Source organism: Ursus americanus, chromosome 21 (genome assembly GCF_024610735.1).
Source record: "Ursus americanus isolate L20-20 chromosome 21, mUrsAme1.1.p, whole genome shotgun sequence".
Taxonomy (NCBI): Eukaryota; Metazoa; Chordata; class Mammalia; order Carnivora; family Ursidae; genus Ursus; species Ursus americanus.
In genome coordinates, this window is record NC_142147.1 from 57,730,921 (window position 1) to 57,845,241 (window position 114,321).

The 114,321-nt window shown below is 42.6% G+C and overlaps 5 protein-coding genes and 1 long non-coding RNA gene across 8 annotated transcripts; 4 read left to right on the plus strand and 2 right to left on the minus strand.

Annotated features, from left to right (window-relative positions):
- Positions 1 to 6,560: 6,560 nt before the first annotated feature.
- LOC123777108 (uncharacterized) lies at positions 6,561 to 14,370 on the plus strand. The gene is made up of 3 exons (XM_045773586.2): positions 6,561 to 6,813; positions 9,954 to 10,080; positions 11,645 to 14,370. Exons 1-3 carry the CDS (start codon positions 6,781 to 6,783, stop codon positions 13,312 to 13,314), a joined length of 1,830 nt encoding a protein of 609 aa, XP_045629542.2. The 5' UTR covers positions 6,561 to 6,780; the 3' UTR covers positions 13,315 to 14,370.
- A 9,682-nt stretch (positions 14,371 to 24,052) lies between these two features.
- LOC123777341 (uncharacterized) lies at positions 24,053 to 31,860 on the plus strand. Its single transcript, XM_087853405.1, has 5 exons — positions 24,053 to 24,085; positions 24,131 to 24,309; positions 26,376 to 26,445; positions 26,727 to 26,853; positions 28,515 to 31,860. Exons 1-5 carry the CDS (start codon positions 24,053 to 24,055, stop codon positions 30,056 to 30,058), a joined length of 1,953 nt encoding a protein of 650 aa, XP_087709531.1. The 3' UTR covers positions 30,059 to 31,860.
- A 12,688-nt stretch (positions 31,861 to 44,548) lies between these two features.
- Positions 44,549 to 55,624, plus strand: LOC123777316 (uncharacterized). Its single transcript, XR_006775630.2, has 3 exons — positions 44,549 to 44,725; positions 46,640 to 46,713; positions 55,341 to 55,624. It is a non-coding gene; the product is annotated as an uncharacterized LOC123777316 (long non-coding RNA).
- ZNF550 (zinc finger protein 550) lies at positions 54,526 to 64,607 on the minus strand. Of its 2 annotated transcripts, none has more exons than XM_087853317.1 (4): positions 64,419 to 64,607; positions 62,117 to 62,243; positions 59,862 to 59,957; positions 54,526 to 58,949 (listed from the first exon to the last, which is right to left on the minus strand). In XM_087853317.1, the coding sequence occupies exons 1-4, from the start codon at positions 64,443 to 64,445 to the stop codon at positions 57,934 to 57,936; spliced, it is 1,266 nt and encodes a 421-aa protein (XP_087709443.1). In that variant the 5' UTR covers positions 64,446 to 64,607; the 3' UTR covers positions 54,526 to 57,933. The 2 variants fall into 2 exon arrangements, with proteins under 2 accessions (XP_087709443.1, XP_045629695.1); XM_045773739.2 differs by lacking the exon at positions 64,419 to 64,607 and adding an exon at positions 62,344 to 62,659.
- Positions 64,608 to 70,207: 5,600 nt separating this feature from the next.
- On the minus strand, positions 70,208 to 81,718 carry LOC123777142 (uncharacterized). Of its 2 annotated transcripts, XM_087853286.1 has the most exons (4): positions 81,516 to 81,718; positions 80,900 to 80,938; positions 78,780 to 78,906; positions 70,208 to 74,514 (listed from the first exon to the last, which is right to left on the minus strand). In XM_087853286.1, the coding sequence occupies exons 1-4, from the start codon at positions 81,528 to 81,530 to the stop codon at positions 72,935 to 72,937; spliced, it is 1,761 nt and encodes a 586-aa protein (XP_087709412.1). In that variant the 5' UTR covers positions 81,531 to 81,718; the 3' UTR covers positions 70,208 to 72,934. The 2 variants fall into 2 exon arrangements, with proteins under 2 accessions (XP_087709412.1, XP_087709413.1); XM_087853287.1 differs by lacking the exons at positions 78,780 to 78,906; positions 80,900 to 80,938.
- Positions 81,719 to 99,968: 18,250 nt separating this feature from the next.
- Positions 99,969 to 102,547, plus strand: LOC123777265 (zinc finger and SCAN domain-containing protein 4-like). The gene is made up of 3 exons (XM_045773804.2): positions 99,969 to 100,407; positions 101,266 to 101,431; positions 101,521 to 102,547. Exons 1-3 carry the CDS (start codon positions 100,054 to 100,056, stop codon positions 102,261 to 102,263), a joined length of 1,263 nt encoding a protein of 420 aa, XP_045629760.2. The 5' UTR covers positions 99,969 to 100,053; the 3' UTR covers positions 102,264 to 102,547.
- Positions 102,548 to 114,321: the final 11,774 nt, after the last annotated feature.

The following is a 114,321-nucleotide window of genomic DNA, read 5'->3' on the forward strand; positions in this document are numbered from 1 at the left end:
AAAACAAATAAATAAAACCTTAAAAAATTTTGTTTAAAAAAGAGTGGCAGAAACAGATGGGGAGAACCTACTTTTGAAATAATTTAATTCTAGTGGAATGTGAAAAAGTACCATTTTATCTAATCAGTGAGAGAAAGAGGTTGATCAAATGCCTTAGTTTGAGGGCTCTATTTACGGAAGAAAATTCTTTCCCATTCCTGAGAGTGCTGAAGGCAGTGAAATTGAAGGAAAAAGCAGTGTGGGTGGAGGGAGAAAGTGTATCTGGAGTTGTATGAATAAATAGGGTATTATGGTGTGATTATTTGTTCAGTATTTTAACAAATATTTATTGTGTAGTTTATGGGTTTCAGGCACATTTCTAGGCGTACGGCATATATCAGTGCACAAAATATAAATAGAAATCCTGGAATTTACTCTGTAGTTGATGGAAAAGACAACAAACAATGCATCTGTGATATTAAGTCACATAGTACTTTAGAAGGTGATGGGTCCTATAGAAACAAGAAGAGCAGAGTACAGGTGATAAAAAGATCAGGGATTCGAGATGGGTTAAAGTTGTGATTGGCTGTCAATATTTGTACTCATAGTGAAGATAACATTTGAGGAAATAGTTTACATGATGCAGGAAGACACGTTTATTTCTTCCTTTCCAATTGTTACATATTTATCTTCTTGCCTTATTGCACAAAATAGGATCTTTAGAAAAATGTTGATTAAGAGTGCAAAGAGCAGCCATCCTCCTTTTGTTTTAATCTTATGGGAATATTTTAATAATGGGCCATGAGCTATGATATTTGTAACAGTATTTTTGTTATTTATAAAATTAAAGATTAAAGATGTTATTTATAAGATTAAAGAAGATTTTTCTGTCTTATACTCTTATATGCATATGTTTGTGTATGTGTATACATATGTATATATATAATTTCTGAACATATGTGTTATTTTTGAACATATATATATATATATATATATATATATATATATATATATAGTTTTTTGAACACCTTGAAAGTATGTTGGGAACATTGTACCCCTTGGCCAAAGAACACTTTGGTGTATATTTCCTATATAAATTGACATTATCCTACATAACCTAGTTCAGTATTCAAAACCAAGTAATTTAATATTGATATAATAATATTTAATTTACAGGCCATATTTAAATTATGCCAATTGTTTTATTAATGCCCTTTACAACTATTTTTTTTCAGTCCAGAGCCAAGTCCAGTATCAAGAATTGCATTTATTTCTCATTTGCTTTTATTTTCTATTGATCAGAAACAGTTTCTCACTCTTCAGGAGTGTTTTTTTCTTGTTGTTTCTAAAAAGTAAATGCCAATTATTTTGTAAAATTTACCTCAGCTAGTGTGTCATAGGTTTCTTAATGATTAATTGAGTTTTGGCATTTTTGTGGCAAGGACACCACAGAAGTATTGCTTTGCCCTCAATGTGTTATATTAGGAGGCATAGTAATGTCTGTTTTCCCATTATTGGTGATGGTAATTTTTCACTTTGTCCCTCTTATCCCCCTACACAAAAGTTACTATTTTTCTGGTATAAATGTAAGTTATTAGAGGAAGGATTCTTTGAAAATGTATAAAAATTATTTTCCTCATTATTTTGTATTCTTTTAAGAAATGGGCAATCAGGTGTGGTCACAAGAGGAGACAGAGGAGGGTCTCAGGAAAACAAAGTTTATGATACTCACATGTTCTAGAAACAGGAGGCATGTCACAAAGGGCCACATGGGAAAGACACCAGGGTGGTCAGGAAGTAAAAGACAGAAGCAAGGGGAAGGTTTAGGGTACCACCTTTATTTGGGTTTCTGGGGGACAGGCAAGGCAGGCCAGGTGAACAGTTTAGTATTGGTTAGTATGAGTAATTTTAGGCTTTGGGCTTTATAAGTGGTCCCCAGTTGCTTGGTACCTGGCTGTTTCAGCTGACAAGATTCCAGGCTATTGTTCTTAATCTACTTTTGCTTCAATCTGGAGAAGCAAATATAACTGTTCCTTTTGGGTCAGCGTGAATGCTCTTTTTATTTGTGTTCCCTAGTGTGCTGTCTTACTATCTGAAGAATTTGTTTTATCCATTTCTCTAAAGCTGTATTATCTGTTCAAGCTGCTCACCATCTGTTAACAGGGTTAAATAGTGTCCTTTGAAAGATTATGTCCAAATTTTAATACCAGATACCTGGGAAGTGACTTATTTGACAACAGGGTCTTTGTAGATATAATTTAATTTAGGATCTTGGGAAGAGATCATTTTGTATTTACAGTGGGCCCTAAGTCCAATAATTGATGTCCTCATAAGAGAAAGGAGAAGAGATTTGATATGCTCAGAAACGCAAGGGAAGAGGCCACATGAAAATGTATGCAGAAGCTGGAGAGATGAATCTACAAGCCAAGGATTTCTGGAAACCACCAGAAGCTAGGTGAGAGGCATGGAACAGTCTCCTCAGAGCCTCCAGAAGGAACCTACCCTGCCAACCTCTTGATTTCAGACTTCCGATTGTTTGAACTGGAGAGAACAAATTTCTTCTATTTTGAGCCACCTAGTTTGCGGGATTTGTTACAGCAGCCCCACGGAAGGTAACAAATATTTTCTCTTCTTCCTGGAAAACACACACCTTCCGTGTGGTCAGTATGGCCAATGAATATTTTTCCTCAGTATCTCTCTCTTCAGTAAAGACAGATTCTGGTTATCTCAGGCCAGCTAGACCCATGACAGTTTCACATAGGGCTCTTTCAGAGCCAATGATGGTTTGGCCACCACATCTATTTTTGCCATAGGCTGCTTTTTTTTGTTTTTAAGATTTTATTTATCTATTTTAGAGAGAGAGACAGAGAGAGACAGAGAGAGCGAGAACATGAGCAGGAGGAGGGGCAGAGGGAGAAGGAGAGAATCTCAAGCAAACTCCATGCTGAGCTTGGGGACCGGCAGGGGGCTCAATCCCATAACTTTGAGATCGTGACCTGAGCTGAAACCAAGAGTCTGACCCTTAATGGACTGAGCCACCCAGGCACCCCTGCCATAGCCTGCTTATTGCTGAGGTGATATCTGAGTACATTTTATGGGCCCTAAAATGCTCAATGTCCCTAGGATGTCATATGGGAAGTAGTCACCCCTAATTATATTGCAATTTGCATATGCCAATGAGTTTCTCGTAAGTACACACTGTGGCCACTGGGGCTATTATTACTAAGCATATGAGCCCACAAAGTCTCTGACACTATTTGGCAAGTAGTGTTTTCCTTGGTTCTTGTCCTCCATCCACAAAACATGGGCTATAACCACTAGGGCACATACTATTGCAAGCCAGACACACAGAGAATTTTATCTAGTGTATCTGGGCCCCTTTTTCAATGGCTTTCTCCCCTTGGTTATAAACTCCACAGAGATCTGTGGTTCTGTGGTCAGAACCCACAGCATTTTCGGTGTGGTTAGGAGGCAACAGTTCCTGCACATTACCTCCTAAAAGGGTTCTTTGAAATAGATATAGCTATACCCATCAAAAATGGGTATCAAAAACTAAACAATACTAGAATTATTTCACATTTTAATCTGTTAGTATCAGAGGCACATTATATAGATGAATCCAGATCATATGCATGTTAAGTACATTGGGGTCAGTCCTGGACTTTTGGCTTCAAGCAGATGAGAAGGTATCTGTAGACAAATAGCTTCACCACTATAGCCATCTGCAGGTAAAGCGAAGGTATAATATTCTCTAGATCTCAGCCTCTCATAAGGCACTAAGTTAATGTTAGCTTTTTGTCTTTTTGCAATTTTCATGTCGTTCTTTTCCAAAATAATTTCAGTAAGAGAATTCCACATTTAGATATTACACCCATTACAATAATACATTTGGGTAAGAGTGAGGCAACGTAATTTTCATCCATAAATCCCTACCTTGAATGATGATTTCACTGCAAGCCATCTAGAGTTTCATTACCATATACCTTGTTATGCTGTCTTTTGAACTTTTTTGTTAAGACTATTTTTTTTTAAGATTTTTGAAAACTGTCCGTAAACAAACCCGCCTTGGGTGCCCCACGGGATTTTTGGACTTTAAACAGCACATAATAAATCCCACCACCCTATCTCAGCAAGGACTCAGAGCCAGATACCCAGAGTTCCCAGATATGAGACTGAAGTTTTCCAGCCCAAGTAAATTAACACTACCTTCTGCAAAATAAATGCACATTAACATTTCTGAGATGTTGCTAAAGCAATTCTTTTTAGAGGAAGCTATTCTGCTAAAGGTTTTCGGTAGGCAGTGAAGGAAGGAAAAGGGGCACGAACCAACTTCCAATCGAGGACGTGGAGGCAGAACTTGAAGGGGCATTGCTGCGCTGTAAGGAAAAATGAGCTTGGTTCGCACCAAATCTGTGACAGACGGCTGGGCTGAGCTGTCCTGGGACTGCAGGGCTACCATTTTGCAGAACCCTCCATCACCATCCTTTCCTCATTTCGTAGTCTGCTGCTCTCCCCACCTCGTGACAATCTAAACACACGGGATTTCTCTCAGTCCCCTGAGGCTCCATAGGATCTTTCCAGGTGATTTTCTTTCTGTCAGAAAGAACTGGACTCAATTATGATTCAAAAATATGTTTAAAAAAACTTGCATGTATTTTTGTAAGACCCAAGGTGAGAGATTTCCCCAAATTCTTTAAACTTAGAAATTTCCTTCCTTTTGGAACCTTTTTTTTTTAAGATTTTTATTTATTTGACAGAGAGAGACACAGTGAGAGAGGGAACACAAGCAGGGGGAGTCGGAGCGGGAGAAGCAGGCTTTCCACTGAGGAGGGAGCCCGATGTGGGGCTTATCCCAGGACCCCAGGATCATGACCTGAGCCAAAGGCAGATGCTTAATGACTGAGCCACCCAGGCGCCCCAGTGTTTTATATTTAAATTTATTTTTAAACAAGATTTAAATTTATTTTATGGTGTCTCTTCCAAAAGATCACAAATCTTTCCCTTTTTGTTAGTTTACTTCACTGTCCTAGGTCCATTAAATTCTTTTTTTTTTTTTTAAGTAGGCCCCATGCCCAGCTCAGAGCCCAACAGGCAGCTTAAATTCACAACTCTGAAATCAAGACCTGAGCTGAGATCAAGAGTTGAATGCTTAACTGACTGAGCCACCCAGGCACCTCTATGTTACATGTTTTTATTCTTTTTTTTTTTTTTAAGATTTTATTTATTTATTTGACAGAGAGAGACAGCCAGCAAGAGAGGGAACACAGGCAGGGGGAGTGGGAGAGGAAGAAGCAGGCTCCCAGAGGAGGAGGCTGATGTGGGGCTTGATCCCAGGACTCTGGGATCACGCCCTGAGCCGAAGGCAGACGCTTAACGACTGAGCCACCCAGGCACCCCTACATGTTTTTATTCTATTAGTTATCTTCCAAATTTCTCTTTTCAATATTAAGTGGTGTTTTAAAAATTATAAAAATGTAAATTTAAAAATTATAAATTTCACTGTAAGTTTTTTAGGAAATCAATTATGTATAAATGTCAGGTGGCTACACAATCTGACACTCCCTCCCCTGCCCCTTTCCCCCGTCCTAGCCCAGACGGGTAACCCTGCTTCACCAGTGGAGGATCTTTCTAAACCAATCCGCATTCAGTCACTAAGATCTCTCTTAAATCATATCTGCTGATTTACAGCTAAGTGAATTCACCTTCTACACACACAATGTATGAAAATTAATAACTGAAACCCCACTAAAATGTAGTGAGGAGGTTCCGGCAAGGGGAGCTCTTAGCACTACCACTTACAGTCAATTGCAGACCCAAAGAAGGGATACACTTGACCTAGCAGACGCATGCTACTTTACTAGCCCAGCTGGAGAAAGAAAACTTTCCTTATCCCCCAACTCAACAACTCAGCCAATGAGAAGCCACTCTACTTCCAACTCCCAGTTTACTCCAATGGATTTTTTTTTTTAAAGATTTTATTTATTTATTCGACAGAGATAGAGACAGCCAGCGAGAGAGGGAACACAAGCAGGGGGAGTGGGAGAGGAAGAAGCAGGCTCATAGCGGAAGAGCCTGATGTGGGGCTCGATCCCATAATGCCCGGATCACGCCCTGAGCCGAAGGCAGACGCTTAACCTCTGTGCCACCCAGGCGCCCCTCCAATGGATTTTCTTTATAACAGCCTTCCCAACTTACTTTTTTTCTCCGTAAAAGTGGGTACCTTTCCTTGTCCTTCGACTGCCTACGGTTTTGCAGTAGTTTGTTCGTCCTGGATTCCAATTCTCTTTTATTCCTAAATAAGCCCATCTTTGGCTGGTTAAATAACTGGCAGTTTTATTTTAACGCTAACAGGTTTTTCTGACTCTAATTTGATGTATTTTTAATTTGTCCTCTCACTGGGGCCACCCGGCCCTCAATGTGCGGGCGAGCGGGAGAGGCTCTTAACCCCACAGCAAGCCAGGGATTAGACGAACTACGTTACCCAGAAGACTGTGCGCCCAGCTTCCGAATCACTCTGACCAATGAGGGCGCACACTGGGCGTCTCCAAGAGGGCGAAAGGCCAAGGGGTGGGCTTCCCGCCTGTTTCTCGTGGAGGCAATGCTTCTGATCCTACGCTCCTAGTCCCTGTGTCCTGCGGAGGTAACTAGAACCTAGAGGAGCGAAAGAAGAAACGTGGCCTCTGCACGGGAGCGGGTCTGAGGTTCGGTGTGAGCGCGGCTGCGGGGAGCCGCTTTCGGGGCCTCCTGCCCATCTCCGCCATTATCACGTGTCCCCTCGCCCCGTTGAACCCGTAGGTTACTATGGTGACAGCCGGGCTGGAGTACCCGGCTCAGGTGAGAGCTTGTGTTCTCTGGACCCTCTTGTGGCCCGAACCCCAAGGGGGTGGGGGTCTCCTGCTCAGGGCACTGCAGTCCCCGCCCAGGTCCCCAGAATCTGGGGCGTTCGTGGGTGGGGGCCCCATTTCTGGCAGCCAGTGGGATGCGTGTGGAAGGGACCAGCGCGTGAGAAGCCGTGGGGGCGCGCGTGAGCCGGCAGCCTTCGGGAGAGCGGGGGTCCGACTTCCCTCTGCAGGGAGCCCCTGGGCGGTCTGGGTGAGGGCTCCAGGGGACTTGGACGGTTGTGAATGGAAGAGGGACGCGGGCTGGGTTGGAGTTTTACAGTCTTTGAAAGGCTGCTCAGGGTAGAACGGGATTGGGGAGCGGGGGAGACTGCAGCAAAAGACTCGAAACAATAATGCTGGTTTCTGGAATACAAGTAATAGGATTCCTGGTAAATCTTAAAGATAAAACCGGGAGGATTTCCTGCTGCAGCAGGTGTGGCTGTAAGCAAAAAGGACAGAATGAAAGACTATCCAGTCTTTCTTTTGCCTGAGTATCTGGACGCGCTGAGACGAGGAAACTGGTGTGAGGAGCAGGTTTCAGCAAGAGCCTAGGAGTTGGATTTTGGACAGACTCTTTCTGAGCTCCCAAAGTAGAGGTGACATACAGGCAGATGGAATCTCTGGTCTGGATTCAGCGGAAGCTGGCTCAGTGTCATGGACTTTTGCCATAGATCTTCTAAAACCGTTGGAATTTCCTGGATGTTAGGCGTGGTTTTTGGTATCAGAACTGTCCCCTTTTATCACACAGGAGTTTATTCTAATGAGGTGACTTGGGGTGGGGCTCCTAGATAGCCTCACGTTGGGGCTGTTCACCAGAAAGACCAGGTGATTAGAAGTTTAAACTTTTTGGGTGCCTGTCTGTCTCAGATGGAAGAGCATGAGGCTATTGATCTTGGGGCCGTAAGTTTGTGCCCCACGTTGGGTATAGAGATTACTTGAAAATAAAATGTTAAAAAAAAAAAAAAAGGATGTTTCAACTTTTAGCTACCCCCCACCTCCCAGATGGGAGAGGAGCTGGAGGTATAAAATCTGTTGAGCAGTGAGATTCAGGGAGCCTCCAAGATGGTGAACACATTGAAATAATAGAAGTGCTGGGAGGTTGTGCTCACTGGCCCTGTTCCCCATCCCCATGGTCCTGGCACACAGATAAAAGAGATAGTGACATACTCAGGCCCTTTGTTCTGGGCCCTGGGGTCATCTTAGGTGCAGGGTCCTTAGTCAAAGTCAGAAGTTGTGTTGCGGTGTCCCATTTCTCTAGTCGATAAGGTGAAGCGATGAAAGGTTTCCTGGCACAAGAACCAGGATGTCCACATGGGAGTGTTCAGTGAACTGCAGGACTACATTAAATCTGCTGGGAACAGAGATTGAGGGGCAAGAGTCAGTCCTCAAGTAATAGCTTGAGGAATTGGGTCTGCTGAGCTTAGTGGGTCCATGGAAGGTTTGGAGCAGAGAAGGGAAGTGATCTGACTCAGGTCTAAAGCTACTCTGCCTGCAGAGTGGAGGACAGATTGTGAGGGTCAGGGTGGAGGCAGGGAGACCCCAGTGGAAGCTGCAGTCTTGGTGAAGGTTAATGGTAGCCGGATCATAGCACTGGCTCCATAGTTGGAGAAGACTGTTTTGTTTCTAGGCTATTTTGTAAGTAGAAATGATTTTCTGCTGTACAGCGTGAGAAAGAATCTGGGATTACTCCAGGATATTTGGCTTCAGCTGGAAGTGTGGAAGTGCTGTTGCTGAGATGGAAAGTCCATAGCAGGAGTACTTAACAGCAGAACTATCAGGAGTTAGGTTTTCCCCATGTTATGTCTGAGGTATTGCCGGGACCTCTGAGTGGAGGTGGCAAGTGGGCATCTAGAAACAAGCATCTGGATTTCAGGGAAGGGGTTCAGGTTTGAAGACATCCGTCAGCGGTGGCAGGCATGTAGACCATGTCACATTTAAGAGGGTGCAGCCTGCTGATCATGGTGGCAATACCATTATAGGGGAAGGATGGGGAGGATATTCTCCATGGACTGGCTCACTTGCTTGGGCACCTAGATAGGGATGGCTGTCATCACTAAGACATGAGGAAGTACAGTGACGATGAGTGTGTGTGTTGGGGTGGGGGGTATAAGGGAACAGGCTTCAGATGGGAGTCCAGGTGGTGGCACAGGATTCCCAGGGGCTGGATGCAAGATTTATTGAAAGGCACAACAGTAATGGAGATCAGATGACACTGTGTAAGGCGTGGTACTTTTTTCCCTCCCCAGGTTCAGTTTTGTGACAGCTCTTGTGGAACCTGAAGTGTGTCAGACGGGATGACAGATTAGCTTAAGAGAAAAGGAGGTCAGCTGAGAGTCTCTTGGCTGCGATAGGAGAAGTAGGGCTGGGTTTTGAATGAGAGGAGGTGGAGAGAGGAAAGGTGTGACTTGTGTGGGGACAGCACAAGCAACACTGAGGAGGAGGGCTTAGATGGTCTGACTCCTGCACAGGCTAGGGTGGCTAAAGATGGAACAAGGAGCCGGGCCTGGTGGGGCGGTCCTCAGAGCAGTGCTGGGGCTGCCTCTGGCAGGAGGGTCCATCAGAGGCCTGGGGTACCCCTGGATCCTGTTGTATTTGGCAAGCCCTGCCTGGGTGCCACGTGCAGAGTGGCTTGTGGAGGAGCTGGAGAGGTGCCTGTGACATGGACCAGAGGTGGCAGTGGTGTTGTGGGTGAGTGGTCGTGGTCTGGCGTGCAAGAGAGGAGTGGTCCCGTTGTACTGTGCAAATGTGGAGGGAGTGTGAGGATGCACTTAGCGTCCTTGTACTCAGGTTTAAGCCAGAAGGCTGAACATAAGAGACATATGGGGCATGATCTGGGTGATCCCAGGAGAGTTAACTGTGAAGAGAGTGGCAGGGACTCTCTACACCAGCCTAGAACATAGGTAAGACTGCCTCTCCCCCATCTGTTCTTACTGAGGATTGGCAACAGTGAGGAGTTTGACATGAGGAAGAGTGGGTACCAGTGGAGCAGGACCTGGTATCTCCTCTGAGTTGGGGAGCTGGGGGGCAGGGCCATAGCCTGGGGGTCTTGGTCAGAGAGGCTGCTTATGCAATGCTCTGCCCTCATCATGACAGGGCCATGTGACATTTGAGGATGTGGCTGTGTACTTCTCCCAGGAGGAGTGGGGGCTCCTTGACGAGGCTCAGAGACACCTGTACCGCACCGTGATGCTGGAGAACTTGGCACTGATGGCCTCCCTGGGTAAGGACCCTCATTCCCACACATTGCCTTATATGAGCCTCTGCTTTTTTTTCTTTTTCCAAGGATCTCTGTCCCTCCCAGAGCTGGGCCATGGGCACTGCTTCCTTCCCTGCTTTCTTGGCACAGATGTTGTGTTTGCTGGGCCTGGGCTTTATGAAACCCCAACATGTTCTGCCTTGAAGCCTCTCACAGAAGGGTTTTGGTTCTGAGTCTTGAACCTGCCTGATCCGTGCTGATTAGCTTTGCCCCTCCTTACTTTGTTGATTGTTCCCATTTGTGGAAGATCTGTGTCACAGTTTCTGCCCCCTTCTGTTTTGTGTACTGCCTGTCTTGGGAATTAGAGACACTAACATAGTCAGAATTTCAGGCAACCCTAAATTATTTTTGCAAGACCGTCTTCAAAATCCTCCTAGTAATAAACTTCTTTCCTGTAGTCTCTCAGTGGTTGGGTCACTCTGGGCCAGTGTCGTCCACTTAGCTGCCCTGTTTTCTCCTGAGGACTTCAATCTGCTAGGTCCCAAAAAATTGCCTAGGTTGAGCTGAGGGGTAGAGGAGAACCCTGGGTGCCTGATAGCTCAGACGCCTCTCCAACCATAGGAATGGGGATTAATGGGATCCTGGGCCTGGTGAGTAGGAGCAGTGGGAAGACATGATTTCAGGACTGAGAATAAATCATACCAGGAAACTGTCCCTTGGGGCGCCTGGGTGGCACTGCAGTTAAGCGTCTGCCTTCCACTCAGGGCGTGATCCCGGCGTTCTGGGATCGAGCCCCACATCAGGCTCCTCTGCTATGAGCCTGCTTCTTCCTCTCCCACTCCCTCTGCTTGTGTTCCCTCTCTCGCTGGCTGTCTCTATCTCTGTCAAATAAATAAATAAAATCTTAAAAAAAAAAAAAAAAGGAAACTGTCCCTTGCTCACTACTATTTTAGTGCCAAGGCTCATGGCCATACCTCATTTCAATCCTTCCTCCCCATCTTTTACATTTTGCCCACTTGTCATTTCTGCTGTGACTTCTGGTCCCTGGCTGTCCCCTACATCTATGTCCCTCACATCTTTCCCCTTTTCTGTCTCCACAATGTTCTGCAACATTAGCCTACACTCTGTGTGTCCTGAGATGTGCACATGGCCCTAAATGGTTGACCACCAGCCAAAAGGCAATTGCCTTTTCCTGGGGTGGGACACACATTCTACACAGCACACGCTTGTCACCAGCAGACAAGGTCCTGCTGAGTACCCCAGGCAGAGGAGAAAGTTGTACCAGACCTCCTGCTGGCACAGCTGTGTCTTACTTTCTTGCTAGTTGTGAGGCCTGTGTCCCCCCACACACTGTTCTGTAATCATCAGAGGCCTAGTGCTACACAGTGTCCCCTTCCTTCACCTGATCCTGGCTCCCTTGTCCTGAAAACAAACCCATGGACTCAGTCCTGGTTTTGCCCTGCACACATTTTAATGGGTTGTCTATAATAAAGTCTATAATAAGTCTATAAGTCTTAAGTCTTATAGACTTAAGTCTGTAAGTCACCAAAATCTATAATAAACTTCACCAGCATTTTTCTGATCTCAGGTTGGTGGCATGGGGTAAAGGCTGAGGAAGCTCTTTCTGAGCAATGTGTTTTTGTGGAAAGAGTGTCACAGGCCAGTACTCCAGATCCAGGCCTGTCTATCCCAAAGGCCCATTCCTGCAATGTGTGTGTCCCAGCGGAGAAAGACATCATGTGCCTGGCTGAGCACGAAAGAACGTGTGCTGGGCTGAAACCATACACTTGTGGGCCTTGTGGGCAACTGTGCTCATTTAGTTCATATTTATACCAGCACCAGAAGCAGAACCATGGAGAGAAGGACCTTGGAAGGGAGGAGAATGGGGCTTTGTTCGCGAAGAGCAAAATCCTCGTGTCAGACAATATTTTCACCTGTGGAGAGGCTGAGGATGATTCCTTGGGCAGCGTGGGCCTTCTCCAGCACCAGGTCATCCCCAGCAGAGAGCATCCACACAGAGGCAGGAGGGGCAGGGCAGTTTCTCACACTCTGCGAGGGCAGCACAGCACACGTGAGCAAGCCTGCGCCAAAAAGGTTAAATTCACGGAGCAGCAGAGTGCTCACACTGGAGAAAGCCTTCATAAGTGCAGTCAATGTGAAAAGTCCTTCGTCTCCAAAAAAAGACTTCTTGAACACCAGAGAATCCACACTGGAGGAAAGCCTCATGAGTGTAGCAAATGTGGGAAGTTCTTTAAGTACAAATCTAGTCTTAATCAACACTGGAAAGTTCACACTGGAGAAAGGCCTCATAAGTGCAGTGAATGCGGGAAGTCCTTCATCTATAAAAGCAGACTTCTGGAGCACCAGAGAATCCATACTAGAGAAAGGCCTTATAAGTGCAGTGAATGTGGGAAGTCTTTCATCTATAAAAAGAGACTTCTTGAGCACCAGAGAATCCACACTGGAGAAAGGCTTTATAAGTGCAATGAATGTGGGAAGTCTTTCTTCTACAAAAGAATACTTCTAAGGCACCAGAGAATCCACACTGGAGGAAAGCCTCATGAGTGTAATGAATGTGGGAAATTCTTCAGACACAGACCCAGTCTTATTCATCACTGGAAAGTTCACACTAGAGAAAGGCCTTATAAATGCAGTGAATGTGGGAAGTCCTTCATTCATAAAAGGAGACTTCTTGAGCACCAGAGGATCCACACTGAAGAAAGGCCTTATAAGTGCAACGAATGTTCCAAGTCCTTCTTCTACAAAAGATTACTTCTTGAGCACCAGAGAATCCATACTGGAGAAAAGCCTTATGAGTGTAACAAATGTGGGAAGTTCTTGAGACACAAATCTAGCCTAAATCATCACTGGAAAGTTCACACTGGAGAAAGGCCTCATAAGTGCAGTGAATGTGGGAAGTCTTTCATCTATAAAAAGAGACTTCTTGAACACCAGAGAATCCACACTGGAGAAAGACTTTATAAGTGCAGTGAATGTGAAAAGTCCTTTGTCTATAAAAGCAGACTTCTTGAGCACCAGAGAATCCACACTGGAGAAAAGCCTTATGAGTGCAGCCAGTGTGGGAAGTTCTTCAGACACAGCTCCACTCTCCTTAAACACCAGAAAGTTCACACTGGAGAAGGCCATCTCAGCGTGGTAAATGTGGAAATCTTTCATCCACAAAAAAAGATTTGCACCAGAGAATCCACATCGGAGAAAAGTTTTATGAATGCAGCAAGTGTGGGAAAACTTTCATAGAGAGGTTTGAATTCAATGAGCACCAGAGAGTTCACCCTGGAGAAAAGCCATATGAATGTAGTAAATGTGGGAAATTCTTTAGACATTGATTGCTGGTCCATTCAACATTCAACACTAAAAAGTTCATGATGGAGAGAGGCCTTGAATAAGTGTAATGAATGTGGGATGTCCTCCATTTACAAAAGAAATCTTGAGCACGGAGAATCCAAACTGAAGGAAGGAACCTTTGAGTATAATGAATGTGGGAAGGCTTCAACCTCAAGGATAGACTTGTTCAGCACCACAAAGTCCACACTGGAGAAAAGCTTTTTTGTGCAGCAAATGTGGAAAGTACTTCGGTAGAAGATATTGCTTCATCAGGCACCAGAAAGTTCACAGTAGAGAAGGTCCTTGGTAGTAGACAAATACCTTATTGTTTAAGCCACATCAAAGTTTGGAGGCCATGTGCACTTCGGGGGTGGGTTTAGCATAGAATTGTGGTTTGCCAGTGTGAAGGGGTGAACAGCTTTTGTGAGTTACAGTGTCATGTCAGAGGCACAGTGTGAGTCAGAAAATATTTCTTATTCCTATTTTGGCTTCATTTGCATTGCTTCCTAAGGCATCCCGGGAAAGACTGCAGGGCTTTGTGATTAATATGTAGCAGTGCATTCCTGTGTCATAGTGTAGGTGAATGTCTAACTTATTAAGGGATAATCTCATGGTGGTATCAGTTTACATTCTCACCAGAAAAACCAGAACCAGAGTTCCAGTTTCCTTATATCCTTACTCACTCCTGGTATGGTCAGGCTTCCTTATTTCAGTGGTATAATAGGTGTATAATGGAACCTTGTGATTTTAATTTGTATTTCCCTAATGATGTGGTGTTTAGATGTTTTTTCATGTGCCAATTTACAGCCATCATATCTTTTGAAATTCATGTGATTTGTCATCTTAATTACTGGGTTTTGACATTTGTCCATGGATTATTGATAAAAGTCTTCTATTTTAAATATTTGTCAATATATTCTTCCAATCTTGGTTTTGTCTTTTCAACCACTTTTCTTGTGAAAAATTTTAAAATTTTGACATTTGTCCATGGATTATTGATAAAAGTCTTCTATTTTAAATATTTGTCAATATATTCTTCCAATCTTGGTTTTGTCTTTTCAACCACTTTTCTTGTGAAAAATTTTAAAATTTCAGTCTAATTTGTCCATTCTTTCACTGAATATCCTTTTGATCTTGTATGTAAGAAATGTTTGTGTGGAAAAAAAAGTTTGCCAAATATAAAGCCATAATTTTTCCTATGTTTCTGTCTGTAAGTTTTTTTTTTAGTGTTTTTTTTTTAAAGATTTTATTTATTTATTTGACAGAGAGAGAGCCAGCCAGCAAGAGAGGGAACACAAGCAGGGGGAGTGGGAGAGGAAGAAGCAGGCTCCCAGCGGAGGAGCCCGATGTGGGGCTCGATCCCAGAATGCTGGGATCATGCCCTGAGCTGAAGGCAGATGCTTAATGACTGAGCCACCCAGGCGCCCCATAGTTTTTTTTAACTGATGTATGTGTGCCTTTCTCAGTTAATTTTTGGACATTCTTAAAAAAAAAAAAAAAAAAAAAGATACCCGGGGCACCTGGCTGGTTCAGTCAGTAGAACATGTGACTCTTGATCTTGGGGTCATGAGTTTGGTCCCCACCTTGGGCATACAGATTACTTTAAAAAAAAAAAAAAAAGGTAAAAACATGGATACCTGAAAGCTGCTGCCATATTGATTTAAAAGATTATTCTTTCTCCCTTGAATTGGCTTTTGTATCCTCATTGAAGGTCAATCATTTCTGTGTATGTTTATTTCTGGACTCTCTTCTGTTGCATTTATCTATTATATACTTTCATGTGTTGAATAATTTGTTTTTGTGATATGTCTTAAAATCAAGGTTATGTACCCCTACGACTGTCTTCTTTTTCAAAGTTGTAATAGTCATTCTTGGTCCTTCACCTTTACATATGAATTTTAGAATCTACTTGTCAGATGAATGGATAAAGATGTAGAGTATTTATACAATGGAATACTACTCAGCCATCAAAAATGAAATCTTGCCATTTGCAACAATGCGGGTGGAACTAGAGGGTATTATGCTAAGCGAAATAAGTCAGTCAGAGAAAGATAATTATATGATTTCACTGATCTGTGGAATTTAAGAAGCAGAGCAGAGGATCATAGGGTAAGAGAGGAAAAAATAAAACAAGATGAAATCAAAGAGGAGACAAACCATAAGAGACTCTTAATCACAGGAGACAAACTGAGGGTTGCTGGAGGGAAGGGGGATGGGGAGATGGGATAACTGGGTGATGGACATTAAGGAGGGCACATGATGTAATGAGCATTAGGTATTATATAAGATTGATGAGTCACTGACCTCTACCTTTGAAAGCAATACATTATATGTTAATTAATTGAATTTAAATTAAAAATACAAGAAAAAAAAAATAGAATCCGCTTGTCAATTTCTATATCACAAAAAAGCCTACAAGGATTTTGTTTAGGATTGCATTTAATCTTCAATTTAGAAGAAATACTGAGTGTCCCAATCCATAAACATGATATGTTTCCTTTTATTTAGATTTTATTGAAATTTTGTTCACAATGTTTTTTAAAAGATTTTATTTTAAAGTCATCTCTACACCCAATGTGGGGCTTGAACCCACAAACCTGTGATTAAGAGTCACGTGCTGTACTGACTGAGCCAGCCTGGCACTCCTCTTAGCAGTTTTTTAGTTTTCTTTTTATAGGCCTCACATATCTTAAATATCTCCAAGTATTTTCTACATCTGATGATATTATAAATGGTAATATTTACATCAAATTTCAATTTGCCAATTGTTCAGTATTGTTACATTGAAAGAGATAATAAAGTAAGGATAGAAGCAATCCTCCTTAATCTTACAAATGATGTCTACAAAGAACTCTTAAAAATATATACCTTATTATCCATTATTAAAATTTTCCTATGAGATTAAAACAATGGGAAGATAGCTGCTCCTTTCTCTTATTCAGTTATCCTGGAGTTCCAGTTTCATTCAGTAAGGCAAGATGATGGATGTGTAACAGTTGGCAAGGAAGAAATAAACCACCTAAAATACTTCCTGTGTTGTCGTCTCCAGTACGAGTCCAAATATAGATACCCAGTTTACTGCCTCAGCCCATCCCAGACTCCTGACTTCTTCATCACCCATTCGCTGTTCTTTCATTAGGACCCATCACCTTCTATTACACTATGTAACTTAATATAATTTATGAATTGCGTATTGCCTTTTCCATCAACTATGGAGTAAGTTCCAGGAGGGAAATTTCTTTTTACATTTTGTGCACTGTTATATTCCATATTCCTAGAAATGTGCCCAAAACACATGAGGTACATAATTGATGTGTGTGTTTTTTAAGATTTATTTAGTTATTTTAGAGAGAGCGAGCAGGGGGGAGGGGCAGAGGGAGAGAGAGAAACCCAAGCAGACTCTGCTTAGCGCAGAGCCCAACTCGCAACTCGATCTCATGACCCTGAGATCATGACCTGACTGAAACCAAGAGTTGGAGGCTTAAGTGACTACACCACCCAGGGGCCCCCATAATTGATGTTTTAAAATGTTGAACAAAATGACAAAGCACATTTAACATTTATTTGCCCAACTCTGGATATACTTTCTAATTCCATCCACAGTATCTTTTCCTTCAGTTTCACCAACGTCAATGTTTTCAGGAATGGCAAGAAATCCTATTTTGCAAAAAACCTTCAAATACTCTAAGAAGCCCCAATAGACATTTGATTGGCTTCTGTCCCTCCCTTATTAGATCTCAGATTCCTTTCCTCACATTCTTTTGGATTTTGATTGTTTATTTCAGTTTGTGCTACTCCTGATGGATATCTTACTAAGACTTTTAATAGCTTTCATTGGTTTGCTCAATCTGAAACGTTTTTCAGTTAATCTTTTCTCCCCATGCAGACACTGTCACTGCACTTATAGGTGAAATGATAATCATTTCCCAGCAAGCAAATGAGAACATGGAATTCCAGAACTTTGTCTCAGTGTATACATCCCCCTTGCACAGATGCTGCCATGGCAGTCCTGTCCTGGGAGCAAACAGAATTTGGGAAATAGCTCTTCTTTTCAGGTATCCAATTCTTAGAAAATGTTTATCTCAGGAAACCCAGGAGTAACTATTCTTTTTTTTAAGATTTTATTTATTTATTTGACAGAGAGAGACAGCCAGCGAGAGAGGGAACACAAGCAGGGGGAGTGGGAGAGGAAGAAGCAGGCTCCCAGCGGAGGAGCCTGATGTGGGGCTCGATCCCAGAACACCGGGATCAAGCCCTGAGCCGAAGGCAGACGCTTAACAACTGCGCCACCCAGGCGCCCCATGGATTAACTATTCTTAAAATAAATTTGTCTTCCTGAGGTTGGAATTAAAAAAAAAAAACCCACAATAGATGATAGATAGATAGATAGATAGATAGATAGATAGATAGATAGATAGATAAGACCAAACACAAATAGGCAAGACATAAAAACATTTGCTGAGAAAACCAGAGGCTTGTCACCAGTCTTGTCAAATTGCCTCAGGGCTGCCTGACGTCTCCCGTCTCCTCAGGTATATTGTTTTGAAATCTCTCACTTGCTTCTCTTGAAACACAGTCACCAGAGCAGCATTCACTCTAAAGGCTTCAAGTATGTTGTGAGTAACAACATAAAGAAGGTGATCTCCCACTCTGGAGTAGACACCTAACGTCTGTGTGATATCTGCTGTTGGTGTGTATGTGCATGTTGTTTGGAGGTTCTGTTTTGTTTTGAGCAGGGGTATGTTGTGCTAAATGGAGTCTTCTAACGTGTCTCTAAATATCCTTGGTGGAAGGCTTTTAACCACATCTCTTAGACCACTGAAAGGCTCATTTATCTCCATGTTATAAGATGTTAAGTCTTAGTAAAGATGAACATAATAGGGACGCCTGGGTGGCTCAGTTAGTTAATCGTCTGCCTTCGGTTCAGGTCATGATCCTGGGGTCCTGGGATCGAGTCCTGCTTCGGGCTCCTTGCTCAGCGGGGAGCCTGCTTCTCCCTCTGCCTGCTCTGCCCGCAGCTCCCCCTGCTTATGCTCTCTCTCTCTGACAAATAAAATCTTTTTTAAAAAAGATGAATATAACAAAGAGATTGTAATGTATGGAAAACAGAATAATTAGGACCTAAAATCCCTAAATACAAATGTTACCCTGACATTTATCCAGATTTGGAAAGTGCCTGGATGTTCTCATTCTCATAGTATTCAACATTCTACTGTCCTGGGGCCTTGGCTTCCATTCCTATATCTCTAAAAATGGATCAGTTTTTCATCTAGTAATCATCTCTTTGCTTTAGTGTGGTTTCAACTTAACCACATGTCCCATATAATTCTTTTTTTTTTTTAAGATTTGATTTATTCATTTGACAAGAGAGCGAGAACACAAGCAGGGGGAGTGGCAGAGGGAGAGGGAGAAGCAGGGTCCCAGCTGAGCAGGGAGCTTGATGTGAGGCTCAATCCCAGGACCCTGGGATCATAAGCTGAGGTGAAGGCAGACGCTTAACTGACTGGGCCACCCAGGCACCCCCCCATATCATTCTTTTTAAATAAAATAAAAATTCAGACCAGTCACTCTTGGAAGAAATGGTCCACACTCCACTCCGACAGCAGGAGGCATTTAACTTAGATCCTTCCTGTGTTTCCACAGAACGTCTGTGATCAGGGGAAATTATGAGTCATTACTGCCTGTGAATCACCGGTCTTTAGGGGCTGGAGTAGTCCATAACCTCTGCAAAGTCATTATCAGGCTCTTGGGTTTATGCACTTTGAAATGCCCACAGTAAATTCTACTGACTTATGTTTTTGTTGTTTAGCTGCATCTTTTGACTCCTATCGAAGATGATTTCTGGTTCTTTTCTTTATCCCTTGTTTTGCTTCATTGTTCTGGCTCTGTGAACTTTTCATTATATTAGTGATATCCTGGTTTTTTTTTTTTTTTTACTTCACCCTTAAATAGTATTTTAGAAATTATAATGTATACTCCGAATATTTTGAAATGACATACATATCTATAAAGTTAAATCAAATAATGACGTTGATGCACTACTCCCCTCCTACGGTATGAAGTTCCCAGCCCAGGGAAGGAACAATCACAGTTGAGGATCCCTCCATACAGATGTCCATTTTATGTAAATATTCATACAAATAGTAAGATTTTTGACAATTCCTGTCTGCTTGACATAATGCTGAGTGGATTCCTTCTGTGTGTTCCCTTATCAGGTGTCCTGATTTCAGTCCATGGAAAGCACATGCTCATTGCTAGTGGATCAGTGCTTCCACCAGCCAGAAGGCCTATCCCCGCAGGTTGTTGTATGTTTATCATACATCACAGCAAGATTCAGTTTTCTTCCCTAAAACGTGAATGACTTGAATTTTCCAATCTGTTTATGATGGTGGGAACAACTAAAGAATACAAAAAGAAATGTAGGTATTCTTGGGGAGCCTGAGTGGCTCAGTTGTTAAGCGTCTGCCTTCGGCTCAGGGCCCGATTCCAGGTCCCTGGGATCGAGCCCTGCATCAGGCTCCCCACTCAGCGGAAGCCTGCTTCTTCCTCTCCCACTCCCCCTGCCTGTGTTCCCTCTCTCGCTGGCTGTCAGTCTTTCTGTCAAATAAATAAAACCTTTTAAAAAAAAGTGTAAGCATTCTCGTAATCCAAAATTAACTACTTTGGAAAAGAATATTAGAACTTTCCAATTCTAGGGGCGCCTAGGTGGCTCAATAGGTTAAGCATCTGCCTTTGGCTCGGGTCATGATCCCAAGGTCCTGAGATTGAGCCCCGTGTTGGGCTACTGGCTCAGTGGGAGCCTGCTTCTCCCTCTCATTCTGCCCCCTCCCCAGCTGTGTTCTCTCTCTCAAATAAATAAATAAATAAATAAATAAAATGTTTTAATAGTGAGGTCAAATTTACCTCTATTTTTTGAACTAATGGTACAAATATTTAAATACCATATGTTAAATAAATGGTTTCTTTTTTAAAAAAGATTTATTTATTTATTTTAGAGAGAGAGAGCATGGGCAGGGAGGAGCAGAGGGAGAGAGAATCTTAAGCAGACTTTGTGCTGAGCATAGAGCCCAAGGCAGGACTTGATCTCACAACTCTGAGATCACCACCTGAGCCAAAACCAAGAGTCAGACGCTTAACCACCTGCACCACCCAGGCACCCCAATAAATAGTTTCTTAATAAGTTGGTAATTTATATTTATCAGTAAAAATATATCCATATACATTATGTGTGTGATTTTTTTAGATGCTTCTTGTTCTTTGTCCCTGACTTTTCTATTTTTTTTTAATTTTCATTATAAAATGGTAGTACCCATTGTCTTAATTTCCCTTGACTTTTATTTTTATAATTCTGTTATAACTAGGGAATGTTAGGAATATTACCAAAATATTTATATTAGAATTATGTTAAATACAATATTTATATTGTAAAAATATGTTTATATATATTATCCTGGGCTATACTTTGTCTCTGCTGTTATTTATTTCTTATCTTCATAGTTTAATAGAGTTTTAACTTTTGCTTCCATTTTCCTTAAAATTACCTCATTTTAGTGTTATTTGTACCAAATTTTAATTATTAGCCTTATTTTTTAAATGTATCAATACCAATTGATTTTACCACGACATGGTAAGTAAAGGAATTAAGATACTTTGCAGGGATTTTTGTGTTGTATGTATCCCTTGGATTCTTTAATTGAAATATTTAATGTGCAAATTGGCAAGTTACATGCAGTTGTAAGAACTGTTACAGAGAGATCCTGTGTGTGCTTTACCCAGTTTCTCCAAGACCGTATTATAATATCACAGCAGTGATATTGGCATTGATACTATCTACTGATCTCAAACAGATTCCTCTAGCTGTACAGGGCGTGTGTGTCTGTGTGTTCGTGTCTGTTCTAGACCATAGCTTTTTGCTTAAGAATATATTCTGGAGGAAAGTCCACAGAGTCAGTTGTGCTATAATGGAATGTATGTGTTCCTGAAAACCACCAAGCTATGTCCAGAGTAAAAATCACAGGGCTTATTGAGATCCTCAAAATGTAATCAGTAAAACATAAAAAAAGAAGATAGATTCCTAATAAATGCCATAGCACAGTTTTACACATGTTAAAAGTTTGAAAAACACATAAATACTGTAATAAATACAGCATTTTAGCCTGAAATTTGTTTGTGGAAGTGGGTGTCAGAGGGTTGCAGTTGTGAGTTATTTTATGAAGTAATGGAAAGGTACTTAAAATCAGTTGCCTAAAATTCACCCACCAGAGGTGAATGGGTTTGGCTCATAACATATGGTGAATTGAAATAGCCAGTAGATGTTTGACTTCTGTCCTTATGTGTGGCCAGTGACTTGAAGGGAATAGGCAGCAAGCCCTCCCTGTAGGAGGAAAGTTCATAGAGTTGGGCCAAGACATGGTCATGTTTGTCCTTTAAACCTACTGGAAGAATTGAGGTTTTAATTTGTAAAGAAGCAAGCATTGAAAGGTTTGGAAAGGGAAGTGACATGATTTTACTTGGGAAAGATTAGTCATTCCGGCTACTATTTAAAGATTAGACCGTATATGAACAAGGAAAGTAGGGGGATCATTGAGAGATAACTCCAAAAAATCAGGGGTGAGGAGATGGTAGCTGGATCAGCTATTAACATATTTAGTAGGGAGATATAGATTTTTTTTTTTTGTCCTATGAGATTAAGTAGCACATGAGTTGCTCATGAATACTGTGAAGGACAAGAGAGAACATGGTTAAAGGGTGGCCTCCAGGTTGGTGTTCTGAGGAACTAGGAATGGAGCTGTTATGAACCAAGATGGTGACTACCGGGGACAGCAGATTCAAGCCCATCTGGACATGCTGAGTAGGTGAATAGAAGTATGGGTCAGTTCCTGGGGGAAATGTGATATATAGATGTAAACTTTGGAGTTGTAAGTACAGAGAAAATTCATCAGACCTGAGTCTGGTTGAGGTTCCCCCCTGTAGTGAGTGTACATAGAAAAATGAGATCAGAGATCTGAGCCTCACTTGGCGCTGTCATTTGTGTTCACACTTCTGCTCCTTGTATTCCTCTTATGCCGCCCTCCTTGCCCTTTTCTGACTACTTGATCTCCTTCCACCTCACCAAGCTTTTTCTCATCTCCTCTTTTTGGCACTTTCTCTACTTTTGTGTTGAATTGTTTTAACCTGTCTCTCTGCATGAGTGACTGGTCCTCACTTGTCCCCGCAGTGTCAACTCCGGTTATCACCTGCACAAAGTGGGTGCCCACACCCAGAATACAGAAAGGAGCTCTTTTCCCCTCCTTTCAGTTTAAACATTTACTCAACTTCTCAATTTAATTTTTATTCTCCTCAAATCCTCCCTGTCTTCTTCCTCATTAGTTTTATCGATACAGCTAGAGCAAGAGGAGAACAAGAAGCATACATTTTGTTAGTAGTAGGTCATTGGCCGTGGTAATAAGTTGTGCCATTATCATTTCGTAAAAAGAATTGAATATATTTCAGGATATGGAGTAAGAAATATGCTATGGATAAAACAGTACTGCTTACTGGGTTGGATACAATCACTGATAATTTAAGCAGGAAAGATAGGGGACCAGAGCCTGGCTTACCGTTGTCCACCTGCTTTAGAGTGGCCAACATCCATTCCTCCTCTATTTTCATTGCTATGACCCTATCCCGAGTCTTCTCTCCTGCCCCTGACATAAAATTCTGGAACTAACAAAACTGACTCCAAAGTTTCGGGGTACGTGCATTCGAAAAGCAATAGCATGATGTTTATAAGCTTCCAGCTACGGAGCAAACACGTTTTGTACCGATTAACGGATGAATGATATGTCCATTTGGATCTGTGTCCTTTTGAGGGAATCTGAAATAATATGTTTGGCTTCTTAAGCAAGCTCGGCTTCGTGGAGGATGAAATAACATGTTTCTTTATTTTTTTTTTTAAAGATTTTATTTATTTATTCAACAGAGAGACAGCCAGCGAGAGAGGGAACACAAGCAGGGGGAGTGGGAGAGGAAGAAGCAGGCTCCTAGCGGAGGAGCCTGATGTGGGACTCGATCCAACAACGCTGGGATCACGCCTTGAGCCGAAGGCAGACGCTCAACCGCTGTGCCACCGAGGTGCCCCGAAATAACATGTTTCTAAACACTCTGGCGATCAGTTGCAATAACTGACCCAGGAGTATGGGTGCTCATCTTCCTTAAGGAGGCAAGCTCCAGTCTCACGTTGGAGAGGCCATTTCCCAGCGATCCTCGCGGTGCGGCCTGACTTGCCCGGGAGGAGTTGTGGACACAGTATTGGTTGAGTCTGCAGAGCTGTGGGAACTACATTACCCAGAATGCTCTGTACGAGCGGCAAGCGGCGCTGAGCCAATGAAGGCTCAGGAGAGGGCACTTCTGTGCAACACGTCATATTGGAGCGGGACTTTCTGGCGTCCTGTTCTTGGCGGTCATTTTGGCTTCCTAGGGCGTGCATTGATTTAGAGATACTGCGGCGCTGGTTTGGGAGTGAGGTTACGGGATCAGAGAAGGGGCGGGGGGAGGCGCACTGGCCCACCGCACAGATTTGGGTCTACGGCTCGGTGACGCCGCCCGGGCTGCCCCGCGCCGGGGCCGGGACCGGGACCGCGGGCCCGGGTGTCCGCTTCGCCAGAGTCGGATGGCGGCCGTCGTGCCCAGGCACCCGGCTCAGGTAAACGCTCGTCCCCCGGGCCCTCCCCGCCCTTCCCCGACCTAGACTCTAAAGGCCCGAGTGGGGGCCGCCTACTCGGGTCCATGCAGCCCAGGCCCTTGTGTCCGGGACAGGGAGGCGCCGGTGGACTGGGGCCCCGTGTGTGAGCGCCGGCGTGCTGGCTGCGGGAGCGGGCTCCGGGCTGAGGGGCCGGCTGGGGCAGAGGCTGGAGGGGGCCTGAGACGGTAGGATTCTGCCCTCAGGTGACAGAGAGCGTGAGGCAGAGTCACGCCTGGACTGGCTAGCCGAGGTGAGGTACTTTCCTGTGAGGACACGACGCCAAGGGGGACTTTGGCGAAAGGAGGGACACGATCTTTGTGAGGGTTTTAAGTTTCCCGAAGGTTGCTGGGAAAGAGAATAGACTGGAAGGGCGTTGATGAGGACAGTGAGGTGCCAGGAGGTGACGCCCCTGGTCAGAGTCCTCATTGAGGCACAAAGGTTAGACAGTCAGCGGAGGTCACCTGGCTCCAGGGCTGGGCAGGCATATGGGGAGATCTGAGCCCATGGAGCCTGGCCATGGTTATCTTCCTCTAGGGCCTGGCTCTTTTCACAGATTTCTGTGGCTGAAGAAATGCTCATGAGGCCAACATGGGTCAGCGGAGGGTCTCAGTCCCTTACTGGTCCTGACCCCTCCCAAATGGTCTTGGGGATTAAGGTGTCCTGGGACTCTGCCTGCCACTCTCCCAGTCCTTGGGTCTGGGAGACCTTGGAGACACTCCAGGCACAGAGTCCTGAGTCTAGGCTGAGCGTTATATGGAAGGGCTCTTATTTCTGGCAACTAATTGAAAGAGATGTGGAAGGTTATCCTAGGAACAGTACCAATATGTGCAAATATTTGGAGGTGTAATTTAGCTGGGAGTGTCAAGGTAACTGAAGGTTTCCTTTTTTTTCCTCATGGAAATGGGACAGGAACAGGGCTGGAATGGTTGCCTTTGAGGTCAGGTGTCAATTCTATAGGTAATAGGACATTTGAGTAGGAGTAAAGTGATCTTACCAAGGTCTTCACGGCCTTGTGTGGCTGCACAGTGGAGAATGGACTCTGGGATAAGGATGACCAGGAAGGAACCTGCTGTAATAGGCCAGGTGAGTGGTGTTGTACGTAAATGGTGGCCATCGAGGTGGGAGAAGTGGTTGGATCCTGGACTCATTTTTTTTTTAAGTAGGGCCAACCAGACTTTTTGATGTGGAAGGTGAAGGACAGAAAGGAAGGAGCTGGGGATGACCCCATCGGTTTTGGACTTAACAGCTGGAAGGATGGAAATTCCATCAACTGAGATGAGGTAGTCAGTAGTGGGAACAGTTTTCAGTAGGGATATTAGGAGGTTTGTTTCAGCCATGTTAAACCTGAGTCATTTCAGAGACTGTTGAGTGGAGGCATTAAGTGGGCAGTTGCACACACGGTTTGGTAGGGAGGGGGTCTCAGGATGGAGCCATCCCAAAGGTGATTGCTGCAGTGTCAACCAGGGTGGAGCTGTGGGTTGCACTGAGGAAGGGGAATCTTTAGGTCCTGGTGGTAATACTGTTAGCAGTCCAAGAAGAAGATGGTGTGGGCCAAGAACGGGGCCTCTGGCTTGGGCATCTGGTTGAAGGTGGAGACTATTGGGTACACACATGAGGGAGAAAAGTGGACTGGGAGGGAGGTGTGGGCAGTAGGATGATCTGGCAGGTGACCAAGCTTTCTAAGGGAAAAGTGAACGTGAGAGGAATGTGGAGGCATAGGAGTAATTGAGGCAGGGTGATGTTCCCCAGGATTTTGTGGTGACCCTTGGGTAGGGCATGAGATGTTTCAGTCAGGATAGGTTATTTCAGAGTCCACTGTGGTCATCTGTGGGTTATTAGGCCTGGGGTAGGGGACCAGTGGGGCTGGGTTTTGAATGATGTTTAGGTGTGACTGGAGGGGACAGGAAGGGCAGCACAGAAGTTGAAGAGGGCCAGAGATATCTGAGATGTGCGTGTAGTTCTGGTTGGTGAGATTGAAGCGAAGAACAGAGCCAGCTTTCTATGAAGGGGAGGCTTTCCTAGCAGGATTCTGGACTGCCCTTGGTAGTTGGTAGTGGAAGGCATCAGAGGTCTGGATAAATTTGGATTCCATTTGAGTTTGCCAAGCAAGCACTGTCTTGATGCCGTGTGCCAACTGATATGGGGAGAATCTAGGGAGATGCCTGTGCTGTGGGGCAGGGGGGTAGTTGTGGTAGGGGAAAGAGTGCATCTGTGGGCTCCAGAGACGTAAAAGGTACGATCTGCATCACAGGTACAGAGATGTGCATGTGGACAGGGAGTGTGAACTAATGGACCTGGGGTCCTGGTACTGGGGACTTAAGGTTGAAGGGAAAGCCCAAATTTGGTTGAGTCCGGGACGCTTAGTCTGGAGGACTGCAGGGGTATTGCTTAGCGGGAGGGTTGGGGCCCTATGTGCCAGGCCCAGAGTTTAGATGCCGTTTATCCGATGACCTGCTGTTGTTGCTGAGGTCTGAACACAGTGATTAATGGAACCATGAGGAGAGACCACCAGTGGTGCCAATGGGGTGATTTTGTGGGGAAAGGGATTGTGGGTCCTTGAGAGAGGGGCTCTTCGGGGTTTCATCTGTCTCTGTCCTGACAGGACAGTGTGACATTTGAAGATGTGGCTGTGTACTTCTCCTGGGAGGAATGGGGTCTCCTTGATGAGGCTCAGAGACACCTATACCATGATGTGATGCTGGAGAACTTTGCACTTGTAACCGCCCTGGGTAAGGCCCTCATTCCGTCCTCAGGGACCTGGGCTAAGCCTCTCTGCTTTTATCCCAGGGATGGCTCCATATCTCTCCCATTACAAACATGGGCACTGCTCCCTCCCCAGTTCCCTGGTTAGTTGCAGTCCTTAGGGCTGGGCTGAGTGCACTGCCCCAGAGCCTCACTGGGAAGGATTCAGGGTCAGTAGTCTTGCAGTTATGCTAATGGTTTCCACCTTGCTCACCCTTCAACTGTCTGGCTGACTCTGTCCAAGTCCACAGCACCTCTCTGCTTCAGGTTTTGCCCCCTGTCTATAGGCGATAACATTTCCTGTCCCTGCCTGCTCCAGGAATGGTAGTCACTGACATGGGCAGTACTTATGTGGACTATGGGCAGTTCTTACAGGATCCTCCTCTGAGGATTTTTTTGTCATATTACTTTTCTTTCCTATGGTCTGTTATGTGTTAAGTTGCTCTGGGCCAGTGCTGGCCATTCATTTGTCCCACTTTTCCCTTAGAACTTGCATCATGCAGGTCCCATTTAGTTCCCGATCCAGGGGATATGGAGGAGAGTCCTGGGTGCTTCCCAGGATGAAATGACTCCAGCCATAGCAAGGTGGTCTCAGAGGAGCCCTGGCCCTGAGAACTGTTAAGTAGGAGAGAGCTTGTCAGGACTGTGTTCAGATCATACCAGAAACCTGTCCTTTTCCACTGGTGGCCATTGGTCACCTCATCTCCACTTTTCCTTCCCCATTCTTGACACTTGCTAACTTGTCATTTCTGCTCTAAATTTGGTTAATTCCCACCTCTCCGGAATCCCACCTGTCACCAGTTCCTCTTATTGCTTCCTCTATAGTGCTTTCTCACATCGGCCTACACATATTGTATCATGAAGTTTGCACATATCCTCACATAGGTCTTTTTTTTTTTTTTTAGATTTTATTTATTTATCAGACAGTGCACAAGTGAGAGGAGGGGCAGAGGGAGAGGGAGAAGGAGGAGCAGACTCCCTGCTGAGCAGGGTGCCCAGTGCGGAGCTTGATCCCAGGACCTTGTGATAATGACCTGAGCCGAAGGCAGATGCCTAACCAGCTGAGCCACCCAGGTGCCCCTACTCACATAGTTCTTAAACAGCAGCTCTCTTACACTTGGATTTTCCTGAGCTTAGATACACTTTTCTGTGCAGTTGTCAGCAAGGATTTACTGAAAGTCATTAGCAGAGGAATGAGCTATAGATCCTGCTCCTCCTGCCTGTGCCACATCCCATCCTTGTGTTCTTCACCTGGAGAGGCCTCCCTCACTGTCTGACCTGGAGAGGCCCAGTACTGCACAGCAGCAGCTGTTTTTTTTTTTTTTTTTTAAGATTTTATTTATTTATTTGCAAGTGCACAAGTTGGGGGGAGGGGCAGAAGGAGAAGCACACTCCCCATTGAGTGGGAAGCCAGATGTGGAGCTTGATCCAAGAACCCTGGGGTCATGACATAAGCCTAAGGCAAACACTTAACCAACTGAACCATCCAGGTGCCCCACAGCAGCAGCTTCTTTACCTTCACCCCAGCTCCTTCATCTGGAAACGTGCCATCAGCACATTCATTGCTGTGTTGGACACACATTTATGATGGTGTTGCCTCTTCCCACTACTGCCTATGTATACTTCATTAGAATTTCTCTGTTTTCAGGTTACTGGCATGGAGCAGAGGATGGGAAGTCACCTTCCAAGCAGGCTGCTTCTGTAGGAGTGTCACAGGTCAGGACTCACCATGCAGGCCCATATCCCCAGAAGGCACACCCCTGTGGGATATGTTGTCTGGTCTTAAAAGACATTTTGGGTGTGGCTCTGCATCAGGGAACACATCTCCAGTTGAGATCTTACACAGGTAGGAAACAAGTCAGTTTCACTGCAAACCTTCACCAGCATGGGAAGCAGTACAGTGGAGAGAAACTGTTGAAATGGGCTTCATTTGTGAAGAGCTGCAGGTCGCATGTGTCAGGGAAGTGCTTTACCTTTGGGGAGGTTGATGAGGACTTCCTCTCCAGTTCAGGCAAGCGCCAACACCAGGCCACTCATAATGGGCAGAAACCACACAGTTGCACCGTGTGTGGGGAAGCTATTCACAGTGGGAAGAGCCGTTACAGTTGGTGTGAATGCAAGAAAACCCTCAGCCACAAATACACTCTTGCTCAACGCCTGAGTGTCCACACTGCTGAAAGGCCTTATGAGTGCAGCGATTGTGGGAAATCCTTCACCCGAAGGTTTAACCTCTTTCAGCATCAGAAAGTCCACACTGGAGAGAGGCCCTATAAATGCATTGAATGTGGGAAATTCTTCACCCACATCTCCAGTTTCATTCAACACCAGAGAATTCATACTGGGGCAAAGCCTTATAAGTGCAGCAGATGTGGGAAATTCTTTGGCCAGAGCTCCAGCCTCATTGTACACAAGAGAGTTCACACTGGAGAAAAGCCTTATGAGTGCAGTGAATGTGGGAAATCCTTTAGTCAAAGCTCCAGTCTCATTAAACATCAGAGAGTTCACACTGGAGTGAGGCCTTATGAGTGCAGTGAATGTGGAAAATGTTTTGGTGACACCTCCAGCCTCATTAAACACCGTAGAGTTCACACTGGAGAAAAACCTTATGAGTGCAGGGAATGTGGGAAATTTTTTAGCCAAAGTTCTGGCCTCATTCAGCACCAGAGAGTTCATACTGGAGAAAGACCTTATGAGTGTAGGATATGTGGAAAATCCTTTACCCGCAACTCTGACCTTATTCAACACAAAAGGGTCCACACTGGAGAGAGGCCTCATGAGTGCAGGGAATGTGGGGAATTCTTCGGTGACACCCAGTTTGCTCAACACCAAAAAGTTCACATCAGAAAAAGGCCTCACGAGTGCAACAAGTGTGCAAAATCTTTCAGCCGTAGGTCTAACCTCATTAGACACCAGAAAGTCCACCACCACATGGAAAGGCCATATATGTGCAGCAAGTGTGGGAAAGCCTTCAGTCAGTGGTCTGCTCTAACTCAGCACCAGAAAGTTCACAATGCAGGTCAGCTTTATGAGTGCAGTGAATGTGGGAAAGCCTTTAGCCGAAGGTGTAACCTCATCCGACATGAAAAAGTTCACACTGGAGAGAGACCTCATGAGTGCAGTGAATGTGGGAAAGCCTTCAGTCGAAAGTCGCACCTCATTGGGCACCAGAAAGTTCACACAGCAAAGCCATAGCCATGCAAGGAGCAGACTTTCAGTGTGTTTGATACAATGACATTGGAAGAGAGCCTTTGGAAGGGAGACATCTTCCTGAAGTTGGACTCATACATCTGAATATACACCACAGGGAAGATTCCATGTAAGTTCCAGGTATGTGGGAAGCTTCTAGGAACCATACTGTGCTTCCTAACCAGCTTGGGGTCCTTGGTGACTGCCAGTTTTTGTGGTATAAGTCAGCTCTACTGCCTGAAAGGCCCCCATGGTATACATCAGTTACCCTAATGTTTAGGGAAGTAGATCTCTATGTTCTGTCTGGAGAAAATAATGAGCAGCCTGAGCCTTTAGAGTGATGTCATGCCCTTCTCTCTAATTAATGTGTATACCTGACCAGTTTTCTCCCAGAAGACCTTGTCTGGGTTCTACTGGTGGCTTGCAGAGACACTTTGTTTTCAGGGACATTGTTTTCATATGACACTTGTGATGGATTTTTCCAGTCTCCATGTCACCAACCCATAAACTGCCTGCCTCACCTTGCTATTATTTGTGCAATAATAAAGGCCTCATTGTTTAAGCCACCTTTAATCACTAAATGTTGCTTTGAAAACATCATGAAGGGGTAAACAGCTTGTGTGAGAGTACCCAACTTCGGTGTGCCTCAGAAGACAAAGTGTGATGGCAGAGAATAACTCTTCAATTTTGGCCTAGTTCACATTGTTGCCCAAGGCCTCCAAGGAAAGACTGCAGGCTTTGTACAACTAATATGCAGCCTGGAAACCAAGATTTTTTTGTGAGCCCAGAGGTTACATTGAAGAGCAGGCACTTGTAACAATCCCCAGTGTTTCTGGGATTGGTTCCTTTATTTATAGTGCATATCATGTAATGACCACATGGTTAGGGGGAATCTCTTCCTTCCCCAGTTCCTTCAGAAGAGCCACGTGCCCTGATGCCCAGAATTTAGTAGGGTAGTATCACTGGTTTTAACACTAAAGGGCTTAGGGGGAATCATGATTGATGAGAAAACATTGAATTGATAGGAAGTGCTGGAGCCTGCAGTAAACTAGATGGAACATCCCTCTTCTAAAAGTGCACCCACAGCTATTCCAGTGACTGTGGCTATGTTGGGTGAGCGTGTACCTCCCGGCCTCTGTATCTTGAATAGCTGAGGTCATTGGCAGAGAAATTAAGGTTTTGTGGATTTCTATAGCTTTCTGGGCTGTTGACCTTAAGACTGTTATTACACATGCAGGAAAACAAGGATAGAGAGAAGGGAGATCTCTTAGTCCAGTGATATGGCCTTTGTGACTAAGGTGGAAACATCCTCCATTTTTCATCAATATTTGCTATCACTTAAGTAAGACATCCCTCCCAAAGCATTAGGAGAGAGGTGATAGAGATAATAGAATGTTGCCAAACCTGATTTTTTTTTAATATGGAGTGGGAGAGATCCTTACTTTTATTTTGAACCATTGCTTAAAGCTTTAAGTTATAATGATATAAACTGCACATATTTAAAGTGTATAGTTTGATAAGATTTGACAAAATCATCATAATTGTGATAATGAACATGTAAGTCCCACACGTATACCTCATAATTTTTATTAATCTCTCTCCCTAACCTCTCTGGTTCTCTTTACGGTAGACTACATTTACTTGCCTTAATAGTAGACTACATTTTCTAGAATTTTATATGATTGGAATCATAAAGTATTCTTTTTTTCTGGTTTCGTGTATACTGCATAATTACCTTGAGATTTAAAAAGTTCATTCCTTTCGTTGCTGAGGAGTATTCTGTCATATGGATGTACTGCCATTTGTTGTTCCACATATCTGTTCCTTGACATCTGGGTTTGCAGGTTTTGGCTATTCCAAATAAAACTTATATGAAGATTCACACATATAAATCTTTATACGGATACATGTTTCATTTTTCTTGTGTTCATACCTCTGAATGCAATGCCTGAATCATAGTGTAGGTGAATATTTAACTTTTTAAGAAATTGCCGAACTGATCTAAAATGGTTATTTTTTTATATTTCGTACCAACGGTATATGAGAGTTTCACTACCTTCTTGGTTCCTGTGAGTCATTGGAATTTCCACTTAATCCCTTCCACCATAGGGTCCATCTGCAAGGATATTAAACCATTCACAGCCAGGCTTGAATAGGCTCCTCCGCAACTGAGTCCCACCGCACATGTTGCCTGTAATCTGGTCCCTTTAGTTTGGTGGTGTCCTATGTGACAGATATAGCAGGAGGTGACAGAATGTTTGCTGACTTTCTTATGCTATCTGTTAAAGGAATAATCTTTCTCAATCCATTTGGGCTTGTGGTTTCCTTGTGGTTTCCAGCCATATGTATGGCAGATTGGCAAGCAAAACCTAGCAGCTGCTGCTGCATAAAGATTGCATGACTGCTTGACACCACACCTTTTCTTTACCATGACTTTCTAGTTTTTTCCTATCTAGTAAAGAAGTCACCTTTTGGCTTTCTCTTTCAAAGTTACCTGTAAGCAAAACCATTGTCAAAGGGGCTATGTATAACACTGGAGAAACATCTTTTGTAACAGACTAATATATCTATTAAATAAAGTGTAATAGTTACTTTCCAAGTGAGGAGGATATTAGTAATATAGTACAATGTAAAAGTGATAATGTGGAAATATTGGACATTGAATACAGTGGTTTCACAAAGTACACAATGCGTAGGATAAATAAATGTCTATATAACTAAAATAAAAAATATCAGGGGCGCCTGGCTTACTTAGTCAGTAGAGCATGCGGCTCTTGATCTCCAGGTCATGAGTTCAAGCCTCACGTTGGGTATAGAGCTTACTTTAAAAAAAATTTTTTTTTCTCCGATGGGGAAAATCACAAAAGCAGTCAGAAAGGGGTAAAGCCAATAAAAATTTTAAAGGAAAGCTAAAAATCTAAAACATTAAAGAAGAAGTAGACATGTATCTAGATAATACAACACAAAGAAGGAGAAAATTACAGAGGGGGAATGTTTAGAACAGGGAAACACATGCTGCCTAGAGCCATTGTAATGAGAATCAAGGACAGGAGAAAGTTATACACATGTACAGTGAGAGAAATAGAGAAACTAAAATCAGCTTGAGCTCATTCCTTTTCACAATGAGTGCAAGTGTTACCATGAAATAAAAACTTTAAAAGTATTGAAGTAAAGATTATATACCAAGAATATCCTCAGCCAGCCAACAGACACATGAAAAGATGCCCAACATCAGTAATCATCAGAGAAACGTAAATCAAAACCACAATGAGTATCACCTCACACCTGTCATAATAGCTAAAATAAAAACACAGAACACAAGTACTGGAAAGGGTGTGGAGGAAAAGGGAACTCATGCACTGTTGGTGAGAATGCAAACTGGTGCAGCCATTGTGGAAAACAGAAGATTCCTCAAAAAATTAAGAATAGAATTACCATATGATCCAGTAATTCCACTACTATTTACCCAAAAAACACGAAAACAGTAATTTGAAAAGATTGCATGCACCCTTATGTTTATTGCAGCATTATTTACAATAGCCAAGTTATGGAAACAACCCAAGTGTCTAGATGAATGGATAAAGATGTGTGTGTGAGTGTGTGTGTGTGTGTGTGTGTATGAAAATGTACACACATACTGGAATATTACTCAGCCATTAAAAAGAATGAATTCTTGCCATTTGCAACAGCATGGATGGATGTAGAGGATATAATGCTAGGTGAAATAAGTCAGAGAAAGGCAAAAATCATATGATTTCACTCATGGAATTTAAGAAACAAACCAAAAAAGACAGATGTTTAAGTATAAAGAACAAACTGGTGGTTACCAGAGGGGAGGTGGGTGAGGGATGGGTGAAATAGGTGATGGGGATTAAAAGTACAGTTATGATGAGCACTGAGTAATGTATAGAATTGTTGACTCACTATATTGTACACCTGAGACTTAATATAATACTGTACCTTAATTATACTGGAATTAAAATAAATTAATTGAGACTTTTAATTTAAGAAAGATAGACTGGGCTAAGTAGTAAGTAAGCAGAAATTTTTAAAAAATATCCTCAGCCAATATGCCATTTGAAAGAAAAGCAATAAAAATATTTGTGGGCATATTAAACTTTGGAATTTATTTTTCCAAACTGGGAATCTACCACAATGACTATCTTAAAAACAAATATTCAGAGAAGACAAACCAAGCAGGGTGGTGAAATAGGGCTGGCATGGAAGGATAATCCATATCTTCATAATGTTTTTTTATTATCTAAAAGAAAAAATTATTTTGTACACATAGCACAGTTTCAAAGTAAATTCTGGTATAGTTAGTAGTTTTAAGAGAAAAAGTCTTCTGAGTGCTGAAATGCTTTTAAGTTTTTGTTTTTCTGATTTTTGTTACTGTTGTTGAACTTGACAGTAAGTTTTTAAAACTCAGAATTCAGGGGCGCCTGGGTGGCTCAGTCGTTAAGCGTCTGTCTTCGGCTCAGGGTGTGATCCCAGGGTCCTGGGATTGAGCCCCGCATCGGGCTCCCTGCTCTGCTGCGAGCCTGCTTCTTCCTTTCCCACTCCCCCTGCTTGTGTCCCCTCTCTTGCTGGCTGTCTCACTCTCTGTCAAATAAATAAATAAAATCTTTAAAAAAATAAAATAATAAAATAAAACTCAGAATTCACAGAAAAATAAAGCACATTTAGAAGAGAAAGAGAAAAAAGATAAGGTGGATTGTTCTTTCAGAAGTTAGGACCTGTTATAAAACTAGAAATGATAGTTTGATGTTAGATATTTGCACAGAGCTACACGTACAGATCAGAGGAGACCATGTAGAGCTTAGAAGGAGATCCACATACATTTGGATATCCACACCTGGTGTGGAAGGGAACTGCTGCTCCAAAGAAATACATTCTGATGTGTATCCAAACACACGAACAAAAGCTTTTACAGCTGCATTGTTGTTATTACCAACACTTGAAGGCAATACAAAGGTCCATCAGTGTAGAATAGAGACAGATTATGAAACGGTGCCCTCAGCAGCAATGAAAATCAATGATACAAACACACTGAACAGCATAGGTGAATCGTACTGACATTCATTGGACAAAAGAAATAAGATCAAACAAATACATAGTGTATGAGTCCATTCATATAAATGTCAGTGATATACAGAGCCAAACTATAGTTTTAGGATTTATGCATAGTAAGGAAAACTATTAAAATCCAAAAGATGCTGACTTTAAAACTCTGGATGTTGGGTTACTCTTGGAGGAGGTGTAGACCATGTCTGGGATGGAACACTTGACACGGCAGGGCACTACTAGCATTCTTTATTTCCCTCAGTGGCAGATACAGAAGCATCCATTTTATTTTATTTTTTTATTTTTTTATTTTTTTTTTTAAAGATTTTATTTATTTATTCGACAGAGAGACAGCCAGCGAGAGAGGGAACACAGCAGGGGGAGTGGGAGAGGAAGAAGCAGGCTCCCAGCGGAGGAGCCCGATGTGGGACTCGATCCCGGAACGCCGGGATCACGCCCTGAGCCGAAGGCAGACGCTTTAACGACTGCGCTACCCAGGCGCCCCAGAAGCATCCATTTTAGGAACACTTGTTAAATTCTAAATATATATTCCCTGTACCAATGTTGTCTTTCACAGTAAGAATGTAAAGAAAAATGGGATAAATGTTAAGTGTGGTCCTCAAGTGATAGAACCAAAAACAATAAAATGTAAGACTTTAATGGAGATGAATTACACATAACCTGCCCAGAGAGCAGAAAAGAGAAAATAAAAATTGGAAATGGAGGGGCGCCTGGGTGGCACAGCGGTTAAGCGTCTGCCTTCGGCTCAGGGCGTGATCCCGGCGTTGTGGGATCGAGCCCCACATCAGGCTCCTCTGCTATGAGCCTGCTTCTTCCTCTCCCACTCCTCCTGCTTGTGTTCCCTCTCTCGCCGGCTGTCTCTATCTCTGTCGAATGAATAAATAAAATCTTTTAAAAAAAAATTGGAAATGGAAAATGAAGAAAAAAAAAGGTTGAATATTAGGTTTAACTAGCAGGTTTCTTTCTAATGAGGTCTCTCATGAGAGGCAAGGCATGAAACAAACACAAAATCAGTCGGTATCAGTATGAATTCCTCACAGACCCCAGAGGGAGATTAGCTGAAAATCAGGTGAAATACAGATCAATCCATAAAATGCAAAAGAAAAAACTTTCCCAAAATGATTCACTCAGCTTCAAAAACAGGATGATCACAGTTATTTGGATGCAAAGTATTTCCATTAAGAACACGGTCTAGAACTTGGACAAACGAGTCTGAGTCAAGTTGTACCTGGAATGATGGCTGGAGTTTATAAGTTGTAAATCTGTTTTCTCATCTCCAGATGGACATGAGGATACTTAGCTTATAGCTGAGTTGCACGAATAACTTGTTAGTAAAACCATAGAAATAAAATAATTTCAGACCCACTCTTAGTAAATACGAAATCTGCTGTAGAACCCACAGACCAACAAGGTCAGGGGACAGGCGTGCAGGTCGGCAAAGAACTGACCGCAGGCGTTGGAACAGGCCTGGGAGAGCTCCCTGTGGGGCGTGTCTGCCTGCGTCACAGGTGCGGTCGTCATAGATAAGGAAACTACTGTATCTTTTGTGACTTCATTGATTAACTGTATGAATTAGGTGTCATTGGGCTAAGGTTCAGTTTTATATATAGTGTTTTCTAAACAACTATTCAAGAATTAATTGGTCTAGGAATTACTTTAGGACTACAGAGGACAGAAGTTGGTTGGTGACTCCGGAGGTAATTAGAAAGCATTTAAATCAGGATGGTTTAGAGAAACACAGCCTGACCTGAGAGCGGAGCCTGTGCGAGTGGATGTTATGGGAAGGAAAAGTCCTCATCATAGACTATTGTGTAAACTTAAGCTCAAGAAACAGTTGGACAGTGCATGAATTTTTTATAAAAATTAATTGGGGGCGCCTGGGTGGCACAGCGGTTAAGCATCTGCCTTTGGCTCAGGGCGTGATCCCGGTGTTATGGGATCGAGCCCCACATCGGGCTCCTCTGCTATGAGCCTGCTTCTTCCTCTCCCACTCCCCCTGCTTGTGCTCCCTCTCTCACTGGCTGTCTCTATCTCTGTCAAATAAATAAAATCTTTAAAAAAAATTAATTGGACTTAAGGAGGCCTATAAATGTCATCATTTTCTGTGTGTAAATAAATAATAAAAGGTTATACATTCTCAAAGACATAGCATTCAGTCCTAGGATTTATCAAAATTAACTGTAAAATAGTTGTAAAATTACCTGGAGTCTTCAGGAAAATTAAAAGATTAAATTAAAATCCTTAAAGACAATATGAACAGCCTGAATTAAATAGAGGAAAAGAGATCACTGGGGAAAAATCTCTTCTATTTAATAATAAAGGTGAGAAGTAGAGTGAAAATGCTTACTTACATTCTTGAAAGTTTGCCTTTTGTTAAAAATAAAAGCCAGTGATTGAAGATTGGAAACTCTAGGTTTGAGAACCATTAAATCAAAATATTTTAATCAAAATTAGGAATCAGAGGAAGTTTAATAAAATAAAACACATTTAATTACGTATGTACTAAATGACATCTAAAAAGCAAAGGTGATGTCCCTTCATTGATCGTTGCCATTGTTAGGACAAAGTTTAGAATTCTTGTCTGATCTATGGTATTCTGCCACAAATACTATAGTTCTGTTGTTTATTAAGTTGCATGTGCTTTCCCCACATGGGCCATTCCAGATATTTTCCCTGATAGATACAGCCTCATCCATCTATGTTTAGGAAAAAATATATATATATTAAAACTACTAGGGGCTCCTGGGTGGCTCAGTCGTTAAGTGTCTGCCTTCGGCTCAGGGCGTGATCCTGGCTTTATGGGATTGAGCCCCCATCAGGCTTCTCCGCTGGAAGCCTGCTTCTTCCTCTCCCACTCCCCCTGCTTGTGTTCCCTCTCTCGCTGGCTGTCTCTCTCTCTGTCAAATAAATAAATAAAATCTTTAAAAAGTAAAATGAAACTATTAAAAGACCCTGTTTTATGCTAGATATAGGGGACGTTTTACTTATGTTTGGCAAACTTAGTAGTTTTCATACATTATATCCTCCTAAAGGATCTTGAATTTAGTTGAGGAATATAGCATGTGTATATTAAGTAATCATTGCATGTTGTATAAATCTATTTTGGCTCCACTATAGCTGTATGAGAGTGGGGTGTTAATCACTGGATATCACAGATTCCTGGAATTGTAACTAGCACCAAATAGTCCCCTATATAGTAACAAAGGGTGAAATGAAAAATAGATTTATCTGCACAGATGAAAAGATATACAACTGTTTTACCAGATTAAGGAAAATTGTTTTCCTTGTCCAGCAGGCAAAGCAGAACTGAGAGACGTACATATCACTGCTGATGAGCACAAATGAGCTGAATGTTGGAAAACATGATGCTACAAACACAGCAGTGTTTAGTAGCCACTGGTTTGGACTCAAAATAAGTACTATGCAAAGAAACAAAACGGAAGAGAGAGAGTAACAGCAGACAAAGGATCTCACCAGGATCAGGATGGTGCGTGTGGCTCTGGCCTCGTGGGAAGATCTGGGACAAAGGCTATGGCTGCAGATATATTGGACTTGCTGCTTGTGCCTGAGCAAGACAAGGACCATGGAGCCACTGGCCCAGATCCTGAGGTTCAAACACACAAAGTCAAAGAAAGAATACACGACAGAATTTAGTGAGCCTATAAATTTATCTTGGGGTAGTCCAGAACAGTAGACAGATGTTTTTTTTCAAACTAAGGTTTTTGCTGTTCAGTGGCCCAGTCACTCTTACTGGAAGGTAGATATTTAACAGGAGATGTAAGATCAGCAGAGGAAATAGCAGAAGCCAATGCACTTTGGAGATATTCTGAGCTCCATTACCCTAGAGATATTAGAATGAATCTTAAAGGCCTGATAGCCACTCAACAGGCAGTGATGCTGAGGGAAACTCCTCTGCCCACTCTGTGTGCATAAAAGACAACTTTATATCCAATATCATCAGGAAGTATTTCCATCCCAAAGTTGCCATGGTCTGTGGGTTCCCTTTGGAGAAAAGCACCAAGGAGTTGGCTAAGACCAGTTGGTTGAGAATCAGGTCTTTGGATTTCAACTTGTGTCCAGTGAACAAAGTGAATTTATAAAGACCAAAGAGGAAGGAATTTTCCAGGATCCTCACCCCTGTCTGAATGAGGAGGATAATCCCCATTTCTAAGTTGAAAGAACCCATCACATCAATATCAAGTGGAAATTGGTCTTTTTTTTTTTTGAAGTGGAAATTGGTCTTAATTGGAGTTGAAGATCTGGAGGAAATTCAAAATATATGTATTACTATCTTCATGTTTCCTGAGGGGCTTTTCATTAACCACATTCCCCCCCCCCCCACATAAAGCGCATTCAGAATATGTCTTTAAAAGCAAACAAAAGGCGGTGCCTGGGTGGCTCAGTTGGTTAAGCATCCGACTCTTGATTTTGGCTGAGGTCATGATCTCAGGGTCGTGAGATCAAGCCCCACCTCATGAAGCTTGCTTAAGATTCTCTCCCCCTCCCCGCTGCCCCTCCCCCACTCTCCCTGCCCCTGAAAAAAATTTAAAAAAGCAAACAAAAGGCAGAGAGAGGCTATCTAAAAGAGATTTTACTAAGTAGTTGTAAATAAATAAAAATGTTTCTCCAAGGATGTGCACTAATTGACAGCAACCGTTAGTCCTTGGGTTATTGAAGGAGGGAGCTGTGGGGTATTTAGACATAATCTTCCACATTAACTTTATAGGCAGGTGGATTTGTTCAAAATATTTAAATACAATTGTGATTTTTATAACAGCAATTAAAATTGAGAGATAATTTTGGGGCACCTGGGTGGCACAGTGGTTGGGCGTCTGCCTTCGGCTCAGGGCGTGGTCCCGGCGATCTGGGATCGAGCCCCACATTGGGCTCTTCTGCTATGAGCCTGCTTCTTCCTCTCCCACTCCCCCTGCTTGTGTTCTCTCTCTCGCTGGCTGTCTCTATCTCTGTCGAATAAATAAATAAAATCTTTTAAAAAAATTGAGAGATAATTTTAAGAAAAAGTAGTAGAATATACATATGAACTTTTTCAAAGAAGAATTTTAAACCAAGGGAAAGTTCTGGAAATAATTTTGAAAAGAAAACATAAAATGAATTTAATTCTCCAACAAAAATGTCGTTTTATGTGGAGTGAGGGTTTATACAGTTTCTATAAATCAGAGACAACTTTGAGGAGTCTCTGACTCCTTAATAGCTGTGATCACCGGTCACTCTTATGCTCAAGTGTAGTCATTCAAGGGCAAAAATAAGAGACTCATTTTATTCCCTTAATCAAAAGGGAATGGTGTGAAATAAGTCAAGCAGAGAAAGACAATTATATGGTTTCACATCATATGGTTCACATGTGGAACATAAGGAATAGCATGGAGGACATTGGGAGAAGGAAGGGAAAAATGAAGGGGGGGAAATCAGAGGGGTAGACGAACCATGAGAGACTATGGACTCTGGGAAACAAACTGAGGGTTTCAGGGGAGGGGAGTGGGGGGATGGGTTAGCTCGGTGATGGGTATTAAGGAGGGCACGTATTGCCTGGAGGACTGTGTTATATGCAAACAATGAATCATGGAACAGTACATCAAAAACTAAGGATGTACTGTATGGTGACTAACATAATTTTTTTAAAAAAGGGAATGGTGGCCATGGAGGCATGGTTAGGGGCTAAATTATGTGCACTGTGCTCTCAGAGAAAGAATTTTGAAATATCCATCATTATGCTACTTGGGTAGAACTTTATATGTCAGAAAAACCATCCTGTTAATGCTACGGGTGTGTGAGGGGTGAACACACTAGAATTTCATATTGATCAGAAGGGACAGTGAAGTTATTGTTGGGTAGAAAGGGTTACATATTTATAGGATAATTATAATTTCACAGTAATTTTGAAATCTGCTTCTAGGTCAGAGTAACATCAAGAATCTGAGGATATTGAAGTCCCTGATGATCTCTGCTCTCTTAAATGTGGAATCGTTAGTCACTTTTAAAAGAGTCATATCTCCACACAGGAGTTGGAGATTTATAATCTTCCGCCAATCATAGGTATTGTAGAGAAATGTAATTACAGACTCCTTTAAACACACAGGCTCTCAGTGATTAAAAACAAACAAAACCCTACTGCATATAGCTGCAATTGCCACCCAGAAACCAAGTGTCCACTTGCAGATGAGAACAAAAAATCATTATCTTGGGGGCGCCTGGGTGGCACAGCGGTTAAGCGTCTGCCTTCGGCTCAGGGTGTGATCCTGGCGTTATGGGATCGAACCCCACATCAGGCTCCTCCGCTATGAGCCTGCTTCTTCCTCTCCCACTCCCCCTGCTTGTGTTCCCTCTCTCGCTGGCTGTCTCTCTGTCGAATAAATAAATAAAATCTTTAAAAAAAAAAATCATTATCTTACTGTTCTTCACTTCCATTTAGAGTTAAGTCTTTGCCCTGAAAGTCATGAGAGTGTCTGCATGTCTGTTTATTCAGAAGCAAGAGGAGAAGATGTCAGGGTAACAGGGAAGAAGGAAGATATGCTTGAGAGCCCTGAAGCAGGCAGAGGAGCGTGACAGAGTGTATGGATCCCTCAGAAAACTCCCTGACGCTTTTAATCATAAGAGTACTTGTTTCAATCTAAGCAAGAAGAATGGGGGTTTTTTTCATATGAGTTTCTTACTAGGTTTTATGAAATACATTCTATTTCTTCAGAGTTTCTGATATTTGTTTTTTAAAATAGCCACCTACCCAGATTGTGTTTGCTGCCACGACAGTGGCTGCAGTGGCGAGATCTGCACACCTGTACATCTGTGGAGATGGGGATTCTAACGCCTGAGATAAAGAGTGGGGATTCCATGATTTCGCCTCTTGCTAGGAAGTGATTATCTCTTCACTTGTAATTGGTGGGAGAGGGTCTGTATGGGACTTAAGATTATATCTGAAAAGCATTTGTCAAGTAAGCAAATTATATAAAGCTATTAATGTTAATTAACAAATGTATACAAAGAGAATGACTATAGAAATAGAGAAGTTGGTGAAGTTGGTGACTGGATAAGGCTCGGTGGGAAGCAGAGGTCCCTGGGTTCTGAGACGTGAGAGAATTCAGTTGAGTCCATGGCTATGCTGCATCCGGGCTACCATGAAAATTGTTTTCCAAAGCATGTTTTTATTTCTGAGACCACTGAACAAAAACAAACTCGGCTGTTAAGAAAAAAGTAAAGTGAAGGGGCGCCTGGGTGGCACAGCGGTTAAGCGTCTGCCTTCGGCTCAGGGCGTGATCCTGGCGTTCTGGGATCGAGCCCCACATCAGGCTCCTCCGCTATGAGCCTGCTTCTTCCTCTCCCACTCCCCCTGCTGTGTTCCCTCTCTCGCTGGCTGTCTCTTTCTCTGTCGAATAAATAAATAAAATCTTTAAAAAAAAAAAAAAGAAAAAAAAAAGAAAAAGTAAAGTGAGAGAAAGTTGACCAAGGTGTACAAACAGAAGGAAAGGGGTGGTGACCTGCTGTTTGATTGCTGAATAAATATTTATTGAGCACCTCATCTGTTTCAGACGCTATTCTAAATGTGTGTTCACACCAGAAAATAACCAAAAATGTGTTGCTCACATTCTAATTGATGGAAACAAAGAACAAATAATAAAAGAAATATTGGGGTTCATAGTAAGTTGTAAAGTTGTGTCACCCAAATACAGACAGTAGAAAATTCAGGTAAAGATGCGCGTGTATAGTAGAGTGGATGGCAATGTAAAATGTGATCATCAGGGTTGGTCTCACAGGGGCGTGACATTTGAGCAAATTTTTGAGTGGTGAGGGATTTGCATGTATGGGAGGATGTTCCACACAGATGAAATAACCAGACTAGTACGTGAAGGAGAGGATCATGCCTGGATCTTTGCTGAAAATGTGAGGACAGAGCACAGCTATGAAGGGAGTAAGTGTACAGCTTTGAGGTTGAAGGGCTAAGGGAGCCAGGTCATGTCGTGCACTGTAGACCGTTGTAAAGAATTTGGAGTTTCTCTAAGTGAAATGGTGAGCCAGTGTGTACATAGTATTGGAATAGAGAGGGGCATGATCCAACCTGTACGTTAGAAGGATCACTCTGGTCTCTGTATTGTATATAAACTAGGGGGAACAGAGAAAGTGGAGAGGTCAGTGAGTCACTATTGTGCCATAATTTGAACAGGAAAAGTTTAAAGAAACAGAGGACTGGAGTAACAAGGGATTGGAGGGTAAAAAGTAGCGAGAACTCTGGAGTATAGGATTATCGGATATAAGGAACTCAAGGCCCGAGACAGAGCAGTCAGAGATCATATCCCAGAATGAAATCTGTACCTTTTGGGCAAGCACACAGCTGGACCATTGAATGACAGAGAAGTCTCAGTGCGGGTCTCCAGCTCCCCGGTCCTGCTGTGCATGGTAGCCAGCAGCTTTCCCAACACCACCATTCCTGAGAAGTTTTAAAGTGGCCTACCTCTGACTCTCAAGAATAGCTTTCCCAAACACTCCCAACTTCCAGAGGACAGTTCCCAGAAGTACTGCTGGTGAGGCATCAAGGCAACTCTGTCATTCCATAAATCACCACCTGCCCTTTCGGACAAGATCTTATAAAGGTCCTTTGGTGGGGTTGGGGGATGTCTTACACAATCTCAGCCCAAAGGGTAGTGGCTTCTAATATTTGCTCTTCCTATATGTTTCAGGACTCTCTTTATTTTTATGGACCAATCTGTCATTACAGCAATGCCCTATTGGTGTTTTATATTAAACTCTCACTGTACAGATTCTGATGTGGTTTCTCTCTTCTAATTGGCCCTGGCTGACATATCACCTTGCAAGCAATTAAATAAGAAGTATAGCATCCTTTGTTGGTATGTCTCTCTGTGTGTATCTGTATGAGTATGTATTTGCACTGACGTGCTTGTCTGTACACGTTTGCATGTGTCTATGTGTGTGTGTTTGATCAGAAGCCAATGCACTTTGAGGATTTACCTTTGAGTTCAATCCATGTAGAGAAATTGGGGGCAAAGCTCATTGTCCTGAAAGCCACTGAAGAGGGAGGTGGTGCTGAGGAAAACCCCTCTGCCCATTCTATATTAAAAAAAAAAAAGATATGTTTAAATTCTGCATCATCCAGGACACAAATTCTTTCAAAAACTGCCACTGCCTGAAGAATCCCTATAGAGAAAAGAAGCAAGGATCTAGCTAATAATAGTTGGTTCAGAATCGGGCCTCTAGGTCTCATCCTGTATCCAGTAAACAGAATTAAATTATAAAGACAAAGGAGTGAAGAATTACCCATGATGCCAAACCCTGACAGAGGAAGAAAATCCCCGTTTCCAAGTTGGCAAAACTCATCACAGCAATATCTAGTGGAATTTGATCTTAATTGAAGTCAGAAGAATTAGAAATAATAAAAATTTGTTATCTTGCGCAGCAATTCCAGCATTAAGCCTAACACAGGCTTTTCTCTCTGTAAATGAGCATTGAGAGTATCTGTGTGAGTGTCACTCACTAATGTTCTGCTCTGGAAATAATGCAAACATTGAGGACAACGGGCCCTGGTTCTCTACGCTGTGAATGTGGAGGAATTCCTCACTGCAGGTATGGAGTTACCTCCAGGATATATTCTTATGTGAAAAAAAAAAGTGAGATGCAGACGAGCATGTGAACTAGGGTCTGTTTTTCTAAGAATGCAAAGAATACCAGTATAAATAAAAAATAAGTACAGTGTTTGAAGAGGACTAATGGAAGGATTAACAAAAAACTTATAAAAACGATGGCCTCATGGGGCAGAGAAAGTTGGATGCTAGACTTCTGTGAACTGACCTGGTATTATATTTTGACTATTGTAAAAATGGAAATACTTTGGATATTTATCAAATAACGTAAACATATAATAGAATAACCCATTACTTTCAATGTCAAAGTGAATTTTAAGATATATATTTGTGTGTATGTATACAAACCTCATTATGTGTGAAGTTTGTGACCAATCCATATAAATAATAACTTTTGAGAAACTTAAAAAAATAATTTTATCTGTTTATTTTTATTGGGATATATTCAGATAAAACAACCAGCCAAGAAATTGTGAACTGGTATCCAATATCATATTTTTTTAGTAAAGTCATAATTTTTTTTTAAAAAATGACTGAATAAGAATATTAATATACTTGAGAACCCAGACATTTAGGAAAAAATAAAAGAAATAGAAAAGGAAACTGTTTTAAGATGCCATATTTTTTCATTCCCTTGAAAAAAAATATCAACATTAACCAATCCATATTTGACTTGAAATATATAGAGAAATATGAACAGGTCTAGATATTATGACCAACTTCTGAGCAAGTACCACCTCCATTCTCCAGACTGTGACCTCTAAATGCAATTTCTCACTAAAAAAGTGTAAGACATCTTAATAAAAATTTGACAATTCCTAGCCAGCATGAGAAAAATGACTTTGAAACATCCTGTTAAACCATCAAGCAAGAAAGCTGTGAAAAACTTCTAGTGGGAGGCAGTGTGAAGGAACTGTGCTACCTCTGAAGTATCCTTCACAATAAACTGACCTAGAGTTTGAGTAAACCATTAGCAAAAATTATGCATTTAGTGGCTGTCTGGGACAGTGTGTGAAACAACATCAGTGGAATGGAGTAAGTTAATAGGATGTCTTAAATTATTCTAGATAAATGATCCATTTATTTTATTTTTTATAAGAATGAAAAAAAAAGGAGGACTTACTATTTGCCAGATTCTTAATAGAAAAACACAAATTAGGGATGCCTGGGTGGCTCAATTGGTTAGGTGTCTGCCTTCAGCTCAGGTCATGGTCCCAGCATCCTGGGATGGAGTCCCACTTCATGCTCCTTGCTCAGCAGAGAGCCTGCTTCTCCCTCTGCTGGTTCTGCCTGCAGCTCCCCCTGCTTGTGCTCTCTCATTCTGTCTCTGACAAATAAATAAAACATAAAAAAAAAAAAATAAAACCCCCCACAAATTATATGGGGGTACATTGATTACATCCTGAGTCAAATGATTATTAGTGTTTTTTTGAGGAAATAAGGAAAACATGAGTTCTTACTGTTATTTAATGGTATTATTGAGTTTTTGTTATTGTTATAGGTATTATAAAGGTACTCAGGTCCTCCTTATGAATGAATACCATCTTTAGATCCCATGTCATTGTGTGGAAGTATGTTCTTGATTATTTACTCAAGAATATAATGATATATATGATTTTTTTTGTTAAATAATCCAGTGTGGATAATGTGGGTAGCAGTGTAAATGAAATGAAATGACTGTGTAATAAGTCTGTGAGCCTTATGCTATTATCTTTCACATATATTTGTAATATTCCATTATGCCAGTTTTCAAAAATATTTTCTTCTATTAATATTTTCTAAGTTTTATGTCTTTAAGGCAATATTTTTCAACTTGAGACAATATACTTTTTATTCTTAGCATTTCGTTGTTAAATTACTTTATTCTTACTATATTTAAATGTTTTTCTGTCTTTAGACAGGACTCTAAAAATCAAATGATGTCTATATCCAGAGAGACCAGATAAATGAGCAGTTTGGAAGCTAAAGAAGGTAAAACCTGCCTAATATACAGGTGCTTGTGTGTTAATCAGTTAATGAAATGTATCAGATTTTCACATAATTCTAAATATAAGGAATCTAGCTTAATAAATAAATTACCATACTATTTAAAAGAAAGGAATAATCACATTAAGAAAGCTCTTTGGGGGCAGATATCCAAACCAGGTCTATTTTGTATGAGCCTTTGTGGCAAGTCAGTGATTTCACTCAGATAAAAAACCTTATCGGTGATGGAAAAAGAAGCAAAGATCTAAAGTATATTACTATAAAATGAAATTCAACAAAATTTTAAGGGGAGGCTTCCCTAAGAATGGGTTTTCTTCAAGAAATATTCTGTTTGGTACTAAATGGAGAAATATGGAAATATTCCCAAGTTGATCAGACATAAGAGGACTATTCTGGTCCCTTATTGACTCACCAATTTCCTGGCATTTCAACAAGGCAGGGAAAATAGCTATGAGCTATATTTATTTTAAATAGAAATATATTATTGAGAGCTGAAATTCCTGCATATCTCAGAGGCACTATAGGACCACATAAAATGTTAGAATTAATAACATAGTTTAACATTTATGTATATGCTATGAAAATAATCAGAAATCAACCAGTTTTCTGTATGTAGGAAATATTGTCTCTGCAATTATAGAGAAAGATATCTCACTAAAGATAATACAGTTTTGCAAAATATCAAATAGTCTACTAAAATATTCTCTACTAAATGAAATAATTTAAGCTAAATAATGGTAGGGAAATGCTGAAGCAAAATTAAAGCCCTAGTAAAAGCTTAAAATCAGTACTAAAAAAATAGCATGACAGACTTAATCCCAAAATAGAAAATCGAATGCCATAAATGATTTAGTTAACACAATTAGTATCTTTTTCATATAATTCCAGTTAAAATTTATATTTTCCTTTTTTGTTCTCTTGTTTTAGAGAGGGATGGGGGAGGGGCAGAGAGAGAGAGAGAGAGAGAGAATATTAAGCAGGCTCCATGCCCACCCTGGAGCCCAACATGGGCTCAATCTCATTACCCTGAGATCATGACCTGAGCCAAAATCAAGAGTCTGACGTTTAACCGACTGAGCTATTCAGACACCCTTTCTTTTTTTCTTTCTTTTTTTTGAATTTTTATTTTAAGTAGGCTCCACACCTAACGTGGGATTTGAATTCACCACCCTGAGATCAAGAGTCACATGTTCTACCAACTGAGCCAGCCAGGTGCCCCTAAATTTTTCTCATACTACTAAAGACAAAAATATAGGGGCACCTGGGTGGCTCAGTCTTTAAGCGTCTGCCTGTGGCTCAGGTCATGATCCCAGGGTCCTGGGATCGAGCCCCGCATCGGGCTCCCCACTCAGCGGGAAGCCCGCTTCTCCCTCTCCCACTCCCCTTGCTTGTGTTCCCTCTCTTGCTGTGTCTTTCTCTGTCAAATAAATAAAATCTTGGAAAAAAAAGAACAAAAAATATAAACATACCTAATTATATACTATATATTACATATATTCCATATTACATAATGCATTTTATATCATCTGTGTATTTACACTTAAGTTCAATGAAGAGAACTTGCTAGGCCTGATAAAAAGAGCATTACACACAACTCATCACTGCTGAAGAAATATACAGATTGATGTCACAGAACGGGGTCAGTATACCAAAACCCGTATCTGATGAAAGTAAATCATCAAGTATTTGGGAAAGCTGTTTATTGAATACATGGCTAAACTGCTTGGAGATTTATTTGAAATAGTAGAGGTAAATTTATATATATATATTTTTGGAGGTAAATTTCTTGCTCTCATCTTAGAATTAAATAACATACTCTATCTTAACATAAAGATGTCAAACCTGCCATGTAAAAATGCTAGTGTATATTTTTATAAATTTGTTTTGATACATCATTATTATGAATGGCCCAAATCAGAGGCCATTTTATTTCATTAACATGAAAGTAGAGAAAAATACAGATGTACCAGAAATGAATTAAACTTAAATACAAAGAAGTTATTTAACTATGTAGATTATAAAGGAGAAAATATTAAGTACGACTTCACTATGGATATTAATCATTTAGATCATAGATTTTTTTTTTTAAAGATTTTATTTATTTATTCGACAGAGATAGAGACAGCCAGCGAGAGAGGGAACACAAGCAGGGGGAGTGGGAGAGGAAGAAGCAGGCTCATAGCAGAGGAGCCTGATGTGGGGCTCGATCCCATAACGCCGGGATCATGCCCTGAGCCGAAGGCAGACGCCTAACCGCTGTGCCACCCAGGCGCCCCTAGATCATAGATTTTTAAAATGCTGGCAGTGTGTGTGAACAGGTAGTACTTAGAAGTAAAAACATTGTAAAGTTATGAAATGCTTCTTTCTAAAATAAGAAAGTGAAATCAGTTGAAAATGATATTCCATTATTGTCAAGTATAATTTTTATTAATTTACCAAACTTGTTTTATGGGTCACATTTCTGTGGTACAGTATTTTCATTTTCATTTTCCTATCACAAACTATAATTAGTCAAAGGTTTTAAAACTCTGCAAGTTTTAAAAAATGGCCCAAAGAGTTTAAAACATTTGAAAACCTTTTTGAGTACAGAATATTCACGGGCTTATATGATGCTATTCTCAAAAGCACTCACGTTTCATCATCCACCTCTCCTTAGTAGCTTTTTAAAAAGATATACAGTGTTTATTTTCTTCAAAGCATTAAATTAAGGTTTGGTAAAAAGAAGGTATTTTTTTAATGTATCCATATTCCAGCATTTCATCATTTCAAATACACTATGCAATTGAAATAAAGGGTCCAGTGGTGTTAAAGTTTTGGGGTAGAAAACTGACTCTTGATAATGACAGTTAAGATTAAACAACACTAGATAGTAAAATATTATAAAACTAAAACAAGAGAATAGGGAGAGAAGTAGGAATGATTTGGAGAAGAAATCATAGAATGTATTAAAATAGCAATAGGTAGGCTAACAGTCATGGTATAGGACTTAATTTTTTTTTCTTTTTAATGAGATCTCACAACAGAAATGAATGAATCTTCAAATCAGTGTGATTTTTAACCACTCAGTCCCAATAAAAAATTGTAGCAATGCACAGGGCAATAATGGCCCACAGTGTCCACCTGATTATAGTGGCTTTGTGAGTCACAGGGAGAATCTAAATTTAGTGCCCCTGCTCTAGGAGAGAGGAAGGTGAACCTGCCTGCGTGTCAGTCAGAGTCTTTTGTCAGAATTGTTTTCTGTTTGAAAAAAGAACAATGTATAAAATGAGGTAGGTGGTTAAGTGGATGGGGTGGCCACATATTACATATGTATTTAGATCGATTGGTGATGGATGGATACATAGAGAGAGAGATAGAATGATAGATGGATAATAGGTAGATAGATGATATTAGATATAGATATGATGGATCCAAAGGGACAGGTGAGGTCCCTAGATGGTAAAGAGAAAATGTCAAATTTGTACAAGAAGGAGACTAGTAAAGCACCTTTAAAGTCTGGTTACCCGTCAGAGTAACATCTGTATTTTGAGACTATTAAAGTCCTGATTATTCCTTTTGTCTGTCTCCCACAGACTTTTTGCCACCATATATATATATATCTATCTGTCTCTCTCTGTCAAATAAATAAATAAAATCTTAAAAAAAAAAAAAGAATATGTGGTACATATGGATACAATGGAATATTACTCAGCCATGAAAAAGAATGAAATCTTGCCTTATGCAACGACATGGCCGGATCGCGAGTATAATGCTAATAAGCGCAGTAAGTCAGAGAAGGACAAATACCATATGTGGAATTTAAGAAACAAAACAAACAAAAGTGAAAAGCCAAGAAACAGAGTCTTAACTATAGAGAACAAACGGATGGTTACTAGAATGGAGATGAGTGGGGGGATGGGTGAAATAGGTGAAGGGGATTAAGAGAACACTGATTTTGATGAGCACTGAGTAAGGTATAGAATTGTTGATGTAAAGTTCCATGATTCATTACTTGTGTATAACACCCAGTGCACCATGCAATACGTGCCCTCCATACATCAAAAACTAGGAATGTACTGTATGGTGACTAACATAACATAATAAAAAATTACTTAAAAAATTGTTGAATCACTATATTGTACACCTGAAACTAATATAACTGTATGTTAACTATATTGGAATTAAAATAAATTTTAAAAAGGATTAATTTCATTACAGTATATAATTACTCAGAGGAGAAATGTGAGAAAGTATAATGGAGAGAAATATCACATTCAGGGACAAGGAAGTGTGTCACTGTGTCCTTGTTTTATATGGACACGAAAAACTCTATGAATTGCTTTATGCATAGCTGGTCCAGCAATTACAGATAGAGGAAAAATGACCTGGAAAGACCCATTTATGGGAAATCACTTACAGCCTTCAGGGAGCTGATGAAACCCAGCCTGTTTAGCGTCTAGTAGGGGGTGGGGAGGAGGGAGAGGTGTAAATACGCACGCTAGCTGATCCTGGCTGGCACTATGTAACTATATAACTGATGAAGAATTCTAATCTTTGAGTAATGACTAAGAGTAATGACAAGACCATTACAAGATCAAACAGATGAGAAAATTTGCCCTTGCTATGCCCATTCTCTATACAGCTTGTTAGCCCAGCCCCTTTATATCCTTACTCAAAGTCACACTCCCATTGATGCCTCCTCTGGGCAAATCCATAGATAAGCAGAACCACAATACCTTCCCTGTCTCATTCCCTCGTTCTCATGTTTCACTTTTTTTAATAGGCAGGTTTACAATTTTAATTTTTAAATTTTATCTTTATTTTTTTTTTAAGATTTTATTTATTTATTTGACAGAGATAGAGACAGCCAGCGAGAGAGGGAACACAAGCAGGGGGAGTGGGAGAGGAAGAAGCAGGCTCATCGCGGAGGAGCCTGATGTGGGGCCCGATCCCATAACGCCAGGATCACGCCCTGAGCCGGAGGCAGACGCTTAACCGCTGTGCCACCCAGGCGCCCCTAAATTTTATCTTTATTTTTAAGTAGGCTTCACTCCCAGCGTGGAACCCAACGCGGGACTTGAACTCACAACTCTGAGATCAAGACCTGACTGAAATCAAGAGTTGGACCCTTAACGAACTGAGCCACCCAGGCACCCCTAATATGTTTTTTTTTATTTTATATTTTTTTAAGTAGGCTCCGTGAAGCCCAAGGTAGATAATAGCATTTTTTTTTAAGATTTTATTTATTTATTTATTTATCTGACAGAGAGACAGCCAGCGAGAGAGGGAACACAAGCTTGGGGAGTAGGAGAGGAAGAAGCAGGCTCCCAGCAGAGGAGGGAGCCCGATGTGGGGCTCGATCCCAGGACCCTGGGATCATGCCCTGAGCCAAAGGCAGATGCTTAACGACTGAGCCACCCAGGTGCCCCTAGATATAGCATTTTAAATACAATTTTGTTTGCACTCTGCATTTATTCTTCACATGGGGAAGTGTTTATGAATATCATCTCTCACATTGCAACCCTTGCGCAGAAAGTCTTACAAATAGTAGGTAGCAAATACATATGTTTAATGAATTCTGTCATTTGCAAAAATGGCTCATTTTATATAAGAAGTAATAGGGGACTCATATATAACACCACATATACTGATAAGAGTCCAGCTGCTCTAAGAATAAATTTAAAACTAAAACTAATTTTTAAAAATGCTAGGAGCATAATTTTATTACTGGTTAATTAATTTAAAAATCCACGGGGTGCCTAGATGGCTCAGTCGGTTAAGCATCTGCCTTCAGCTCAGGTCATGATCCTGGGTCCTGGGATCAAGCCCCTCATTGGGGCTTAAGGAGGGCACTTGTTATGGGCACTGGGTGATACATGCAAATGATGAACCACTGAACTCTTCTCCTGAAACCAGTATTGAACTGTACGTCAACTAACTAGAATTTAAATTTTAAATAAAAGGAAAAAAAGTTTAAAACACTGGGGCACCTGGCTGGTTCAGTTGGTAGAGCATGTAACTCTTGAGCTTGGGATCATGAGCTCAAGCCCCATGTCGGGTGTGGAGCCTACTTTAAATAAGTTTAAAACATTTCCTGAACTTCAGTGGTTTTGGTTCTGCCATGGAATGGGTAGCATCTGTGAATATAAACTCTGTACTCAGGGACTCCTGGGTGGCTCAGTTGGTTAAGCATCCAACTCTTGGGTTTTGGCTCAGGTCATGATCTCAGGGTTGCGAGATCGAGCCCCGTGTGCTCTGCACTCAGCCAGGCATTTGCTTGAGATTCTCTCCTTTTCCCTATCCCTCCTCCTCTGCCTCTCTACCGCTCTCCCCGCTCACACTCTAAATAAAATCATTTTTTAGAAGTACACTCTACATAGTCAAAAGGTGGCCTAGAAGCAGTGATTAACATGTGCCATTCAGCACACCCAGTGCCCAGTTCTTGATTTCTCAGTACCGGTCTCTACCAAAAAGAAGAAAACCTCCTTGAAGAAAAGACTGATTCCTGGCAGGATAAGGAAAGATACAAGATAAAACTGTAACCTCTTTTGTACCAGAAAGTTGTGTCCACAGTGTGATGGTGAAGTTAAAAGGGGACAAAGAAGTAAGATGGAAGGAGCTCCCCTGAGCCCAATCTGGGAAGATTAAAGCATCACAAAGAATGGCCCACTTATATATTTAAGTGTGCATTATTCCCTACTGATGTAAATTAATAAAAAATGAGTGAACAGACAATCCATTGGGAAACTTACTTCCAAAGTAGAATGCCAACTAATAAATGTGAGAAGACTGCTGGGATTTGAAAATCATCAGTGGTGGCTAAAACTATGGGGTGAAATACTGACGTGGATCAGTATATTCACAGTTTCAAAACATCTTCTGAGTAACTACATACGAAAAATAAAGGGAAATAAAACAATAGGCCAACATGGAGTCCCCTATGTTAAGTCCTATGTCACCAAACCAGGACTTAATTACAGTTTGGCTTTCCCAGAAATGGAACTATAAACCATCAGGATATCCTAATCAGTACTAGTCAGGTACTTTACCTGATGGACTCCAGCCACCTCCTGAAGGAAAGTGACCTTGTATGAACAACCCACTTTTTGCCTAGGGTGACTTCTTTGTCCCTACTTCCTTCTCCCTTACAAAAGTATGTCATTTTGTACAGCTTCTTGGAGTTCCCGTCTATCTGCTAGATTAGATGCTGCCTCATTTGAATCAATTTTTGCTCAAATAAACTCTTAAAAATGTTACAGAAAATAACGGGAAATAGTCATTCTTAAGTCAAGAACACAAACTTACAGAAGTGACTGTAGTTACCATCCGTATTGTAAACATGGACACCACGTGCCTCCTGATATGAAGTACTACGAAAGACACAGCATCACTTCTATGATTTCAGTGTAAAACAGCGCAAAAGGAAAAATATCGCATTAGGAAACAGCAGAGAGAGAGGGAAATTCTACAAAATACATGACATGTCACATCCAAGGAACTCAAAGGCTGACTGTTTCATTAAAGGAGTGGAGAGCAAAGACAACCTATCTGGGTTTGGTCACCGACCCGTGAAGACACCAAGGGGCAATAGTAGGACAAATGGTAATATCTGAACATGCCCTGTGGATTACATAATAGTATTTTACCAATAGTGAATTTCCTGATTATGATAATATTCTGGTAATATAGAATGTGCCATTAGGAATCGCGCATTGAGGCATTCACTTGTACGGAGGCAATACATTTCCCCATTAATTCAGGTTGTTCAGAAACCCACACATGCACATGTATGCCGGGAAAGACTGATGAAACAAAAGATGCAGGACGAACAATTGTTTAATCTGGGTAGAATTTATACAAGAGTATATTGTACTATTCTTGCACTTACTGTAAGTTTAAAACTGAAAGATTTAAAAATTCAAAAATCAATATGTTTTACCACTTCATACAAAATGATATGTATCATCAACTCAGATGATGAATAAAATATAATTTGATGCTAATTCACCCATTCTTGGCTTTTTTTGAAAACAACGATAGAATGGATTTTCCTTAAACATTCAAAAAATTCTACAACACTCGCCATAGGTATGATAATATTTCACCCAAGATCAGAGACGAAGGAAAAATAATTGGCATCGCCCAGCCCTCAACCTTACTCCACAGAAACTATCTAGTGCTATACGGCAAGAAAAAAATGTATACACATATGCACTAGAGAGGAAGAAATAGATTGTTCTTTCACCTCTTTAACATACATGCCAGAACACATCATCCACACCAGCCCTAATGCAAAAAGTCTTGTTGTCGGGACTCTTCCCTCTCCTGTGTTTTCCGTCACCGCTGTCCTGCTTTTCTCTTTTCCACAGAACCCATCCCCTTCTAACATTCTATGGAAGTTAGGAACATTGCCGTTTCCTCACCCAGAACGTAGGTTCTACGAGGGCAAAATTCTTTTGGTGTTTTGTGCCTCTCATATACCTACAAGAGTCCAAGACTCACTTAAGATCTACAATAAATGATTTCTTGGAGCACTAAATGTTACCTTTTGTGACATTTGTAGGAATCCATTTGTAAGAATCCACTCTGCTACTTATCCTAACTTTACTAATTCACTACCACCCTCCCTTCAGGTTCAGTACCCTGAGAATGGAGAAGAATCCTACTTTGGAGACAAAATTTTCAAGGTGATTAAGAACCCAGCAGGGGCGCCTGGGTGGCACAGCGGTTAATCGTCTGCCTTCGGCTCAGGGCGTGATCCCGGCGTTGCGGGATCGAGTCCCACATCAGGCTCTTCCGCTGTGAGCCTGCTCTTCCTCTCCCACTCCCCCTGCTTGTGTTCCCTCTCGCTGGCTGTCTCTCTCTGTCGAATAAATAAATAAAATCTTTAAAAAAAAAAAAGAACCCAGCAAAACCATGTGCTCAACTTCCTTCTCTTTTTGGATTTCAGTGTAGTCTGCTTACCTACACTAAGCATTAAGCTCCCTCCCTGCTCAACGACATGATTTCTATCTCAGTCACCCAGCTGCCCCAGTCCTCATAGTGTGCCCAGAACACAGTAAGTGGTCATGTGGATGAAGGATGGAAGTCTCAGGAGACCCCTGCCAAGCATGGCAGCAAGTATATAGTAGGTCCTGGCACTGAACACATTAACTGAAGACTGTATGGAAAGACCTTGAAGTTGAGGGAACAAATCCCCAGATTTCCTTCATCTAGTGGAAGATGCATCATTCCTGCTTTGGGACAAACTGGGGTCAGTGTCCCAGGCATGCAAAGGAGAACGCTTTATAAAAACCAAGACGTTTCCAGAGGAGTTTCTCCAACTCTCTTGAACCCAAGGCTCAGCCACAAGTACAGCCACCACTACAATACACACCACCCTCCAGAGAGGACAGAAGAGATAGGGGTCTTTGAGTCAACTCTCCTTTCCAAAGAATAGAAAACTATGCACACTATCCAAACAAAAACTCTTATTAACTCATCAAGAAATGCAGTTATACTATGTGTACCGCAAAAAAGGCACATGCCCACTGTGAAAATGTGAACTGTGTATGTAGTCTTTTAAAAGGCACTGAGGAAAGCTCCAAGTTGAGAAAATGATCATTTTATATTTTTCTGTACATTTTTAACCAATTAACATTGATTATCTGTGTACCTTGAAAACTAGTCTTGGAGGAAAGGCCAAGGTTGAATTTCAAATGACTGTATCCAATGCCAGCGCCCAGGGAATAAGTCCATGGTGGCAACTGTGAAGCCAACACAAACCCCACTCCCGCATGTGCACAACCGGCATCTCCTGTTCAAATCCCTGGCACTTTATTTTAAAACAAAACTTCACACAACCATTTGTAAGATCAGACAATAAGAATACTGTGTTTGTTTTTCTGGGCTTATCATAAATTTGTCTCAGTAGAGTGTTTTATTTCTCTGGTTCTAGCAATAATTCAGCCCCTAGAAAGCTGTAGAGGGGCCACTTGGGAGTGCGCAGTCCTCTACATGGGATTAACCTGTGAAACCCCAACAACAGGAAGGAATTAGGCCCCAACTGAGAAGGCCACACACATGCTGTCAGGGAAAAAATACAGAAAACAGAAGAGCAGAATGGAATCAAGAAAAAGTGAGGGAGAACATCAGGCATTTAAAAACCACACAAACAAGGGGTTTTACTTATAAGTATCAAAGCCTTAAAGAGTCTTGAGGGAGCATGTTTTAATGTGGCTGTTGTATGCAGATCCTTCTCTCACAACACCAGAGGCAAGTGGCATATGATGTTATTTTCAGAATTCTAACTTCTTCTAAGTTCAAGTATCGCATGACTCGGCCTTCACATTTCTCAGAAAGAATGATGCTCCTTGTGGGTAGAGATGTATGGAACAACGCTTCCAGCAAACGTCTGTAGAACTGTCCTTACTGTCCAAGCTTCCTGACACAGGACAGCAGTGAACACACATAAAAACAAAGGGCTGAGACACTTTCTCTCAAACATTCCCCCACCAAAATTATAAAACTGATGAAAAACTGTAATAGGTTTGGCAGGGAAATCTGAAAGAGTTCGTGAAGACATTTGTTTGTTCCGTTTATAGTCCAGGTTTCCAGCCCCTTCTTTTCATTCTTCTTTTAAAAATAATGCTGAGATGGCTTTCTAAGTGTTAACCAAGGGGCAGACCTGTGGCCGGAGGTCTTTTAAGTGCACAGTACCCACTGTCCGTCTCCCACATCCTTCTCTCAGGCACAGTAAGGCCCACACTGTGTCCCATTCCGTCTGACTCTTGACGTTACCAGTAAGTGCTGACCTGTCCACAGGTTTTCTCACAGCAATGACAACAATGTGGTTCCTGTTCATTACAAATTCTCAGATGGTAGGTAAGAGTCTTCTTCTGGCTAAAGACTCCTCAGTAGTTGTGTTCAAAATGTGTTTCCCCAGGGCTTTCTCTGATGTTGACAGGTGGACCCACGGGTGACCTGCCTTCTCAAAATTCTCTCCGGTATGAATCCAATGATGACTGGGGGCAGAGCAGTGGCTTTCTCGTGTTCACTGCATCACAGGCCTCATCTCCAGTGTGACTACTTATGTGTTTGAAGAGCCAACAAAAAAAACCTCTCCAACATTCTTTACACTGAAAGGGTTTTTGGTTTTTTTCCTCCAGTGTGGATCCCCTTATGAAGGACAAAAGAGAAGCAGTGGGTGAAGGCCTTTCTACATTCCTGGCACTGAGAGGGCTTCTCTCAAGTATGAACCCGCTGGTGCTGCAGGAGGTGTGACCTGCGTTTGAAGGCCTTCCCACATTCGAGGCACTTGTATGGCGTCTCCCCCGTGTGGATAACGGAGTGCTGAATGAGGTACGTGCTCCGGTGAAAGGCTTTCCCACACTGGGCACACTCATAGGGCTTCTCCCCGGTGTGAATCCGCTGGTGCTGCATGAGTTCTGAGCTGCATCTGAAGGCCTTCCCACACTCCATGCAATCGTAGGGCTTCTCTCCAGTGTGGATGATGTAGTGCTGAATCAGGTGTGCTCTGTTGCTGAATGATTTCTCACATTCCTTGCACTCAAAGGGTTTTTCTCCACTGTGGGTCCTGTTATGCCGAATAAAAGTAGAGCGGTGGGTGAAGGCCTTTCGACACTGACTGCACTCGTAGGGTTTCTCTCCAGTGTGAATTGGATGGTGCTGCATGAGGTAGGACCTACGTTTGAAGGCCTTCCCACACTCCAAGCACTTGTATGGTTTCTCCCCTGTGTGAATAAGGTAGTGCCGAATAAGGGTTGAGCTCTGGCTAAAGGCTTTCCCACATGCGTTGCACTCGTAGGGCTTCATTCCAGTGTGAACCCGCTGATGTCGAACAAGGTACCACTTCCGGTTAAAACCTTTCCCACACTGCTTGCATTTGTAGAGATTATTCCCTACATGAATCATGCGGTCTTTACCTAGTCCCTGTGGGTCACATTCATGGAGAACATGTCCCTGAGAGACTCTCTCCTGTAACACCCTGGAGCGCGGACTATCATCTGTCCCCGAACTATCATCTTCAAGGCTCATTTTCCCAAGATGAGTCTCATTTTGAGCATCTGCCCCAGGCTTCAACGGACCTTTCTGTATTTCCAAAAGCCCTTCCCAATCCCTGGCATGCGCCAACCTGGAGTCCCTTGAAGATCCCTGAGTCAGGCTTCCCTGGCGCAAGGCTCCCTCAGATAAAACTAGCTGACAAGTGCTTGGGTCCCTGGTCTGAAGTTTCACGTTGTCACCTGCAGAGAAGCCAATACACAGAAGGGGACTTTTAGTGACTCAATACAGAAGAAGCAAACTCAACACTTCAGTGGGAAAGTGAGGATGAAACAGCACCCTGGGATTGCTGTGTTCCACAGCTCTGTATCCGGGGTTTCCAATGACTGTCTATGGTCCTTGTACCCTTAACACCATTAAAGGGAAAATCCAGAGGACAGGCTGGACCAGGGGACTGAGGATCTGGAGTGGAGACCCCTCCTCACAGTCCAGAGGAGAAGAGGGAGGACAGTTTTGATAACACTGACTGTGGGGTATTTGCTTCAAGAATTGATGTCTCTTGGTGTTAAAAAGAGTACAGAGAAGTGGCACCAAACAGGACTGGGAAGAAAAAGGGGTCATCTTCCCACAGGAGGTGTCCTATGAGCTAGGTCCTAATGGAGAATCAGAATTGCCAGAGAGAGGAAAAGGAAGGGAGCACTGGGTTGGAATGGAAGAGTCACTCTTGGAGAGTGCTGAACAGTTGAAGGAAGAAAGGGCCCCAGATGCCTGGTGAAGCCAACACTGAAAGGGGATCACCGTAAAAGGAAGAGAATTAGGACTGAAAGAGAGGGATGGAGGGACACTAGGGGACAAATGGTATAAAAGACAAGCTTCTGCTCTGCTGGGAGGTATCATGTGGTGGTTAAGAGGGCTCTGGAGCCAGAAAGCCATTGTTCCAGTCCCACCTCTACCAAGTGAGTGATCTGGGATGAGTTACTTTCTTCTTCAAGGCATGATTTCCTCATCTGAGAGTCTAGGAGACTCCCATTTCATTCATTTTCTCCATGAATGTGACCAGGAGGTCACAGAGAGTTACACAGAAGTTCAGAGGCACTGATTGCTTGCATGCTGAAGGCTCCCATGACCCCACCTGCCCAGCTGTCTGCTCCTACCTGAGCACGTGCTACGTGAGAGGCCTCTCTTTCCTGTCCATAGCTCCTGCCCATGCTCCAGTAGGTGGGTCAACTCTGGTTTGGGAACCGGATGCCCTGTCGACGGAGAAAGAAACAGGTCATGGTGTAGGAGAAAAAGGCAATATCTCCATCCCATCTGGGACTTCATGGCAGGGACAAGACCTGAATGAAGCTGTGAAGAAAATGCTGATCCGTGACCTGGAAACCAAGTGCACAAATTCCGTTCTCGGGCTGCAGCTGCCACAGAGGGTGGTGCTGTCTCTCCATACACCACCAATGTCCTTGAACCTCATCAGCAGAAGCCAATCCTACTTGGGCACACCACTTTCACACACAGCCACGGGACCCTGGGAATGGGAGCCCCTCCTTCCCAAGGCATTCTGTAATTAATCTAAGTCACTGTTCTCAAATACCCTGTGCTTCAGAACCACTCAGGGAAGCTTGATTCCAACCTCAAACTGAAAGAAACAAAATTGCCTGGGCTGAGGCCTAGCCATCAGTAGTTCTGGGCTCTCCCTAGGGAATTCTCTCTCTCGAAGAGAAACTGCCAGGGGAAGAAATCAGTGAATGGCATCTCTGATCACTGGTAATCTGAGAGGCACGTAACCTGAGCTGAAAACAAAGCCTTTATTCCGTGAGGGGAGGATAAACAAGGGGGCTGCTTCCTCAGTCCAGGCTGCAGTATGCCACAGGCCCACAAGGGAGCCAGCCTGAGGAACAGGGAGATTCGTGGTCCAGGGAGAAGAGCAGAGAGGATAGAACTTTGTAGCTGCAACCCTCAACCTGGGGGCCAGCCCCATCCTGGAGCTTCTCATTAGGTCGGATGGGAAATTTCCTTCAGGGGAAACCAGTTTCAAGCTTGTTTTTCTGCAGCCAGATACAGCTCAACAGAGATAGGTGGGTTCTGTACAGAATTTCAAGGACTGAGGCACCAGGACCCACTGAAGTCTCTACTGGCAGATTCTAATCCTCAGCCCAGGATTCATTCGGACAGGTCTCAGTAACAGTCACCGATGTGTCCTACGTGCCTGGCACCAAGCTCAGGGAGGGGCAGGAGAAAAGGTGAACCTGACGTTCCTTTGGCTCTGCCAGGAGCTGAGCTCCCTCTCACCTCAGGGCCTCTTCTTGTACTAGTTCCTCCACCTGGAACCTCTCCTCTACCTCCCCTCCAAGCTTCAAGGCTCAGTTCCAATGTCACTTCCTGAGATGTCTTTTTTGAAGCACCCATGATGTGTTATGACCATCTGGCTACATAGTCCTAAGTTCCCCTAATATTTCTATGTACAACTCATCACAATTCATCTAAGAATTGATGTCTGTCTTCCCACCTGAACTCAGAGTGACTAGTCTGCATTCTCACACAGGGTGCCATTGTCACTGATGGCTTCTCTTTAAACAGACCCACTTTTAATTTTTGGTTAAGTATTTTGTTCTAAAAGGGAACTCTGTTTTGCTCTGGTAAATGAGAAAAGTCAAGTTCACTTTCCACAAATGGCAGGTTACCATCAAAACACAACGAAATCAAAGTAATACCATTAGAGCCCTAGCAAGCTCATGTAGATAGCTCAGGACTGTGAGCTAGAGGCTGTTCCTTCAGCTGAAGAGAGAAATTACCCACAAGTAAGGCACATGAAATGCTCAGTACTGTTCTGAGACTTTCTCTTGACACCAATCAGCGTTCCAGACCGAGAAGGTAAAAGGACTGGCTTTCTCAAGGTGCCCACCCCTGGCATTTTGTGCTATTCTTGTGCTCTTTCCAAAGCATCTCCTGCCCCAGTGGAGGACTGTGACCCAGGCCTCAGGAGAACAAATGATGATCATGGAGACACAGGGGTCTTTTTACAGAGACTGTGTTATTTAGGAAGATCCCTGGGGGGCACTGATGACAAATGCTATATGGGGATCTGCCTGACTCACCCTTTCTCCTGAGAACAGCCCGTCACTCACAGCCCTGCTAACTGGGCCCTGGACGCCTGACCCAACAGGCTCCTGTGCAATCTGGAATAGGGACTTCAGACTGCAGCCTGAGTGTGCTGGGTATTGGGGTGAGGGTTTGTGTTCAGAAGGAGGTTGTTTCTATCCCAATGATCCCTGATGCAGATCTGATGCAGGGAGACCAGGTAGGAGAAGGAAACAGAAAACTGCAGGGTCTTTGGGGAAGAGAGAAGATGGCTCCTGTGACCTTCTTCATCAGCCAGGAATCTGCCCCACAGGGATGAGAGGTGAGCCCTTACCCAGTGAGACCAGAAGCCCACAGGTCTCCAGCATCACCTCCTGGTACAGGGCCCTCTGGTCCAGGTCCAGCTGTCCCCATTCTTCCTGGGTGAAGGTCACGGCCACATCCTTGAAGGTAACCAAAACCTGCAAAGTCAAACAGAGGTAATGATGTTGACTTCGTGCTGCTGGATGGGGTCAGAATCCTGTAACTCAGTCTCTGGTCAAGATGCAGAGAGACCCAAACCTGAATCACTGAGGCCTCCTGAGGGCAGAGCTCTGTGCTGGGCTCAAGGGGGAGATAGACGCAGCCTTTGGACACAAATGCAATATGGCTGAGAGAAAAACCTCCCCTAGGAAGCTGCTGGAGATGACAGACAGTAGCATTCCCATGAAGACTGTGGGAGGTGACCTGGGACATCAGAGGAACAGGGAAAATCATCATGATGATAATTCCAAGGAGAACTGCAGCAGTAGTAGCTGAGTCTCCCTGGTCCTCCCCATGTGCCCGCCCCAGCTAAGGGCTTCACAAACTAAGATAGTGACTAAAAATCCCGTTATGGAGCCAGACTCACAGGGACTGAATTAAGACTCTTGAATCTGAGACTTGCCAGCTGTGCCCTTGGGACGGATATCAAATCATTTCTCTAAGCCCGGATTTCCACATCAGTACAAGAATCATTCCCACTTCACCAGACAGTTCTGAGAAGAGAAAATGTCCACATGGCAAACAGTGAAGTGCCTGGCCTGGAATGTGTTCAATGTATTTTGTGACTTTTACTAATCCTCCCACAGCCCATGAGGTAAATGCCACCGTTACTTACAGCAGCCTGAGGCTCGGGCAGCTCTAGAAAGTCACCCACAATCTCACATTTAAGGAGCAGAAACAGGAACTGAACATCCAGCAGCAGATGACAGAATTAACAGAAAACAGGCAGGTGGGGGACAGGGGCACCTTAATTAGAAATGAAACAGCCAGGAAAGGCTATTCTAAGCGGTGACACTGATGCACAGGAGAGGTGCAAAGAGACAGCCCTGCAAGGACCTGGGGACAGGGCCTGGGATGAAGGGAAGTGCAAGGGCAAAGGCGGCAAAATGGGAAGGACTTTGGCAAGTTCAGTACCACCCAGCTGGGTACAGTAAGCAAGGGAAGAAGGGAAGGGGAGCACTGAGATAAGTCTCAGGGGCAGATGGAGCAGAGCCCTGAGGGCCACGTGGGGGTTGTGTGCATTTAATACAAGTATGATGGGAGCCCCCTGAGGGGGAGACCCATTTACTCATTCAACCATTTATTGAGTACCTTTGACAAGCCCAGGCCGTTCTAGGTCTTGGCATAGGGCAGCAACAGGCGCTCACGATCCAGGGCTGGAAACAGATCCTAAACCAGCAACTAAAATCAGCAAGACAATGTCAGAGGGCCCTAAAGATTCCAAAGACAAGGAAATAGAGACTAAAGGAGACTAAAGCGATTGTAGTCCACTTTACATGGGGCAACAGGAAGGCGTCTTTCAGGATGGCACACTGGAGTGGGTCTGAAAGGGAGGGAGCCATGTGGATGGGAGTAAGGCAAGTGCTGACAATGATCAAGGCTATGAAGAGGGTACTTGGGGTGACTGCTAGACAGTTAGCTGGATCCCCCTGTGCATTTGTATCCAAAGGGACACCCACAATCCTGCACACTATCATCACTGACCATCTGAATGGACTCACTTTTCAAATCCTGGCTCCCAGCCTGTCCTTCCACCTTTTCTGCCCTAGCACGGCAGCAATTCCAAAAAACTACTGCGTCTCCTCCACCCCAGCCCTTAGCTTTAGAGGCTAGAGGTCAGACTCCCGCTGGGCTGAGCCAAGACCAACCCAGGCTCAAGAGGAAAGAGCTCCCAGAGCGATGCTCCCGGGACCCTTCAGGACACCGGGTGACACACATCACCCACGGACCCTTTCTAGTTCCGTCAACCCAGGAAGAGGAACTGTCAATACTCCTCTATTTTACACCGGAGAACACACAAGTCCAGCGCAGCAGGGGGACTCGCTCAAGGTCACTGCCTCGGGAAGGGGCGCGGCCGGAACCCACAGTGAGGTCTTGGGACTGCGGGTCGGGACACACGGTGCGGGGCGGGAGGCGCGGAGGGGGACTGCAGAAGCCATGCCTGTCCCTTCCACACAGCATCCCACCGGTTGCCAGAAATGCGCGCTACCCCACGTGGCCCCCGACCTGCCTTCTGGAGCGGAGAGGGACCCACCCCGAGCGCCGGGAAACAGCGGCCGGGCGTCGGAGAGGCGCAGGGTCACAGGGCACGGCCGCCCCACACGCCCACTCACCCGCGCCGGGTCCACGGGCGGCGCCATCGGGCCGCGGGGACAGCAGGGCCGCGCGAGGGCGCCGCGGGGTTCCCGCGGGCTTAGCCGGCCCGCCCCCAAGTCTCACAGAGATGCGGGCGAAGCGCCTCGCCGCCGTTCCCCGCGTCGGCCCGATGAGTCACCCGTGCACCCACCCGTCACGTCACAAACATACGCCCACCCGCGGCGCCGGAAGTCCCGCCCCTGCCAGTGGAGCCCAGCAACGCCTCTTCGTGTGGCACAGCCTTCTGGGTAATGTAGTTTTTGTTCTGCCTCCGGCAGGACGAGGAATCCTCTGCTCTTTCTAGGAGACCAGCGCCCAGCGTCCAGGACAGGGGCAATGGGAAAGGGTGTGCACAGGCTCCAAAGAAGGGGGCAGCATCGGATACTCCTAAAGGGGACGCCCCGAAATTTCCGCAGTTTCCCAAATTGCGTTTTCTGCATCTTTTTATTTTAGAAGTTCCTAATGGAGCAAGCGGACACACCGTATTATAAATTTTTAAAACCACATTTTCCTGCTGCCTCATCATTCTACATACAAGCTGTGAGCACCCCACCCACGTGACCAGGTATACCAGTGTGATAATAAGGTTAGTACCTTATATGAATTCCTTTTCTTGCCCTTCCCTGTGATCTAATGACATTCTACTGCATTAATGAGATTCCCCTACGTCGCTTGTCTGTGTACTCCCCCTTGACTCCTAATAATAATGCTTGCCTAGGGGTCCTCAGTGTCTCTCTCTGGGCTCTCCACCAGCTTGGTTGAGCCAGTTCCCTGGCTCCATCTGGCCTCCCATCTGGCCCTCGTATGAGGTATGGTGCCTCCCTCTTCTAGGAACTGTGAATGTAATAGATCCTTTATTTTCATATACCACTGAGTGTATAATTTACACAGCCTTGTTGTAGTGTTGCTTAAAGACTCCACAAGGGGGACTTACTCCTGCATTCAGCGTATGGGGGAGCAACACGTAATATTACATCATAGTGTCACTTAGATACAAAGTACCTTCACTCAGAGCTCCGAACTAATAAACATTATCTTGTTGCTCTTTAAGTAGACTGAAGCTTTAGAGTCAACTTTGTGAGTTTCAGTGTGTTGGCTCAGGTTCAAGAGAGAAAAGACTTCACACAAGCCACTGCTGGGATATTGAAGAGGAAAATGTATGTCCCTGAAACAGGTAGAGAATAGTGAGAAATTTGTTTTCTATAAATGTTTAAATAAGTTTATGAAGGTCCTTCAAATTTTATGTGGAATATATAAAGTAGATTTAATTTACCTAAAATGAGAGAGGTTTGACATAAATTATAATTTTAAGCTTATTATTATCCAAGCATCTTTATATTTATTCTACCCTTTCTACTTAAAAAAAAAATCCCTAAAAGTAAGACAATATATTATAGATTCCATTCAGCAGAACAGGAACCCAAAGAAAAACCCAAATGTACACACTGCAATGTTAGTCATGAAATACGTGCATTCCATAGTTGGCAACCAACAAATATTATTGCTCTCCAACTATATGTTGATCAAAGCTTCAGAGTCTATTTTGTAAGCTTTTGGTATGTGCAGTCAAGTGACAAGAAAAAATTCAGCTAGGGTCATGACAAGGGAAGTGAATGAGGCATATCAGAAGGAGGCAGATGGGGTGCCTAGGTGGCCCAGTCAGTTAAGCATCCAGCTCTTGATTTCTGCTCAGGTCATGATCTCAGGGTTGTGAGATTGAACCCCGCATTGGGTTCTGCACTGGGCATGGAGCCTGCTTAAACTTCACTCTCTCCCTCTCCCTCTGACCCTACCCCCCCAAAGAAGAAGGGGAAGGAGAGAAAGGAGAAGGGGAAAGCAGATGATGTAACATTTTGCCTGTTTCCCACACAAAGAAATTCTTCGCTGCATGGATACATCTCAGTATTCCAACTCCAGCAATCCTACCTGTTTCTCCCCACCCCCACATATTTCTAACTGAATTTCCTAACAGATACTACTATGGTCTGAATATTTGTGTCCCCCTCAACTCATATGTTGAAAACCTAATGCCTAATGTGATGGTATTAAGAGATGGGACTTAGGGAGGTGATTAGGTCATGAGGGCTCTGCCTTAATAATGGACTTAGTACCCTTATAAAAGAGATCCCAGGAAGTTTCCTTGCCCCTTCCACCATGTGAGAACACAGCAAGAAGGCTGTCTGTGAACCAGGAAGTGGACACTAAATCTGTCAGCGCCTTGATCTTGGACTTCAGCCTCCAGAACTGTGAGAAGTTTCTGTTGTTTATAAGCCACTCAGTCTATGGTATCTCCTTATAGCAGCTCTAACAAACACAGACAGATACAATTCATTTTAAAATCTTAGACTTCTCTGCAAAGAAGAGTCACTTGACTAATGGTTTTTCCTGCTGTGATAGTGGCTACTATGATCACAGTCTGAGCACATGTGCAAAGGGGGCATCTTATCCTGAGATAAATATTTGGGGGCACCTGTGTGGCTCAGTGGGTTCAGTGTCCGACTCTTGGTTTCAGCTGGTATCATGATCTCAGGGTCCTGGGATTGAGCCCTGAATCAGGCTCTGCACTCAGCAGGGAGTCAGCTAGAGGATTCTCTCCCCTTCTCCCTTTGCCCCTCCCCCTTGTGTGCTCTCTCTGACTAAAATAAATTAAAAAACCTGATTCTCTCTCCCTATGCCCCTCCATCACCCTCTCCCCACCCCACACTCACTCTCTAAAAAACCAAAACAAAAAATAATTTGGTTATTGTTTGAGGATGATGTGACCCAAATAATTGTTCTGAAAATTGCTAAATAGAGCAAATGTATCAAGATCTTTCTTCCCTTTGTGGTGCAGACTGTATTTTGAGGTAACTGAACAGGAGATTATGAAAAATTCTTTATGCTTCTTTAGAATTTCTAGCTAATAAACGCAGAAATAGCAATAGAAGTAGGATACAAACGTGTTTCAGTGGTGCATGAAATAATCAACTACCCAATGATCATTGCATGCCGACAATTTATAAGACGTATGGAGAATTGGTATTGGATAGAAAGCACTAATAACATTAGGACTCATCACAAAAGAGAGACACCCATACATCAGAGCAGACTTACTTGAGGCAATCATAATTTCTCAGCACTGTGTGTAGAGTATTATGGCCAAAGGCTGAATCTGGATTTCAAACTTGTTTGGATGGCAAGACTATTAAGTGAAATTGGGGATGTTGGAATATGAGCTCAAGGTGCATTTGAGACATTCAAATGGAGACATTGGATTGAGGATTTAGGAGGCCATTTGGAACAGACTCAGGATCTTAGTTGAGGTTGGATATGGGCACTTCCTGGCTGGCTAGGTAGCCTGAAAGATGATTAGAGGGAAGAGGCCTCAACTTGACAGTGAAGCCAATCTATTTACTTGGTGGCTGCAGCTGGCTCTGCAGTCATATGTGGAATAGACAAGGCTAAATATCATATTCGTATTTAGAGGACAGGAAGGTCACAGAGACACAGTACAAGGGAATGCCTTTGAGTCTGATAGACAAAGTGGAGGACAAATAAATGAATGGAGAATGTGGAAAAGGGTAGGATGCAGAGTATAGTACAGACAGTAATTTCAAGAAGAGGAAATCTTCTACAAGAAAATACATGATATTATTATTTGTTATGGTTAATATCATTACATGAATAATTCTAAAATCTATTTTGTCTGATATAAGCGTTGCTAACCTGGCTTTATTTTCACTTCCATTTGCATGGCAAATGCTTTTTCATCCCTTCACTTTAAATCTGCAGATGTCTGTAGGTCTGCAGGGTCTCTTACAGGGAGCATATTGATAGATGGCTCTTGCTTTTTAATTCATTGTCACCCTACTTTTGATTGGAACATTTAGTCCATTTACATTCAAAGTAATTATTGATAGGTATGTATTTACTCCCATTTTGGTACTTGTTTTATGGTCGTTTTGTTGTTTTTCTCTGTTCCTTTCTTCTCTTGCTCTCTCCTCTCATGGTTTGCTGGCTTTCTTTAGTAATATACTGGGATCCCTTTCTCTTTACTTTTTGCATATCTACTACCAGTTTTTGATTTGTTGTTACCATTAGTTTTATATATAACATCTTATGTATATAGCAGTCTAAATTAAGTTGATGGTCACTTAAGTTTGAACCCACTCTAAAAACACTAAATTTTTACTCCCCTCCCTCCTATTTTTTAGGTGTATGGTGTCATACTTTACATCCTTTTATTTTGTGAATCCCTTGACTGGTTTTTATAGATACATTTAATTTTACTGCTTTTGTGCTTCCTACTTTTCTTACTCTTGCTTCTTTCCTTTCTGCCCAAAGAATCCCCTTTAACATTTCTTGTAAGGCTGGCTTAGTGGTGATGAATTTCTTTAACTTTTGTTTGTCTGGGAAACTCTTTATCTGTCCCTTGATAGCCTTGTTTGGTAGACTATTCTTGTTTCAGGTTTTTTCTTTCAGCACTTTGAATATATCATGCCACCCTCTTCTGGCCTGCAAAGCTTCTGCTGAAAAATCAGCTGATAGACTTATGGGATTTCCCATGTATGTAACTGTTTTCTTTTGTCTTTTTGTTTTAAAAAATTCTCTATATCACTACTGTTTGCCATTTTAATTACTATGTTTTTTGATATGTACCTCCTTGGGTTGATTTTGTTGGGGTCTCTCTGTGCCTCCTGGATCTGGACTTCTGTTTCCTTCCCAAGCTGACAAATCTAGAACGTAGCAAATTCTGACAAATGACTAAGGAACTTCAACAAACAAATGGTCTAAAAATTAGATGATGAAGTGGCTTTAAGTTAGTAGGGACCATACACATCTACTAAAAGTCAGATATATCCATTTTGGATCTGATTGCCTTAAAGGACAAACAGTTTAGGAAAACTGAGAGAACAGAGCACTGACAATATATTTTGATACTTCAAATACTTTGTTTGAAAAAAAGTTATTAGGATTACAAGAGAGTCCTCACATTTTGGAAATGCACTCTAAAGAGATTAGGCATTGAACAAGATGTTGGGATTATAAGTAAAACACTCCAGTAGTGTGAGTGGGGATAGAGGAAACAAAAACAGCCAAGAGTTGATCAATGTTGAAAGACTAGGGCTGGAGTCATGGGGCTTCATGACATATTTCCTTTTATGTATGTATTTGAAAATATTCATTGCAAAGGGCAAATATGTCTATCATTTTTATGTTAGGAGGAATGCATTAAAATGACAGAACATTTGGTTTCAGGGGGTAAGCATGTATCAAAACATAGATTGGACACTTTAAATATGCACAATTTAAGACAACTGTATTTCAATAAAGCTATTTTTTAAAGTAAATGTAATAAGGATGCCTGGGTGGCTCAGTCGGTTAAGTGTCTGCCTTTGGCTCCAGTCATGATCCCAGCATCCTGGGATCAAGTCCCGCATTGGGCTCCTTAAGTAGCCTGCTTCTCTCTCTGCCTGCTGCTCCCCCTGCTTGTGCTCTCTCTAACAAATTAATAAAGTCTTTTTTAAAAAGTAATAAATATTCAAAAGTTGTCACTTCCAAATTTTTACTATGTCTTAACTTACATATATTCCTGAGGTCATTGATGACTACTGTATCTGTATGGTGGATATAGAATACAGTGTTGTGCTACTACATTTCTTCCCAAAACTATGTTCAGTGACACTCTGGCAACTTGAAATTGACCAGGATGGGAGTATATACATGAGGGAAACTGACAAACACTACAACACAGGGCTTGTTTATTGAACGTCTAGACTTCAGAAAACAATGGAGAATATGTTAAGAATGTAGATAATGCTCAAAAGTATATAGCCTTTGTGGGTGTTACACTGTGAATAGAGCAAAAGAAATTGAGAAGACATTCTTAGAGAATTCAAAAACAGTACTTCATTTGGCAGAGGACACATCATTGCTGAAAAATGAGTGTTCCAAAACATGTCTTTTTATTTATTAATTAAAAGTATCAGCCAACATCCATTTTATTTTATTTTATTATTTTTTTCCTTAGTGTGGGGATGTAATTTTACTTTATTTTTTATTATATGATGTTAGTCACCATACAGTACATCCCTGGTTTTTGATGTAAAGTTCGATGATTCATTACTTGAGTATAACACCCAGTGCACCATGCAGTACATGCCCTCCTTACTACCCATCACCGGCCTATCCCATTCCCCCCCCCCCCCCCGAAGCCCTCAGTTTGTTTCTCAGAGTCCATAGACTCTCATGCTTCATTCCCCCTTCTGATTACCCCCCTTTTCTTTATCCCTTTCATCCATTTTAAAATAAGCAAATGGTGTTAACAGTCATTTCATTAAAGAAGATATACAAGAGGCAAATAAATATAAAAACTGCTCAACATCATGAAACATCAGAGAACTGCAATTAAAACCACAGTGAGATGGGAACATAGACGGGTGTAACCAGCTTAGATCACAGTTTGGCAGTTCCTTAAATATTAAAACATTCATGTTCTCTGAAGTATTGGTACAAGAGAAACAAAACACATATTCACATAGAGAATCATATGCCTATGTTCATTGAAGCTTTATTTCTAACAGCACTAAACTAGAAACAACCCAACTGCCCATTAACAGATGAATGGATAAAACAAGTAATAGCATATCCATAAAGAATACTACTCAACAATAAGAAGAATAAACATTCATATAAGCAACATTGAGGAATCTCAAAATAATTACGCAGTATGGAAACTATCAGAAAAGAGTACACACTTTATGACTCAATTCATGTAAATTCTAGACAGTTGTTGAAGTAAATCCCTGGATCCCTGTAGGTCTGGTAAAGACAAGGAGAGATTAAAAAAAAAAATACAAGGTACATCATGGTTGTTCATATCATGATGATGATGGTTTTATGATGGGTTTAAATGTATGACAAAATTTTTCAATTGTACACCTTAAATATGTGTATATTATTGCATGTCAATTATGCCTCAATAAAGTCTCTTAAAAAATAGTTCAAAATAAAAAATCTGAATCACCTACTTTTTGTAAGCCAGGCTTAACCCAGTACTGACTCCACTCTATTTCTCCTTATTTCTGAGGAAGAGCAGCTCTGAATCTGCAGGAAATACTGGTGAGCCATGGAGGCTGTTCCAATCTGGGACAAATGGAACACTGGCTGGACCACAAAAGCCACATCCTGAGACAACAGGATCTCCATTCTCTTTGTTTCTCTGCCTTTAGAGCAATGGATGGCAACTGAGGTGAACAGCCCAGGAAGACAATGAATTCACAAAATTTTTAGATTATTTGCTCTGACAATGACTTCAGCTACAGGAGATACACAGCTCTGGCAGTCCTGTAACTCCTCACAACCAGTCACTGGAAGATTTAGGAATGCACTTTTAGAAGAGGCATATGCCATCTAGTTTGCTGCAGGCCTCTCCCCTGCCTGTTAATCACATCCAGGATATCAGTACCACTTATGGTTGAAACTGGCTCCTGTAGTCTGAGGAGTGATACCCGTCTTCAGAATTATAAACATCAGGACACTTGGCTCCTTTGTAGAACCTGGTGAAACTCTTCCCCTCAACAGTGCTGGGCATCACATGACACCCTCTGGGAGCAAGAGAATAAACTCATGCCATTCCTAAAGGCACCAGAGCTTGCCAAAAAAAGGGACCCTTCCTTGGGGTGTCCTATGGTCTCACAGTAGATGGGGGCATCTAGGTCACAAATTAGGACCATGAAGCACTGAACTGGTTCCTAGGTCTTGTGCAGCAATGCAAATTAGGCCAAAACTGGAATGAGAACTACTCTGTGGTCATTGTATTGTCCCCACTGAGCTGCACAAAGTTGGGGCCCCTACACAAGCACAATTCTGTTTTCCACTCATCCAAAACAGTGAATACAACCTCCAAGACTAAAGATAGATTAAACAGTAAGAACTTTATTGCTGCACAAACCAGAGCAATGAGGCAGACTGTTACTGGTTGGTGGCCTGAAGGCTGGAAAATTCAACTACAAGTGTTATGTGAAACCAACAATTTCCATGAAGAAGGTAACCCTTCCTTGCAAGCCTCCAGCAGAGCCCACTCTTGGCCCAAACTGGGTCATTCATACTTAATCAGAAAAGGGAGATCACTGTAAGGGCAAAGACTACTCAAGATTTCCTCCAGTCAAGGGGGGAGAACACAAACATCTGCCTTGCCTTTGGCACCCTGGGGTGACTGATGAAACACTGTACAAGGCGACAGAAGTGGGATGGCTTCTCCTAGAGGAACTGGCAGTGATCTAACTCTGGTAAGGGTCCTGGGTGGTTTGGAATGTGCAGTGCAGCTCCTGTAAACCTCACACAGCCCTATAAACTCCTGGGGAGTTTTACCACTCTGGATGCTTGCAAGTATGAGGTTTAACTTAAGGCACATGGCTCCCTCACACAAACTATTTCGTGCCATTACAGCGAACAAGTAGACAGCATGTTTCCTTCAAATCTAAGCCTATTTTCAAGTGTGGACTTTCTGTTGCTAAACAATATCAGATGTTGGAGTGAAGGATTTCCCATATTTCCTGCATTCATGGGCCCTCTCCAAGATGTGAAATTTTCGGTGGAGATTGAGGCTGGAGCGTTGGCTAAAAGATCTGCCACATTTGCTGCATTCATAAGGCCTTTCTCCAGTGTGAACTACCTGGTGTTGAATAAGAACAGATTTTTGCCTAAAGGATTTTCCACACTGGCCACACTCATGAGGCCTTGCTCCTGTGTGAATGCTGCAGTGCTGAATAAGGCTGGTGCTTCGACTAAAGGATTTCCCACATTCACCACACTTATAAGGCCTTTCTCCAGTGTGAATTCTTTGGTGTTTAGTGAAAATAGCTCTTCTGCTAAAGCATTTCCCACACTGGCCACACTCAAAAGGCCTTGCTCTACTATGAATTCGCTGGTGTTCAACAAGGCTGTAGCTTTGTCTAAAAGATTTCCCACATTCAGTGCATTCATAAGGCCTTTCTCCAGTGTGACTTCTGTTGTGCCGATCAAGTTTGGATTTGGATCCAAAGGCTTTCCCACATTCCCCACACTCGTAAAGCCTTTCACTGGTGTGAACTCTCTGATGCCTAACGAGAGTAGCTCTTTGGCTAAAGGATTTCCGACACTGGACACACACATAAGGCCTTACTGTGGTGTGAATTCTCCGGTGTTGAACGAGGGTGAAGCTTTGTCTGAAGAATTTTCCACATTCACTGCACTCATAAGGCTTTTCTCCAGTGTGAGTTCTCTGGTGCCTTATGAGATTGGATTTGCACCCAAAGGCTTTCCCACATTCCTCACACTCATAAGGCCTTTCTCCACTATGGATTCTGGAGTGTTCAATAAGGTTGGAACATTGACTAAAGGATTTCCCACATTCGCCACATGTATAAGGCTTTTCTCCAGTGTGAACTCTCTGGTGTATAATGAGGGTGGCTCTTTGCCTAAAAGATTTTCCACATTCACTGCACTCGTGAGGCCTTTCTCCAGTGTGGACTCTCTGGAGCTGAACAAGTGAGTACTTGCAGTGAAAAGCTTTCCCATATTTGCTAGTCTCATAAACCCTTTTTCTAGTGGAGGCTCTTGGGTGGTAAACAAGACTCTGTTTGTGGTTGGAGGCTTTCTCACATTCATGCGCTTTGTAATGACTTTTTCCACCGTGAAAGGCCTCCCCACACTTGGTGATTCTGTTTGGCTTCTCACTGTTGAGAATGACCTGGTGGTGGAGAAAGCCCCATGTGGCCAGACACTCCTTTCCAACCTTCCTACAGGTGAAGGGATTCCCTGACACATGGAATATGCAGCTCTTTACAAATGAGGCCCTCTCCACATCCCCTTGCTCTGCAGTGTAATGCTTCCGAAGCTGGTGTAGGTTTGCACATGCTCCATCCAAGTATAGTTTCTGCCCAGGTAGATCAGCCAGGTGCAAAATGTCTTTCAGGATTGGGACACATTTCTCACAGGGGTGAGTCTTCTGGGTGGATGGACCTGCCTTTGGAGTCTTGACCCGTAACAAAACTTCTCCAGAAATGCTCTGTTCAAAAGCTGCCTCTTCATCCTCCATCCCATGCCAACAAACTGAAAAAAGAGAAATGCTGATGAACCATGCTGACCATGGTGGGAGACTACTCATCATGTGTTTGTTTTTAACTTTCTGTATAATATGATGTTTTCACATCTTATAAAACCTTGATGGTAGAGGAGACAACGGACCTGAACAAACTATAGACCAAGACCAAACAGAGCTAACACACATATACAGAACATTCCACTGAACAGCAGCAGAATATATATTCTACTCAAATGTGCAGGGGACAGTATCTGGGATAGATCATATGGTAGGCTACAAAACAAGTCTTAACAAACTTAAGAAAACTGAAATCATAAAGTATCTTTCCTGACCAAATGCAATGAAAAGTAAAATTAATAACAGGAGGATAACTGGAAAATTCAAAAATACGTGGGAATTAAAGAACACACTCTTGAACAACCAAGGAGCCAAAGATGAAATCAAAAGGGAATATTTGAGATAAATGAAAATAAACAATATACCAAAATTTATGGGATCCAGCAAAAGCAGTTCTAAGAGGGACGGCTACAGTAGATACATATCTACATTAGGAAAAAATAAAAGATCTTAAGTCTTCATATCTCAAGGAACTAGGAAAGAACTAAGCCTGATGTTAGCAGAAGGATGGAAATAATAAAGGTCAAAGTGGAAATAGATAAAATAAGACTAGAAGAACAACAGAAAAGATCTAAAGTTAAGAGGTTCTTGTTTGTTTGATTTTGAAAAAGATAAACTTGACAAACCTTTAGTTAGACTATGGAAAAAAAGAGAAGACTCAAATAAATAAAACTAGAAATGAAAGAGAGGACATTATAATTCATACCACAGAAATATAAGGATCATAAGAGACTACTGTTTTTTTTTTTTAAAGATTTTATTTATTTATGTGACATAGAGACAGCCAGCGAGAGAGGGAACACAGCAGGCGAGTGAGAGAGGAAGAAGCAGGCTCCCAGCGGAGGAGCCCGATGTGGGACTCGATCCCTGCACGCCGGAATCACGCCCTGAGCCGAAGGCAGACGCTTTAACGACTGCACCACCCAGGCGCCCCCATAAGAGACTACTGTTAACCTCTGTACATCGACAAATTGGATAACCTAGAAGAAAGTGATAAATTCCTAGAAACATAATACCTACTGAGACTTAACCATGAAGAAATAGGACAGCTGAACAAACCAATAATAAGGACATTGAGTCAGTACTCAAAAACTTCCCCTTAAAAACAAAAAACAAAAAACCTTCCCCCAAAAGAAAAGCATAGGATTTGATGGCTTCACTGATGAATTCTATGAAATATTTAATGTCATTCCTCCTCAAATTCCTCCAAAAAAACTGAAGAGGTGGGAACACATCTAAATTCACTTTACAAGGCCAGCATTACCCTCAGGCCAAAGCCAGATAAGGATACTATGACACAAGAAAATTACAGATCAATATCCCTAATGAAGGTAGATGCAAAAATCCTCAATGAAATACTAGTAAGCCAAATTCAGCAGCACATTAAAAGGATCATACACCATGTCCACCTGGGATTTCTCTCTGGAATGCAAAGATGGTTCAACAAACACAAATCAATGTGTTTTACCACATTAACAAAATGAAGGATAAAAATCATATCACCTCAATAGATAGAAAAGCATGTGACAAAATTCAACATCCTTTCATGATAAAAACTCTCAACAAATTAGGCATAGAAGGAATGTACCTCAACATGATAAAGCTCATATATGACAAGCCCACAGCCAACATCATACTCAATGGTGCAAAGCTGAGTGTTTTTTGGCTAAGATCAGGAACAAAACAAGGATGACCACTCTCGCCACTTCTATTCAACGTACTACTGGAAAACCTAGCCAGAGTAATTGGGCAAGAAAAAGAAATAAAAAGCATGCAAATGGGCAAAGAAGGGACAAAATCATCTCTATTTGTGGATAACATAATCTTATACAGAAAACCCAAAGACTGAACCCAAAACCTGTTAGAACAAATGAATTCAGTAAAGTTGCAGGATACAAAATCAACACACAAAAATCAGCTGCATTTTTATATATTAACAATGAACTATGGAAAAAAAGAAATTAAGAAACAATCTCTTTCACAATAGCTTCAAAAAGAATAAAATACTTAGGAATAAATTTAACCAAGGAGGTGAAAGATCTATACACTGAGAACTATAAAACACTGATGAAAGAAATTAAAGATACAAATAAATGGCAAAATATCCATTGTTCACAGGTTAGAAGAATTAATATTCTTAAAATCTCCATATGACTCAACACAATCTAGAGGTTCAATGCAATCCTTTTCAAAATACCAAGGACATCTTTCACAGAAGTAGAAAAACAACCCTAAAATTAATAAGGAACCACAAAAGACCCTGAATAGCCAAGGAATTCTTGAGCAAGAACAACAAAGCTGGGGACATCACACTTCCTGATTTTAAATTATATTTCAAAGCTATAGTAATCAAAATAGTATGGTAGTAGCATAAAAACAGACACATAGACCAACAGAACAGAATAGAGAGCACAGAAATAAACCCATAAATATAAGATGAACTAATCTTGACAAGGGGGCTTTGCAAGGCTATGGGAAGGAGGCAATGGGGAAGTGATGGTTTAAAGGTACAAATTTTCAATTATTAAGATGAGTAAGTTCTGGAGACCTACCATACAGCAGCCTATAGCTAATAATACTAAAATATGCAGAGGTTCTTCCTTATCCTTGAGGGATATATTCCTCAAGACCCCCAGCAGATAACTGAACCTGCAGATAGTACTGAACTCTATAAATATTACACTTTTTTGTATACGTACCTATGATAAAGTTTAATATATAAATTAGGTACAGTAAGAAATTAACAATAGTAGCTAATAATAAAATAAAACAATTATAACAATATACTATAATAAAAGTTATGTGAATGTCATCTCTCTCAAAATTTCTCACTGTAATATATCTTCTTCTTGTAATGATGTGAGATGATAAAATGCCTGTGTGATAAGATGAAGTGAGGTGAATGATGTAGGCATTGTGACTTAGCATGAGGCTACTACTAACCTTCTGAAGATACATCAGAAGGAGGATCATCTACTTCCAGACTGCAGGGGATTGTGGGTAACTGAAACCGTGGAAAGAGAAACCATAGATAAGGAGGGGACTATTGTACACTTAAAATTTGCTAAGAGGGTAAATCTTATGTTAAATGCTCTTACCAAATACAAATGATAATGAAAATAATAATAAAGGGGTAGAAGGAAACTTAGGTGATGGATATATTTATGGCTTTGATGATGATAATGGTTTTATGGTGTATACTTATCCTGAACCCATCATATTGTATCCATGAAATATGTACAACTTTTTACATGTCAATAATTCCTCAATAAAGTGGTTTAATCATCATTTACTAAAAGGCACCAAAGCCCAAACCTCAGAAACATAATCATTACTGGGGCTTAAATCATATCTAGGGAATCCCACTACTTTTACACACTGTACTCCTACGCTCAGGAAAGTAACCAGATATAAAACAGAAAAATAGATATGCCTCATTTGAACTATAGCCTTGCATAAATTTCCCAATGTCATAACACCCCAAAATATCCCATATTGGGCACAGATGCTCTAGCATGATGAATAATGCACTTAAAATTAATGTAAGTCTTTGACACAGATCGGGTTAATAAAATAGGATTCCACAGTCCCCCACCTCCGCCCCAGGTAAAATGGTTAATATTGCCCAATGTAAGTTAAAACAGGGCCTAAAACTTATTATATAAAAATCTAATAAAAGGGTGATTATCCTCACTACTTCTCTTCCTACAACCCGATTGTGCCTGTTCTTCAATCTGGAAAAATTAAAGGGTACCTCCTGGTGGATTACTATAACCTTAATGTTGTGGTCCCATCCATAAGGACCCCATCTCCAACATCAATATTATTCAAACTCAATCATTAATAGAGAACTTGGAACACAAGGTGCCACGGATCTGGACAAGTCATCCTGCCAGGGAGAGGGCAAACAAGGTAAGGTGCATTAGGCTGACTGCAAGACTCCTGAATCCCAGACCATTCCCTGAATGCCTGGAGCAACAGGACTTAGGTTTTCTCAGGGCTGTGCACACAACTCGGTCTACCACTGACAACACATATGCCAAGAAAATGGGGAAGTGCGCAGAACCCACTGTCTGGCTGTGGAAAGGGCAGCTTCCTGTGAGGTAAAAGAGGACAGACAAAAACCAGGACACTGGGGTGAGTGTGAAGGCCTTACCCAGTGAAGCTATAAGTGCAAAGTTCTCCAGCATCGCATCATGGTACAGGTGTCTCTGAGCCTCATCAAGGAGCACCCACTCCTCCTGTGAGAAGTAAATGGCCACGTCCTCAAAGGTCACACAGCCCTGCCACGATGGGGATAGATCATTCCTTGATCAGCTTCTTTTCTAGGACTTCAAGTTTCTTCACCCAGACACACATCCCCTGCTCACCCTCCTTCCAACATCTCCACTATGAAGGAAATATCAGGCCCTGGAGCCAGAGATACCTGCTCTCTTCTCAAGGTATCACGATCGTTGTGACTGCCCACAACAACAGGCATATGGGCAGGGAGATGCCATCTAAACACTGACCCTGGCATTGGGGCATATGTCCTCATGTCAGGCAACTGGGGGTCCCCAGATTGTGCCTCTGAGGCACAACCAAATGTGGGCTCACCCTTGATGACCTCAATGTCATGGCTCTAGGTCCTTTGGTTCATGTTCTATCTTCATGTAACTATTTCTATCACACCTCTCTCACATGGTCTCACTCTGGATACCACTTCTACTCTCCTACCCAGAAGCATCACCCCGTCCTCCCCACATGTTACCCACATATGGCATCCAGGTGGTGGCTGGCAAATTCAAACAGGATCCAGTACTACCCCAGACTTCCAATGGTCCCCACTGCCAGAGGGGACAAAACCCACTTGAAGGTCTCCCTGCCCAGTTCTGCTCCTTGCTTCAATCCCAGCCACCAAGAACCACCTGTAGATCTCAGGACCCCATGGCTCTCTTCCACTTGTGGTGCAGTTGATGTTCCCTCATCAGCCACTGCCTGCCCCTCCATCAAATCATCCTTCAGCCCAGCCCTGGAGGTCTTCCACCCCAGTTTCAGTGACGCTCCTAGATGGTCACTTGTGACCCTGAGCTAATTTGCCAGCCTGACTGAAACATCTAAGATACACCAAGGGACACAATAAATTCCTGGTAAGTCCACAGCATGAATAAGCACTATAGTCTGGGCCTCAGTGTCATCTTGTCTCAATTATTCTTGTGACATATTCCTCTTATGTCTATGCTTCCTACGGACACCCTGACCACCTGACAGACTGTCCTCTCTCCCACAACCTTCCCACAGCCATTTCTCTCCCTCAGCTGTGTTTATGAGGCCCAGCACCCCACCCAGATGCCCAGGCATGACACCCAGTCACAGCTCCTACCTCCCCCTTCCTGGGCAGCCAATACCTTTATTGTCTACCACCTCCTGCATGTCTCCCTACTGAACCCCTCCTCAGAGTTCCAGACCTATGTGACCATCTACTAATTGTTCCCCACAGATTTTTCTTTGAAACATCTCCGAGTCTTAAGATAGCCAAAAACAAAACTGATATCCCCAGTGAAAATTAATCTTACTATCAACTTTAATATCCTGGTTAATTGAATTTCCATCCTTCCAGCTGCTGAGCCCTAAAACTCTCTTCCTTTCTCTCATTCATAAAATGTGAAATTCTGAGCAGCAACTAAAAAACTGATCCAGAATCCAACCGGTTCTCCCACGTCTACAGCCACCACCCTGGTACAACCACCAACACTCGCCTGAAGTACCGCAGTTGCCTCTTCCCTGTTCTTCCCATCACCTCCCCACTCCATCATCATCTGCTCTCCCTCTCCAGGCTGCAGCCACAGGGAGCCTGATGAGACCTGGGTCAGATCACCTCCCTCTGTTCCAAACCTCTTGCGTTTCCCATCACCTCCAGAAGAGACGCCCAACTTTTCATGGAGCCATTCCACGTCTGACCCCTTCCCACCTGTTTTCAGTTCTCCTTTCTCTCTCATGATAAGGAGAAGCGAGAACTGCAGTTCCCTGAACAAACTCACCCTCACCTCCTAGAATGAACATAGTCTGATACCTATGTCTGGAACAATCTTTTATACCTCATTATATTGGTTACCAGCAAAAGGAAACTCTCCATATAACTTCCAGCCTGGATTTATGACCCTGGGCTTGGAGTTTCTTCAGGGTCTCTGGCCCCAAGAAGAGTGGAAGAGTGGCAGGCAAAGAGTCCCAGGACACAATCCCAGAGACAAAGGGTGGGATCAGGACCATTGAGGGCCTGAAATATCCTTCACTCACCTTCCTACAGTCTGTAAGTGATTCTGTGGTCATGGGAATCTGTGGGAAGACGAAGGTCATAAGAGGGATGTAATCATTGCAGGGCTCCACAGGCTCAGGCCTCCCTGCACCCCTTGCCCAACCCTGGAGACAGGTGACCTGGGATGACTGCATTATCTCTGAGCCCCGGTCCCCAGTGCTGACTCTTACAGCTGTGTGACCTTGGACAAGGACTCAACTTCCCTGTGCCTCAAGGTTATCATCCCTTTTCCAGTCTGTTCTAACTCCTAGCAACTTTTTGAAAACTTTGAAAAGCCTAACTCAGATCCTGTGCCTCTTCTGTTCACAACCTTCCATGGCTCCCAGCATCCTGAGAGCTAAGTTAAAACTCTTCATCTTGGCACTCTCCGGGAGCATTTGCTCCTGGATCAATCGCCCCTGCAAAAGGGTCCCTCTGCCTACAACACTCTCACACTTCATCACACTGGCTTTCAGATATGGGGACGCCACCCGCGATCTCCCCACTGTCCCAGACACCGGGGCCTGGGCCGCAGGGACGCGAGCAGGCGCCCCGCGCTCGGGCCTTTCGGGTCTGGGTGAGGGGAGGGTTGGGAGGGCCCGGAGGACGAGCGTTTACCTGAGCCCCCGCCATCGGACTGCGTGGGCGGAGCGGGGGTCCTAAGAAACCGGCGACAGAGACGGGACCCGTGCACGGTTGTCAACTACCGCCGCCTACCCTCACACCAGCTGCCGTGCACTGGAGACAACCCCTCCCCTATAGCCTTCGCTCTCCTAAAAAACTCAGATCGCCGCTGCGCGCAAGAGCAAAGCGACTGCCGCCACAACGTGCCGGAAGTCCTGCCCGGATGCTCTGGTCCACAAGAGGAAACGCCCTGTTTCTGCGCATTCATTGGCAGCATTCATTGGCAGCATCCTCAGCACGCATCACCGGGCATTATGGGTAATGTAGTTCTCACGGTTTCCCGGGCCGCAGCCGGGGGCGCTCGGCACGAGGTTCTCAGAGTCCCGAGGCCGCGTTTATTCTACAGGTACTGACATTGTCTCAGGAGGTGTGAGGGAGAGGGCCCGGCGACGGTCCCCTCGCGGAAGCTCAACCCTACACAGGCACCCCTCAGCTGAGCGGGGTGGTCACGGGCCAGGTGGGAGGCCTCCCCGGAAGCACCTTTTGCAAAATGTGCGGAGCCCCCTCCCCAGTGTTGGAGCCGCTCCCCACGGGCTCAGGACCTTACCGGATCAGGGCCGGCGGGTTTTTGTGCGCCTCCTGGGGTCGCCCGCAGAGGTCGGGAATTGGACTGGGGGGCGACAGGTGCAAACTCGGCCCCCTGAGGGCCGCGTGGACGCGTCGCTGGCGGCTCAGATGTGCGGCCGTAGCGAGGACTTTCGTCCCCGGGACCAGCAGTGGAGACGCAGCACCTGGAGGCCGTGTTGGGGGGGGGGCGGCGGAGGAGCCCTGCTGGGAGGAGCCCAACACACAGGAACTTCCGCGAGCCCCCACACCTCCCGGCTCCTACCCGGGGGCCCTCAGAGCAGCAGGTGAAAGTCGGATTCGGCCCTTTGGGTAAGAAGAGGAGCTCAGGCTCAGGGGTCTGGGGTGGAGACTCTGAGGCACCCGAGGAGGTGCCTATGCCCGCTAGATGTGTCCCCTGGCCCCCGCGTTCCCTTGCCCTACACCGAGCTTCCCTGGGGCCCACTGGCATCTTGGGGTCTGAGGTTCCACCCCCACTGTGCCCAGCCCACGCTGTCCCCTGTCAGATGCGACCGCAGATCACACCTGGCCTGCTGACTTGAAGCATGTCTGTTGGCGGAGGGAAAGAATTCACCAGGTTTCCTCAGGAAAACAGGAGCAGTCAGAGCCCCATGCGGAGCCTACCCGTGGGCCTCTAGTGCATCCAAGACCCACCTGCCCCTGAGTCCGAGTCCATGCAAGGAAGGCTCCACTTGAGACAACCGCCGCTCCGGCCCCCGGCTCCAGACAAGCGCCCCCGGCGTCTCTTCCTGCAGGGGTGTCCAGAAAAGCAACCTAAAGCAATGGTGAATTCTTTTAAAACAAAATTGAAAAATACTTGGTAATTCAAAGGGTGAGAAACGCTTTATGGGGTAGTAGGATGGGGTGACAGCCTGAGTGCAAGCAGCAGGGGGAATCATTGCTGCTTTTGTTTCCTGCAGGGTTTTAATAGTACCCTCCTTCGTGGTCTGTGAAACCTGCAGGGTTCCCAGGCCCAGCAGCAGCTCTTCGCCCAGCCTGTGAAGTCTCACCCAGCACCTGCACAGGTTAGTTTTCTTCCAGACACCCTGGGGACCTCACGCAGATTTCTGAGCTTCTTCAGTGCCCATATCGCATTTTCTGTCAGGCATACATAGGAATTCCAGCCACCTCAGCCCTGAGCTCTGACTACATGGAAATCCACAGAGTACAGCACAAAACCTGTTAACTTGTTTAAAGGTTGGAAGAAATCTTATTTGAAGGAGGAGCTGCTTCTAGAAGCAGATTTACTTGAATTAGGAAAATTATCTTTTGAGTTGAATAAAGGGGGAAGAGAATCACAAAATGACAGCCTCAAGTCATGTATTACCTCTATTTCTAATAGGATGTGTCTCCATCCTATTGGAGATCTTTCTGCTATGTGCAGTTTACTTACTGGAAGAAAGATGGATTTCCCTGACTTCATTTGGGGAATGGAAGAGAGGTATTGGAGGAGGGAATTTAACGTGTGGGCTGCAAAACTGACTGGGATGGGCAATGGAGAAGAGGATCCAGGGAGCCTCAGGAAATGGAATAGAACTTAAAGTAATGGAAGCAAGAGTTTTCCTTTTAGGAGGCTAGGTGTCAGTCCCTGTTTATACACCAATGGGAGGTCAGTGAAGGGAAAATAGATAAGGAAAGGGATCATGGAAAACAGCAGGTGTAAATTACTTGAGATGTTTACAATATGGGTCATTAGGAAATTCTAACCAAGCCACAATGAGGTATCACTCCACATCTACCAGGATGGCTCTGGGAAAAAAATAGTATTGACAAAGCTATGGAGAGATGGGAACCCTCATAAACTGCTGATGGGAATGTAAAATGGTGCAATGTAAAAATAGTTAAACGATGTGAAAACCAGTTTAGAAGCTCCTCAAAAACTTAAATATAAAAATGCCATTGGGCCCAGCAATTACACTCCTGGGTATATACCCAAAAGAATTGAAAACAGGACTGAAACACACATTTGTACACCAATGTTCCTAACAGTATTATTCACAATAACCAAAAGGTAAAAATAACCCAAGTATCTGTTAACACATGAATGGATTTCTTAAAAATGTGGTACATTCAGGGTGCCTGGGTGGCTCAGTTGGTTAAGCATCTGGCTCTTGTTTTCAGCTCAGGTCATGCTCTCAGGGTGGTGAGATCAAGCTCTGTGTGGGGCCTCGCGCTGGGTGCTGAGCCTACTTAAGATTTTCTAACCCTCTCCCTCTGTCCCTCTCCCACCACTCGCATGCTCTCTCTCTAAAAACAAATAAATAAAATGTGACACAGTCATGTGATGGAATATTATTCAACCATAAAAAGGAATGAAGTTCTGATACATACCACAAGATGGGTGAAACTTGAAAACATTATGCTGAGTGATTAAAGCCAGACACAAAGAGATAAATATTATTATTCCACTTGTAGGAAATATCTAGAATATGCAAGCTCATAGAGATGGAAAATAGATTAGAGGTTGCCAGGGGCTGGTGGAGGGGGAAATGGGAAAATATTGCTTAATGGGTATATATTTTCTGTTTGGTTTGATTTTTTTTAAGTTTTATATGCCCAACCAGAAATAAGTCACAGGGACGAAAAGTACAGCATAGGGAATAGTTGAAAGTATTGTAAAAACTGGGGCACCTGGGTGGCTCAGTTGGTTAAGCATCTGCCTTCGGGTCAGGTCATGATCTTAGGGTCCTGGGATCGGGCCCCGCATCGGGCTCTCTGTTTGGCAGGCAGTCTGCTTCTCCCTCTGTGCTCTCTCTCAAATGAATAAATAAAATCTTTTAAAAAATATTGCAAAAACTGCACAGTGATAGATGGTAGCTACACTTATCGTGGTGAGCATTGTGTAATGTACAGAATTGTCAAATCACCGTGTTGTATACGTGAAACTAATATAACATTGTATGTGAACTATACATCAATGAAAATATTTTATAAATAGATAAATGGCAGGAAATACAAAACATTGCAAATTTACTCAACACCACTGAATTGCATACCTGAAAATTATTAAAATGGCAAATTTTGTGTTACATACATTTTACCACTATATATATACACCAAAAAACCTGCAGAGTGAGAGATTTTGTCCAAATTCCAAAACTCAAATCTTTTCCTCTATTATACTATTTCAGAATTTCATGGAGTTTTCTACTGATGAAGCTAAAACAGTTTGAGTAATTTTTGTATAAACAACATACATAGTATTCATGTTCTCCTATTATAGGCTTTAGGGGTTCCAGAACTTAATTGTTCTACTCTACACAGAATAATACTTTCTTTTATCAAGAATCGGAAAATTATTAGTCCCCTGAATATTAGCAGACGAAGGAAAGAACGATTGAATTTCCTGTAGAGAATTGAGTCTTATGGTCCTAACCAAATTAGCAAAAGCTGTTTTCCTTGCCTACCGGATAGAACTGTTTTACCAGTTTTATCAGTGACCTGAGTATCCACTGAAAATGAGCACAAAGGGGCTGAATGTCGGGAAACATAGACAAAAAGTAGTGGTATCCACCAGCCACTGGCCTGGAATAACAAATAGAAGAATCCAAACAGACGAAAGAGAAAACAGTGAGTAAAAGGAGAAAAAGGAGCTCGCAGGGATCAAGATAGTACACGTGGCTGTGACCTTGGGGGAAGGTCTGGGAGAATGGCTGTTGCTGTGAATGTATTGGACTCATTGCCTGTGCTTGTGCAGGAAAATAATCATGGAGCCACTATCCCAGACCATGAGGCCAAAGCATATGAGATCCATTGTAGAAAATATGACTATAACTACAAACTTTAAAAATTGGTCTGGATATGGGGCACCTGGATGGCTCAGTCACTTAAGCATCTGCCTTTGCCTCAGGTCATGATTCAAGGGTCCTGGGATCGAGCCCCTTCATCGGGCTTCCTGCTCAGTGGGGAGCTTGCTTCTCCCTCTGCCTGCTGCTCTCCCTGCTTGTGAACTCTCTCTGACAAACAGATAAATAAAATCTTTAAAAAAAATGTCGTCAAATTATTGTATTTAAAAGTCAGTGTAAATATTTCCTCTTTGTTAGGTTATTTCTTTATTTTTATAAATTATAAAATATCTTTTGAACACAAATTTAGCCAAAATATTTAATAATTCTAAAAATTATAAGAAAAACACATTTAGAGCAGTCTAACTTTCATAGGGTCTCTGTTCCCCTGCTCACTCTTAGAAAAATAAGGCTAAGAGTATGTGACCTTCTGGCACTTTTTCTCTTTACTAAACAGTATGTCCTGGACATACAGCAGTAAAGAGAACTCTATCATCATGTCCATGGCTGCCTAGTGCCCTATTGTGAGGATGTGCCATCATTAATTCAATCAATCTCCCATGGATCAACAGTGGATTGATTCCAATCATTGTTATTACAAATAATTCTGCCAGAAATCATCTTGTACTCATGAGATACCTGCTCTTAGTTTTCATATTGAGTTGGAATAATGTCTTTTGTGGGCATAGAAATTTTCCAGGTGTAATGACAGTCATAGTTTTCTCCTTTTTAATTAATAAATTTGACATGTTACATTTTGTCAGTTTAAGGTATACAGTATGTTACTATGATGCATTCATATATTGTAATATGATTGCCATTGAAGCAAACTTTATAACATTACATCATCGTAGTACAATATTATTGTCTGTATTCATTATACTGTATATTAGACTGCTGTGGCTTATTTACAAGTTTGCATCCTTAAATATCATGTCTCATCCTCCAGCACCCAGCTAATGATAATCACCGTTTTACTTTCTGTTTTTTTATAGGTTTGACTTTTTTAGATTCACATGTAAGTGATGTCTTATAGTACTTGTCTTTATCTTATCTCACATAATATACTCAAAGTTCATCCATGTTGTCACACATGGCAGAAAAGTCTCCTTTCTTATGGTTGAATAATATACCATTGTGTATATATACCACATCTTTTTTTTTTTAAGATTTTATTTATTTATTTGACAGAGAGAGAGACAGCCAGCGAGAGAGGGAACACAGGCAGGGGGAGTGGGAGAGGAAGAAGCAGGCTCCCAGCATAGGAGCCTGATGTGGGGCTCGATCCCAGAACGCCGGGATCACGCCCTGAGCCGAAGGCAGATGCTTAACGACTGAGCCACCCAGGCGCCCCTATACCACATCTTTTTTTATCCATTCGTCTATTGATGGGTATTTGGGTTGTTTCCGTATCTTGGCTATTGTGAATAAGGCTGGGATAAACATGCATGTGCATGTATCTTGTTGAAATCTAATTTTCATTTTGTTTAGGTATAGACCCAGAAGTGGAATTGCAGGGTCATATATTAGATCTATTTTTAATTTTTTAATTTCCATAGTGGTTGGACTAATTTACATCTCCACCAACAGTGTATAAGCATTCCTTTTTTACAAGCACTTGTCTCGTCTTCTTGATGATTGCCATTCTCACAGGTGTGAGGTGATAGCTCATTGTGGTTCTTATTTGCATCTTCCTGATGGTCAGTCATGTTGGGTATCTTTTCGTGTGCCTGTTGGCCATTTTGATGTCCTCTTTGGGAAAATGTCTATTTAGTTCTTCTGCCTATTTTAAAATCAGATTTTGTTGTTGTCGTTAAGATGTGTTAGTTCTTTATATATTTCGGATGTTAATTTCTTATCTGATTTTTTGCCAATATTTTGCAAACATTTTTTTCCTATTCTGTAAGCTGCCATTTTATTTTGTTAATTGGTTCTTTTGCTGTGCAGATGTAGTTCCACTCGTCGATTTTTGCTTTTGTTTGTGCTTTTGGCATCATGTCCAAAAAATCATTGTCAAGACTAATGTCAATAAGCTTCTTTTTTGTGTTTTCACATAGTATCAGTTCTTATGTTTAAGTCGTTGATCCATTTTGAGTTAATGTTTATGAGTTGTGTGTAAGGATACAATTACATTGTTATGCTTGTGTTTCTCCAGTTTTCCCAGGACCATGTGTTGAAGAGATTATCCTTCCCTCATTGAGTGTTCTTGGGTCCCTGTTGAATATTAGTTGGCTGTATATGCCGAAATTTAATTCTGTGCTCTCTGTTCTGTTCAGTTGGTCTATTTTTGTGCCAGTACCATACTATGGCTTTGTAGTATAGTTTGAAATCAGGAAGTGTTATACCCCTGGCTATGTTCTTTTTCTCAGGATTGCTTTGGCTATTTGGGAGCTTTTGTGGTTCCACACAAATCTTAAGATTGTTTCTTCTATTTCTGTGAAGAATGTCTGTGATGTTTAGTGGGGATTGTGTTGCATCGATAGATAGCTTTGAGTGGTATGGCCTTTTTAACAATATTTATTTTGATTTGCTATTGTGATTGGGATAGTTTTCTTTATTTCTTTTTCTGACGCTTCATCATTAGTGTAAAGAAATGCCACTGATTTCTGCATGTTGATTTTGTAACCTACCACTTTACTGAAATCAGTGAGAATTCCACCAATTTTTTAATCTACTCTTTGGAATTTTCTGTATATAAGATCATATATATCATCAGCAAACAGACAGTTTTACTTCTTCCTCACAATTTGGATGGCTTTTGTTTCTTTGTCTTACCCAATTGCTGTAGATAGCAGTTCCAGTATTATATTGAATAGGAGTGGTGAGAGTGGGCAACCTTGTTTTTTATCTTGTTCCTGATCTCAGAGGAGACACTTTCAATTTTTCTCCATGGAGTATAATCTTAGCTGTGAGTTTGTCATATATGGCCTTTATTATATTGAAGTATGTTCCTTCTACATCCATTTGTTAAGAGTTTTTATCACGAAAGGATGTTGTATTTTGTCAAATGCTGTTTCTGCATCTACTGCGATGCTCATGTGATTTTTATCTTTCATTTTATGATGTGATGAATCACATTTATTGATTCGTGTATACTGAAATGGCCTTGCATCCCAGGGATAAATCCCATTTGGTCATGGTGTGTAATCCTTTTAATGCATTCTCAAATTTGGTTTGGTAGTATTTAATTGAGAATTTTTTGCATCTATATTTATCAGTGATACCGGTCTATTGTTTTCTTTTTTTAATGGTGTCCTTATCTGGTTTTGGTATCAAGGTAATGTAGGATTCATAGGATGAGTTTGGAAATATTTCCTCTTCCTCAATATTTTGAAAGAGTTTGAGGAGGATTGGCATTAATTCTTCCTTAAATGTTTGGTAGAATTCACCAGTGAACCTATCTGGCCCTGAAATTTTCTGTGTGGGGAGGGTTTTTTTGTTTTGTTTTGTTTTTTTAATTACTGACTCAGTCTCTTGACTTGTTATGGGTATGTTCAAATTTTCTATTTCTTCCTGATTCAATCTTGGTAGGTTGTGTGTTTCTAGAAATGTATCCCTTTCCTCTAGGTTTTGTAATTTTTAACATACAGTTGTTCATAGTGGTCTCTCTTAATTTTCTGTATTTCTGTAGTATCAGTTGCAATGTCTCTTCTTTCATTTACAATTTTATTATTTTTTTAAGTAGGCTTGGAGACCAACATGTGGTTTGAACTCACAACCCTGAGATCAAGACCTGAGCTGAGATCAAGAGTTAGATGCTTAACCAAATGAGCCACCCAGGTGCCCCTGTATTTTTATTTATTTGAGTCTTCTTTTTTCTTAGTCTAGCTAAAAATTTGTCACTTTTGTTTATCTTTTCAAAGAACCAGGTTTTTAGTTTTATTGATCCTTTCTATTGTTTTTATGGTCTCCATTTCACTTATTTCCACTCTGGTTTTTATTATTTCCTTCCTCTGTAACTTTGGGTTTAATTTGTTTCTCTTATTCTAATTCCTTTAGGTGTAAAGTTAGGTTGTTTATTTGATACCTTTCTAATTTCTCAATATGTGCATTTATTGCTGTAAACTTTCATTTCAACTGCTTTTGCTGCAGTTCCCCCAAATTTGATATATTGTATTTTCATTTTCATTTCAAGACAATTTTTTATTTCCCTTTTGATTTCTTCTTTGACCCAATGGTTGCTTAGAAGTGTGTTGTTTAGTGTCCATGTATTTGAAGATTTCACTTTCCTCCTGTTGTCGATTTCTAACTTCATGCCATTTTAGTCAGAGGATAGTTGATGTGATTTTTTTTTAAGATTTTTTTAAAATTTTATTTGACAGAGAGACAGCCAGCGAGACAGGAAACACAGGCAGAGGGAGTGGGAGAGGAAGAAGCAGGCTCCCAGCGGAGAAGCCCGATGTGGGGCTCCATCCGGATCGCCAGGATCACGCCCTGAGCCGAAGGCAGGCGCTTAATGACTTTAAATAACCTCTCTGCCCCTTCTTCTCTTCTGGTATACCCGTTATTCTTATGTTGGTTCTCCTAATGGAACCTGATAGCTCTCATAGGGTTTCTTCACCTTTTAAAAAAATCTTAGTTCGGGGCACCTGGGTGGCACAGCGGTTAAGCGTCTGCCTTCGGCTCAGGGCGTGATCCTGGCGTTATGGGATCGAGCCCCACATGAGGCTCCTTCGCTATGAGCCTGCTTCTTCCTCTCCCACTCCCCCTGCTTGTGTTCCCTCTCTCGCTGGCTGTCTCTATCTCTGTCACATAAATAAATAAAATCTTAAAAAAAAAGTCTTAGTTATTGCTCCTCTTCCACCTAAATAATGTCTACGAGTCTATCTTCTAGATTGCTTATTCTCTCTTCCCGCTGATGTGATCTATTTCCGACACTTTCCAATGCGTTCTTCATCTCATTTATTGAGTTCTTCAGCTCCAGAATTTGTTTGTTTGTTTTTTTAGAACTTCAGTCTCTTTGGTAAAGTACTCCTTTTGTTCATTAATTTTTTCCCAAGTTCACTGAATTTCCTTTGAGTTTTGTTGTGGCTCACTGAATTTCTTCATAATGGCTATTTTGCATTCTCTATCAGTTAGATCCCAATCGCTGCGACTTTGAATTTGGTTGCTGGAGAATCATCATTTTCTTTTTGTTATACCATAATACTGTGATTTTTCATAGTGTGTGATATGATGTGCCTCTGCTAGCTCATTTGAAATAGCAAACACTCTTATTTATATAAAGTTTTGTTTACTTTGATTTTACTGTTCAACAGGTTGGGAATTAAAGGCCTTTCTTTTGTTTTCCAGCAGGTGGTGCTATAGCACAAGTTTTTGGTTTCTCTTGCCTGAGCCGTCTCAGGTCTATACAGTAGACCCTTGAACAATGCGGAGGGCAGGGGAGGACGAGGTGTAAGGAGTCCTGACCCCCACTCAAAGATCCACTTTAAACTTTTGACTCCCCCAAAACTTACTACTAATAGCCTACTGTTAGCAGACTTACGGATAACATAAACAGCCAATTAACACGTATATTTTGTATGTTTTCAGTATTATATACGGTATTCTTTTTTTTTTTTTTTAAGATTTTATTTATTTGACAGAGATAGAGACAGCCAGCGAGAGAGGGAACACAAGCAGGGGGAGTGGGAGAGGAAGAAGCAGGCCCATAGCAGAAGAGCCTGATGTGGGGCTCGATCCCATAACACCGGGATCACGCCCTGAGCCGAAGGCAGACGCTTAACCGCTGTGCCACCCAGGCGCCCCTAAGTATTATATACAGTATTCTTATAACAAAGTAAGCTAGAGCAAAGATGTCATTAAGAAAATCATGAGGAAAAGGAAATATATTTACAGTACTGTATGGTCTTTATAAAAAAAAATTCCACGTATATAGAGCACCTGGGTAGCTCAGTCAGTTAAGTGCCTGCCTTCAGGGATGCCTGGGTCGTTCAGTGGGTTAAGCCGCTGCCTTCGGCTCAGGTCATGATACCAGAGTCTTGGATCCAGCCCCGCCTCTGGCTCTTGCTCAGTGGGGAGTCAGCTTCTCCCTCTGTCTGCAGCTCTCCCTGCTTGTGTTCTCTTTGTCTCTCTTTCTGACAAATAAATAAATAAAATCTTAAAAAAAAAAAAAAGTGTCTGTCTTCCGCTCAGGTCATGATCCCAGGGTCCTCGGATCAAGCCCCAGATTGGGCTCCTTGCTTGTCAGGGAGCCTGCCTCTCCCTTTCTCTGCCTGCAGATTGGGCTCCTTGCTCAGCAGGAAGCCTGCCTCTCCCTTTCTCTGCCTGCAGATCTCCCTGCTTGAGCTCGCGCGCTCTCTCTCTCTCTCTCTAATAAATAAATAAATAAATAAATCCTTTAAAAAATTCTCCATGTAAATGGATCCATGCATTTGAATCCATCCATGTCGTTCAAGGTTTAGTTGTGTGGGTGTGCACTTCCCACCCTCCATTCACTGTGCCAGAGGCACTGCTCCTGGATCCGGATGGGGTCACCGGCACCAGCAGCACTGCTCCTCCAGTTCTGCTGCCTCCAATCCCCCCTCCTTCAGATGTATAGATGTATGAATCTCTCTAGCGTGCTGGTGTGCTGTGGAGAGGAATCTTGAGTTACGGATGTCCTGTTGGTTGGAAATTAAAGGGGAAAGAAAAGGAATGATGAATGCTTCTGTGATGCCAACTCCCCAACTTTTTTTTAGTCTTGTGCTCCCACCTCAACCCCTGCCTCACCCACCATGTGTCTTCCTGCTGGGTCTCTGAACGTCTTCCAGTACCTTCTACCTCACACTTGAGGGCTCTGCAGCCTGAGAACATCATGGCCTTTCCCGTCACGGGGTTTCTGCTCCCTCCACAGATGCGCCTTCGTTAGGTCATCCCATTTTTCCTTCCTTCCTTTTGGGACTCCTTTTAACCATACTGTGCTACCTCCATCACCATCTTCTTTCTTTACTGATGAGGGCGTAGGAGGCAAGCTGAGCAACCTCCTCACCCCACTCCTGGGCGGGACATGTGTGAGATTCCTCCGGGGAAACTCCCCACTGTCTTAATGCTTTGCGGGAGTGAAAAACAACCTCAGCTTGACAGTTTCCATCTCCAGGACCCTGAGGGTCTTCTTTAGCATATGAAAGTCCTTTTGGACACCTCCCTTTTTCCTTACCTCCCCCAACTCCCAACTATATAATCAGCCATTCCTCACCAACTCCAGTGTAGCCGCTCTTTCTGCCCACAGATCCTGTTCCCTGTGCTTTAATAAAACCACCTTTTTTGCACCAAAGACATCTCGAGAATTCTTCTTGGCCATCAGCCCCGGGCCTCGCCAACATTCCAAAACTACATCACTTATTACATCATTATTCAGTGCCGATTACAGTTGAGGTGTACGTAAAGTTTTGGCGACGTAAAGATTTTAAACATATGTCTTCCTATGCCAGTTGATATTTTTAGCTACTTTGTGCTTTCTTTTTTTAAACATAGTTCTTTTTAAAAGATTTTATTTATTTGAGAAAGAGACAGCCTGAGCGAACACGAGTGGGGGGAAGGGCAGAGGAAGAGAGGGAAGCGGACTCCTTGCTGAGCAGGGAGCCCAACGCGGGACTCCATCTCAGGACCCTGGGATCACGACCTGAGCCAAAGGAAGACGCTTAACAGCTGAGCCACCCAGGCGTCCCACTATTTTGTGGTTTCTATTTCTTCTTTGTTTCCTTTGATTTTTAGGTGTTCTCAATTTGATTATCTATCTTACTACTAATTTAAAAAAATATTTTCTTCCTCTCTTTTCTATTGTTTTTAGACTTACCTTTTCCACTAACATCCTCTGCATTTTTTTAAAACCTATCTTTTTTTTTTTTTTTTTTTAAGATTTTATTCATTTATTGGACAGAGAGAGACACAGCGAGAGAGGGAACACCAGCAGGGGGAGTGGGAGAGGGAGAAGCAGGCTTTGTGCTGAGCAGGGAGCCTGATGCGGGACGCGATCCCAGGGCTCTGGGATCATGACCTGAGCCAAAGGCAGACGCTTAATGACTGAGCCACCCAGGCGCCCCTAAAACCTATCTTCTTGTTTCTGGTGGCTTTTTTTCTTTCCTTATCTCCTTAATTATTTTTCTACACTTAATTTCTTCATTATTCCTTTCCTCCCTTTGTTTCCTCCCTTTGTTGTTTAATATGGACTTTTTTTTTTTTGATTGTGTACTTCCTCCCTCTCTAGTTACTTACCTTGGATGAATGAAATCCTGTCTCCTGTGTGCTTAGAGGAAGGGATACAGTTCGGCCATGTGCTCTGTCAGATCTGGTGAATGTTTGGTGATGAGCGGATCAGGAAGGACAATCCAGCTCCCTCCACACTAGGTGGCCCTGCTGGTCAGTTTTTATCTTTACGTGGCCACAGAGAAGCCCCACTGGGCGGAGTTGTGTCTGTCTAACCCAAGTGGTAGTCCCCCAGGTCTGCAAGATGAGAGGAGATGGGGTGATAGCCCAGGGGCCACTGATGAGTTCGACTTGCTGACATCCTCAAAGTCTCCGGACATCACCATCTACTCCAGCAGTAAACGAGGTCGCCGCTGCCTGCCAGGGGATTTAAGTGAGCAATTAAAGGGATTTTCTCAGCTCCTCCCTTCCCTGCAGCCTTTAACTTGCATCTGGCCAAATCTAAGATGGGCCTTGATTTCCCCCAGGGTTTTCTCACCCCGCTTGGCTAGTTCCTAGAATCTGAGTTTCCTCTAATTTTTAATTTCTCTGTGGTGATTTTGGGACATAGCCAGTTGCCCGTCTGTCAGTTCCCTGAGACTGTCTAGGAATGGCTACTCCATAATTCCCTCTAGTCCAGTCTGATGGTCCCCTCCCTATTGCTGCCGCGCCATTTTGGGGAGGATTTCACCTTCTCTTGCTGGAATATGCATTTCAACTTGACACATACTGAAGAAGACGTACCAAGTGCCAGGTTCCACGTAAACTGCTGTAGGCAACGTACAGATGAAAATCCCTGCCCTCCGTTTGATTAAATTCCATGATGGAGGCAGGGGAGTGATAAAAACCAAGATAAATAGGTAGAATGTTGAGCGTGCCCAATGGTGATAAGGGATAAGGAGAAAAATCAGGCGATGAGTGATTGGGGAATTTCAGGGCGTAGCTTCAAATTTTAGAAAGTGTGTCTGGCAGAGCTCTCACGATGGAGATGTTTGAACAAAGACCTGGCAAGAATGCAGGAGAGCTGGGTGGGGAGGGTGTACTCCATAAAAGGAAGAGCTAATAAAGGTCCGAGATGGGAAAGAAGCTGCCGGATTCCAGATACCAGTGAGGCTCAAGCAGAGTAAAGGGGTGAGAGGAGGAGCCGAGGTGGACAGGACGTGGGGCCGGGTCAACAGGGTCTCCAGGCTACTGTTAGGAATCTGGCTTCTACTCTAAGTCAGAATGTGGTCAGAGGACACTGCCCATCTCCACTCTCTCTTCTGTCTGCAGCTAGTACAGAAGTGGTGAACGATCATTTAGATCATTAGAGCAAGCTGACAGTTTGTTAAATCTAATGACATCAAAGGTCTTCCATTTTGTGTCATGGCTTTCTTGTTAATTTTATATTTCTAGTTAGTCATTTTGTGAAAGTGTGTCTATTGATGTGGTTTTGGAATACAGGTGAGGTTCGGCAGGGTGAGGTCCAGAGCCGACCACCAAGAAAAAATTCTTGAGATGTCTTTGGTGCAAAATGGTGGTTTTATTAAAGCACAGGGACAGAAACCCTGGGCAGAAAGAGCTGCTGCACCAGGGTCTTGAGGAGTGGTGATTACATACTCAGGAGTTGGGGGAAGTAAGGAAGAAGGAGCTTTCAAAAGAACTTTCATATGCTAAAGAGGACCGACCTGCAAGATACCTACAAGATACCGGAGGCCTTGCCATTGTCAAGGTGAGGTGGTTTTCCCCTCTAGCAATTATTAACACTAAGATAGTTGGGAGAACCCTGGGAGAATGTCACATGTCCCACCCAGGAGTGGAGATGGGGGGAGGTTTCAGGGTACGAGCTTGTGCCTTGTGTTCAGCCAGACTTCTGTTCCCTCAGCTTCCATGACAGCTGGGAAGGAATGAGGAAGGTGGAGTTGGTTAGGTCCTTCACCAGAGGCAGCTGGGAAGCTCTGCCCTCAGTGACTGTAGGGTCCTCAGGGAGTTCCACAATGACAAGGGGAATGAGTCAGACTTGGCTAAAACATGGTCCCTCTAGCGGCTCTTTTTGAGAATAGGCTGAAGGCTGCCTGAAGGAGAGGCCCATCAGGAGTTGACCTCAATAATCCAAGCTTGAGAGAGTGGGGACTGGGCTGAAGGTCTTGGCTGTAGAGCGGTGAAAAAGGTTTGAGTCTAGACACAACTTGAAAGTAGAGGGAGGATGGACGATGATTATGTTGCCACACCAGTCCCTTGCAAACATAACCCCTTTGTTCCCCAAATTCTCCCTCATCTTCTATGGGATGGTTTCACTCCCCATGAGTCTGGAAACAGAAGTGCTGGATTTCATAGAATCTTTTCCTGTTGCCTTTCTTCCTGCTCAGTACAGGACAGTCCCCCACCAGCCAGATTTTCAAACCAGGAGCCTCACACCATTGTAACTTCACCTTCACACTGTCCTTACATTAAGTCTCTCAGATGTGATGTACTTTCTCAACATAAAGATAAGCACCGATTTCTCTCTTCCCATTGAAATGATCTTTGTTCCAATCCCTGTGGGCTCTTTGCTGAACTAGGAACCTCTCCTCCGGGGTCCTGGGATATCCTCTGATTCACCAGGCTGGGATTGACACAGGAGGAGAGAACATTAGCCTGGTTCTCCGCCACACTTGCAATCCACAAATCTCAGGAAATTAGGAAGTACTAGCAAGTTTGTGTGAGACTTGCTTACGACAAAACTTGGCCAGAATTTATGTGAGACTAACGCTAATCTTCGTATTCTCCTTCAGTGTGAGTGTTGTCACATTTCACTGCAGAAATATTAGTGCGTTTGATTGTGGCCGATTGCTCCAGCCCCAGCGATGTTATCTCATAATGTATCGGAAAGCTGGAGCTAAGCAAGATGGAGATTCCATCGGGGATTCCATCAACAGGAAGACTTTATCCAATCACGTCTGTTAAATGCATCATTGATTCCACACCCTATAAAACCCCACACCCTATAAAAGGGAGGAGCCTTAACGTGGCCGGAAAGAGCCTGTGCAGAGTGAGTCTTGCAGCAGCTCAGCTTATGGCCGAGGATTACCCAGTTTAAAGTTCAATCTTCCTGAGTAGGTGAGTTTCCAGAAGAAAGAGAGATTTCCAGTTTTGTGCATGTGTATGTGGGTGTAATCATGGGGGGAAAACTCCTAGGTACAAAAATATGGGGCTTATTCAGGTGTTAGGTGTGGCGTCTCTCCCAATTGGATGGGGGCCCCCACACGTACGGTGACAAGATCGGGTGGAAATCCGGTGGCCTGGAAGGTGAAAAGATTCACCTGAAGCAGAACAAAGGTGATAGAAGTTTATTGAATACAGTGCAAGGGACTGGAGGGCAGCTCAGCAGTGGAGAGACCGCTTGCAATGAGGCAATGGGTGGGGGCTGTTTTTTCAAGAAGGAAGGTGAGGCGTTATGGTGACTATGGAATTTTCCAGTTTTTTTGGTAACTGTACCTGGTTGTAAGTAGCTCATTGATGAGTTAGGGCCTCTGGATAATTTGAGGTGGGTCACCTAGGGCCTGTCCATATTCAGCCAGGGGATCGCTGTGGTCCTTTCTACATTTCATTGCTCAAGCCTGTTGCCCAAAAGCGGCCTCTGCTGTATTGGGGATGGTATATTTCGACAGATGCTCTGGCTCAATAAGGATTGATGTGGTGGACTTCGTAAAATCCTGGCCGGATTGAACAAGTTCTCCCCCTCGAAAGCATTTTATATGGCTCTGTTGTCCTGTTAATTTTGTTTCTAGTAAGACTTGTTTTTTTTAAAGATTTTATTTATTCATTTGATAGAGAGCATGCCACCACAAGCAAGGAGCGGGGAGCAGAGGGAGAGGGAGAAGCAAACTCCCCGCTGAGCAGGGAGCCTGAGGCGGGGCTGGATACCAAGACCCTGGGATGCTGACCTGAGCCAAAGGCAGACACTTAACCCACTGAGCCACCCAGGCATCCCTAAGAGATTTTATTTTTAAGTAATCTCTACATCCAACATGGGGCTTGACCTCATGACCCCAAGATCAAGAGTCGCATGCTCTTCAGACTGAGCCAGCCAGGAGCCCCTCTGATGAGAACTTTTAAGATTTGGTCTCTTGGCAACTTCCAAATATGCAATATAATATTATTAACTATGGTCACCATGCTGTGTATTACATCTCCACGAAAGTTCATGACTTTTGATCCCCTTCACCCATTTTGCCACCTTCACCCCCTGCTTCTGGCAGCCACCAATCTCATCTCTATTTACGTGTTTGGGTTTTTGTTTTAAGATTTCACATTTAAGTGAGATCATATGGTATTTATCTTTCTGTCTCTGTCTGATTTATTTCATTTACCCTAATTTTTTTAGGGACCACCATACCGTCTTCCATAGTGGCCACACCAATTTACATTCCCATCCACGGTGTACCTTTTCTCCTAATCTTACCAACTCGATCTTCCTCCTAATGTTACCAGCTCGATCTTCCAAGTGTTGTGCCTGTAGTTGCCCATACAGTGTGGTTTGCAAATAGAAATAAATATTAAGTGATGCAAACTCAACTTCATCTGTACTGGTGCCTGAATAGACATTTTTACAAAGAAGACTTACAGATGGCCAACAGGCACTTGGAAAGGTGCTCAACATCACTCATCATCGGGGAAATACCAATCACAACTACAATGAGGTATCACCTGACACCTGTCAGACTGGCTAAAATTCACAACACAGGAAACAACAGGTGTTGACGAGGATGTGGAGAAAGGGGAACCCGCTCACACTGGTGGTGGGAATGCAAACTGGTGCAGCCACTCTGGAAAACAGTATGGAGGTGCCTCAAAAAATTAAAAATAGAGCTACCCTACGGCCCAGCAAATGCACTACTAGGTATTCACCCAAAATACTAAAAAATACTGATTCGAAGGGATACATGCACCCTGATGTTTATAGCAGTATTATAGCCAAGGTATGGGAAAAGCCCAAATGTCAAGGGCAAAACTATTAAGAATTTTTTCTATAGTCATTTTGTAAATGCCGTATCACACAATGGAAGCTCCTTTCTACTTCTAGTTTACTAAATATCTTTCTTGGGATTGAGTACTGACTTTTATTAAGCTTATTTAATGTATCTACTACTAAGATGATAGCATATTCTTGAAATTCAATAATGTGGTAAATTACATTGCTTTTTGAGATTTAACCCAAATTGTATGTAGAAGATAAAATCCACCTATTTGTGATCTGTTATTTTCCTTATATATGACTGAGTTTTGTTTTCAGATATTAAGGATTTTTGCATCTATGCTCATGAGAATTACTGCCTAGTAGTGTTTCTTTAATGTTACTAGTAAGGTTTATTATCAGTAAGGTTGATTAATTGGCCTCATTAACTAAAAGAGAAGTGTCTTTTTAATGTTCTTGTGTAAGACTAACATTATTTCTTTCTTAAATGTCTCATAAAATTCACCAATGGAGTAATAGGGGCCTGAAATTTATAGTTTCTTTTTGTTTTTTAAATTACTCCAGTGATATAATTAAATATGTATCTTTTGTACTTATAGCTTACAGGGTTTTTTAAGATTTTATTTATTTAGTTGAGAGAGAGAGAGATTGAGGGGGAAGCACAGAGGGTGAGTGAGAGGGAGAAGCAGACTCCCCGCTGAGCAGAGAGCCCCAACATGGGACTCGATCCCAGGACCCTGAATCATGACCTGAGCCAAAGGCAGACGCTTAACCACCAGAGCCACCGAGGTGCCCGTAGCTTGTAGTTTTTAAGCACCCACCACTATCAACACTATGCAACATATGACTGTTAACTGACTAGTAAAATAAGATCAGAAAACACATCCAGTATTATTTATAGATGTCCTGATTTTGTTTTGAAACAGATCTTCAGAAACACAGGACTTCACAAACTGAATTCAGGAGGTTGAGTCTCTGATTATTATTACTAAGAATAGATTCATTTCTGTGTGAACTATCCATGGATGACCCTGGGTCAAAAAATAAAGACTTTAAACCCAGCCAAGGACCTGCTCTCCAAAAGGCAGAGGAGATTTCTGAGTTCCAGGATGCTCAGCACAGCTTATTTCAAAATGGCAACAACTCACGTGCAAAGCAGGAACTGCAGAGACTCTGTAAATCATTTTACTCGTGGCTACAGCCAGAAAAACACAGCAAGGATGAAATTATTTTTCAAGTCGTCCTGGAACAGTTTATGATCAACAGGCACTGCAGTGGTCGGTCGACTTTGAAGAAGAAATGGGAATCCAGTGGCAGAAACCTGGAGAAATTCATGGAAGATCTGAGTGATAGTTCTCTGAAGCCACCTGATTTAGTGAGTAGAAGGTTCTTTTATCCCTGGAGAGAGGGGCCAAAAAGAGTAAGGAATAAGTAGTCAGTAGGAGATAGCTGGAAGTAGAGAACGAAGTTATTGTAGACATAGTTATTTGTGAGATCACACTCTTCCTCACCAAGGGGAATCTTTAGCTACCTAAGTGAGCAAAAATAAAAAGTGTTAACAGTCATTCTTTCAGTGGGACATAATATAGGAACCAACATATTAATTTATTTCATTGAGTTTCATTGGAGAGATGGTGGAAGAAGTCACTGAAAAGTTGTCGGTTGGGCAAAACCTCAAGGATGAAGAGAAGTGCCTGGATCTTCCCTCAGAAAACTTCAGTATTCATCTTTTTTTTTTTTAAACAAGATTTTAGGGGCGCCTGGGTAGCGCAGTCCTTAAGCGTCGGCCTTCGGTTCAGGGCGTGATCCCAGCGTTCTGGGATCGAGCCCCACATCAGGCTCCTCTGCTGGGAGCCTGCTTCTTCCTCTCCTACTCCCCCTGCTTGTGTTCCCTCTGTCACTGGCTGTCTCTCTGTCAAATAAATAAATAAAATCTTTTAAAAAAATAAAACTAAAAAAAATAAAACAAGATTTTATGTATTTGAGGGGGAGAGACAGCCTGAGCAGGAGGGAGGGGGAGAGGGAGATGGAGAGGGAGAGAGAGAAGCAGACTCCCCTCCGAGCAAGGAGCCTGATGTGGGACTTGATGCCAGGACCCTGGGTTCATGACCTGAGCAAAAGGCAGAAGCTTAACTAGCTGAGCCACCCAGGCCCTGTTCATCTTTTTCCATTAGGAAAGACACATTAATGAAGAATATATTAACAGTGATCATTGTTTGTTTTTTTATAACAGGTCCATGTCCGCATGCAGGGACGGGAAGCCCTCTTTTCTGAGAATATGCCCTTAAAAGAAGTCATTGTCCATCTAACAAAACAGCTGTCAGTAGGATCCCCAACAGGAACAGATATGGAGATGCCCTCCTGGACTCCCCAAGATACTTCCCTGGAAACAGGACAAGGTGAGTGGGGTAAGCCGAGGTACCAGAGGGATGTTGTGTGTGGACTCCTCCTTGGGTACAACTTCACTGAGTCACTCCATCCCCCACAGGAGATAAAGAAAACGGTGACAACATTTATCACGTAAATGACAGTATTACTAGTCAAGGCAATGAAATACCTTCCCTGCTCATTATCCGGGAAGAGGACTGTCCCAGGCCAGAAGAGGACAGTGTTTCTTTGAAGAATCCGCTCAGCTCCAGAAAAGCAGGTCTAGGCATGTCCGGGTCCCAGGAAAGGTCCCTGAAAGGACCCTCGTATCAAGATGTCCTTGTGGAGGGGGGACCAGCGTTTCTCTCTCAGTCAATCCAGGTCACCCCTGAGCCTGTTCCTACCCACCAGAGAGCTGAGGGGAACTCCACACGTGGGGGACACCAAGAAAGATGCCGTGAAGCCCAAAACTCATACCGATGTGAAAAGTGTCCCAAGATCTTTAGGTATTTCTCTCAGCTAAAAGCCCATCAGAGAAGACACAATAACGAGAGGACATTTACTTGTGCTGAGTGTAACAGAGGCTTCTTCCAAGCATCAGACCTGCACGTGCATCAGAAGATTCATGCAGAAGAGAAGCCTTTCACGTGCAGCACGTGTGAAAAATCCTTCAGCCACAAAAGCAACCTTCTGGCACATGAGAGAATCCACACGGGAGAGAAGCCCTTTGAATGTTCCCTCTGCCATAGAAGCTACCGGCAGTCATCTACCTACCACCGCCACCTGAGGACTCACCAGAAAAGTGCCTTCAGAGGTGTCTCTTCCACACCAGAAGCTTCCTCGGGTGCAGCCCCACTGGAATGATATGTGAATATGTCTGTAAGTATGTATATTTCCATAGTACTTCCCAATTTAGAACATATAATTTCCTGATTATATTTTCCATTTATTGTCTTCACTAAAATGTAAGTTTAAGGAGGAATTTCGTAGTTTGTTCCCTAGAGTATCTCGGGTGCCTAGAAAAGTGGCTGACAAATTTCATATAAACAATGAATATCTGTTGAACAGATGTGTAATGTTGGTGCTTATTACTTAAAATCCAGGAATGTTCAACCCCAGAACACAAATAGAAGCTCCTGGTGGTCAGGTGATGCTTTCCTTCCTGCTCCGCTGTTCTCTGTCCACAAATTTTTTTTTTTTTAAGATTTTATTTATTTATTTGACAGAGACAGCCAGCGAGAGAGGGAACACAAGCAGGGGGAGTGGCAGAGGAAGAAGCAGGCTCCCAGGGGAGGAGCCTGATGTAGGACTCGATCCCAGGACCCTGGGATCACGCCCTGAGCCGAAGGCAGACGCTTAACGACTGAGCCACCCAGGCGCCCCTCTGTCCACACTTTTAATCTCTCCTAGGCCACATGCATCTAAAAACGTGGAAAGTGAAAGCAGGAACCTGGAAAGAGAACTTGTGAATTTAAATGATATAATCAGGGGCACCTGGATGACTCAGTGGGTTAAGCATCTGCCTTCAGCTCAGGTCATGATATCGGGGTCCTGGGATCGGCCCCACATCAGGCTTCCTGCTCAGCAGGGGGTCTGCTGCTCCCTCTGCTCCTCCCCCTGGTTGTGTTCTCTCTCTGTCAAATAAATGGATGAAATCTAAAAAAAAAAAAAAAAAAAAAAAAAAAAAAGTTGTGAGAACCAGAAAAACAGATCACAAGTAATAGGACCGTGTACTTGCTGAAGACACTGGATGTTTTTGGTCTCTGAAACATGTCCTCACGAAATCACCTTTCTGTTTCAGACTGCTTTCCATTCTCCAGGAGAACTTTTTTTAAGGACCACGGTTGTTGTCTATCACTGTGTTCTTTAATCACAACCAGGGTTCAAAGTTAAAGCAATAAAATGTCCACATTCCGACAGTTGTCACTCAAGTCCATAGCGGGTGCCCATGATCTGAGAACTTATCAAATCTTGTATCATCCCTCATCCCACACATGGAGATAACAATAGTATGACTCCTGCTGATCCTAAAAGTACAGTCTGAAGCTAACTACAGAATTACCATCTAGTAACTAGAAGTAACTCGAAAATCAGATCCCTTCGTTGCCATGTTCTGCACTAACAACTGCAGCACTGATCACACCAACTGAAATTAAAGCCGAATCAGAGATGGGCGTGGGGTTTTCTGGCTGCAGGCTATCTTCAGAAGTCTAGCTCATGACCTAGAAAATGTCTCTCCTCTTTATGTGGAAGCTTCGGTCAATACGGGTCCCAACCCTGACAAGCAGAGTTCCTTTGCAGACGTTACACTTCATTTGTTATTCCAATACAGAGCCCTTTTCTTTGGGGCTCATGTGCTCAGACTGGTGTACAGAGAATCATCCAAAATGTCTTTTTGCAGGAGGCCGGACCTGTGGTGACAGTCACCACAATCAGAGGATGCGTGGTGGGGAATCAGCAGAACCCTAAGACATAATCTAAAATTATCTGATCTCACCTCAAATTATCCAGTCACCTGGTGCAGTAATGACAGTGCCTGCTTGGGCAGTTGAGTATAACTATGAAAAGCCTTCTGTCTCCTGTATCAATTAGCAGACATAATAGTGATTAATAACGTTCTCCCAGGGGGGCGCCTGGGTGGCGCAGTCGTTAAGCGTCTGCCTTCAGCTCAGGGCGTGATCCCGGCGTTCTGGGATCGAGCCCCACATCAGGCTCCTCCGCTATGAGCCTGCTTCTTCCTCTCCCACTCCCCCTGCTTGTGTTCTCTCTCGCTGGCTGTCTGTCTCTGTCAAATGGATAAATAAAATCTTTAAAAAAAAAAAAATAATAATGTTCTCCCAAGAAGCAGGGGGAAAACATTAGTGAGAGAGAATTTCCTGTGATCTGTGGAGACTGACAGTCTCCCCGGAGGGGGGCAGTAAATAGTGAGATCTGGGTCAGAAGATAGTGCAACCCAAGGAGATAGTATAAGTGAACTGTGTGCTTCCATGATAAGGTTTCTTCCGAATGTATCATTAATATTAACGATTCTTCAGACCTCAGAGAAGCATCCTTATTCATGATGCAGGCAGAGAAATAACATCTTACAAAAGAACCAGAAAACAAGCTGTGGATAGATAGGAAGGAAAAGAAAGACTGGGAGAGTATAGATTTGATTTCAAGAAACGAAAGAGCCTGAAAGCATCCAAAGTTACTAGAGTGGCTACTTTTCAAAGACCTGGAAGTGACCATTGCATTTAGTGACCATAAACTTTTGCTGACCATGGGGACAGCAGTCCTGTAGGACGTGTAGGTGGAAGCCCGCGTGCAGTAGGGGGCAGCCTGCCATGAGACAGGGACAGAGTGCAGATATCTCCTTTTAGCTCTGAAAGGAATAGACATGGGGTGCCTGGGTGGCTCACTTGGTTAAGCGTCTGCCTTCAACTCAGGTCATGATCCCAGGGTCCTGGGATGGAGCCCTACATTGGGCTCCCAGGGAGCTTGCTTCTCCCTCTCCCTTTGCCTGCTGCTCCCCCTGCTTGTGCTCGCTCTCAAATAAATAAAATCTTTAAAAAAACATAAAAGGAAAAGACTTGAAAATCTCCTTTCCCTGAAATCCTACCATACAACTAATTGACGTGCAGAAGTGAAGACAGAAAAAAATGGTTAACTCTTCAACTCACCAGTCAACGTTATTTTGTCAATATAGGAGTCAGAAAATGTCGATCTTTCGGTTAAAACCTTGCAACGTTTCCCAGCTTTTCTGAGAAAAGGCAAAATCCTTGCATAGTCCTGGGAGCCTCACTGGACTCAGCCGCATATTGCCTCTCTAACCTTTTCTCTGACAAGCTCCTTCAACTCTTCTGGTTCCCTGTGCACTGGCTGCCGGCTTTGCTGAAACACAACTGCTGTCTGTTTCTTCTTCTTTGATCTCACCTCCCCAACTACCCACTGGAGCCTCCCCCCCCATCTCTTTTCAACTCTTGCTTCACAGAAAGGCCTCCCCTTACCACCCTACTTAGTATCTCATCCTAGCCCCACCGTGCCCTACTCTTTCCCTGTTTTGTTTTGTTTTTTCTTTTAGAGATTTTATTTATTTGACAGAAAGCACAAGAAGGGGGAGCAGCAGGCAGAGGGAGAATCATGCTCCCCGCTGAGCAGGGAGCCCTATGCGGGGCTTGATCCAATAACCCTGGGGTGGTGACCTGAGCAAAACGCAGACTCTTAACTGACTGAGCCACTCAGGTGCCCCGCCCCTAACTGGTTTGGTGCTGGTTTTCTTTTTCTTTTTTTTTTTTTTTTAAAGATTTTATTTATTTATTTGACAGAGAGAGAGAGACAGCCAGCGAGAGAGGGAACACAGGCAGGGGGAGTGGGAGAGGAAGAAGCAGGCTCTCAGCAAAGGAGCCTGATGTGGGGCTCGATCCCAGAACGCGGGGATCACGCCCTGAGCCGAAGGCAGACGCTTAACGACTGAGCCACCCAGGCGCCCCTGGTGCTGGTTTTCTGGCTTGCTTCCGTGATCCTTCTCATACATTGAGAATAATGGGTGATACGTTAGGTGCTTTATAGAGTTGACTGAAACAGTGCCTAAAGGTTTCTCCACTTGTCTCCAGGTTCATCTCTAACACTCGGGCAGTTCCTTCTCATTTTCCCCTCATTACTCTCGTCTTCAAGGTGGTTATTGCTCCTGGTTCTCAGAAATGAGAAGTAGTCCTAGTTGGGAGATGCAACCCTCAGGTTGGCCACAAACACAGGCCTGCCTTGTTCTCGGCTTCCTTCTCCCCCTGCGTAGACCTCGCTGCCCTCACCTTCCCTGCCGATTTCATCTGGCCCTTTCAGGCACTACATTTATGCCTTGCCCTAGCTGCTCCCGTCTTCAGTTCTCTCTGGATAAAGTAATTAGTACTTATTACAGCATACAGCAATTTAAACCCTTCTCAAACGTTCTTCTGAGATCATCTCAAGTCTGTATACAGGCTTGGTCAGTAGAGTTACAGATGAGATGATAATTACTTCCCATCAAGGGGCTGACCTCATGGTGGCCCAAACCTTTATCCTGAGGATAAAATGCCCCCTTTTCATTTGTGCTCTGTGACCGTGACAGCCACTGTCCCCCCAAGGAAATGTAATTTGGTATATAGACTTTCTCTCTAGGCAAGACACAGAAATAGAATATTTACTAGAAAACCTAATACACCTGGCACTAATATAGCACTGTATGCTAATTATACTGGAATTAAAAAAGAAAAAGAAAAAAAGAAAACCTAATAAATACTGTGTGGAAATTTTATGATCTTGTTTCTCCTGAGGTTGCATTATGAGCCCTGATAAATACAGGTAGGAGGCATATTTTCCAGGGGTTCCTGAAATGTCCAGTCCTCATCTTCCTGTCCCAGGGGTGCCTGATATTTAACCTCTGTCTTCACTACTATGCTGCATCTGGAGTCTTCTTCCTAAGTAAATACACTGAACTCAAATCTTCATCCTCTAGACGTGTAAGAGCATGCTTAGCTCCTAACTTCTAAGTATAGACCTATTGTCTGATGACAGGTGAGTGATTCACTGCGCGCGTGTGTGTGTGTGTGTGTGTGTGTGTGTGTGTTGTAAATGGGGGAGTAAGTCCCCCTGCTTGTGCACTCTCTCTGACAAATAAATAAATAAAATCTTTTTTAAAAAAAAGACATAAGATGGGGCTTTATTTGTACACGAATCTCTGTGTTTCTTAAAGAACATGTGGGACCAGTATTCACAACGTTTGTACTACATTATTTACCCAAACATTGTTCTTCTCACTCCTGCTCAATTAAAATATGTAATTATTAAAATTCATTTTTATGATTTATTATAAATTAATCTTTATTATAATTATGATTCAAGGGCAATCCTCCTATCTCTTTCTCTTATTTGGACTTGTTAATCAACTTCTAATGTGTATTTTATTTAACTTCACCTGTGGTTTCCTAAATTTTTCAACTGGTGTTGTAAACCTTCTACCTTTTTCCCAAGAAATATTTTAACAAACTTATATGCATAAAACAAATGTTCTTTTCTTCTTCACTCTCCCGCTTCCCTAAGCTCATAGTCACTGGGTTTATGATTTATCGGTTATTGCGTATCTTTCCAGAAATGTTTTGATTCATTAGCATTTACTTTTAACTAATCTGTACTTCACAAAGATTCCAATGTTTCCCAAACTTTAATGTCAGTTACAAAATTTATTTTAATTTGATAACTTATTGCCTATTAATATAAACAACTGAAATACTATTGCAAAATGAAGACAGCTCTTGTTTGATGAATCCTAATTTAATTCTCTGGAAAACATCTAAAATTTAGAAGGTTACAAAGAATTGCTATTTAATTAAATGTGGATAATGGAACTGAACATTTCTACCTAATAATAATATTTTATAAATATAGAAAGATCCTATTCTTATACCATTATAAAAATTTTCAAACTGAGAAACCATAATTAATTCATTTTATATTTATATTTATCTAGGTGAGGTTATAGGAGATTATAATATGATTATGTAAGTGAAGATGTGAACGTAAATTAAATATTTGGCAAATGAGTGTATTTTTACATATAAATGTTATATCCTTTTATATTTATTATGCATTTGGATGATTTCTAAGAAAAAACATTTAAAAAATTTTTAAGAAATGCTTATTTATATAACTTTCAATGTTAGAAAATACATGATCATTTATCTCATTGATTAGAGTGGGCATCTAGAATATGATTGACTGCCTCTCCTTTCCATTGTTCTTATGTAAAATATTTTCTATTATTTTGTGCTTCATCTTTATATTTAATTTTGTCATGCCTTTCATCTTTTTTTTAAGATTTTATTTATTTATCTGAGAGAGAGAGAGCACAAGCAGGGGGAACGGTAGGCAGAGGGAGAGGGAGAAGCTCCCTGCTAAGCAAGGAGCCTGATGCAGGGCTCGATCCCAGGACCCTGAGAGTATAACCTGAGGCAAAGGCAGACGCTCAACAGACTGAGCCACCCAGGCGCCCCTCATGCCTTTCATCTTATATAAATTGTACATTCTCACATGTTCCAAAAGTTTAAATTGCTGTAGGATTCTATTTTATGGATTGCTTACTAAGTATTTATCAGAAGGCATTATTTTTAAAATATATATACACACTCCTATATAGTTTGCCTGTTAGATCTAGATTTTGTATTTATACATGTTTTAATTTTTAAGAAATTTAACTTTATTGGGGCGCCTGGGTGGCACAGTCGTTAAGCGTCTGCCTTCGGCTCAGGGAGTGATCCTGGCGTTGCGAGATCGAGCCCCACATCAGGCTCCTCTGCTGTGAGCCTGCTTCTTCCTCTCCCACTCCCCCTGCTTGTGTTCCCTCTCTCGCTGGCTGTCTCTGTCAACTAAATAAATAAAATCTTAAAAAAAAAAGAAATTTAACTTTATTTTTTCAAATAAGTATGGAAATATTTTAATTATATGTATCAAACTTTTCTTTTCCAACTGATCTTTAAATTCATTTTTACTCACACTAAGTTTCTCCTATTTTTCATACCTGTAAATCTTCATCTATTTTATATACAAAAAGACTTATCCAATTTTATCTATATTTGTCTGCCTACCTCCCTACGTGTCAAATACTTTGCAACATTTTATAGCTCTGTTTACAATCTGTTCATAACCTTGATTTTACTCTCTGGCTATTGACTAAAACCAAGCTGTAATTGCATTTTTTTCAATAACCAAGAGAATTAACCCTCTCATTAAACAATTTTTTGGGATGCCTGGCTGGCTGAGTTGAAAGAGCATGCTACTATTGATCTCAGAGTTGTGAGTTTGAGCCCCATGTTGGGTGGAAATTTCTTAAAAATAAAATCTTTGGGGTGCCTGGGTGGCACAGCGGTTAAGCGTCTGCCTTCGGCTCAGGGCGTGATCCCGGCGTTATGGGATCGAGCCCCACATCAGGCTCCTCCGCTATGAGCCTGCTTCTTCCTCTCCCACTCCCCCTGCTTGTGTTCCCTTTCTCGCTGGCTGTCTCTGTCTCTTTTTGGGGGGTGCCTGGGTGGCTCAGTTGGTTAAGCATCTGCCTTCGGCTCAAGCTATGATACCAGGGTCCTGGGATCCAGTCCCCTATCGGGCTCCCTCCTCAGCAGGGAGTCTGCCTCTCCCTTTGCCCCCCTCTCCGCTTGTGTGCGCTGTCCCCCCCCCCGCAAAAATAAATAAATAACAAATCTAAAAAATTTACTATTTTTTTTTGCTTACAATAAGTGCAGTAATTCGTTCTTATCTTGTTTACATATGTATTAATATAGACTATATGTTCAGATTATGGTGTTTAAAATAGAGAAGTAACTCCTTTTCTTTGGATTAATCCTGAATTAGGTCCTGGTGAGCATATTCATCTCATTTTATTTTCTCTCCTCCACTTTGTCTTTGTGGGTAACACTTATTGTGAACCCAAGCCACTGGTTGGTGAATATCTGTGCACTGGCATCTTCTGGCTTCCCAACATTCAGCCCCTTTGTGCTCCTTGGCAGTGACACCTGTGCCTCTCCGTTCTTCTCTGCTTTCTGGGAAGAAAATGATTTTTCCAAGTAGGGTCTCTGGACAATAAGTTCCCTATAGAGCATCCTGTAATTTAATTAATTAATTATTTAATCACTTTTTTGTGTGTTTACACATAAAACACTCATACTTTATGCCAGGTGATCTATTATCACATAGGGATCAGTATGGAATAACAGCAAAAATAACCCTGGCCTCATACCGCTTATATGATTGCCAAAAATGAACATGGAGTAAATATGACAATGACTTTCTAAAGTTGCATAAGTTATTCATTGGAGAATATCCAGCAGTAATGATAATGACACAGGGGAGATTTTCAGTATTCAGGAGTTCTGGAGCAGAAACTCACTGTTGATTCAAACTCTGAAGTGACATCCAAAAGATTTATTGCATTGTTCAAGCCTATTGAGTGAAAAGTGTTGCAAAGGAGAAGAAAATGACTGGGGATACCCTAAGTTGGTACAACACAGGAGGACTTCAAAGAATGAAAAGAAGTTCATGATGTTTAGCTAAGAGTATGTGGTATACAAGGTGGCGAGGCCGGAAAGTAGGTGATATCTTCTGGCAGGTTCTAGCGGTCATGTCAATGATCAAAACCTTTCATAGGAAAGATCATGGATCTCTGAGAATCTTTGTCCAGTGAAATAATCAAAATTATGATAAACAAATAAAAAATAATTAAAATTTAGTACGTGTTATAGTTTAGCACTCTTTTACCTTAGTCTACAGTATCTTTTCATTTAAAAAATAAGTGGTAAAATAATGCACTTCCAATTTAGTAATATTTAGGGGTCAAAGCTGAGAGTCTCTCCTTGACCAAACTTTAGTCAGGTTCCTCAGAATCCTATTCCCAACTAGACCTCAACATGTGGACTTCTGTGCCCATCTTTGCACTGCCCAGTTTTAGCAAGAATCCTATTAAGTTGGTTTAACCAGAATCCATCCCCGCTTAATAGCTGACAACCCTTGATATCTGATCAAATTGCTCATCCTACTATCCCCCAGTTGGTACTGATCACACTTGCCTGCTTTCAGCAAGAATCCCCCACACCCCTGAGGTTTCCTCTTAGTACTTTTCCATCCACTGACCCCCACACTGCTTCTTGGCTATGAACCCCTAGTTGTTCATGCTATATTTGGAATTGAGCCAAGTTCTATACTGAGATCTCTTTTCCACTATTACAACAGTTTCTGATTAAAACCTGTTTTACTGCTTTAACTGCTGTTCAGCTCTGGTTTTCTTTAATAGATCTTGAATGTTATTCTTTATGAAATAAAATTAATTTTTAGAAAATTTTGTCAGTTGTTGGTACTTAAAGGAAACTCTCAAAGAGTTCCGTTTTTATTTCACTTTTATTTTCCTTCTTTAAATAATCACTTGGGATGCCTGGGTGGCTCAGGTGGTTAAGTATCTGCCTTCAGCTCAGGTCATGATATCCCAGGGTCCTAGGATCAAGTCCCACATCCCCCCCCCCTTGCTCAGCAGGGAGCCTGCTTCTTCCTCTGCTTGCTGCTCCCCCTGCTGTGCTCACTTTCTCTGTGACAAATAAATAAATAAAAATCTTTTTAAAAAATCACTTTACTTTTATTATCACTAACTTCATAAATATAATATTTGATTATTAAAAATATATATGTGGCTAAATGTACAATTCTGTATTTCTATTATGCTATAACTAAAATTGTATTAAAATTATTTTTACTTGTTATATGTATATTTTTTCTATTTTAGAGAGAGGGGTTGGGAGAGAGAGAGAGAATCTTAAGCAGGTTCCACACCCAGAGCAGAGCCCAATGTGAGGCTTGAGCTCGTGACCCTGAGATCATGACCTGAGTTGAAATAAAAAGCTGGACGTTTAACTGACTAAGCCACCCAGGCACCTCTATCATATTTTTGAAAGTATCTCATGTAAAATACAGTTTAATGTATATAAAAATAAAACATGTACCTAAATTATCTAAATATCATTTTAATCCAATATATTTAAGCAACCTGTTTGTTATGAAAGATAAATCATAATGAGATAAATTTCCGGCTTCTAGTAAACTCGAGAAACATTGTGTCTCATAGAAAGAGCTGTTCTTTTTCTTCGTTAGCCCATTGTCCTCCAATTGAAACTCTGCACGTTTTCTTTAGGGAGTTTAACTTGTATTAATATTTTTCATGGGCTCAAGGTTTTATATAAGCACCCAGTGGCTTACCTTAAATGGGGAGTTCCATTACCTAGGAATGTTGAACCATTTAAGTGTTTCCTGAAGAAAATCGCCTGCCTTAAATCATCCGAGGGCCATATACAGGCAACTAGGGACCACCTCTATAACGCAAAACCCACACCGGAGTTAATCAAATTAGCCAGTTCTCAGCTGTTTGCTCTGCCCTGCCTTGCCTTTCCTGTACAAAACACAATAAAGTCTCAGGGCTAGGCCTTCCCTTGGCTCCTGCTTTTGCGGGCTAAACAAAACCTGGTGTTCCCTCTGTGGCCTTTTGTGGTAATGCTAAGCCTTTCATTTCTAGGGAAACGGTGACATTAAACTTTTCTCTCAATGGCATTGACCTATCCATGTTGTCACTAAGTCACCTTTAGAAACTAAGACATGGGCTCAAATCAGCCTCCCTTGCTTATATAATACTATGTCTCATACCCCATTTCTTGGCACCCTCATCTTTTCTCTTTTCTATTGTACCTACCACATTCTTACATTGCACATAATTCAGTATATATTTCGTATTTCTTTCTCTCTCTTTGTTGAATACGGTAGAGTGTAAGCTTCTTGATGGCTGGGGTCTTTGTCTCTTATTTTCAAATTTGTTCCATGCACTTAAGATACTGCCTGAAATTCAGTAGGTGTTCAATGAATGTTTATTAGGGCCATGAATAGGCATGGTATTACAGTATTCTTGTTCATCTTCATCATTCCGGCAACACTTTTTTGTTTTGTTCGTTTTGGTTTTGGTGGGCAGCAAAGCAAGGTTTATTAAGTGATAGTACAAAGCTCCCAAGGAGGGAGGGGACCCGAGAGGGTTGCCCTCTGGCAGCACTTCTAAATGTTTTAATTCTCCCTCAAAGTAGATACTCAGCATTTTCAAGAGTGGAAAGAAATTACGTTTTGGAGACTGAACCCTGCTATAGTCAGTGTTTCAGCCCCCACGTACGCTCAGCCTCATTCTCTCACTTCTCAGACTTTGATGTCTCCAATTCAATTTTTGCTGACCACTTAACCTTTTTCACTTGTCATATGTCCCCCGGAGCCATATTTGAGTATATCTGTGCGTAACCACAGAATTCTATTAATAGCTTTCAGTAATTTAAACAATTCATAAATGTTTCTTTCTTCCTTTCCTTCCTTGCCTTCCTCCCTTTCTTTTTCTTTCCTTCCTTCTTTGCTTTCCTTCCTTCGTCTTTCCTTCCCTCCTTCCTTTCTTTCCTCCCTCCTTCCTTGCTTCCTTTCCTTCCCTCCTCCTCTTTCCCCTCCCTTCACTCTCCCTCTCCTCTTCTTCATCATTTACCAAAAATAATCTCAACTTCCAATTCAGACACTGTCCCTGTAATTGCAAGTGAAGTGAAAATCACTTCTTAGCAAAGAAATGAGATCCTGATGCTCTAAGTCTTTATTTCTGGGTTTGATGAGGTATGGGTGAATATACGTGAGGTTCAGTGGGGTTGAGTCCGGAGCCGACGACCAAGAAAGAATTCTTGAGGCGTCTTTGGTGCAAAATGGTGGTTTATTGAAGCACGGGGACAGGACCTGTGGGCAGAAAGAGCTGCTGCCCCAGGGTTGTGAGGGATGGCCCATTATATACCCTCAAGCTGGGAGGGGGTTAGGGAATAGCATAAGTCTCTAAGGAATTTTGGAAGCAAGGTTTCCAGGACCTTGAGGGGGCTAACTGTTGTTGGGAAAAGGTCATTTATCACTGTCTAATAAAACCTGAGTCATGAGACCCTTCAGATGTATATCAGTGGGCCATATGCTTGGGGGATGATTGCCAATACATATCTTGGGGGTTAGAGATAAAGGAAGTTTCCAAAGGAATTTTTATACGTTAAAGTAGACTTACAGGATCTTGGTGGAAGGGAGGGGGTCAGGCTAGGACTGCCTTTTGCCCTTAGCACAGTATTAACATCGAGGCAGCTGAGTTCCTAGAGGAATGTCACCGTGCCTGTTTCAAGGACTTGTCAATGGGCTATAGGTAGTAAGGACTGTTTCTTTGTCCTTTAGGGCAGCCATGAGTGCCTGAGGAATGTCACATACATCCCATGGGGGGGGGGGTTGCAGGGTGTCAGCTTCTGCTTTGTCTTCAGCTTGCCTTCCGTTCCCTCATCAGGTGCATATGGTCACCTTTGCACATTTACTGCCACCAGTCCTGGCACATCAAAAA

Excerpts from the sequence above, each read along its gene's own strand:
- LOC123777341 (XM_087853405.1), top strand. The coding sequence starts at position 24,053 with ATGGCGGCCGTCGTGCCCAGGCACCCGGCTCAG. Across the intron at positions 24,086-24,130 it reads TGCCCAGGCACCCGGCTCAG|ACTCTAAAGGCCCGAGTGGG; the intron begins GTAAACGCTCGT and ends TCCCCGACCTAG. Across the intron at positions 26,854-28,514 it reads TGCACTTGTAACCGCCCTGG|GTTACTGGCATGGAGCAGAG; the intron begins GTAAGGCCCTCA and ends CTCTGTTTTCAG.
- LOC123777265 (XM_045773804.2), top strand. The coding sequence starts at position 100,054 with ATGGATGACCCTGGGTCAAAAAATAAAGACTTTAAACCCAGCCAAGGA. Across the intron at positions 100,408-101,265 it reads CTCTGAAGCCACCTGATTTA|GTCCATGTCCGCATGCAGGG; the intron begins GTGAGTAGAAGG and ends TTTTTATAACAG. Across the intron at positions 101,432-101,520 it reads TTCCCTGGAAACAGGACAAG|GAGATAAAGAAAACGGTGAC; the intron begins GTGAGTGGGGTA and ends CATCCCCCACAG.
- LOC123777108 (XM_045773586.2), top strand. The coding sequence starts at position 6,781 with ATGGTGACAGCCGGGCTGGAGTACCCGGCTCAG. Across the intron at positions 6,814-9,953 it reads GGCTGGAGTACCCGGCTCAG|GGCCATGTGACATTTGAGGA; the intron begins GTGAGAGCTTGT and ends TCATCATGACAG. Across the intron at positions 10,081-11,644 it reads GGCACTGATGGCCTCCCTGG|GTTGGTGGCATGGGGTAAAG; the intron begins GTAAGGACCCTC and ends TTCTGATCTCAG.
- LOC123777142 (XM_087853286.1), bottom strand. Across the intron at positions 78,907-80,899 it reads CACTTACAGACTGTAGGAAG|GGCTGTGTGACCTTTGAGGA; the intron begins GTGAGTGAAGGA and ends CCATCGTGGCAG. Across the intron at positions 74,515-78,779 it reads TGCACTTATAGCTTCACTGG|TTTGTTGGCATGGGATGGAG; the intron begins GTAAGGCCTTCA and ends CTCTTTTTTCAG.
- ZNF550 (XM_045773739.2), bottom strand. The coding sequence starts at position 62,541 with ATGATGATTTTCCCTGTTCCTCTGATGTCCCAGGTCACCTCCCACAGT. Across the intron at positions 62,244-62,343 it reads AGGAGGCCTCAGTGATTCAG|GTTTTGGTTACCTTCAAGGA; the intron begins GTTTGGGTCTCT and ends TTGACTTTGCAG. Across the intron at positions 59,958-62,116 it reads TGGGCTTCTGGTCTCACTGG|GGCATCCGGTTCCCAAACCA; the intron begins GTAAGGGCTCAC and ends CTCCGTCGACAG.